The 122,787-nt window shown below is 41.0% G+C and overlaps 2 protein-coding genes across 2 annotated transcripts; one reads left to right on the top strand and one right to left on the bottom strand.

Moving 5' to 3' along the window:
- The first annotated feature begins 16,910 nt into the window (after positions 1-16,910).
- On the top strand, positions 16,911-56,140 carry C6 (complement C6). The gene is made up of 18 exons (XM_067545573.1): positions 16,911-17,069; positions 18,267-18,426; positions 19,750-19,906; positions 20,696-20,840; positions 21,587-21,728; positions 22,627-22,765; positions 24,110-24,310; positions 31,185-31,425; positions 32,480-32,602; positions 33,758-33,924; positions 35,736-35,961; positions 40,002-40,173; positions 41,685-41,796; positions 43,033-43,165; positions 44,253-44,444; positions 48,137-48,227; positions 50,090-50,331; positions 54,628-56,140. The coding sequence occupies exons 2-18, from the start codon at positions 18,284-18,286 to the stop codon at positions 54,801-54,803; spliced, it is 2,802 nt and encodes a 933-aa protein (XP_067401674.1). The 5' UTR covers positions 16,911-17,069; positions 18,267-18,283; the 3' UTR covers positions 54,804-56,140.
- Positions 56,141-85,304: 29,164 nt separating this feature from the next.
- On the bottom strand, positions 85,305-121,270 carry C7 (complement C7). The gene is made up of 18 exons (XM_067545572.1): positions 121,136-121,270; positions 120,755-120,810; positions 119,965-120,040; positions 118,898-119,039; positions 117,182-117,323; positions 115,197-115,335; positions 113,944-114,078; positions 112,235-112,478; positions 111,389-111,502; positions 108,278-108,444; positions 107,203-107,431; positions 105,466-105,637; positions 104,949-105,036; positions 103,752-103,884; positions 102,135-102,326; positions 96,471-96,567; positions 90,446-90,630; positions 85,305-88,761 (listed from the first exon to the last, which is right to left on the bottom strand). The coding sequence occupies exons 1-18, from the start codon at positions 121,139-121,141 to the stop codon at positions 88,574-88,576; spliced, it is 2,505 nt and encodes an 834-aa protein (XP_067401673.1). The 5' UTR covers positions 121,142-121,270; the 3' UTR covers positions 85,305-88,573.
- Between the last annotated feature and the right edge of the window lie 1,517 nt (positions 121,271-122,787).

Below are 122,787 nucleotides of genomic sequence, written 5' to 3'. Positions count from 1 at the left end.
CCGTGAGTCCCGACCCCAGCCAGGTGTGGTGCTGTGAGCCTTGCTGCTTCCTCCAGGCAGACAATATGGGGGGAGCTGACGGGAATACACAGATACTGCTCAACCCCCACATTCCTTTGAGCGCCCCCTAAGGGACTGTGGGGGAGGGGGGGAAAGTGAGAAGCAATGCCAGGGCTCCCTGCATCCAAGTCATTTTCCCCACCTCAGCAGTGCTGTGAGGTTAGCATCAGGAGCTGCTTCTGCTCTCGGCCCTCTCCTTACAAGTTCAGGTGGGGAAGTGACTGGATGCAGGGAGCCCTGATGTTACTCCTTGCTACTCTCCCCTACTCTCCCCTCCCCTCCCACAGCCCCTTAGGGGTGCATGAAGGAGCAGCTTTTCAGGTGGGAGCAAGCAGCAATACCAGCAATCCGTGCATGCGGGTCTGTTTCCCCAGGTGGGCACAGGAGGGGGTTGCAGGAGTTAGGGGTGAAGGGGGAGTGGGGAGCCCATGGGGGCCAGGGGCAGATGCCCATGGGGATGAGGGGGTCGCACTCAGAGGCTTACTATGTGAAAGAGGTCACCAATACAAAAAGTTTGAGAAGCACTGTACATTTTCTTATTCTCTCTCTCTCTCTCTATCTGCACACATACATGTACATGCATGTGCGCACACAGGCACACACACACACACACACACACACACACACAGAGTTAAGGGAGACCATCCAATACTCAAAGGACATCCGCTGTCCCTGGCAGGTGCCCTCTAGTGGCGCAGCTTCACCTCTTTGCATGGACAGAGGAGGTGATTTCCTTCTGCAGGAGTGTTTGTCAGGGAAAAACCAAGCCACTATTTCTGTGAGCTTGAGTCTTTCAGAGACTAAGGGATAAATAGGCATCTTGCTGGTTCATAGGCAACAGGGGTAGCTCACTGCCTGTGAAACGCTTCTAGACATGGTGGGGGGGGAAATGAAATCCTATCAGATTACATTTGATTCCGTGCTACAATCCACTGTGATGTAAATCCACAGCAGATGGTAGGGGACATGTTCCACCCCACCCCTTCAATGCATCTCTCCCCACAGTGACCAGCTTTGACTGGCAGCTGGTAATTACTTATTTCAAGTAACTTGTCTGCAGTTGCACACAATAGTATTTCTCTCTACAGAGATGCCTCTGCGTCCAGCGATAAAACTGTTGCAGGATTGTCCATTATGTAAAATGATTAGTTGTTTCACTTGTCCTTTGTTCAGAGTATCTACCCCCGCACAATGTGTCACAACCATGAGTGCATCACTGCTTTCTGGGACCCCTGAAGCACCAGCTCTCTTACACTGCTTGTCATCCTTGCTCAGAGCAAGGCATTTGGGGAATTTACCAAAACCCTGTTCCCCACCTAGTGAAGAGTATTGGTTCCATCTACTGATCCTTCATGGAAGTCTTGTGTACTACCCCCCAAATTCTCAGGCCCATTCTGTATCACTGCCCTTCCTAGCATGGATCTCTGCTGAAGGGATTAGTACTACCAGCTATTTACAATGGCTTCCAGTTTATATGAAAATGGATGCCAAGGGAGAGGTGCAGATGTGGAAAAAGTGATAGAGGAATTTAGGAGGAGATTATTAAATCAGGACATTATGATCTCATTGTCCTGGGCTGTTATTCTGTGCACCACGATGAGAATGCCTGACCTTAATCACCCACCTTTATGGCATCAACATTGCATTCCCTTTGAGCAGACTTTGGGCCAGCTCCAAGCCACTTAATGATTATGGTACTTCAGTATGTGCCTTCAAGGGCTGAGCTTTGAGTGAGGTGCTGCAGAAATTCATGATGTTGTTAAGCACAGTCAGTTGGAACTGGACACAGAATAAAGCTAATCACTTTCAAGTGTCATAAAGGCTAAGTGATCACTGAACACCATAGCAATCACATGATGTAATTCTGGGAAAGTGGGTTTGACAGTGAGTGCTTGAAGAACATCCAAATGAAGAATGCCACCATAGAATCACAGAAGTGTAGGACTGGAAAGTACTTCAGTAGATCATCTAGTCCAGTCCCCTGCACTCACGGCAGGGCTACATTATGACTAGACCATTCCTAATAGGAATTGTTATTTTTAGGCGCATATTACACACATTTGCTCCAACCCTAGACTGCTTTCTACAGATCCTGGTTCTCCATCCTCTCTGCAATTAGAGCTCATTATAGCTGCAGTAACATCCATAGAGCAACCATGATGGCAGAAAGGAGAGCCAGTATAGGGGTCCTTAATTGTTTCCTAAAAGTAAAGAAAAAGTTGCTTTTGTGAATGGTGATATGTCTTCCTTTCCTGCCTGCATAAAGAACATGTCTTCATCCAAACAGGCACCTCTCTTCCTTTGGCTGAAAGTCCCATTTCAGAGCTGTCATTCAGTACCATTATCTGGGGCATGAGGCACCCATTAATTTCTTCTTGTCTCAGCTTAAAGGACTCCATCCTGGTAACCAGCACCCTTGAAAGGCACAGATAATTAGCACAAGAGTATCTGTCTTCTAGAAATGGGTGCTGGCAATCAGGTGCATGCTGTAGCTGTCTGGAGAGGTACCTTCTGTTATCACAGGCAAGAATTGTCCTATGGGATGCTGAGTCAGGCTATAGAAAGCAATAGGGACACTGGTACATAGTGCTCACTGAGGGACAGAGAATAAAGCTAGAAGAACCAGTTGAGCTGGTGTGACTGCCATATGTAAAGCTTTCTAGCCATAGCGGGAAGAAAGCGCTATAGACTGCACTGGTTCAGGGAGAGCTGACATAAGCCTCTTCTCCTAGACATATGACTCACAAGTACAGCCAACTAGTTATGGGCTTGGTTAAACCTCACTGAATTTGGTGAGTATAATGGATCCCTTTCATTCAAGGTAAGTGTAAAAAGAAATTCTGCTCCTTCATGGAATCACACAGCAGAAACAATAGGAGCTGCCCCCCAAAACACAGGCACATGGCAAGGCTTGAATAGAAGCTGAACCATGTGGCCCAAGTGTTTTCCATGGGAACTGATATAGCAAATGCAGGGGCAATGGAGCTGTATGTATTTATGTATGTGAGAGAAGCAGCAAGAAACATCAGAGGAACTGAGATATAAGCAACAAAAAGCCCAAGACATAGCCACAAAGTGTCGGTGGTGTGAACCTGAGAAAAAGTTGTGAGAGAGCTTTTGGGCAAAGTGCTGGCTGGAAAGGGGCTTGGAACTGTTAGCAAAGAAATTGTCTACTGTTGTTTGATTCCTGCTATATTTAGGGAAACAGTATTTTGTACATTCTTTTTAAACAAATAGGATTAAATCAAAGAAATGCATAACTCATCATCAGTTTTTCTTCCTAACCAAAGCAACTCATAGAAGGAACTAAAAAATCAGCTCACTGCTTGAGAAACGGTATATAGACTGGCTGCTGTTCGTGCATGTAAGGAGTTTTACAAGTATAACAGTGATCTCTGACAATAAATGGTTGTTTCCAGCATCTTTTAGCCAAATATAGCCAGAACATGGATATCTCTATCCTGAAACAACTTTTGAGACAGTGTTTTGTTTTGTTTTCTTTTTTAGTTTCCTATCTCTTGGTTTAATTAATTTACTTCAGTCTGGATTCATGAAAAGCTGAATAATATCAGTACTGAATGGAGGAAATGTTTCTCTTCATCTGCTGTCAAGTTTAATCATCTAGGTGATTACGGTACTTGCAAGACAGTAGGAAGAGACAGAGTATTGATATGAGTCAGTTTCTTCTTTTATATATATGAAAACAGAGCTTCTTGGAAAATGGGTTTTTCTTCCCATGGAATATTTTGACAAAAATGGGGGAAAATTGCTTTCATTGAAATTTCAACAGAAATATTCAACTTGCTGCTTTTTAAAGAAGAAGAAAGAAAGCAAAACCTGAAAAATTCAGCCAATCTCCCCTAAAACTTTAAAACTCAAATTTTCAAGGAAAGCACATGCTTTCAGAGAAAATTTTTGTTCAGTTGAAAACCCCGTTTTCTATTAGGGAAAAAAAAAAGGGTTTTGACAGAAAAATTTCAACTAGACGTATATAAAATGACTGGTTTGACTATATTTTTCTGGTCATTGATAACTGTTGAGTCTTCTTAATACTTGTAAATCTATAATATAAAATTAATTTGGATAAAAGAAGTATTACAAAAATAATTTCATTAGTGATATTGGCAACATTTTGGACATTGATTCCCAGAAGTACAAGCAATTTAAATGACAGTGTTTCTTTCAGAGTTTTTAAGAACTGCAGTTGTCTCAGTTATGCAGGATCTTCCAAACTGCAGAAATTCACAAGCCTGTGGAATTTTCAAGGAATTAAAATGCTGTGTCTATCAATATTTCCTAATCTTGGTTTCCTGAATTCTAGATCTGCATTATAGCCTTGTATTATTTCACTTAAGCATCTAATATGTTGTCAGATCTTTCTGATAGGCAATAATTGCATGGAAGAAACATTGGTCCATCAACATCTGCTAGTAAAATGTCCTACAAATACAAACAAGTAAATGGAATTTGAGATAGGCCATAACTTTTTTTTTCTCACTTTGTTGTAGACAAATTAGATTTCTCAGAACTTCAGTCCATGGGAGATTAGATGTCTTTTACCTGTGTCAAGGAAGTCACTGTGCTTTGTTTACAGCTTGATCCATCCCCTGTTCGTCCCTGATTTGGTTTGTCAGTGCAGTCAATGAGTATTAATGGTGATGGAATCTAGTTAAATGACTAAAGGTAAGGATGATAGTTTGAACTCCATTTGATCTGTGAAATGAAGAAGGTATAAAATAAGAGACTGAAAGTATTAGAGATGAAGGAAGACTTGAAGCTGGAGTCTCATTCTCTTTGTATTTCTTTTCTCTGAGACTTGAATAATCAGAGCACTAAACCTGCAAAGTGAAGTGGATGTAGGTTTTGGCAGAGTACAAAAACAAAAAATGAAAAAGCAAAACCTCCTTTCTGTTTTGGTGTGAAAAAGAAAGGGGGGAAGGAGGAGAAAATACTTTTTTAGACCGTGTTGAAAATGTTCTCTTCTAAGATTCAATGGCTGGAAGCTGAAGCTAGACAAATTCATATGAGAAATAAGGCACGTTTTTAAACAGTGAATATAATTAATTATTGGGACAACTTAGCAAGGGATGTGGTGTATTCTCCATGACTGGATGTCTTTCCAATACAAAATGCTCTAGGTCAGCCACAAGATATGGGCTTGATACAGGAATTATTGGGTGAAAGAAATTCTGTGGTCTGTGTTATGCGAAAAGGTTACAATACATGCTCATAATGATTCCTCCTGACCTTAAAATCCTATGAATCTGCTTCTTAGTGCTACAAATTGCATTGTGTAAATTAAAATCAAGACCTGCCTCTCTGACTTTAATTTTCTTTCTTTTTAATTTTTCCTGATTGGAGGGAAGGGGGAAATCTTTTGTTTTGCTCAATTTAGCCACGTTGAATTTAAGTGCGTTTAATTTTAGTTTAAAATAGTGTGGCCCAGGGACACAGCAGGGCACAGGGCTGAGAGTCAAGAGATCTGAGTTCTTTTCCTAGCTCTGGCATTGACCTTCTTGGGCAAGCTACCTGAAGGCAATCTTTCCGAACAAATACATTCTGCTTTGAAAATTTCCCTTGTCTTCTGAATATCCAGAGCAGGCTGTTCCCTTGTATACCCTTTTCCTGATGAAACCCTGAAGATGACACCTATTTCTTTTTATTTTGCTCCATGGTACAGAATAAGCGCAATTGTTTCTCTGTTGCAGAGGTCAATATTGGTCCTTGAAAAATTAATTTGCCCTCTTCAGCTTCTTTATTTCTCCCCTGCCCTTGCTTCTACTCCTCTGGTCTTCAGGAAAGCACTTAAGCACATGTTTAATTTTAAGCACATACTTAAGATTTACCCTGTTCAGGAAAGCAGTGTTTTCCTGAAACACTGCCAGTATCCACAGCTATGGCTGCAGGACCAGTGAAAGCATTGCCAGAGTCAGCCTTAAGGGCTGAGGCTCAGATGCGGGAGGAGAGCAGATGATTCTTGGCTTAGATTCAGGAACAAGCACCTCTACTGCCCTAATAGAAACAAGCGGGGACTTAGGTGCGCTAACCACTAGGCCACTAGCCCTCTGAGCATCCTGTCACAGGCACGCAGAGGAAGCGTCAAGAGAAAGGATACAAGCCCTAGGGGGGCACAACCGCTCCAGAAGAACATGCAATGAGACTACAGCGAAGGACAGCAAGTGGCAGGATTCCATACCTATAGTGAAATGCATTTACTGTGGGCGACAGCATGAGCGGGTAAAGGAGAAGTGACTAAGGCTAGGACAGCATTGCAAGAAATGTGGCAAGTTGAACCATTTTAGCCACGTGTGCAAGAGCAGCAGCAGAAGAAGATCTGAAAGATTCAGTGAGTCTTGTGCCAGACGGGGATGGCCCATCAGACAGCAGCGATGACATCATGACTCCTTGAGTCCAATAGCATATCAGGTTCAGACTGTCAGGACAGGAAAGTAACAAGGGACAATACCAAACTCCATGTATGCAACACTGTCAATAGGTAAATGCCCTGTGCGATTTCACCTGGATAGTGGGCCTCCTACAGTGTGATTCCTTGGAGTGAACTGGACTTGAAGAGACCCATTACAAACAGCTGACACAATTTAACAATGTACAATGTGGGCATAATGCAGCCCGGAGGAAAATGTGACCTCGTAGTAACTAACCCAAAAATAACAGACTGTACCAGCTGAAGTTTGTGGTAGTGGATGGTAAGCACCAGAGTCCATACAAGCCAGGGGATATGTCATGGCAGAGCATCAGAACTGTACAGCTGCAGTGCAAGAAGCAAAAGGTGGAGTCCCCTGGGCAACAGAGACAATTTCAAAAGCACATGAGACTATTTTCAAAGGCAGTGAGTGCCTCAAAGGAAAGCTGTGGCTGGAAGTAGACTCCACGGGGGAACCTGTGTGCTTACAGTGAAGGAGAATTCCAATGGCACGACATAATCCAATATGAAGGAGCTTAAAAGTCTGCTGAAGAGGGGTATCATAGCACCTGCAGAATCCAGTACAGCCTAGGTAAGTAGAAGGGTGATGGTAAAGAAGCCATCAGACCAAGTCATATGCCAGCGCACAGGGCAGGATGTGAAGTGGAACGGGGAAGGTTCCCAACAGCAAGCAGTTGTCACGCTGAAACAAATGAAATGACAGATGTCCCTGTCCTGAAGCACTACCAGCCAGGAGAGAAACTGACTCTCCAACGTCCAGCATCAGAGAAAGGAATGGTTGTAGCACTTTTGCAGGAGCACTTGGTTGCTTACGTCAGCAAAGCCCTGTCAGAGACTGGGCAGGGGTATGCCCAAACTGAAAAAGAGCAAAGAACTGAAAAGTGGAGCAATTCCATCAGTACACCTATGGCCACCTACTAATAGTGCAATCAGTCCGTAAACTCCTAGAGACAACTATGGCAAAGCCCCTTCTTAGTGCTCTAAAGAGATTGCAGCGCATGTTGATGTGCCTCTAGTGCTGCCAGGTAGACATCAGGTATTGTCTAGGACAACTGCTGGTGTTAGCTGACATCCTGAGCAAGGCATAGATACGCAGCACCAGTGTGTTGGGGGAAGGGGATCAGGACCTAGGGCAGCATGTTAATGGATTCGATCTCCCAGTATCAATAGTATCAACATTTTTTCCTCATGGTAATGGGGGTTGCAGCCTGGACCAGGGGCTGTGGGTCCTGGTAAAGTGTACCCTTCCTCCTCCTCCCCCATGTGCAGGCCCTGTCCATACGAAGGGAGGAGACTTCATAGAGAGATCGTTTGGTCTCCTCAACGGGTGACCACACTAGAAATGAGCTGGTTACATAGTTTTTCAGATAGTTAGATGAGTGTTACTATAGACTATACTCCAGCTCTTCTATGTGCTAGCAATCTCTGGCCAAAGGGACATAGGGTGGGGGCCTGGGCATCTATTTGTTTATATTAAAATGTTTGTAAAATAAGGAAGACGTATCATGCTCAATGGAACTGGAGTCAGAGGGTCCATCTTCTCTTCAGGGACTACTATTGAGAGGGCACCAGAAAAACAGGGCGTGTGAAGAATTGGGTTGGAAGCTAAGTAGCCACATGGATAGAGCAGTGAACAGGGTTTAATAAAGTTCTGTTTGTTCAACTTAACCTGCATTCAGCTTCACTCCTTGCTAATGAAACAGGGATTGTCTTTTAATAGGTTATTTTACTGCTATTGATGACAGTTTCTCTGGTCAATAGAAATATTGCAGAAATGATCAATGAAAAGGTTATGGGGCTGATAATCCAGTAATCCCAAGTGGGTGCCTCTACTATGAATAGCTTGTTAATTAATGACAAGGAGAAGATTTCTTATGAAATGTGAGAGAGAATACGTAACTGTTTGACTTTCTACAGAGTAACCAAAGATGCCAATGTAATCCGTTTGGAGGGGGTGATCTTGAAATACCAAACTGAACCACTAGGGGACTTGTCCATGGACTACAGCAGCTAGGGCTACAGAGGCTCAGGACTTCATTTCCCAGATTGCCTAGAGTCCAGGGCAGTAATAGAACTGGCTCTGAACACTACTGGGATCAGTCATGTGCCAGAACTCTGAGGCAAAGTGTTTGCCTTTACCTTCAGTTTTGACTGTTTTTTTGGAGTGTAGCAGGGAAAGGATTCACATAGCCAGTGGGGATTCTTCTACCCTCAACACTCCTACCTGAGGGAAGACACTGAGTCCTTTTGGGATTTCTGGGACAATAAACAGTGTCATCTCAGCAAAGACCAGAAACCCAAGAGGCTGAGGAAAGAGTCAAGGGCAGGCTACCAAGAGCCAGCCCTATTTGAATCCAAACTAGAAAACCAGGAGGATGACCTTATCGTCCTTGTTATGGACACTTTGTAAGAGCACTCTGGTTTGTTTGGCTTTGTTTTTCAAACCAGCCGCTGACTTCAGCGCTGCACCATCCATCAAAGACTGAACCTAAACTGGCTCTTTGCATTGGCTGGTATTGGGAGGGAGCTGGGTCGTTTGTAGTGGCTTTAACTGTTGGGATGGGTAAAGTTTATGTCTTGTTAATTTTGTCTTTCTGTATCTTAATCCTAGTTTCCATTGTCCCCTATTCTGAGTTCTCACAACCTACAGAGCCCTGCTAACTGTTCTGTTACTCCAGGAATTGTGGTAGAGCACAAAAAACAAAATAGATAACGGGCATGCCCTCTGTATGAGATTGTGTTAAATATTTCCCCAAGGGGCAAGCCCTGTGTGTTTTCTGTGCTAGGAAGCGTTTCCTTGGTGGTGCCGTTAAGTGTACCCACGACTGAAGCCTGAGGAGAAAAGGGAGAAGACTGCAGCCAGACCTCAGGGCTGGGTTACACCAGTTATATTCTAAAGCTTTTCAATCCCATAATGCAATATCTGAACCCTGCAAAATAGTCCTTGAATAGAAATTATTTCCCTCTTCAAATGAATAACTTGAGGACATATGCTTCCCCCTCCCTCCCGTCTATTATTAGCTGTGAATTGTCTTTGTGATCAGTTGTAGGTACTGAGAATATCATGGAGAAAAAGCAGCATGTGTGTCCAAATTAATGAAAATATAACTGACTAGTGTATGAGTTGGCCTCCTCAGTGCCAGGGGCAGAATGTTGCCCTTGTCAGCAGAAGACCCTGTGATAGATCACGGTTCACCTTTCCTGTTCCACAGGATATGTCAAAACAGTTTAATATTGTAGGCTGTCAGAAAGCCTTTCATGCTTAAAGGTGCCTTCACATTTCTGTTTCAACACCCTTTATGATAGGAGGACATACAATCATAAGATTTAAAGATGAAAAAGACCCACTAAATAATCAAGTACAATGCACAGTATAGTTTCCCCCCAAATCCAGCACATAGTAAATTAAATTCCAACTGACCAAATGGGCATTAGAGTTTTCTTTTCCTTCATTTAAAAAAAAAATCTGTCTTGTCTAAAAAGTATTAGTGATTTAAGCTTTAAAAATTCTAGTTTACTATTACTGGATGTAAAAATGGAAAATTAAATTAGTCATTTATTAAAAGATTGCACAGGTGACTGACTTACATGGCTGTACAATAAATTGTATTGCCATTACTGTACATTATCTCACTGATCAGATGTGCTTAGTAGTCATCTACAAAATAAGAAAAGTGTTGGCAACTGTATAAAACAACTCCAGTCACAGTTCCTGTTGTGGAAGTTAAAGCATGTGGAAGTCAAAAGCGTTTGTCATTTTAGTTGAAAGACTACTTGAGTTGACAATATATCCCATCATTTGGGTTATATGGCCTGAAAAATCTGACTCCTAGAACAAAAAGACATATTGGTAAAAAGGGTTCCCATTACATCCCAGTTTTTCAAACACCAGCCTTCTCCATGAATGGCTGGGGAAAGTTCTCACTTTCATTATTTGACTGATCTTAATGCAAAAGGCTGAAAGAACAATGTTCCAGGAACACCCTATTAGTCCACACTACATTGTCCTATCTCTCAATCCCAGGTTTATGTAAAGGCCAGAGATAGTGGGAGTGGAAGAGCCTCTCTTTTACCTGCTTCTAGCCCACTCAAACTTCCAAAAAATGCTTGAAGGGTTTGGGGAGAAGGAGTAGATGGACCTTACAAATCTCCTCCCTCTGAACATGTAAGAAGAAGAGACCAGGCCAGATGGCAATCAGGATGAGGGTAAGAAGTAGCAAAACACATGGCTCCTCTCAGTAAGTGGAACTAGTTGAAAGGTAGGAGAGAAGCGGCAACAGCCTACTGAGAGGAGATCTCAGCCAGACTGCATTTAGGCCTACCCTGAAACTCTCCTAGGTTTGCTCAAAGAATCAGTCAACATAAGAAAATAAGAACATCCATATTGGGTCAGACCAATGGTCCATCTAGCCTAGTATCCTGTCTTCTGACAGAGGCCAATGCAAGATGCTTCAGAGGGAATGAACAGAACAGGTAATCATCAAGTGATCCATCCCATCGCCCATTCCCAGCTTCTGACAACCAGCAATCCCTGCCTGGCCTAGCTAATATCCATTGATGGACCATGAACTTATCTAGTTCTTTTTTTTTTAACCCTGTTATAGTCTTGGCCTTCACAACATCCTCTGGCAAGGAGTTCCAAAAGTTGACTGTGCGTTGTGTGGAAAAAGTACTTCCTCTTGTTCGTTTTAAACCTGCTCCCTATTAATTTCATTTGGTGACCCCCTAGTTTTTATGTCATGAGAAGAAGTAAATAACACTTCCTTATTTACTTTCTCCACACTAGTTATAATTTTATTAGACCTCTATCATATCCCCCATGTCATATCTTTTCCAAGCTGAAAAGTCCCAGTCTTATTTATCGCTCCCCATATGGAAGCTTTTCCATACCCCTAATCATTTTAGTTGCCTTTTTCTGTACCTTTTCCAATTTCAGTATATCTCTTTAGAGATGGGGCAACCAGATCTACACAGTATTCAAGATGTGGGCATACAATGGATTTATAAAGAGGCAATATGATATTTTCTGTGTTATTATATCCCTTTCCTAATGATTCCCTACATTCTGTTAGCTTTTTTGACTGCTGCTGCACATTGAGTGGATATTTTCAAAGAACTATCCACAATGACTCCAAGATCTCTTTCTTAAGTGGTAACAGCTAACTTAGACCGCATCATTTTATGTGTAGTTGGGATTATGTTTTCCAATGTGCACATACTTTGCATTTATCAACATTGATTTTCATCTGCTGTTTTGTTGCCTAGTCACCCAGTTTTGTGAGATCCCTTTGTAACTCTTCACAGTCTGCTTTGGACTTATCTATCTTGAGTAGTTTTGTATCATCTGCAAATTTTGCCACCTCACTATTTATCCCTTTTTCCAGATCATTTATGAATATGTTGAACAGTACTGGTCCCAGTACAAACATCTGGAGGATTTCACCATTTACCTCTCTTCATTCTGAAAAATTGACCATTTATTCCTACTCTTTGTTTCCTATTTTTTACCAGTTCCTCTCCTGGATCAATATCTTCCCTCTTATCCCATGATCACTTACTTTGCTTAAGAGCCTTTGGTGAAGAACCATGTTAAAGGCTTTCTGAAAATCTAAGTTACACTATATCCACTGGATCAACCTTGTCCACATGCTTGTTGACCCTACTCAAAGAATTCTAGGAGATTGGCGAGGCATGATTTCCCTTTACAAAAACCATGTTGACTCTTCCACAACAAATCATATTCCTCTATGTTCTGATAATTCTGTTCTTTATCATAGTTTCAAACAAATTGCCTGGTACTGAAGTTAGGCTTACTGGCCTGTAATTGCCGGGATTGCCTCTGAAGCCTTTTTTAAAAAAATGGCATTACATTAGCTATCCTCCAGTCATGTGGTACAGAAACTGATTTAAATGATAGGTTACGTACTGCCGTTAGAAGCTCTGTAATTTCATATTTGAGTTCTTTCAGAACTCTTGGGTGGATACCATCTTGTCCAGGTGACTTATTACAATTTAATGTATCAATTTGTTCCAAAACCTCATCTAATGAAACCTCTATTTTGGACAGTTCCTCAGATTTGTCACCTAAAAGATGGCTCAGGTTTGGGAATCTCCCTCACATCCTCAGCCATGAAGACCAATGCAAAGAATTCATTTAGTTTCTCCGCAATAGACTTATTTTCCCTGAGTGCTCCTTTAGCATCTTGATTGTCCAGTGGCTCCACTGGTTGTTTAGCAGGCTTCCTGCTTCTGATACACTTTAAAAAAAATTTGCTATTACTTTTTAGTCTTTGCGTCTTTTTGAGTCCATGCTAGTTGTTGTTCAAATTCTTTTGCCCTTCCTAATTATATTTTTACACTTCACTTGCCGGAGTTTATGCTCCTTTCTATTTTCCTCAAGAAGACTTAACTTCCACTTTTTGAAGGTTAATTTCTGAGTAAACTTTGAGCAGTTTTTTCCTAATAAAATCAGGAAAGCTTTTCCCTAACCTTGACACAAAAGTAGGGAAAAGTAGCATTACTGCAGGATTTAGGGAGCATTATAGATTTTTTTGTTCATTTCTGGATGAGAAACCAAATGTCTGGATAAGTTCAGTAAATAAATATTAAAATTGAGACAAAAAGACTCTAATCTTAGACAGAGTACTAGAAAATACATTGTAAGTAACGGTTCTTCAGTGACAGGAGGTGGACTAGATGGCTTGTTGGGTATTCCCACCTCTGATGACTGCAGCCAGATTTTTAAAGATATTTAGATAGTGCTGGGCTCAGTGTCACAACACCTAACTGATTAGGAGCCTGAATATCATTTTTAACAGGAATTTAGGCACTTAGGAGCCAAGATCCCAACCCTTTAAGTGCCTAAATCTTATTTGAAAATGAGATTTAGGCTTCTAAATCAGTTAGGTGTTGTGACGTTGAGCACCGCAATGCCTAAATGCTTTTAAAAAATTGAGCCTATGGCTATAGGCTTTTGCCATACAGGATCAGACTACTCATTCTTCAAGGCAGGATTTCCTGCCTGCGGTAGTAACCAATACCTAATGCTTCAGAGGACAGAAAAGTCTGTCAAAGCACCAAGGCCCAACTCCTCAAAGATATTTTGGTGCCCTAACCACCATTGAAATCAATGGGACATAAGCGCCTAAGTACCTTTGTGGATTTGGGCTCAAGCCAATTATGCATGGGTGCATATGGGAGGAGGAAATTCCCCCTAGACCAATGCAAGTATCCATTCATTCTGTGAAGTATGATATCTGATTACTTTGCAAAACTACAAGTTCTACTGGCCATAATATTATCCACGCTTGATTAAGATCAGCCACAGTACTTGTCTAGACTTTGGTGGCAGTGAATCCCATAGTTTGTTGGGTGGGTTGGTTGGTTTATAGACTGTCTGAGGTGGTAATTCCTTTTAGTTATTTTAAATTTACCAGCCATTGGATCTGGGCTGACTCCTTGTTCTCATATTATAAAAGAACACAAAAAGCAGTTTCTCAGTCAATCATGAAAAGTGTTGGTTTATCCGTCAACTATCATGCTGTTATAAACAAGACTCACAATTTGTGGGGTTTTACATATGCCTAACTTTTGAAGAGCTACATATATTGTACACCGAGATTATATTTACAATGCAATGAAGGCCACCTAAACATTTATCATCAATAAACTGGTATCAGTCAAAGATACACTATGTGAAATGCATAAGCAAGTTTTTTCTGGAGAACTTCTCAATTCCCACCCAGTCAGCATTGAGGCTGCCTGGCAATTATTCTGATTTCTTATGACAGTTTATGCAGTCTGGTAATGATATGGCAAAAGGAGGCAGAACATCAGTTTGCTAATTGTATCCTCAAATTCTGTACAAAACTATTCCAGACCAGATACAAATAAAAAAAGCTGTAAAAGTAACTGGAAAATAATTAAATGCAGCAAACTAAGTGGGTTTTTTCTTTTCAAATACATGTGACTTGGGGTTTAATTTTGCCAGTTTCTTGGGAAATGTGTGTCAGAGATCTGTAAACTTTAATGTGAGGGGAGATTCTTGCCACTCAGCTGGGAGTGAAGGAAGTTTGGAAGGCAACACTCTCTCATTGGTACAGCACTGGAGTGGGAGTAGAGAGATTTCATTTCTCTTCCTGGCTTTTCTAGGTGACCTTGGACGAGCTGTAACTTTTTCCTGCCCATCTTTTTACTCCCTCCTTTTTCCTTTTTTGTCTAGTCATACAGTCAGTTGTTCAAGATAGGAGTTTTCTGTGACTGTGTTCGTAGAGCACCTAACACAATGGGGCCGCAATCTCAATTAGAGCATCTTGGCATTACTGTAATATAAGAAGTAATAAAAGGGTTGTAGTAATAAAATTTTTCTCTGGCTAACAGCTCAATTCCAGAGATTAAATGGGGTTGGCAAAAAAAGGAGCCATGGAAAATGAGCAATTGGTGGTGATGGAACACACCCATCTCAACTATTCAACACCTCTTCTATATTATTATTTGTATTATTCAGGCACCTAGGAGCGCTAGTCATGGACTAGGACCCCGTAGTGCTGTACAACACAGAACAAAAGGACTGTCTCTGCCTCAAAGATTTTACCATCTAGCATAATCCTAGGATTTGGAAGGACCTAGCCTGTGATGACCAGATATACAATGATATTAAGGCACCCAAAGATGCAGGTAGGCACTCAATGGGATTTACAAAAGTGCCTAAGCAGGTTAGCCACCTAACTCCCATTGAAAGTCACGGGCATTAAGCACCGAAAGCCACTTTAGAAAATCCCACTAAGTGTGTGTGCATCTTTCAGTGCCTTTGTAAATCTGGCCTTGAGTGACTACTAGGTGCAAAGGTTCGGTAGGGAGGAAATAGCTATTGTTTGCTGGTGTCTGGATGGAAGGTTACAGCTGGTTCACTAGCAGCAATCGCTGTCTCTTCAGTGTATTCAGAGCAGCCATCACAGCCTCCCTCAGGAAATTGTCCTTTAAACAAACCAGAGAGAGAGCTCCATGGCAAAATTCATCAGTCTACCCTTCCCTCAGATGTAGTCATGAAGGAGAATTACCCAAGCCTAGTGCTTCCCTCCTTACTCTTTGTGCTCATGGAAGGAGCAGTGGAAGTAGTGCAGGACAAGAGGCAAAGAGGCAGTTTAAATAATCTCCACCACGGAGCAGTCTGCCTGTTTGATTTTTGGCTTCTTCGGGAGACCAACGTTTCCTCTAAGGCTTTCTGGAGAATATACAGGATTTGATATTCTGTGCTGGATTGGACCCTTATGTATTACAGTTTGTGTGTAATGATACCATTTATTATGGAACTTCTCACACCTGAGTGGAATTTCACTAGCTTTCTGCCTAAGCCAATTGTTCTCCAACTGGGGGCAGAATTGTAGTGAGATGTTATCAGGCATATCAAGGAGATCTGCAACACTTGATACTAATTTTGCTTAAGCTGGAATCAGAACTGATGTCCTCATGACAGAAGTGACAGTCCAGGAATATAGAAGAGTAGTAGCTATTCTGTCATGTATGGGTGGAAGCATTTGTTGCTACCCCATTCCTATACAGCGGGATATTTTTCTGAGATGCAAAGATTGATTAACGTTTCATTGCATAACTCTGTGTAAAGAGAAGAGCAGACTTTAAATTCCAATAATGCTATCACAGTGTTTGTTTACCAGATGACAGTCTCTTTATGGGAAGAGGGATGGGGAAGGATGGTTCTTGCTAACTTTAATATTCAGTGATTCTTTATCGAAATCCAAAGAGTTCACGCAGTAGGCTGTATTTTGCCACAGGTGAAACATAACAGCTTTGCCAAATCTGCCTAAAAAATCTCACTGTAAAAAACGATAGGACAGATTCTGGCATAATTGATATTAGGGTTTTGCCAGTTTACAACAGCTGAGAACCTAACCAGATAGGTTTTAAGTGACTCTTTAAAGGAAAATATATATACATTCACATGTGCCATATTTTCTTCCTTATTATATTTGACCAGCTACTTAAATCATCCTATGTCTGCTTTTCACTGAGTTTTCTAATAATATTAAAGATGGTGATGCCCCATCAGCCTTCCCATAGACATGATAATGTATCAATACAGCAAGATAAAATTCATTCCTTTCTATACACGCACAGTGTTATGCAAATAAGCATTACTCAGCTTCCTACATTGTAGAAAAATGTGTGTGTGTATCCTTGTACATGTGTGTGTTTCTGAATACCCACTTTAAAAGAATTGCATATTCCAGAAATGTACATAATAAAAAGAGGAATTCCTAACACAACTCCAAAGAATAAGGTACATTTTTAAAGGTAATCACAGAGGTGTTGGCTGTCATCTGGCTTCTCTGAAAACCATAAAACCACCAGTGGAGCTCTGTGTTTGATTAAAATGTAACTAAAACAAACAGAACCTCTGTGCTCTTGAGAAGGCTTTGAAAAACCTTTCAAACCAGACTGAAGTTACATAAAACTGAAACTGACTTACTTTGCAGCCAACCGTCTTGTGGTAAATTAGCCAAGTGGGCTTTTTTGCTTTTGACTTCAGTGTTTGTGGAGCACCAGGGTAAGTTTGCTTCTTTTAAACGTATTAATTCACCTGTCCAGCATACATAAACTGTATATAACTTTGGTAATTGTCAGTGTATTTATTATAGATACTCTAGCAGATCAGAACAAATGAGTCTTTATCTGCACACAGTTAAGGAATTAATAAAGTAAAATAAAAGAATTTCAGTAGAGTTTGGTCATTTTTAGTGGGAGGCACCATAACTGGATTTAGCCGGGGAGTGGGGAACAGGGACTCCAGGAAAGCCTGAAATTCTTATCCCTGCTTTGCTACTTACTTGCTGGCAAAGCACTCAATTTCTGTGGTCAGTTGTTCCTTCTATTAAATATGAATAATACTTTTGTAAAAAATCACCCTTCCTCCCTGAGATTCGTCGCTGATGTTACACTTTTTATATGTGTTCTAAATATTATTTTCCAGGGACCATTCTGTAAGCAGATCACTCATCGAGTACATATTAATTGATGTGTAGAAATTAGCAGAGCACCAGCATTCACCCCTGCCTGGCTTCTCCGCTGCTGGCAGCAGGGAGACTGGTTGACCCTGGGATAATGGGAGTTTGTGGCTTAGACAGGCAGCCTAGTGAAATAAAACAGGAATTCAAATGTATTCAATGATACCCAGGGATAGCAAGGAAAAGCTATAGAAACAGTGACCCTGTACAGCAAAGCACAGTGGCTCATTTTAAGTCTGCGACTAGTCCCATTGAAGGAGTAGGGTCAAAGTATATCAGATCTTGGTTGGTTTGGGATAATATTCTATTGTTATTTCAGGCTTAATTTGAAACAAATGTTCCTTATCCTGTTCCTATTCTAGCAAAATACCTATTGGGAATATCCCTGAGTAAGGACAGCAGGATCAAGTCATTATTGGTCACATACATGAATATTTAGACAATTTCTTAATCAGAAATAGTGTTGTAGATACTCAGTTAGGGCTCAACTCCCATTTAAGACAATGGCAAAATTCCTATTGACTTCTATGACTCAGGATTGGTTCTTAAAGTATTTTACAATACAGCAAAAACCCTTTCTAGAAATCTCAATCAGTGACATTGTATTTTGGATGAGAACTCTGCCTTACTGTATTTTCAAAATTAAGATAATTTTTTTTAATTATTCTTTAGAGATGGGCACAAAACTGCATGTGTTCCAATTTATGTTTCTCTTGCACTGTATATTCATTTTTGTGTAGCTGGCCACCTTCAAACTATGGACAAGAGTATTTTAGTGTACCTTCTCCTCCTGGGCACAGTGATTGAGAGCAGCCAGGGGTGCTACTGTGAACGTTACCCCTGGGGACCATGGTCCAGCTGTTCAAAAACTTGCAATTACGGAACCCAGAGCAGGCAAAGGTAGGTGTGAACTACCATATTGATTGTTACCTCTTCACTTTTCTGTTTCAGGTAGACTGATAGGAAAAATCTCACTTTGGGGTTGGCAAAACTAAAAATACCTAAGGCCTTGCAGTACACTGTCTAAAAGTCCTTATTTTTCTTTTAGAAGTTGTTGCATCCATAACCCGTAAGGAAAAAGGAACAGTCAGCCTGTCCTAGTATTAGGATGATGAATAGATATTAAAAGTTTAAAATCTCATCACAACGTGCATTTAAAAGTCTCAAAACAAAGAACTGAGATGTCTCCAAGTGAATCTTTCTTGTGTAGTGAGGGCATAACACACCCCAATATTAATTTATTCTGGCAATGATGGGCTCAATCCTGCGTTGCTCTGCCTAGCAGTGTATATGTGAATGACCCACCAAGCCATCCAAGCCAACTCAGGGTTGATATTGATGAGGTTCATAGCATGCTGTGCTCCTTGGCTGGAAAGTCTGGCCACTGCACTGCACTGACTTTGAACATGTCTGAAGAACTCAAATCGGGCAGTCTCAAAAAAGCTTGTCCCACAAATATTGAGTTCTGCCCTCAGTCCTTTAATTCTACAACAGAAGGTAAATTGTGCCTAACGTCAGAGGTACAGCTTTTCTCGTTACACTGGTATATAATTCAACAGGATTCTTCTCTTTCTTTTATGCACAGAAGAAACTGCTCCTCATAGAATCAAAGTAGATTAGGGATGAAAGGCCTCAGGAGGTCATCTAGTCCAACCCCCTGCTCAAAACAGGACCAACCCCAACTAAATCATCCTAGCCAGGGATTTTTCAAGCCACACCTCAAAAACCTCTAAGAATGGGGATTCCATCACCTCCCTAGATAACCTATTCCAGTGCTTCACTACCACCCCCATTGCAAAAAGTGAAAAAAGTGAAAAACTTTTTCCTATTATCCAAACTAGACCTCCCACACTGCAACTTGAGACCATTGCTCCTAGTTCTGTCATTTTCTACCACTGAGAACAGCCTAGTTCCAACTTGTCTCAAGTTATTAAAATCTGATCTTTTTCTGTTCACACCTGATGGCATCTTACCATAGAGATGGACCTGAATCAAGACCCCTGTTCCATTAAACCCCTGAATATTGAGGAAGATTGGACTGGCTGGATCCAAAATTCACAACTGTCCCTTATCATTATAGTGATATGAACCCAAAACCCTCAGATGTGAACATCTCCCACCCAAGGTTGAAGGAAGCTCTCACCTGGATCCAAGCTTTGCAGCCTGTTCCCAGTTTTTAACAGGGCTCTAACTAAATAATTATTTTAACTTTTTACGTTTTAGGCAAATAAAATTCGATGATTATTATACAAAAAACTTTTGTGACCGACTGTGCACAAAGCAAGAATCCCGAGCATGTAACGAGCAGGCATGTCCTATCAACTGTCAGCTTGGAGACTTTGGTCCTTGGTCACCATGTGATCCGTGTGTTAAAAAACAAGTAGGTGGAAAATAAATTGAGTGGGTGAGTGTGAGGAAATGGTGACTGTTTTATTTGTATTTCAGATACTAAACCACATAACAAATTGATTTGCACAGTTCAAGGGAACAGGGGAAATCAATAATAAATTGGCACCAGGGCAGGAGAATTGGAGGGAATCAAACAAAAGAAAGAGGTCAGAATAGAGCAAGGAAACATATTGGGATACCACAATTCTGTTCATGCAAAAAGGCAGCAAACCTGCCAAGTCTCCTTTCTTAAGGGACAGCGTCATTATTAGAAACGAGTCCCTCATAGCAAATTCTGCCATCAAGTTAGCAGGGCTCTCTGGGGTCCCCAAAGTGACACAGATTTATGAATATTACACAGTATTTTTCAATGCATTCTAAAGTGGGGAATAATTATATTGATGGGGTCAGGTCATCCACTCTGATAGAATTAAAAAAAAAAAAAAGATAAAAAGGGTGCAAATACTGGCCAAGGCTGACAATGGAAAATAAGATTGCTTCTTTGAACATTCATTCCAATGCTGCTTCTAAAGGCAAGATTTTCAAAGGTAATTAGACACTTAATGTTTTTTTAGAGCCAGATTTTCAAAGGTATTTCAGAACCCAATGAGACCAGTCCAGGTAGCTAATTCTTAAGAGATTCATGCTGCCAAAATGCAGCAGGAGTCCAGAAAGAAGCAGATAGTGGCTGTGTATAGCTCTGTTGGCTGCTCATTAATAGTATCTAGCTAGAGAATAGATAAACACAAAAATAACCCCTTTTTTTTCTGTTTCCTTTCAGTTTCGCGTCAGGTCCCTGCTGCGCCCCTCTCAGTTCAGGGGACAGGCCTGTACTGAGCAATTGGTGGATTACCGGAGGTGCTTCCCAACTAAACTTTGCAACATAGAAGAAGTTGACTGCAGGAATAAATTCCAGTGTGAAAATGGTAATGGTGCTATTCACTCCATAACCACTAAATCAGATGTTCAGTCAAAAGAATAGGCTACTTATTTGAGAAATGACATGTATGTACTCTTCAAATCCTGCATATGAATGTGTGGATTTTTGGAAAGAAGAAGTTAAAGAGAACAGATCGCCAAAGCTTTTGTGTGTAAAATAGGATCATTATATCTTTGTGCTTCTTCCTTTTGTCTTCATTGTGTCTGCAAGGAGCTTGAGCCAGGGCAATTTTTTATCCTGATTGTCGGTGTGAGCTCTGTTTGCTGAAGAACAGCAATGCTCTAACAAGAAGAGATTCTTTGCATGGGTTTCTCTTTATGCATACATGGTTCTTTAGAGTTTTAGGCCTTGTTTTTCACCTAATGCAAAGTAATGCATGGGCGCTCTTATGTGGGTTTAAAGGAGGCCTATTTAGGCTCAGCTTTAGCCTATTCCTCAATTAAAATAAGCCTGATTTAAATCAAAGAAAGAATGTTTACATAGGCTTTTGGTAAACCTTAAGTTAAATCAGGGCAATTCTGCATGTGGGCAAGCCACTAGAACAAGAGAAGCTGCTCCTACTAAAACAACAAAGGCATTTCTATGCACTGCTATTTCTTTAGAGTTCTCTTCCTGCAGACTCATAGCCCCTAATTACTGGAGCATTAGAAACTTCTCTTTGTTTTACCCTCATTCTACCTGAAAGAGCTATTGTATGAAAACATTTTTGCTGCTGCGGTTTCTCTGAAACAGGTCGTTGTATTACCAAAAGTTTGGAGTGCAATGGAGAGAATGACTGTGGGGACAACTCAGATGAGAGGAACTGTAGGCGAATAAAGACTGTGTGCAACAGAAGATATGAGAGCATCCCCAGTGTGGATTTAATGGGCTATGGGTATGTGGCTTTTGCTTGCCTTTTTCATAGGTTACGGTGTTTTTATCTTATTAACACATCAATGAGGTAGTTACTAACTGAAAGCTATACCAGTACATTAGTGAATCCAACTGCACAGAATATCTGGCATCTTTTTACTGAGTATCCAAAAATTATAAGAATATCATTAAGCACTAGCATTGGTGCTTGGCAATTACATCTGCTTTGTCACAGAGCCACAGCACTCCCTTGTTTCTTATACAGAATGCAATAGAGAGAGCTATCCAAGCACTAGTCTCAAGAGGGTTGGGGCCCCCCATATGCCCTCTTGGCAGTCTGGGCTCCACCCATCAGAAATGTGAATGGTTACATTGTCTCTGGGCCCTTCTATGGGTTGGAGAATGTTCCCCTAGAAGTGTCTTGTTCTACACTGCATGTGAATATCTTTGATTAGATTCTTACCCAACATCGTTTATGGTTGTGTTTTGTTTGCTACTGTCAGCTGAAAAGAGCAATTTTACCTGGTGACTGTATGTGACTCCACTCTTCCGCCATAGAGTGCTTCTAACCCAGAATCAAATCCAAAGACCCAGAGCATAGCACAGAGGGGACATAGGTGCAGCCTCTTCAAACATTACAGGCCTAGGTGCTCCAATATCACAGTGATGGGGTGATGTGGGATCCTGCATCAGTACAGAGAGATAAGTGTGAAAGTATAGGTGCATTTTTTAGATGCATTCTTCATGAGTTAGGAACTCTTGTGGGAAGAATTTCTTTCAAAGTAGTAACATAAAATCTATTGACTGGGTCCTTAGTTGGTGTAAACCTACGTTGTCTTCAGCTATGTTGATTTACACCAGGGTCTCGCTCTATTATCTTTCCATGTCTTTTTAACTCCTGAAAATTACTTTCTTTCTAGTTTTCATCTTCTGGCCGGAGAGAGACGAGGACAAATCCTTGATAACTCATTCAATGGAGGAAAATGCACAACAGTAAAAGGCAATGACACGAGGAAATCCTTTCGTGTTCCTGCAAATCTTGAGACTGTCAGCTTTCAGGTACTATCTGGGGATTAAAGCCACTAAACAGCAGCTCTAATTTGAGAAGGCTGGCAATGATTATAATCCATATGTAGTGCATGGAGGTGTTAAGCAGTGAGATATTCTAGATCATGACTCAGGAAAAGTACTTGAGTGCTATGGCCAGGGTACATCACTGAGGAGACCAATCACTACAGATCTTTATTGATGTCAATGGCAGTTCTGTCGCTGGAATAAGGGCAAAGCGTGAAACAAGGTCCACACTATGGATGAGATCCACATTGCAGATTTTGTCCTAAATGCAACCATGTTTTTATCAGTGATGCAAGAGGTGTAATTGCACAAAGACCACACTTCCAAAGGCACTATGTAAAGAGTTTAAATGGATTTGCATGTACAGTGCTTGTAGATTTAGTGGTCATCCAGGTTCAAGTATAGAAGAGTACAGACATATTTAATTATGGGAGAAGCAAATTGTTTTGCTTCATGTCTCTGCAAAACTGTCCTCATGACATAGTGAGTTTTCACCCACCAATAGACATTAGCAATCTGACAGTTTAGAGGTTTGTGCTGTATGTTCATCCAGATCTATATATGCACATTTACAACCTTCTTTGGGCTGGAAGGGTCATTGGACCAAAATCTCCCTCTTAGGTTCCAACGCTTTGTAGTTTGAAATAGACTGGACATTCGACAAGAATAGCCTTGCTCATAATATTTTAGTTCTTTCCCTCCTACTCCCAGCCTAAATCAGAGAGTGGAGCAGAGAGCAGACCTAGGAATGGACAAAAACCCAACCAAACTAAAGTGAACTGAACTCTTGCAAATTTCCCAGAATGTTTTATTTTGGATTTGCTTGAGTTTGGACTGAAAATGTGGATCATTTCCCATTTTATGCAAACCGGTTGTCTCATCCCTTGTATGTACAAAGGGACTTGCAATCACAGAAGGTCTGAGCACCTTTGAATATCAACAGTTTTGAAAAGCATGTTGAAAGTGGGAGATATTGTTAAGGCTTTTCAGACACATTTTCAAAGTCTGACACATCAAGTGTACTTGAAACGTTGTGCATTCAAATATGTATTTGATATATAAATGAATAATTGTGTTCACATGTGTTCATTTGACCTATTTTCATGTACAAATGCCTTTTTCTGCATATACCTTTCACACATTTTAGCCATCAACTTCTAAAAACTGCCCCTTGTATAATCAATGGACTTTTTCTGGTCATTTTGTCAATCATTAAACATTCAAGTGTGTTGCTTCCAGAAACTATTAGAACTTCAGAACTTTATTATTTAATAATAATATAATGAACAACCCTTTGGTTGAGCTTGTTTTGCATTTCTGCCTCTCTAGGTGGAAAATGAAGAGGATGATGTGGCATCGGATTTCTACGACGATATAACTTCTCTTCACTCTGACTCTGCTAGCTATAGTTCAAAGGCTGACTCTAGGGGAAGTTTTCTTGGGATCCCATTTCTCTTCTCAAGAAAGAAACGTGTAAAAGCCACATCATGTTCCTCCTTCAAGGAAGCCATTGAAGCCTCATATAAAAAGGTATAATAAACTAGATCTCATATTTTATTATTTTTTACTCTCCATCTGATCAATTCCAGGAATGGCAGATCTGAAAAAGGTTACATTTTATTACCAAGCTAGCACAAAAACATTTTCTATGCTAAACTACATGGGTTGTGAGAAAGAAAAATGGGTACTCAGGGCTGAAATGACTACCAAGCCCAGATTACCTCTCAGTTTAAAAATAGGCAATTCTGTTCACTTGAGGGAAATAAAAACATTGTGTTTCACACATGGGTTATCATATTGCCCTTTAAATGACTTCTAGGAGGTAGATCTACATTTTATACTCCAAAAATTTCCATTGGACTTACCTGTAAATAACAATTTTTTTCTTCCTTATGCCACAACAGATGCCTATAACATACCTTTAAATAAATACAACTGTAGGGAAAAATACCATCTCATAACACCATAGGATACCTCTCTTCTAAGCATATATGAGAGTTGAGACTAACAGGTCAGGTCCAACCCCTTTTTCCAAGCTAAGGCAGTCAGTTGAGAAAATGGAAGAGCCAACATCTGTAAAAAAGCCCCAGAGGAAATAAAGTTGAACCAGGATTTGTGATTTTATAAATATGGGAATAAAGCCATATTATTTTTCACCTCTGGAAACTCTCACCTTATAATACCAAAGTCTTAGAACTGTCAAGTTATTGTCAGTCTATCCAATAATTATTGAACTAGAACATACCTTGATTTAAAGATTTTTCCAGTGATACAGAATCCTTGGTACTTTTACCCATGTTTAATTACCCTCACTGTTTTAAAAAAATTGCACCTTATTTCTAATCTGAATTTGTCTAGCTTCATCTTCCAGCCATTGGATCTTGTTATACCTTTGTTGGCTAGACTGAAGAGTCCACTATTATCAAATTTCTGTTTTCATGATATGCACTTTTAGATAGCAATAAAGTCACCCCTTGAGCACCTTGTTGTTAAGTTAACTAGATTGAACTCCTGGAGTGTCTTTCTATAAAGCATTTTTCAAATCCTTTAATCAGACTGATAGCTCTTCTCTGCCTCTCTCCAATTACATAACATTTATTACTTGTCCTGTTCTGTATCCTAAATATAGGGTAAGCAGTGGCAAAATTATCTAGCTCTCAAAGGCAAAAGCAGAAAGTCTTTAAGACTATTCCCCTGTGAATTAATTGGTTAATAACTGCACAGCTCTTTGCATGTTCAAAATGCTATATAATGCTAAGTATTTACATTTATTTTTTTATCACTGAACTCCCATCCTGCCAATGAAAAGGAATATTGCTTTGGAATATTGTCAGGACGTCCCAGAAGCATTTGGCAGGTCAATAACCCCCTGCTCTAAAGTCCGTTGCAGTCAACAGAGACGTCTGCTGATTTTAATGGATTTTGGATTAAGCATGTTTGCCTTGACAGGTGCTCCTGGTACACTGGGCAGCAGTTAACTGGTCAAGATAGAGTTTAAATTACTTAATTCCAGAAACCATTCTCCACAAATACAGGGTATTTATCCATGTGCAGCACTTTTCTTTACTACTTATGTATGTATTTGAATCCAAAATTAATTAACAATAACTTAAATCACAAAAATGCTGATGTTAGCATATCAAATAAAATGTGGTTTATGATGTTTTTAATAGAAGGATAATTTCCCCCCATATGAAAAAAATCATAGTTATTTTAATGTCTGCAGTGTAGTGATAAGCTTCTTCCAAAAACTATTATTTTTTCATACCGTAACAGCTGCCAAGAATCATTTTGAGTGAAGAGGGAAGAGTTTAATAAGAATGTATCTGTATAGCTTTTCATTCATAAAGAGTGAACAGGAACTTTTTAAAGACAGAATGTTTATAATCTTAGATTAAGAACCACAGACCAAGAAAGAAAGAAGTAAAGTCTCCATCAGAGAGTACACAGTGTGTGTTTGCCACCTGTACTGAACTGTACTGAACTGAATGCAAAACGACTGCTGGCCTCTGCAGAACAGAGAGTCCTTAGAAATTTAATGGGGCAGTACACAACAGAGAAAACATAGTTAAATATGCTAAAGTAGCTGCTGCTTCTAATCACGATTAGGGTGGCACACAATGCTAGCAATGGATCCAGAAACCTTTCTGATTTCATCACAAGATTGTCAGAAAATTGTCTAAGAGTCATGAGTGTTAATATAAATTTTAACATTGAACCCAGTGTGAGCGAACCTAGCCAGTTTGTTTCACAATGGAATATTTTTTATTTTTTATTTAACATATGTATTATGGTAGCTCCTAAGGGTCAGTCAAGAGTGGGGCCTCATTGTACAGAGTAGTAGACAGTACCTGTCCTAAGGAGCTTACAGTCTCTAAAAGATAAGACAGACATTGGGGGGAAAGGGAGATGGGGTTGAACACACAAGCAGAGTGAACAACGTGATGGTGGCAAAAGTCATGTTAACACCATGATTTTTTTTTTGAAGAGGTTGGGTTTACTTAAGAGGGGATCAACTAAATGGAAAGAAAAGGAATGAGGGTGATAGGGCAGGCGAGAAGAGCATAAGAGGGGCAGGTGTGGAATGAAGCTCAGGTGAATAGACTGGGGGTGGGGGTTAGGGAAACAGAAGGAACAGGAGGGTTGGGGCAAACAGCCACTCAGGTATGGGACAGTCAAAACTGTAGAAAGTTCTCTGAATGCTTGAAGGTCCCTGCTTTGGCTGCTTCTCCTCCTGCCACTTGGAGTCTCTGGCCAGCTCCTCTCTGCAGTTTTCTCCTATGCTCATACTGGGAGGTGGGGGGAGGGAGAGGCACCCTTTGGGTCCTAGTGCACCCAAAGTGCCCAAGGTCTCCCCTGCACAGGTCTTGATCCAACGGAGGTCATGGAGGGTGTGGCCCCAACTGGGCCCCATTTTACCCCCTCCCCGCCAAGGCTGCAGTCCCTGCTTTGGTTGCTTCTGCCCTTACTAGCTGGAGACTCTGACTGAAATAATGTGAATCTCGTGAGTTTAATGTACAAAACAGTGAAATGCAGTGCTTTTGACTTCACTCTGAGTTTGTCTTTCTCTGAAATTCAGGGGAGTGAAACAGCATTGCTTGAAATCAAAGAAAATATCCGCATGAATTAATTGTATATCCCCATCTCAGTCAAAACTGCTGAGTTTCACACTCGCCAATCGTGCTTGCCTTGGATTACACCACAATGAATTAAGTAGACTATGTATACATTAATTGAATCATTAAAGTTATTTTCATGTAACTGAGCATAATTTTGCACAAGATCTTATAAAATAGTCTAAGCGCGATCTAGACAAATATTTGTAATAATACACATTACTGATATTTAGTTCTCTATGGCATAAGTTCACCACTGGTATAAGTAGGTTCCACTGATGTAATGAGGATCTCTACATGTGAAATTGCAAGTCCATTAGCAAGGATTTTTAATGAATCTGTAAATCAGGGGCTGGAGAATTGTTAACATAGTTTCTATTTTTAAGAAGGGAGGGGGGGAAGTGATCTGGGTAATTACAGACCTGTTAGTTTGACCTCAGCAGTATGCAAGGTGTCGGAAAAAATTTTGAAAGAGAAAGTAGATGGTGAGGTTAACAGTAATTGGGACAAATTACAACATGACATTACAAAAGGTAGATCATGCCAGACCAACCTGATCTCCATTTTTGAGAAGATAACAGACTTTTTAGACAAAATGGATCTAATTTACGTAGATTTCAGTAAGCATTTGATATGGTTCCACATGGGGAATTATTAGTTAGATTGCAAAAGATGGGGATTAATATGAAAATTGGAAGGTGAATAAGGAACTGGTTAAAGGGGAGACTACAATGGGTTATACTGAAAGGTGAACTGTCAGGCTGGAGGGAGGTTACCAGTGATGTTCCTCAGGGATTGGTGTTGGAACCAATCTTATTTAACCTTTTTATTACTGACCATGGCACAAAAAGTGGGAGTATGCTAATAAAGTTTGTGGATGATACAAAGTTGAGAGATATTGCTAATACAGAGAAAGACTGGGATATCATACAACAAGATCTGGATGACCTTGTGAACTGGAGTAATAGAAATAGGATGAAATTTAATAGTGGAAAGTGCACTTAGGGACTAATAACAAGAACTTTTGCTATAAGCTGGGGACGCATCAGTTGGAAGTGACAGAGAAAGAGAAGGACCTCAACGTATTGGTTGATCACAGGATGATTATAAGCTGCCAATGTGATGTGGCCATGAAAAAAGCCAGTGCGGTTCTAGGATGCATCAAGTGAGGTATTTCCAGTAGAGATAGGGAGGTGTTAGTACCGTTGTATAATGCATTGGTTAGACTTCATCTGGAATACCGTGTGCAGTTCTGGTCTCCTATGTTTAAGAAAGATTAATTCAAACTGAAACAGATGCAGGGAAGGGCTACTAGGATGATCTGAAGAATGGAAAACCTGCCTTATGAGAGGAGACTCAAAAAGCTTGGCGTGTTTAGCCTAACCAAAAGAAGGCTGACGGGAGATATGTTTTCTCTGTATAAATACATCAGACGGGTAAATACCATGGAGGGAGAGGAGTTATTTAAGTTCAGCACCAATGTGCACACAAGAACAAATGGATATAAACTGGCCATCAGGAAGTTTAGAATTGAAATTAGATGAAGGTTTCTAACCATCAGGGGAGTGAAGTTTTGAAACAGTCTTCCAAGGGGAGGAGTGCGGGCAAGAAATCTAGCTGGCTTCAAGACTAAGTTTAATAAGTTTATGGAAGGGATGGTATGACGGGCCAGCCTGATTCGGCAATTGACTGATTTTAGATTACTAGCAGTAAATATGCCAATGGCCTGTGAAGGTATGTTAGATGGGATGGGTTCTGAGTTACTACAGAAAATTCTTTCTGGGTGTCTGGCTAGTGAGTCTTGCCCACATGCTCAGGGTTTAACTGATCGTCATATTTGGGGTCAGGAAAGAATATTCCCTCAGGGCCGATTTGCATAGGCCCAGGGGGTTTTTCGACTTCCCCTGCAGTATGGGGTACAGGTCACTTGCTGGTGGATTCTCTGTACCTTGAAGTCTTTAAATCATTATTTGAGGACTTCAATAACTCCGTCTTAGGTTAGGGGTTTATTACAGGAGTGGGTGGGTGAAGTTCTGAGGCCTGCATTGTGCAGGAGGTCAGACTGGATGATCATAATGGTCCCTTCTGACCTTTATAGTCTGAGTCTATGTGTTTTAAAGGAGGACCCTCTGCCCAAAAATAATTGGAGATTTAGGATTTCCAAGGTGCTAGAATGTTGAAATAGCTTATTGTGCCAAAAATTCCAAGCATTTCTAAATTTGAATGTAGTAATCATTGGGCAAATTGATATTAAATTTCTGGGAAATTGTTCTGCAATGAATTGATAATCACAAAGGCATTTAGAAATGCATTTACCAGTAGAAAATGCAGATACATGATACACATGTACAATACAAAAGACAGCTGAATTGGACACAATTAGAAAAGATATGCTTTCTGAACCAAGTGAAGGTAAAACAAGGATTCAGCCATACAGTGGAAACATATGAAAAGTACCTATGCCATTCATAGATGGATAGGTACAGAGCCATAAAGTCCAACAAAAGCCTTATTGAACTAATATTGTAATAAAATCGTGACTGGACAACAGTGGGGAAGCGGGAGCTGAGATCCAGCTGGGGCGACCCTTCCTTTCCCAGCATCTCTTGGAATGTGCAGAAGAAACCCAATCTGGAGTCATCGGGCACATGCATCCCCATCCCCTGTAACCCCCTTCCCAAACCTTGTGAACTCAAGGACAAAAGACTATTGGGAGGAAAGTCAGTAGCAGAAGAAGCAGCAAACTACAGCTTCTGATGATATCATCAGTGCTGTCTTTCATGGTTGGGTTTTTTACTCTGGACATTTTTTCCCATTTACTGATTGATCGCTTGCTCCAACATTGTCCTGGCCATCCCTCAAAGTCTTTTCTGTTTAGACTCATCCACCTGCTTTCCGTTCTCCTCTGTTACTCCCTTCTATTCGGTATCTCCTCTCCCTCCCTTTTTGTCTCTGTTTAGCTAACAAAACTCCAAGCATTCAGAAATTGTGAGTTAGATGCCCCAAAATCATGAGACTGGCTTCAGAATCATGAAATTTTCAAAGCACAGTTTTGTTTTCTTTTTCTTTGCCTTCTAGTTTCTGATCCCTATGGGTGCACTTGCTTAGTGGTTTCGAGCTTTTCTCCACAACCCTTCAGGCTAGAAAGTTGCTTTTGTAATGAAAGCTGAAATTCTGATTCAATGTCTTGATTCCAGCTGTGACTGTAAGAAAAACACCAAATATTGTGAGACTCATGACAAAATCATGGGAGTTGACAACACTGTTCGAATCCCATGCCATCAAAAACCACCCTGAAAAAATTAAGATAACAAAATCATGGAATTAACATAATATTTGCAAACCATCAGACCTATCACTCTGCTTGCAAGTTATATTCCTTCCTCCCAAACCAGTTCACCTTGTCTATTTTGGCTGTACATTCTTCAGAGCAGGGTCTGTCATTTATTCTGTGTTTGTACAGAATGAATGAAAGGGTCTTGATCTCAGTTGTGGTCCCTACACATTAACACACGAGTAATAATAAGAATACTTTTGGTATATTTGTGTATCGTGCAATGAGACTTATCCTCTAGAATGTAACCAAATGCTTGTAGCCTCAAGAGGATTGATCTCTGGATTCATTTGTGCTAGTTTACCCAAAACCAAAGGAATATGAAATATAATGTATTTGCCCCTTTTTTCAATATTCAAATGGAAATGAACATATTCTCAGCCTTTTAGCCCTTTGTCATGAACAATAGAATAAGGGTGTTTCTTTCTTTCTTTCTTTCTTTCTTTCTTTCTAGAATTCCAACTTTATTAGGGTTCATAAAGTGATAGCTGTTTCAAACTTCACAATGAAACAGTCAGCTCTTCAGCTTTCAAATAACTTTCTAAAAGAACTTAACCACTTGCCACTGGAGTACAACTATGCTTTATATAGCAGGATTTTTGATGACTTTGGGACTCATTACTACACTTCTGGATCAATGGGTGGCACATATGACCTTCTTTATCAGTACAGTGCTGAAGAACTGAAGAATTCAGGTATGTAACCTTTGGTGAGATAAAACTAAATGATCTACTTAGTCACAAATATATTTTCCTATCATTCTGCTAGTAGTGCCTGTGAGAAAATCACTGCCCTGTGTTTTCATGTTTTAGTGTACACAATACAGTAATCCTATATTGCTCTCAAACAAAATAGTATATAACCCCTAAACTTATGTAGGTCTAGATTTTACCAAGGGAAGTGGTGGATTCTCCTTCTTTTGATGTCTTCTAGAATAGTTGCTTCAGTCAAACCCAATGTATTGTTCTCAATGCAGGGGTAAATGGATGAAATTCTATGGTTTGTGTGATCCAGGAGGTCAGACCAGATGAGCTAATAGTGCGTTCTAGTTCCAAAAGCTATAAATCTATGAAAATTATTAGCAATTATTATAGGCAGTAAATTCCTTAGAAAGATAATCAAATAATTAAAATGGACAGAACATTCTACAAAGCTGAAAATCTAACTTCTCAAGTTAAAGGCTGTGATCCTGAATTATGATATTGTTAACTTGTATGGGCATCGCTCATTAATAAAACAAAGTATAATCAAATGCATCAAGAAAATACCAGCAGCATCAGTACAGACTTAGAAAACTATGGTAAATATGACTTTTTCCAACACTGCTGCTACATGGGGGAATAGCGTGGTGTCTGATGAAATTACACTGGGCTGAAGAAAGTAATCCACAACACCAATGTCTCCTTCAGAATGCAGCTGGTGTGCATGAGAACATCAGACATGAACTGGAAGGTAGGAGAAAACTAGTGAGCGGTTCAGTGTGAGGAACACCATGAAATAGATGGCTATGATGTTCTGAGCAGAGAAAAGGGGAGTAGTGTGGAAAACGGGGGATGCTGTTTAATATTTTGTGTTTAATATTTAGTGCTTAGGGTGACCAGATAGCAAGTGTGAAAAATTAGGACAAGGGGTCGGGGGTAATAGGTGCCTAAGAAAAAGACCTGAATATTGGGACTGTCCTTATAAAATTGGGATATCTGGTCACCATATTAGTACTTCATGTCCTCAATGCTGTTTAATATTTTCCAGGTTTGACACAGCAAGAATCGAAAGATTGTGTCCGGATAGAAACAACATGGCGTGTGTTTTTCATAAAAAAAAAGAAAGTACATGAGAAGTGCATCACAAATAAACTGACTGAACGCCATGAAGGTCACTGTGATGAGAACTAAGCATGTGTACTGTTGTTTACCACGGGGGGGGGGATAATATCTGATAATCATTTGGTTGGAACTCTAATTTAATTGGCTTCAATGGCAAAACTCCCATCAACTTCAGTGGGGTCAGATTTTCACCTTTTGTCTCCCAAATCAAGCACTGTGAGCATTCTGTCTTTACAAAAATTCACTGTGGCCCATAGCCTGTCCCTCTGTTGCATCCTGGGACATTTTCCCAGCTGAGGAATCCAATGGCATAAAGCTAGTCTAGCCATATGTCACCTCTCTCCCCATTTTCAGAGTAAGGGCATGCAGGAGGCAAGAAGGCAACATGAGAGGAGTGCTCTGGGAAGCCCAGCTGGTGGATGATCATTTGAGGACTATTACCAGCTAGCAGAGTTTAGAGCAGCCCATAAGCTGCTCTAAACTTCTCCATAGCTGAAGCTGGCACAGAATCAGACACAGACTCAGGAATCCATAACTAACTCCTTGACATCCCCCACCTTCTCTGCTTCACCAAACAAAGCTCTGGTGCAGCAGAGACTCTGTCCTGTGCTTTTAGTGAACTTTAGGTGTAGTAAAAGAACAGTTTATTTTCTTTGAAGTATCAGGGGGTCTTGCATCTAGCATAAATGGAAAGAACTATTTGTCCAGTTAAGCCAAATATGCATCACCTCACTCACGTGACCAGTACTATACTAAAGACAACCAAACTACTCAGATGTGAAAGGAAAGCAAGAGTTGACACTCCTGTCTGAGGCCATTCTCTGGCCAGCACGGATTGTGCCACATGATATATTTTCTACTCCTATTGTACTGTGCCCTATCTTGTTTTAAATATCTCCAGGGATGATGCTTTCATCACCTTCTTTTACGAGACTATTCCATAATCTACTAAATTTCACGACTGGGATTTTTTCCTGGTATTCAGACTACATTTTTCTTTCTTAATTTCATAACATTACTCCTGTTATGAAAGCTGGGAGGAAGGGATGGATTACTAGCTTTCTATACTATAATTTGGTGCCCTTGTGTCACCAGCAAATTCTATTGGCTCTTCTTAAAAAAACTAATTCTTGGAGTTTGAATTGTATGCAGTAGAAAAGTTGTGGTTATGTTTGAAAAACCTTTAATTTTAATCTCATTTTAGGATCATTTTTGCAGTCATCTGAGCGGTCTATTTCATTGGTAAAAGGTGGAAGGGCAGAATATGCTGCAGCTTTGGCTTGGGAGAAAAAGGGGTCTTTCCCAGAGCATACAGTATTCACAGACTGGGTGGAATCAACAAAGGACAATCCTATTGTGATTGATTTTGAGGTAAGAAAAGAAAGAAAAATACTAGCAAGAAAATAAAGGCCATCATCCTTTAGGGGAGCAAAAGCCTAAATCCTTCATTCTTTTTCATCTTTTTCCCTGGAATGAGACTGGAGATTATTTGATATTCATTCACAAAATATTTTAGAGAGTTTTATAAACATTTATAGGAACTACTTTTTGTATCTCTCAGCCTGTAAAACTAAATCCCCTTAGTACTGTGCATCCAAATTGAAGGGCACTGGACAGCCACAAGGAGTGGAAAGACTCACTGGGCCTATTTTCAGACATCATTGGGAAGGAGGAGTCCTCTGGAGCTTGGTGGTGTAGAGACTGAATCGCATAGTGGCATCTGCAGCACCACATGCACTGCCCCCCCCACCCCATGTGGATAAAGAGGCAGCTTAGGGAGGGTTGACTCAGCAGCACGAGCCGCATGTACCTGTCTCCTAAGGAAATGAAGTGACCCCACCTGCTTGTGCATGGTCAGCAACTGCCCAGGATAATTGTAATCACCTGGTTGGCTGGTCCATACCTGCCCAGGAAATCAGGAGCACCTGGTTGGCTAAACTCTGAGCCATGACCTTAGAAGATCATGCAGCAAATAGCAACCAATGGGGCTTAGCCTCTGCTGACCATGGGAAACTATAAAAGTTCAAACCCAGGTAGCAGAGAGGAATTGAATCCACCCGGCATCCTGCATATCTCCTGGTCATGTCGGCTCGGCAGGTTGACAAATCTTTCCTAGCCCGCTTCACTGTGAACTGATCACTCACAGTGGCTCTCTCCCGTCTGCAGTATCTAAAGCAAACGGCAACTGAATTTGGCCAGCATAGTATACCTGTATATAATGTTTGTGAGTATGGATTAACTGTTTTCTGTTGTGTTTGTCTTGTAACTTCTTTGGGGAACTCCAAAACCGGGCACCATGGTGTCGCATGCTGGCGGCCATGCGTTGATCCAGGAGAGATCACAAGGTGCTGAAGTCTTGGGTGGCAAATTTTGTCCTTTTGTGCATGGAGTTCTCCTGCCCTTTGCTATCCCTGTTTGCTGTGCAATTGCTTGCTGTGAAACTGTTTGTTGTAGAGGTGGAGCTGTTTATTGTAAGGATAGAATTGTTTATTATGGAATAGAGGGTTTATTGGTTGGGCAAACCCCTGGAATCATCGCTGTCTCACTTAACCCCCGTATCCCAAACCGAACCTATCAGAGAGTTTTTCTCTCTGTTTCCACAGGTGATAGGAAGGGGCTTGTTGTTTTGGGGAAGAAGGAAAACAACACACTAGTTATGTGCAGGAAGTTAGCTGGCTTCCTCATTGTGCAAACTCCCTGAGCATTCCTAGTTTGGAAAACATAGAACATAACTAAACAGTAAATATAACATCAGTCCAAGAATATTGCTCACTCCTGTATATTTTTGCATCTCCCAGGATTGTACACGACCTCCATGTCTTTGTTTAGACCGTCATACCTGGTGTGATTTTAAAAAAGTATATTGCTAAATCTTTGCTATTGATCCGCTAGGCCCTCACCTTTGTTAAGAGGAAAATATAGATATGGGTGATCTAGATTATGAAGATTATGCCCTGTTAATTACCAAGAAATTGCACCATGCTCCACTCTCCCAACTTCTTATCCATATAGCCTAGTAAGGTCTGATGTTTTTTAAAAAGATGGGTTTTTTAGCTGTTTGGGATATGTTGATGCCCTGCAACTATCCATAGCAAGAAATCAACAGAGCTAACTCTGTACTGCAAGGAAACGTCCACTTCATCTTTCATTATATGATCCTCTGCTGTGTGTTTTTCTCTTAGGTGTCCCCCATCCTGGATTTGGTGAAGAACTTCCCATGTGCATTGACTAAACGGCGCAACCTCAGAAGAGCACTCATTGAATACATGGACAGATTTGATCCCTGTAAATGTGCGCCCTGTCCCAATAACGGCAGACCTGTGTTGTCTGGAACTGAGTGTCTGTGTGTGTGTCAGGCTGGAACCTATGGGGATAACTGTGAAAAACGTGCCCCAGATTATAAATCAGGTATTTATGATAATACTGTGATGATGCAAATATGCTTCTTTCTTCTATCCACACAACTTAATGTTAAAGGTTAAAGCTGGTTGGAATCTGGAATTACCATTCCATGGGAAATTCCAAACTTTCAAATTTCTATTCAATCAAAACAAAAAATTGAAATTTCAAAGTTTCCCACAGATCAAATTCCACTATTTCTTTTCAAACAAATCAAAATTATATTTAGTTTTGACCTTATAAAATATTTCATTTCAATAGGGTCAAAATAGTTTCATTTTGATAAGATTGAAACATTTTGTCTGGATTTTGTTGGCTTGACGTTTGTTAGTCTTTGGTATCCTTCAGTCTTGAGATACCAGGGTTATGCGCCCCTGAGAGGTAGAGAATTTACTCAGTTGGTTTTATGGCAGCTATGGATATGGCTGAAGAGACCCACTCGAGAGAGACAATCTCTGCTGAATTTGTTACATTTAAAAGTGGTGTTTTGACCCTTTGGGTTCTGCCTTCTGTGAGCTCTTTTCTCCTCTGCTAAGCTGGACTGCTTCCTCTCGTAGCATTGGAGACCTTTATTGAGCTCTTGTTTCCAAAGGCTGCAGTCCAGAGAGTGATCTTCCCAGTTATCCATAACCATGTCTATTTCTTTGAGGTCTCACTTGCACACATCCTTGAAACTTAGTTTTGGGTGCCCTTTAGATCTTTTCCCAGATGCCAATTCACCATAGGATGTCTTTTGGGATGTGCCCATCATTCATTTGGCACACATGCCCAAGCCAGCAGAAGCATCTCTGTTTAAGGAGTGTTTTCATGCTGGGTATACTGACCCACTTGAGTAGCTCAGTGTTGGTGACTCTGTCTCTCCAGGAGATTCCAAAAATTCAACAAAGACGATGCATATGAAAGTGTTCCCATCGACACAACTCTACACCACTTGAGGGGGTGGTTTTAACGTGTCGACCTCCAGATCGATTGAGCAGGTCTTCACTGACCATTCAGTTGATCCGGATGGATCGATATGACGGCGGCAAATTTGCCCCATCAGTGAAGACATACTCAGAGAGCGATGAAAATGGCATCTCTCATTTCTTGTGGTACTTTGCCTTCTTTCCATCACAGACAGAGCAACTCATAAAGGAGTTGCAGTAAGATAGGTTTTCCACATTTTATGACCCCTGGTGGTATGTTTCGAAATCCTGCTGGTGGTGATATTCAACTGGTCATAAAACTGGTCCTTGATGTCAGAAGACGGGGAGCGTGTTGGGGCATGCACATTCTCAAGACTGACTGGGCCCTCAGATGTGAACAAGCGTAGTGCCAAAATTCTCTCTGATTCATTTGTAGGTGGCTCAGTCATCCTGAGAAATGAGTTCTTGATGTCAAATCCCACTCCATGCTCTTGTGTTCTTTCAATGCTTTTCCCTGCAAGAAAAATGTGTAGTATTTTTCCCTAAGAAATCTGCTTGATGCTAGCCTTGTTTCTTGGAGGGATACAATGTCTACATTGAGTCATTTCAACTCGTCATTGAACACGGCAGTTTTACATGCATCATTTATTAGCTGAAGGTCCTCAGATAATCCAGGTGTCATTATGTGAACGTTCCAGCACCCTATCTTGAAAGATGTTTTCATTTTCTTACTTGTTTGCCTGGTGCATTGATTTCAGTCCACTTGTCAAGTTATAAAATCTAAGCACCAAACATCCTTTGAAGCAGGCAGACTGTGGCAGGACAACACCTTATTGTCAGGGGACTGCCAAGTTTTATGGCAGGTGGTAGTTGTCCAGTGAGATACAAAGATCTCTCCCACCATTGGAAACAGCCCCTGACCCTCAACTCTACACCAATCGAGTAAGAGCTTAAAGTGGGTGACTGCTGCTTCCCAAGTTGTGTCGATGCTCAAAGCAAAGCTGGAGTACTTCTCCAGAATGCAAGCCTTGGGAAATAATATGAAGGTCCACAGTTGCCTATATATCAGGGCCCCCTCTCAGCGTCATCAGTAAAGTCCAGAGGACAGGAAGAACCAGTATATCTGGTACCTGATCCGCTGCAGAAGTTGCCGGAGAGATATAAAATTTTAGTCCCTCACTATCTTAGGGACTCCACTCTGGATTTTCTGTCTGAGTTTACTTTAATAGCATTACATTCTCCCAGATTCACCCACAAGATTGGGGGCTTTTCTATCAGGGGTTGCTCCATTATCCTTTTGCCCTCCTAGGCTACCCAGAAGGCAGTGGGGCTTTTCTGTTGGGGGTTGCTCTGTTAGGTGAGGAAATACAGCTAAATTATAATATAAAAGTTGAGGCATTTCATAATTTCATCTTACACATTTCATGTCTTGTCAGAATAGTTGAACTTCAACTTTTATATTATTAAATGATTTTTTTTTATTTTGTAAATTGGCAATTGATTATAAACTGGCATTTTTTAATTAGCAAGTGGTATTCTAATTGATAAATGCTGGTTTTCTTAAGCGTTTTGGTATTTCCTAATGTAATATATATAATAAAAGAAATACAACATATAATATAAACTGTATTTTTGTTATACATATTACAATAGGAAGTTACCAGTTACCAGACCTATTAAAGTATCAATTAAAAATTACCAGTTACACCACCAATCACCAAACTAATTAGAATACCGATTACCTATTTCAAAATAAAAATAAATCAGGCAAGACAGGCAAGCCAGCCTAGGAGTCAGATGGGAAACCCAGGGAACCATGGGAGCTTGGGGAGCATTCAGGGCAGTTTGAGGAGCCAGCCACTTGGGAAGCCGGGCAGCCCAGGGAGGCTGCTTACCATAGAGTCTGCTGCCCAGGGAACCTAGCAGCCTGGAATTTGGCTAGTCAAGGATCCCACCAGGTGAGCATGTGGACAACCGGCCTGCCCATCCCAGGTGGGTGGGAGAACTGATAGCAAATCAAGCAGGCAGCCTGCTGGCCTGTCTGCCTGCCTGGGAGTGGTTTCCATCAAAAGTGAAATGTTTTGATTCTTTCAAATCAGCATTTTCTAACAGAAAACTATTCCCATGGGAAATTGTCAATCATCTCTAGAGGAAAGTGATTCTGTCAGTGTGCTGATGTCAGCATATCCATGTGAAAATGCATTTTGAAAGTGAAAATCTATACTGTGAATATATATGTACATATGTGTGCAAACACCTGTTGATAACAGCATCCAATTATCTTCTGTCCAGTGTGAATCTGTATCAATTTTAGGATATATATTGTTTTTTTAAATGTGCTCCTTGTACAAGTGAAAGCTTAAGATACCTGGCTAGATCGAAGAGCTACTGTGTATGAACCCCTCCTGCAAATCCAGTTTAGTGCTGATTGCAACTCTGCTGTTCCAGTAAAGATTGTCTTTGGGCAGGTGGGGGTTCATACACAGTGGTGTATGTGATGGTGGACAAGGACAAATGCATACAATGATTTAGCAAGGAACTGCTGTATTTAGGTATACAGAAGCCAAAAAGACATTATCTCCATGTACTGCCTGCAGAGATGATATCATCTGTAGATTTAATAATTCATATAAAACATGTTTCAAGGGAAAGCAAACTAAAAGAATTAAACAAGAGATGGGCTAAAGTGATGGCAATTGAATTCAGATTTGGATCTGGAGTAATTTTGGGATTAAAGATATCTTGGCTCTGAAATTCAGATCAGGAGTTGGATTTCAAGGCACCATCATCTCATGAGCTGTCTGAAAAGATTTCCTGTGTCATGGAATCTCAAAATAGCTGCATATATGGTGGAACTAGAAAATAGGCACCATCTGGTTTTGGATATGATCTGGAACCAAAACTGTGTAAAGAAAGGAATATTTAGACTCTCCTGATATTCAAAACTGTTCAGATTTGGGTCTGGCCCATCTCTGTTTAAAATGTAACCTCCTATAAATAACATTTTTCTGCTAGTAAACAATGTAAATACTTTTAAATTGTGACTGTTAATCAGTCGGACTTCCTGTTGTATACAGTGTAAGGGAAATAATGCAGGTAGAGTGGATTTGTCAAGTGGTTGGAGTTTTCTTTCATCTGTTCTAGTTGCAGTGGATGGTTACTGGAGTTGCTGGTCTGCGTGGAGCTCATGCGATGCTTCTTTCAAGAGAAAAAGGACCCGTGAGTGCAATAACCCCGCACCACTGAACGGAGGCAAGCCATGCCAGGGTGAACGTGAGCAGGAGGAAGACTGTTATATCTCAATGTTTGTGGACAAGTAAGAAGATGGTAGACTGGAATTTCCACTTTCTGATGGGATGGGGTTAAAGATGCTTCCAAAATGGTTTGGTAGCTATTAAGGATAGGGAAGGGTGGAGAGGAATCTCCTGTCTGCGTTTCAATGGATGGGTCTGTTAGAGGAAAATGTCTGAAAATTGATACAAATTTGGTTCTGATTTGTTGTTTCCTCCCAGAGAATTCCAGTAACATTACCAATATGTAGTTATTTTAAAATGTTTTGTATGACCCTATCTGAAGTGATACAGAATTCAACAGTTTCTTTTCATTAGTCTTTATCCAAACATTTTCCTCTCTTCTGAGCTACATGAATTTGGATGTTGCCTCCTCCTCTTCCCAAAAGTTTCTTTTTTTTATTTGTTTTGGGTTTGAATTCAAAATCTCAAAGAGAAATTACATCAAAACTACTGAGTTCCACCTGATTCTCATTTGAAACAATGCAAAACATTAATTTTGCAAGGTTTCAATGTAAAATCACATATCCGATCCCTGACTGGGTTTAGTTTTTCATTCAAAGGCTGGATCTTCAAGAGCAAACTTCATAACCATAATTCAACTTGGTTCATCTCCTCTGGTGGTAGCAACAGCGGTAGCAATAAGTGGAAGCTGCAGAGGCGGGGCTGGGAGTTGTACTATCACTGTTGTAATGATTATATAGGAGATCCTTTACTGAGGCTGTTGGACACATACAGACCCTTTAGTTCTCCTTGGCTATCTAACTCCATGACTAAGTAAGGTAACATAGCATGTGCATATCTAGGCTTGGAAGGACTAGTTTTGTATTGGTAAATGTCAGTAAAGGTTGATTTCACCATATACATGCAAACTGACTAAATTTCCATCAGTGATAATCAAAATTTACACTTAGGCAAAATAAAGTTTTACTTGAGAACTTATTAGAATTTGATTTAAGGATATTTACTTTGAAATGTGAAGTTGACAGTTTGTGTTTTAACTGTTATAAAGCTTTAAATTTTGAATCTCAATGGCTGCCATTGAATAGCTGTTGGACACCCCCTCTTACCCCCATAGTTTTCCCCAACTATGAAAATTTAGTCACGAAAAATAAAAAGTGCTTAAAAATAAACATCAAATTATATATATAAAAATTAATATCTAATTCTGCCAAGCCTACTCATTTCCACACATTGGGGGCCTCCTTAGCCCTTGCCTGACTTTGGTAGTCTGGAAATAGACTTTTGACTACCTTCCATATCACCCAACCAATCCATGATGAATCCTAAGCTTTGACCAAACCACTTGAGCTTGCAGTCACTTCTTAGAGGTTGAGCACCATCTGCTGTGCTCCTTGCTATGTTTCTCCTTATTCAAGAAAACTAAATGGGTAAAATTCTCTGCTGGGAGAGTTACCAGCTCCTTGCCAGCTCCTCCTCCCGCTTGCCTAATACCTGGAGAACTTTCCCCTACTTTTTCAATTTACTATAACCACTCGTTAGTTTGCATCCTTAATTACAAACTCTTATTTTTCAGAGGGGCTCCATGTATAAATGACGATGAAGCAAGAAAGGAAGTAGATGTTTTCATTGGTGAACCAGAGTCTGGATGTCTTAAGCCAGCCCCACCAGAAAATGGATTTCTCAGGGTGAGAGAATTGTAACGCACAGGATAAGGGAGTGCTGTACAGGGATGGAGAGCTGCAAGAAGCTCCAGGTTTGACAAGCCTCACCAACTCCTTGATGGGTTCACAAAACTTCCACAAAACTTTATTTCCTCTAATTGTATCCAAATATTGGCGCCTGACACTAAGCCGAAAAACATGATTCCACTTTATTTAATAAAGACATTTTTCTAACTGATTAGAAGTTGATATTACATACTACTGTTTGGGATACAAAAACATCTCAAAAGCTAGGCTGGCATTAGTGGGTGCACTTATACAATGGGGGTTTTAATTTAAATTTTCTTTTACCATCTTTACTCGTTTTTCCCCCGAAGTCTTCTATATTTGGGGATTTTTTTCCGACTGGTTTTCTTTTCCATACTTTTTTTCATTGGCTGTTTTCTTTCTGCACCTAAAAATCCCTTTTCCTCTCTCTCAATCAGTAAAATTATATTTCATCTTCACTTTGGATTTTTTTGGTTTTGACTACATGGAAGCAATAGGACAAAGAGCAGCATACAATCAGCTAGATGTCGGAGTGATTGGAGCGAAAACTTGCTGTTTCCTCCAGCATCTAAGCTTAATAGAAGAAACTGAATAAATAAATCTACTGCAAAGAGAAAATTTGTGAGATGTTTAAAAGGCTAGGGAAGCACTATTGCTGAGATAGTGATGCATGCCCATGTCCATGTATGATTCACAAGTGGATAGCAGAAAACCACACACATGCTGCACTCATTTTTTTTTTTTTAATTTCTGGGATCAATATTTTTATGTTGATTGTCAGTTTCTTTAGTAGATATTTTACCAGCACGTGAATTCAGAGATAGATCTACTATATTTTGCATATCTGCTGGGTTAGCAATCATATTGCTGTATAGAGGGCAAGCTAAAAGTTTCCCCTCTCTGCGGCGGCTTTCTCCCAATAACAGATCTGTAAAAGATCTCAGCAACAACTAAAGCAAAGGATGGGTGAAGGCTATAGGTCCCACTTCTCACAGCATTTTTGTGAACCCTGTAACCAGTGTGTTGATACTAGTGGGTGAATGCATTACAATATTAGTGACTGGATGGACAGACAGATGGGATACATGGCTCTTACTTTGGAGAAGGAAAAGAAAATTGTTATGACAATTGCAGTACCATTGAACTAGTTCTGAGAATCTGTTTCTTATGTCAGTGAGTATTACACTTACAAAGGATTTGATTTAATTGTAGAATGAAAAGAATCATTACACAGTTGGGGAAGAAGTTGAAATCGCCTGCATGACTGGATATGAGCCTATTGGGTATCAGTTTCTTAGATGTCTATCAGACCACACCTGGATACAGCAACCTATTGAGTGCCAACGTAAGAAAGAGGAGAAAAATTATGCATAAAATAAACACTTGAATGATTTCATTTTTAATAAAACAATCTATAATAGTGTCTTAAGAAAAAGTTAATAATTGAGTGATAGAAGTTAGAGATGGCAAAGACCTACCAAGTCATCTTATTCATTCCCCTCCCAGTACAGGATTGTTCCTACAGTATATTCTATAAGCAATAGATACTATCCTGATGGGTGCTATAGAAAATTTGAAGACAGATATTTTCTAGATAATTTTCTAGTCTGATTATAAATGTATTCGGTAATGGTACTTGCATTTCACTTCCAGACCTAACTAACTGAGCTGTAAATTTATGATGATCATTTTGAACGAACTAGCATTCTCAGCACTGGACAGACACAAGTTACATAGGTGAGAATTTCAAAGCAGTCTACGGGACTTTTCCATTAATTTCTATGGAAGATGTGTGTCTAAACCCTCAAGACTGCTGGCAAAATCTCAGCCATAAAGGCCATACCCTGATGTGTTTACAGTTCAATCAACAAGTAAAGCTAAAATTTATTCTTAATCTAGCAAAGAGAGAGATTCAAATAGTTGGCAAGAACCCAATGCATTTACACTGATTTGAATCTTCAGGTTGAAAATTTCATCATGAATTATGGAATATATTTACAACCTTTCTAGCACCATGCACTTCATTAATAATGTCCTTAATGGTTACATATGGCAAACAGTTTGATAAGATGCCCTAATTGCCTCTTTTAATATGTGTAACATGCTGAACCAGCATTCTAAAACTTTTATTATACTTTTAGGAATAATTTTAAATGACTAACACCAGTATACTTCATAAACACTTTATTTTTCCTTTTTAGTAACTTAAAGACAAACGTAATATATGAAGTGTTACCACGACAAGTCAAAAATTTTCAAAACTCAAAATTGTGTCAAAAAAGTGTCACAATTTAGAATTTCAACCAAAAGAGGTCAGCATTATTGTGAAAATGATCACACCTGTTTTTTAAATGGACCTATTTGAACCACTGTAATTACTGTGTTTATTATCACAACATGATATATTTATTTGAAGTGTCTCTTTACTACAGCATTGGTGTGCCCCAAACCATCAGTATCTGAGGGTGTCACTGTCGTCCCATTTAAAAAAGAATACAAGGTCGGTGAAACCATCCAGCTAAGCTGTCCACCTGGCTTCATTGTCACTGGAGAAAAGCAATACACGTGTGGGAGAGAGGTATCATGGACACCTCCTATACTGACATCACTTAGCTGTGAAAAAGGTTAGTACCCCTCCCTGTGACTAGAATATTTTCATTTTAGAACCTGGGGTGCGATCGATAACTCTTTTTAACAGCTCAGCTCAGATTTTAACTAACCGTGATGCATTGCATGATGTGTGGCAAATTTTAAGGCCAGAAAGGATAGTTATAATCATCCAGTCTGACTTCCTGCGTAACCCAGACCATAGAATTTTATACGGTTATTCCTACATCAAGTTCATACTTATGACTGAGTTATAACCTATCATTTGTTAGCAGTAAATTTGTAAGGCTGCAGATGGATTTTTTTTTTCTTAAATAAACTATACCCACTAGGCATAGTGAAAGGTAGGAGATGGTGATATTTTTGTTTGATGCAAAGGAAATGTAGAAGTGGATGTCACCTGAATACTGCTGAAATTTCAGCTTGTGTTAACTTACCAGCTCTCCCCAAAGTTTCATCTAGATTGATTCACTCTTATGAGACTCCACACATGCAGGCTTCAGAAATGAAGGAACAATTGTCCATAATGGCCCTCTGCTTTTGATCTGAGAGGAAGCACCTAAGCCATTTCTGGGTTCACACTTGCAGCTTTTTGGAGGCAGTACAGGCACAAATGGTCAGTGGTATCAAATGCCACAGATATGTGCTCCCACTATTTCTGTGGACAAGAGTTGATCGTCCACCACAGCAGCGCATTCTCTGAATACCATGCCTTGCCCTGAAGCTTGACTAAGAGGAGTACAGGTTAGTGGCAGCTGGCACTGTGATTGGCTACCTTTTCAGCTGGCACTGTGATTGGCTACCTTTTCGGTTAGCTTGCTTATAAAGGAAGATTAGAGACTGGGCTGTAGTTTGCAAGGTCTCTAGCACCAGGTGCTAGGTTCATTAGTATTGTCTGACCTATTTCATATAGTATGGTGTGTGATACTTCCCCTCATCCCTACTCCTCCCCAGAAGTGTTCTTATGGAGCTTGCCTACTCTGGAGAGCAAACATGCTATGAAGCTGAATGCTTACTTTCTGGTTCATCATTCATCTTTGCTGCACATAATGTTTTGTTTCTCTGGCTACACCAGACTGCTCATCATTTGCTTTACATGCTCAGCAACTTTTCTTCTCAGCCAGTCAAATTCCTTTGTCGGTGACTTATCATTCTCCAACAGGGTTGTGTCACTGAATTTTATTTCACGCCATTTTGCTCCTCCCATCTCATCGAGGGCACTCATCTGTTTTCTTAAACAGGGAATGTCAACACCACCAACCCTGTTGTAAAGATATGTTCTTTTTACATCCAACCCAGATCATTGCAGGCTGAGGAGTCTTGAACTTCTTAATATTTAAGATGGGTGGTATTTCATGTGATATCTAAGTAGAAGTGCATTGTTTTAAAGAAGGAAAAATAAGGCCGGCGATTATAGAATCATAGAAATGTGGGGCTGGAAGGGACCTTGAGAAGTCATCAAGTCTAGCCCCCTGCTCTGTGGCAGGATCAATTAAACCTAGACCATCCATGAAAAGTCCCACTGGTTCTTAAAAATCTCCAGTGATGGCGATTCCACAACTTCCCTTGGAAGCCTGTTCCAGAACTTGACTATCCTTATAATTAGAAAGTTTTTCCTAATAGCTAACCTAAATCTCCCTTGCTGCAGATTAAACCCATTACTGCTTGTCCTATCTCTAGAGGACATGGAAAACAATTGATCACAATCCTCTTTATAACAGACCCTAATATATTTGAAGACTATCAGGTCCCCCCTCAATCTTCTTTTCTCAACCCTAAACATGCCCAATTTTTTAACTTTTCCTCATAGTTCAGGTTTTCTAAACCTATTATCACTTTTGTTGCTCTCCTCTGGACTCTCTCCAGTTTGTTCACATTTTTCCTAAAGTGTGGCGCCCAGAATTGGACACACTACTCCAGCTGAGGCCTCACCAGTGCCAAGTAGAAGAGGACAATTACCTCACATATCTTACATATGACACTCCTGTTAATACACCCCAGAATTATATTAACCTTTTTAACAACTGTATCTCATTGTTGGTCCATATTCTCTGCGTGATCCAGTATAACACCCAGATCCTTGTTAGCAGTATTATCACCTAATCATTTATTCCCCATTTTGCAGTTGTGCATTTGGTTTCTCCAAACTTGATTCCAATCAAGTTAAAGCCTTGAAAGTTAAGCCTCGCCCTGGCCCACATCCTGTACTTGGAAAGCGATCTAAGCGTGAACTACCCCAGATGGCACTTATGGAAGATGCCAGAGGGCAAGTGATATGATTAACTGGAAACCTGCTATGTATAGTGGTTTCTTTCCATTCCGAAGAAACAGCAGCACTTACTACTGCTCTTGGATGCAGCTGCCAAGAAGCTGCAGCGAAGGTCTGACATTAGGTAGTTAAATTAACTGGATCTTTCCCTTTGCTTCGCAGATCATGCTTCCTCCTGGCATTTTTTGCTCTGTAGTGTTCAGAAAACAGGAGAGGACTATTGTACACACCTACCTGTAGTTCTGAAGCAGCAAAGCTGGCCCCAAAATTGCAGTCTTTCCTGTCTGTGAGCTTCACCACAGTTACCTATCACTTTGTCAAGACATGGCCTGAACATTTTGAGAAAAGGCGATGAAACAAGTTCTCAAGACCTTCCCCAAAGTTAACCAACTTCCACCTTCAAGCTCACACGCCACCAAGCCAGGCCATTGTAATGTGCTCTTTACCTTGGGAACTACTTAAGAACCCACTTAGATTCAGCTTGAAGGAGGCAGAAATCTACGGCCCACCTCTTGAGAAGTGCAGAGCAGTGTAGATGCATGACGCCTGCATTCTTTGAACTGAAATTGTTCCCAGACAACTTCTGGGTTACAACTCAAAGATTTTATCCTCCATAAAGACCTGAAGGCATAGCCATCTCAGAGACTGCGTATATCTTTTTGTGCCAGCTCGGTTCCACTGGAATGCCCTTTGCTGTCCCACTCCAGAGGGGTAATCCAGCACAGGGGCGGCAGAACATTCTCAGACAGCCTTTCATTTCAGAATTTGCTCTGTCCTACAGTGCATCAGAGTCTGAGTCTGAGGATTTTTGTGAGTTAGTGCAAGATGTACTTGTTCACTCCAGCTTTTTCTTTCTTTATCTGTTCAGCAGTGACAGTGGTCAAGGGAGTTTGGTTTGTGCCAGTTGTTGGCAACAGTTATTTATGTTAATTTCTGTAATTGTCCAAAAATACCACAGTGATGAGAACAATGTAACCATAACTTCATAAAATAATCCAATAGATAATAACAGCCAGTAAAAATGACACCACAATTTGGGTAACATTTCAACTCAGGGGAAGACTTTTTGTTGAACTGAATCTGTGTTTTACAATCAGGTGTGCAAGTGTTCCTTTATGTTTTCCATGTAGGTGCTGACTACAGAGACCTCCACCCCACCCCTTTCACCTTGATGTTCAGAACTTTTGGAAATTTTGACCTTTGTGTGGCATAGTTTCTATTCTTACTTGCATTATTTTTAAGATCATTGTTCTTAAATGTTGGAATTATACATGGATGTCCCCGCTAACTGAAGAACAAGATCCATCAGCTCTCGTTATGGGAGGTTAGGCTAAATTAAAATAAACCCACTCGAGGTTTGACAGCAGAATTCTAGTTTCTGTTCATTTTGTATCCGTTATTTCAGGGAGTAGCTCTGATAATGCCTACATTCTCTTTCAGATGAGCGAACTAAAGCTAGAGGTAACTGCAGCCCAGGACAAAAACAGGTTGGATCTCAATGTGTTTGCATGTCTCCAGCACAGGATTGCGGGTAAGGTATATACTTGGATATAAAGGCACAGCCACTCTATAGTGGAGTGATCCATTCTGAACATGAAAGAACAGGAAGAGATAAGAATGAGCACAACCACGGCGTTCTTGCAGTCTGTTCCAGACATGAGCAAAATAGCCACAGCTGTGTGTCCAAAACACAGCCATTTTTATAACCTATAAAATAAGTGAGCTAGCAGCTGTGTTTCTGAAGATCAGCAATGGCACCCAGTGGTCAGCATGTCACAAAGCCATCCCTCATTCCATTGCACACAGCTGGACCTGCACACTTCCGTTCTTCCCTCCCCTTACCTACCTTCTTTCCAGCCACTGACTTCTAAGAGGCCAGACACCTAACTTTCCAATCATCCTGCATTACCCATGTGGAGTCTCACCATGTCTGCTTTTGATAGTTGCCATTGGGTCAGCTCTTGGTTTTTATGCCTCTTGTGTTTGGGAATTCCATCAGGTGAGTGTGGGGCAGAATACACTGAAGGCCTCAGACTCCCGGGAAGTTATGGGTTGTGACGTGTGAAGTCAGCATCTCTCCTGGCAGAGTGCCAGACTTGCTGAATGCCTGTGAATTTTTGCAGGGTATAAGTGAAGGGTCTTCTGCTGATTGATTTTTTCCCCCAAAACTAGTTTGCTCCATCTTGCTAAGGCCAATTATATAAATACAACATGTGTATTCTTTCTGGATTTCCCCAAACACATTTGGCCAAAATCTCTGTTGTTGTGAATTGACATGGCTCCCTTGTTGTCAGTGGAGATGCACTGATTTGCACCAGCTGAGAAACTGGCCCAGTGTTGATGGCTCACTTCTGCCAGATGGATTAATTTGGGTGTAATTAATTATCCAGTTTGGCTTATCCTAACTGGCTTAAAACAAAAAAACAAAAAAACAAAAACAAAAAACCCTCAAACTTTGTTAAACAGATGTGTTTGATCACAGGAGTTTTGTTTTTTGTTTTTGTTTTTTTTACTTCCTGTCCCTTTTATAAACTACTCTGATGCTGCATTTGTTTGCATTTGGAGGAAGTGACTTGTGCTACCATCCCAGATATAAATAACTGTGGACTTGTCAAGCCATCTATAGGAAGAGAGGACAAATAGGAATAGGGAAGCTCCACCAGGTCCAAATAGAAATCACAAATCAGAGAATGATGGTGTGGAGAGCAAGCCACTTTAGAGAAGAAATGGGAAAATGGATTCCCCTGAACTTTAGACCTAAACTTTAATTTTTGGAACATCACCATACCCCAAAAAGCATAGAAATGAGCAGAAGGCTTAAAGTAAGCCAAGAATACTGCTGAGTTAGTTTTAGAAAGAAACTCTGTCTGTTTACGCAATATGAGCTGCTCAGGCCCCTGAGGCTCCAAGGGAACAAATTGTTCTGTTGAAGAATTTTTAGCATCTAATTATTTGCAAGATATAAAAAAGGATGTCTGTGTGGTGGACTGGCATGGAGGCACTTAGGAAAGGAAGGATGGTCCAGGGCCATAGGAGACCTGTGTTTATCCCTGCTCTGCTACAGAGACATTGTGTGATCTTGGACAACTCACCTAGTCTCTCTGTGCCCCAGTTCCCCATCTCTAAAATGGGGAGACTAGCACTTCCCTACCCCAAAGGAGAGTTGTGGGAGTAACTACATCAAAGAGCACGATGTGCTTGAATTCTGTGGTGTGGGGGCTGTATAAGTACCTAAGATAGTACGTAACATGCAGCTGTTTGTTATAATGATGGCCTTGATGGCACAGTAACAATGTCAATATATTCTAGGCTGCTGAAATGTCGAGGGTTTGAAGTATGCCTCCTTCATCTTCCCCAGTCTCCTGTAACATTTTTGTTTTTGTCTCTTGGCAGCCACTACTCTGAAAATGTCTGTGTACTAGAAGCAGTTTCTGAAAGTCCCGTTACAAAGCCCAGCTGTCAGTATTTAGCTGAAAAATGCCTCAATGAGCAGACACTCCATTTCTTGCATTTTGGCCCGTGCAATGATAATACTAACCTGAAGTGGGCCATTGAAAGGGCAAAGCTTTTGACAAATAGCTCAAAGAAAGAGCTCTGTGGATATGATACATGCTACGACTGGGAAAAGTGTTCAGGTATGACAGTGATTTATCGAGCTCTCTCTGACATCTGCTTCACTGCTCTAAGAGTGAGTCTGGTCCACATTCTAAGTTGCATCTGAGCAACTCTAGATGAGAAGAGCAGGGAGGCACAGGTAACTTTCTCCCCCTGGCATGAGTTAGAGCAGCCTCAAGTTTGTTCCTTGCCACTTCCCACACTTGAAGAAGGTGTAGAGCTTGCCACACCAGCTGTATGCCATTTGGAGACCCCCCACCCCCCATGCAAGGGGACTCCCAAGTCAGCTTTCCATCTCCTTTGTGCTGCCACACCAAAGGAGACAGATGGAGGAACAGGATCTATTCCTGTGTAATTAAAGTCTACAAGGCTTTGAATATGTATACAGATGGGCCAAACGATTTGGAAACTGTAAGTAGTTATTATTTACAAGCATCTTGTATTGAAGCATCACAAAGGATCAATAAAGTAAGTCCCATAACACCAACAAGAGGTGCAGCTGCTTACTCCAAAGCTAATTTTGGCCATCTTTATTTTCCTGCATCCCTAAACTAAGTATGAGCCTGAATCTCCATCAATAAAAGGTTAGCACATTAACTTCCTTCCAGTGGTGGTCAAATATATGGCACTCTTCACTGTGTAGGAACCTAGGGCATAATCCTCTGTTCATCTTCAACTTGTGGGGTCATTTACACGAGTGCAAAGTGGGAGTAAAACATTGCCATTCTGATCATTTTACACTCATTCTGCATTGGTGTGAATGACTACACAAGTTGCAGGGCAAAGTGAATCTGGCTTCTTGTTCTTGTCAATGAAAACATTTTTAGCAACTGTGTATTTGCATTTAAAAACAGAGACTAAAAGTAATGTCTGTGGATATATTTGAGCACAACATAAACACAGCGGGCCCCATTCTGGTGTAATCCAGAGTAACTGTCTTGGCTTTATTTGCCTTATTCCAAATTTTTGAGGTTTGGTAATCAGTAGCATTACTCTGGATTTACTTATGTGGAACTAAGATCAGAATCTGGCACACATGCGCATCTCAAACTGAGATCACCAAATTCAGTTCACATTGGCCACCAAACAGGAATACAAAATAAGTAAAGGAACTTGACCTTTTAAGCCAATTCGTACCTGTAACTTTAATAATGGAAATCAAGCCCCTGGTATGATCCCCTGTTTGTTCTTTAGCATAATCTGTAGTGTTGTGTTTTGTGCTTTAATCTGGACTATACAAGCAATATCATATAATCTTTCAGAATTACTAGATTAGATCACTGCACTGCTGAGTATCTTAGGTTTAGGCAGCAATGTGTCTCTTAGTCATGCTTGTATTGCTGTTTTTACATAATGAGTTCATAATGGTATAATTTTAAAATGATTTATGTGAAATCCCTGTTTATTAAGAGCTTTAACGAACAGAGACAGAGTGTTGTGAAATCCCTATGAGGATTAGTGTACAAACATTATTGTGCAACTCTATTATTTACTGAGTAACAGGGCACTAGCGATAGTGGGTTTTCCGGTAAATTTGTGAAATGTTTGTTGGCTGATGCATCACACAGAGCAGTCTTGCCAGGAAAGGGATGGGTGGCAGCCACACTTATTCCTCCACTCATTTTCAGAGACTGCGTGCCCCAGCCCCTTTATGCAGGGTCAAAGAGATGGAGTGGCACATAGGAGACCCTAAAGCCCCATAGGGGAGGAAGACCCTCTGAGGACCCTCTTGCAAACCCCAGCATAAGGAAAGTACTGTTGGCCATATTGTGTGTATCAGGAGTGGGGCTGTAGCACATAGCTCTGCAGAGGTTCTAGACTTCACTGCAGGCCGTAGGGCAGCTCCAGAGAGGCTGCTATAATTTAGACAGGCCCCCATGACTGTATAAATTACTACAAGCACCTCCCCACTGCTGAAAAAAGCCCAAGAACAGAAAAGCACAAAGGTGGTACCCCATAGAACCCCCTATCCTTGGACTGCACTTCTTAGAGGCCCAGTACAGAATCTCACCCTGAGAGAGCAAAGAAGGGGAGAAAGTTAGAAGAGAAACAAAGCTAATCAAAAAGTGTTTGTTTCCATGGTAAGGCCCAACAAATCCAAGGCAGTGCTTAGCTGGACTTCACTCACTGCTCCAGACTTTTGAAATTAAAAACCACATACATATTTATGTCTTCTCTGGAGAATCACACATCTCTGGATGCAGGAATGCAATGGTTCAGAAATCAGCTGTGAACTATGCTCCCCATATGGCAGGTCTGAGGCTGCCCTTTCCAATCTGAACACAAAACGACAGTGTGTAGGTGAGAGTCTGGGGTTGGGTGAGGGAAGAGAAGTATCAGGGAGAACAAGAATCGTTGAGCCAAAATCTGGTCTCAGTCCCACCAATGTAAATGAAGAGTAATTTCATTATTTTTGATACAGTTACTTTGGATTTACAGTATTGTAAAAGACATTGGAATCTGATCCATTTTACCTTCAGGATTATCTACATTGCAGTCGGAGGTCTGAGTCCAGATCAAGTAGCATACTTTAATCTAGCTCGTGTGTCTAAAAATAGCAGTAAAGACACAGCACCATGGGCTCTACTAGCCTGCCCAGAACCCTGGCCACTCCACTTGCATTCCTAGCCTACCCCACAATCTCTGCCAACACATCTTCACTGCTTCTTTTAGCCACACTAGCTGGATGAAAGCTTGGGTATGCCTATGGAAGCTGCAGTCACCCCTCCGACTGCAGTGTAGAGGTAACCATAGAGAAGCTGAACCTTAGAAATGCAGGGCCAGCCAGAGAAGTGATTTATGTAATGAAGAAGGAAGATACCCTCAACCTTGCTTGGCTATTGGGGAGGTGGCGGAAGGGGAAAAGATCTGATTTGCTTGGGACGGACGCAAAAATATATAATCTACTTCATTCTTATATCACACCCAGCATAATGTTATGTGAAGGTGGCTGGATGGGGAACATGAGAAGGGAGATGGATACTTACAGATACCTTTTAAAAAGGTTCAGTTTCACTTTTACTGATTGATATTTGGGGTTAGGTTTTTGTTTTTCTTTTTTACCAGCCATTTCATCCACCACTACTTTCCACCTGCTATCACATATTAACTATCCCATAGGCCACCACTAGGCAAGAAGCCAGCTCCCTACACTGAGATGTCATCAAGAGCAGAGGGAACAGCTTGTTTGTTTACAAAAGAAGACGATTCAGTAAAACCATAGATTCAAACTATGGAAAAGTCCTATTAGAACACAACAGCCCATCATTTCCTCCCAATATATTCATACAGAACAGGTTTGGCTGAACATCTCAAACTGACTTGGGGTAATAGATTGGTTGTGCATAGGCACAAAACCCCCATGCTCTCCAGAAATAGGTAGATATTCTGATATTCAAACCTTTGGTACCTAAACATTTCCAAAACAGTTTAGTCCTGCATGTTTCAAATCAGTTTGGCTTGTCTATGAAGTAGAGACGTTAAAACGGATTATTTTGGTTGAAATTCTTAAGAATGTATTATGCCTTCATGATACTGCAGCACTCTGGTTCCAGTAGTTTTTGAATAGTAGCTGTAACTTAACCTTAATGATGGTGAATGTTACCCACACATGTTCCAATGAGCATAAAATAGACATAGGTTAGAGGCCAGCTTTGATACTCTTGAGGGTGAGTGTTAGGAATCACTGCAGAGACAGAAGTTATGAAAATAAGATATGGAAACAAATAAAATGGGAATAAATATAATTTTAAGTAAGGAGAGGGTGAGATTTTCTTAGAAGGAAAATGTCTGGGTTAGCATGTCAGACATTTGAAGATGTTCCTGTTAAAACCAGAAATGAGTAATGAAATCACAGATGCCCACATGGCATTAGCAGAGAGCCTAGGATACACAAAAGGAGGTTTAATGAAATATGAGCAGACAACAGAAGTTTTAAGCATCCATTTCACAGCATTCCTCCATTTGAAAGTAATTGGGAGCAGACAGTCAGCATAATGTCTTTGTTCAAAACATCCATGGGCAGAGAAAAACTGGCCAAACAAAGCAATGGATCAGCTAGTTTGTCATTTTACTAATGGTCCCAATTGCTCTTGAACAGACCCATCGTGTGAAAATACATGTGTGAAACTTCTGTTTTGTCTATTCCCATTACACTAATATTCTTTTATGTGCGCAAGGCTGTCTGGAATTGTCCTATTGTCAACCTGCAATTTCATTATTCTTTTCTAGTTCTTTTAAATGTTGCCAGACTTTAAAATATGTATACTCACACACACTGGTATTTGCAACTAAAACTGAAAGTTGTCCATTCACAGAGTCACAGTGCTTCTGCCTGATTCCCTACCAATGCCCAAAAGTTGAGAGCCAGCTTTACTGCATCCAAATGGAATCTACCAGAAGAAAAAAGACATCCAGTCTCTGTGTGCTGGGAGCAATGAAATGTGCTGACATGAAAATAGAAGTCCTGCATCAGGGAAACTGTTTGGATTAACACATTCCGGCCTTATGCAGCCAAAAATACCCTTGGCCTTATGTTCCAGGCCATGCAACCCGGGACAACCTCTCCTGAAGAAAGGTTGGCTGACTACCAGTGGCCAAATAAATCAAAACAGCAAAAAGTCCCAGAGCTGGGATTTACAGAGCTGCTTCCAGAGTGGGGGAGGATCTCATATAAATGAGCCCTCTGCCTCCTACGCTCTACTGCACCCAATTTTACCTTTGTCTCTCTCTCCATCTTTCACCCCTGTTAGGCTGCCAACACCGTGAGAATTACTCCTATAAGTTGAAGTAAGTTTCTGGTGTGGCTCCTGGGGAGAGGGATGGCATTTATCTTAATATCTGTTTAAAATGAACTTGTACTTTGGGATTGAGGATCTTTCCTATGATCTATAGCTTTATATAAGTGGTGGGGAGGGGGATTCTGCCCTTCAACTCCTGTGATGCTGTTTGGGTCCTCTGACCTAGTTTTTGGGACTCTCCCCGCCCCGATCCTGAGAGGATTTGTTGATGGTAAAGAACTGTCTCCTCTGTCCTTGCCCACCATGTACCCCTGTCTTCTCACTGTCTGAGCTCCGTGCTGGAGTTCTCAGACAGCAAGGGGACTCTGGGTGGCCCAGCACCTTCACATTTTCTTCCCTGGTTAATGATGTTCAGTCAAGCAGAGAGAAGTTGCCCCCCCAGTGTTGGAGACCTTAGACAATGCAATGAGCAGTACACAGCCATGCTGATTTCAGCCATTCAAAAATCATGTATCAGGTCTCCCAAAATCATGAGATTGGCTGGAAAATCAGGAGAATTTTAAAAAGAAATAAATGTGGGGTTCTCGCTTTATTTGCCTTCTGGGTTTTTTTAGCCTCTAAGGTTCACAGCCTCTAGCTTTTCTTTCCACCCAGGAGAGCTAGAAACTTACTTTCAAAAAAGAAAGAGCTGACTTTCTAACATAATCACCTGACTCCGTGAGCTGGAGCTTTGAGAAAAACAATTAATATCATGAGACTTTCCAGTTCTCACAATTTTAGTGCAACTTTGATGTGTCCCGTGTATTACTCCCATATCTGACCATTGGGCTGGGCTGAGTTCCAGACTTCATCCAAGAACGGAGGCATGCTTTAGTGGCCGCTAAGGCTAAATTTGGCATGGCAGTTTTGCATCCAAGGACATACTAACACCTTAGAGGAGGGAAGCTTGGAGCCCAGAAATCACCAATAACCACTACCCTGGGATAGAACCCCAGGTGAAGGAAGGAAGGAATTCTATACCCAACAGACCAAAATATTTTGTTGTGATGTTAAAATTTATAATGAAGTCAATTAAAAATAAATACTTGCATATCTTGATCTTGTCAGTTTCCAGTTTGTTCCAAGTGTCTCCATATTCTCGAGACTTTCTGCAGATTTCCTATTATTGCTAAGACTGGTTGGTTGTCAGAGTGATCACAGATCCAGTGATTTTTTTTTTTTTTTAAACCTTGTGCTTTTTTTCAGACTCCATTGGGGCTGCTGCCCCTCCTTCCTAGACTATCTACAGAGGATGAGGATCTGCTGCTGATGTTCCTGGCTTTTTAAGCTTAATTCTGCCCTCAGTTCTGAGCCAGGACATTTTTAAGCAAAATTCTGACTTGCATTTTTATTGTGATGATTTTTCATGCTTTGTGTGATGACAACCCACCTGCCTCATTTATTTTCTTGCATTTCTAAAATATTTAGGAGCTCATACACTGCTACTCTTGTGCTTGTCTAGCACTTTCCATCTCAAAATCTCAAAGTGCTTTACAAACATTTGTTAGTTAAGCCTCACCCTCGCCTTCTGAGCTGTGTAACAGTTGTTGAGTCCATTTTACAGATGAAAACATTAAGGCACAGAGCTTTTAAGCAACTTGCCTAGAGATACAAAGGAAGTTAGAGGAAGAGCTAGGAATAGAATCCCAGGGTGAAATCTTGGCCTTATTGAAGTCTGTGGAAGTTCTGCCACTGACATCAATCAAGTCAGGATTTCACCCCAGACAAGCTGACTTCTGGTGCTGTGCTTTAATCACAAGACCTTCCTTCCTGTCTCAATTGCCACATGGTGCTCAGTTTTATTGTTTCCTGCAACAGGTATCTCTGTTCTAAAGAAACGCTTTCTTTGTAATAATTTTATATTAAGTAACTAGAGAGGTTTCCCAGTCAATGGCAGGAGAAGCTTCATTTACTTTGTCATTATAAGTTCCAGATAAATGTTGTCTGGTTTGATGGATCAGTGCCTGTGGGTCTAAATTATAATTGGCAGAAGGAAGAGCAACACATAGGAAAAAATCCATCAAGATGACAAGGGATTCTGAGACCTAGAAATTCTCAAAGGGAAGCTTTCCCTGTTCTGCAGCTTCACCATTGCACAGAGAAAACCTAAGTGAGCATCACTAATGTAGGAAAGAAAGGCAAAATATTTTCCAAACCAAGTGTAAGGAGCCTATAAGGAATGCAGTAGGTTCACCAGAATGTCTTTTTGTTTGTTTCTAAATTAATATTCTGACAGTGCAGATATAATACATGGAATACATTTATTATCACAACTTAATTGCTAAAACAAGAGGAAGCCACTGGGAAATTGACATGGTCAATCACATTTTTGAGTTCTACATAAATAATATATTCCAAAAATAATGTATTCCAAAAATAATATTTTCCCCTATACCTAGAATAGGAAACTCTGGTATCTCAGATTGTGTAGTAACTGTTTGTGAATGCTCACTTTTTAATGTCAACCGCTGTATACGGGACAGTGAAGGTAGGTGTATTCGATTTAAGAATTTCAGGGAGAACAGGAATTTTGACCAATGGTTGTATGACTACAGTATATGCGCAGACGTGCAAGGTTACATGGTGCAGTAGAGGTGTTTGGAAGCTGTAATGGAGGGTTACTTTTACTGGTGTATGATAAATCTGTTGCTGTATTTAGGCATTAGTCCCAGCTTGATTCCCTTTGAGCCTACTCAGTTTCTAATGCAAAGCTACAAGCTGCACACAAGAATCTCCATCATTATTTTTTAAAATACAAGGTTTATGACATTTACACTTGCTGCAGTTTCAGATAAGCTAAGATTTACATATTCAGTTTACTGAAGTGTTCCTTAAATCTTCCAAGAATGACATTTGTGTCCTTCCATAGATTCCTGTCCAGCACACTTCTGCTTTGGCCTCAAGAACATGGGCCATATAATGGGCCTCAGGGCTGACTGTTGACATTGCTTATGGAGTTAAATTGACGAAGGAAGTTACAAAATGTTAGGGTTTTTTTTTGTTCAGCTAAATATTAACTAAAACAAACAAGCCCTCTGATCAGAGGGGTCATTTGTATTTCTTGCTGTGAAGGGATGTTTTCAAACTGCTTTTAGAGCTGTGTATGCCTGTGAAATTGCATTCCAGTTATTTGGCAGGCAGCCATCCCCTTTGTAAATTGTCAAGCAGAGTTGATGTTCCATGACTTCCCACAATCTCTGTCTGAAACACCAGGGCAAGTCTGCGTCTTTTAAATGGGATCATTCCTAGGCATTGTGCATATACAGTCAAAAAATGTGGTGGACAATGGAGCCCATCCCTTAGTCTCTTTTGAAAATCTCAACCTCCATAACTAATCATGTGTTTTCACATTCTTTCATATACTTTGATTAAACCATTTAAGAGCAATTATTTTTTGTAGTGAATTTGGTGTTTATGCAAGGTGTTTTCCAGCCTTAGTAGCTGAAGCCACTGGATAAGTACTACAGAGAAAGCAGCAGTACACAATTTCCAATCAAGGTTCTTTACCTCTGACCTGCAGGACCCACATCAGAGGAAGAGATAATAGTTTAGTCTCTGGGCTCCTTCAGCCCGGGGCCTCTGCTAAATAACTAGGGTGCTGGTTGAGATGATGCTTCTTGCAGCACAGAAACCTGTGTACTGGGAAGTTGAGTCAACCAGGTCATTTTACAAAGGCCACTGTGATGGGCTGTTCACCTCACACAGGACTGGAAGGAGTTAAGATGGCCAGGCAGGCCAGTTAACTCCACAGGCTGCACTTGCAGGAGAAGCCAGGGAATTGATTGGAAGCAGACTCAGCTGCTCAATAAGCCAGGATGCTGGCTTCAGAAGGGGCTGGAGGCAAGGTGTCTCCTGAAGAGAAGGCAGAAGGGAGGTGTGTCTGGGACTGGAGGCACAAACCCTACAGTTACTCTCGAGAAAGAGGGAGTGTGGCTTGGCAAACCCAGAGAAGGGGGAGAGCCAGAGAAGTAGGCAAAATTCAGGGGGAAAAGCAGTGAGGTACAGGGTAGGTCAAATCTTGGCTGCTAAGTAGAGGGTCTCTGAGCAGGGACACGGAGTAAAGGGTGGTCCTGGGTTCTCCTTCCAGCCTTGACAGGGCAGTGAGTAGGAAGACTGTCTAAGCCTGTTTGTGAAGATAGACTTTCCTATGATGGCAGGGGGAACCATAGAGTGACCTGGCTACAGGGCCAAGTACAAAGAGAAAGCTGCAATTCCTAGCACGAGAGGGGTCCACAGAAGAAGAGGGTGACAAGAGAAACACTGTCAGGGGAGGGGGCAGTGCCTGGCCAGAGCTAATTCCCAGGACTGCCAGGAGGAGGCACCGTCAGCAGTGAGTGAATCCCTGTGACAGCCACTTTATAGCTTCTAGGTGTTTGACTTTTGGTGTTGATCAATGTAGACTGGATTGAAACTAGTGCTAGGGGCTGCATTTGCAGACCTTATTCATGAAAAATGCGTACCCACTGATTTCAATGGGAGTTTTGCATGAGTAACGTCTTCAGGACTGGGCTTCTAGAAATGGAAAAGTAAAGTAACTCTTTAAAAAATGAGAGAGAGACCTGGGATTTATGCTCCAAGTTTCCTCCCAGGGTGATTTTTGTAATTGGGTGATTAAAACCTGCATAGATTCATATGCATAGATTTTTAAGGCTAGCAAGGGATTGTTATGTTCATCTGGTCTAACCTCCTGCGTCGCACAGATGATAGAGTTTCACCTGATAATTCCTGCAGAAATTTTGATTAAGTTAGAGCAGCTCTTCTGGAAGACAGCCAATCTTGATTTAAAGCTCTCAAGTGACAGAGAATCTAACTACAGAGATCACTAGGTTAGTTGTTCTGATGGTTACGTACCCTCTCTGTTTAAAAAATTGTACCTCTGTCTAGTCTAAATTCTTCTAGCTTCACCTTCCAGCCACTGGATCTTGTTCAGCCTTTTGTTTGCTAGACTCAAAAGTAAAGCTGGGCATAACATTTCCAGCAAAACAGGATTTAATTGGAAAATGCTGATTTGTCAAGCCCCAAAGTGTTTTGCAGAAGCCTGTATCAGCTTTGACAAGCTACAAGCAGAGTTTTCTCAGAAACCTGCCTGATTTCCTGCTAGCTCACCTGGTGGGCTGCTGGGGAACCCCATATTCCCAGGTTCTGCAGCGCCAGCCATGTGAGCTGTCCAACATTTGAGGACCCAGGGCTTCAATGTTCCCTGCCACAGACTCTGGGAGCTTTTCAGAGTTTCTGTGGTCCTTGGCATAGAGCTGGCAGCCCCAACTCCCAAACTCAAAGGCTCTTGGCTTCCAGAGCGTCTATGCTCCTGTCAGCCCTAGTGAACTGATAGGGAGCAAGGAGCCGTGGCTGAGCCAGATGCTTCAGTGCTTGGGCTCCCAGGATCAATTTCATTTTGAAAAGAAATCTTTGGATTATTTGCAAATGAATTTATTCTGGATTTTCCCATCCACAGAAAATTATATTTTTCGTGCCAAAATTGAACTAATTTTTCCCCAGAATTTCAAATTTTCCTTCAGGATGGAAATTCTGACTTTCGATGAGCTGAAAGCCTCTCTTACCAGAAATCTTCTTCCAATGTAGATGTTTTTAGCTGAAGGGAGTAATACAGTTTAACACTGATCAGACTGTAACTTTCTCAACAAGCTGAAATACCCAGTGCTCTATTGACAACAACTCAGTAATTCTCTACTGCAGAAAACCTGGCAGACCCAGCACGACCCAAACACTTTTTGTGCCTGTGCACTTATGCACAAGTGAATATTTGTTCACTCGTGTGCATGAATGTGGCTCCTCTCCCACTCAGTGTGAGCACCTGAGGCAGGTGTTCAATGAGTGAGTCGATGGACTGTGAATGGAGGTCACTAGACCTCCCTATTTATGGTGAGAAAGAGATAAAAGGATTGCCACTGGGATGGCCACTCAGGATATGGGGAGGAGCAAGAAAGCTAGCAAGCTAGTTCTCCCCTCCATGGAGGATAAGTAGATAAGGAAGAAGTTGCTATCCTTAAAACAAGAAACTGGACCTGCTATGCTGCTTCCCAAGACTATTTCTTTAGTAGCAAGGAGTGGCAATCCCACCTCTCTCCAGCCCTAACAAAGGGAAAAGGCTTGTTGTCACTGCATCCCAAGGAGCATAAAAGAACCACAGAAAACACCTATCTGTTGTGCAAGCGACCCAGCCTTCTGCACCTTACAGACAAGATCTACAGTGAAAAGAGCAAGCCTTCTCCAAGTCTATTCCTGTTGGTGGTGGGGGTGGGGAAGCAGAATGGAGCAGGGGATGTGATGGAGAGCCTATTTTAAGTTATAGTTATCCTACTGTTAGGGAAGGGAGACACCAGAGGCTCTATCCGCAGAGGTAGCCTGGTTGGAGAACTGGTCTCAATTAAGTGCCTTGCATGGCTGCAGCCTTGTGGTGTGATTAGGTGAGACCAAATGGTTTTGCATGACACAAGGAGGGAGTTGGCTGAGGTGATTTCAGAGCCATTGGCTATTATCTTTGAAAGCTCGTGGCAACAGGGGGAGGTCCCTGAGGACTGGAAAAAAGCAAATATAGTGCCCATCTTCAAAAAGGGAGGAAAGAGGATCCGGGGAACTACAGACCGGTCAGCCTCACCTCAATCCCTGGAAAGATCATGGAGCAGGTCCTTAAGGAATCCATTTTAAGGCACTTGGAAGAGAGGAAGGTGATCAGGAACAGTCAACACGGATTCACCAAGGGAAAGTCATGCCTGACCAACCTGATTGCTTTCTATGATGAGGTGACTGGCTCTGTGGATGTGGGGAAGGCGGTGGATGTGATATACCTTGACTTTAGCAAAGCTTTTGATACGGTTTCTCACAGTATTCTTATCAGCAAGTTAAAGAAGTATGGGTTGGATGAATGGACTATAAAATGGATAGAGAACTGGCTAGAGCATAGGGCTCAACGAGTAGTGATCAATGGCTCCATGTCTAGCTGGCAACCGGTCACAAGCGGAGTTCCCCAGGGGTCGGTCCTGGGGCCGGTTTTGTTCAACATCTTTATTAATGATCTGGAGGATGGGGTAGATTGCACCCTCAGCAAGTTTGCGGACGACACTAAGCTGGGGGGAGTGGTAGATACCCTGCAAGGTAGGGATAGGATACAGAGTGACCTAAACAAACTGGAGGATTGGGCCAAAAGAAATCTAATGAGGTTCAACAAGGACAAGTGCAGAGTCCTCCACTTAGGAAGGAAGAATCCCATGCACAGCTATAGACTGGGGACCGACGAGCTGGGCAGCAGCTCTGCAGAAAAGGACCTGGGGGTAACGGTGGATAAAAAGCTGGATATGAGTCAGCAGTGTGCCCTGGTTGTCAAGAAGGCTAATGGAATATTGGGCTGCATTAGGAGGGGCATTGCCAGCAGGTCACGGGAAGTGATTATTCCCCTCTATTCGGCATTGGTGAGGCCGCATTTAGAATACTGTGTCCAGTTTTGGGCCCCCCACTACAAAAAAGATGTGGACAATTTGGAGAGAGTGCAGCGGAGGGCAACCAAAATGATTAGGGGGCTGGAGCACAGGACTTATGAGGAGAGGCTGAGGGAACTGGGCTTGTTTAGTCTGCAAAAGAGAAGAGTGAGGGGGGATTTGATAGCGGCTTTTAACTACCTGAAAGGGGGTTCTAGGGAGGATGGGGCTAGGCTGTTCTCGGTGGTGGCAGATGACAGAACAAGGAGCAACGGTCTCAAGTTGCAGGGGGAGGTCTAGGTTGGACATTAGGAAAAAGTTTTTTACTAGGAGGGTGGTGAAGCATTGGAATGGGTTACCTAGGGAGGTGGTGGAATCTCCATCCTTACAGGTTTTTAAGCTGAGGCTTGACAAAGCCCTGGTTGGGATGATATAGCTGAGGTTAGTCCTGCTTTGAGCAGGGGGTTGGACTAGATGACCTCCTGAGGTCCCTTCCAACTCTAATATTCTATGATTCTATGATTCTAAGACAGTAAGACCATGTGGTTTACTTGAGTTAGAAGAACAGTGGGATAGGACTAGGCAGTTTAAATAAGGGCTACATAGCATATTCAGTGCAAGCTATTTATGCTTTTACATTCTAAACTCTTTGGGGCAAAGAGTTTACTTTGTGGCATAGTTTACTTACTGTACATAGTTATGTACATGCACTTACAGAATAAAAATAAATAGTGATATGCCAGAATCTGCCACACTTAATCAAATGGTAGTACATATTCACGCCATTGGTTGTGATGGGACACCTCCCAAGAGTAAGCACCGCTTGTGATGCTGTATGATTGAAGATGAACATTATCTGTATCATTGTTGCTACCACTGTTCTGGAATTGCAGCAAATCTTATACAAAGTATGTCATGCAAGGTATCAATGGCACATCTGTAATCTGCTAAAACAATCTTGTTTATATGCATGTATCATCTTTGTATCTGAAGTTATGAATATTTGCTACGTAGTTATATCGCAAACATATGTTTTGTTCTTGGGTGACATCCACAAGATAGTTTTGCATCCAGTCTAGCCAGCCCATTGTTGATGGACTATTCAAGCTTGATGGACCATTAAGAGGAATCAGCTCTCCAGCTAGCTCTTCCTGCGGATGCCTCAGACATCAAGGAGCCAATGGCCACCCCTGTGATTCAGCAAACCATGTAAGGGCATATGATATGGACTCCATCTTTATCAGTAACTTTCCATATACAGGCATTTTGGGACAGTAAATTTCCATGCACATGGCAGAGGATATAAGACACCTGAGACATCTCCATTTTGCCTCATTCCTGCTCCAATTCTCTGGATTTACAAACCAAAAGCAGTATTTTGAACTATGGACTGAGGACCTTCCAATCTTCTGGAAGTTACCAGAGAGACTTTTGCAAGCTAGCAGCCTATTACATCACTGCTTTGATCCTGACCTATGAACACTGAAAATCACTTGTATGTATATGATTCTTTAACCATTCAATAACTCTTCTTTTCTTTTATCAGTAAAATCTTTAGGTAGTTTATTAAGAATTGGCTGACAGTGTGATATTTGGGTAAGATCTCCAGTACATATTGACCTGGGGGTAAGTTTCTGACCCTTTGGGATTAATGGTGAATTGGGTTTTCAGTAACCTCTCACTGTATTAGGCCTATTTGATTGAATGAGAGCCAGGGGCTGGAATGCCTAGAGGGGACTGTGTTTGGCTTCTGGTTAACCACTGTGGTGCTACAGAAGCTCTTTTGTTACTGATTTGGTGACTATAGAATAACCACCAGTTTTGTGGAATTGTCTTCCCTATTTCTTGAAGTATGCCCTGGGTGTGGCATTCTCAGTGTGGTCCATCCCAGGCACCCAGTCACACTTCTCACCATGGATAAGGGCCACAAAATCAGGCCAAGAGGCAATAGGAAATGTTGGACTTGTAGTAATTATTTTATTCACACTGTCATAATTCCCAAATCAAATCTATGTTCTCATGTCTCTGAATAGATAAAGGCTTTCAACTCTATCAGGCACCAAGCACTCTTCCCTTACACAGGGGCTAGGAAAGAGTACACATCACCTTCCAGAGGAGTTCAGGTCACAATGTTCACGTCAGAAGCAAATCTCTCATTTTACCCTATTTGTCCATATAATTTTTTTTTAAGTTGCAGCATTGTATAAAGAGAAAGGAGTGTGGCAACGTTTCATTTTTAGCTGTTAACAAGTAAAAATGAAGTTATAAAACCTGTTGTGTTTTTAACTTGACTGTGTCTCAAGTGAATTTGGGGGCATTTGACGTGTGTAACGGATTCTGAATATCAGAATACAGTGAAGAACCTATATATTCATATTCTGTAGCTGAATACCTTCAAACCTATGAAAAAGATTGTTAGTGTACATTATCCTGCTGAGAAGTGCTGCTGTGACCATTAACCATGGAGTTCATGGGTCAAGCTGTTCAAAACCCTGTAATTATGGAACAGAGAGAGGTTGGTGTGCATGGATCCATTGCTTTTATGTATTCAGATATAATGGGCCTCTAGAAAAATGAAGTTAACAATCAGGGAAGTAATCAGTCTGGCACAGGCAAGCCTAAAAGTACCATAGGTCTGTACTAAAAATCTCATTTTGCCTTTGGCAATTGTTGCTTTCATAACCTTCATTATAAAAAGAACCGTTCATTTATCAGAATATTTAGATGGCAAATAAATTTCTGATCCTCCCCAAAGCAGATAAGATATTTATAAATTCTCAGGAGAGAGCATTAGAGTGGGACATAATTAGTAAACGTGTGTTGGCAAATGCAGACTTATTAATGATTGATTAAATATTAATCTGTACATAGGCCTAAACGTGATCACCAAGAACTTGTTATATTTCTCTTTGTCTCTCCTTTTATTATTCTTTCCTGCTTAGAAGCTGATGAAAGTGAAGCTGGTTTACAAAACATGGCTCATTTTAATCTTGGCTCCCACTGTGATCATAGCACATATACTGTACGTGATCATAGTGCCACAACTAACTACCCTTTTACCTTTAGGACAAGAAATGATACCTACTATATACAAAATTCTTGTGGCCAGTTGTGCACCATGTGGGACACTCAGGCATGAAACTAACAGACTTGTCCTATCATCTGCAAGCTTGGAGACACTGGTCCTTGGTCAGAAGATGACCCGTGTGTTAAAAAACAAGTAGGTAGAAAGAAAAGAAAATGGGTGGGTGGTTGTAGAGAAACAGGGACTATGAATGGTCACCTGTATGTCAAGAAAGTAATTGGATTCCTATTTGCTTAGAAAGGCATAAATATAAATTAAGACTATAACACAATGAGCCTACAGGCCTCACGGCCTTTAAGACAATAGCTTAGCTAAACTAATCGAGGCAAAAGGCTCAGAAAGCCTTAGCAGAAGCAGCTAATCAGGAGTCACTTTGGATCATAAGATATCACAAGGTAGAATACTGTAATAAACTAGTGTGACTAAACTGATGACATGTAACCATAAGATGCCAGTTTATCCCAGCTCTGGATATTTTAAGTTAGAAACATCAGCAGACATCTAGCCACAAGAATGCCATAGTACCTAGTTGATGTATATGCTAATAAGCTCAAGGTAAAAGGTCTAGTAACCTATGGAAGAAGGACACCCCGACATTAGTCAGGATGAGGAGGATGACTAACACTTCAGATTTTTCTGCATGGGATCGTGGGAGTATATGAATGCTCAGACACTCGTTTTGTATTATCTCTATCTTCCTTGCTGGGTTGGAGAGTTTGTGACTTTGCTAATTGCGCTAATAAAAATACAAGGACAGAACACTTTTCCTAAATGTAATTGTCTCCTTTGTGTACATTGGGTTCCTTGTAATAATTTTAATATTTCTGGAAGCAGAACCATACCAAAGCACAGAATGTAAACTCTGAATTAACACACAATCTATAGATCAGACAGCACATATGACAAGTCGATTTTTAAGTTCAGAAATTGTGACAATAGGAAAACAGTGTAAAAACAGTTCGAAATTAGAATCAGGAAATGGTTGGTTGAAAAGGTCATATATGTTTCCTTTAATCAGAACTGACATTTCATAGCTTAATGCTGGATATATTGCCAACCTTCTATAACAAACAGTATGAGATCCCAGTGGAAGAGACTGTAAACCAGTGCCCTAGCAGCTTTAAGAATGGAAAGTGATGCTATTTTCATGCTATATCTGGCCTAATTGGCAGCAAGTAGTATCAGAAATCTCTTGTAACCCTCTGTTCTCATTTTTCACCCAGTTTTGCAGTCCTGTGAGCACAAGTTTGAGAATAGCATCTGAGTATTTGGTTCTCATCTGTGCTAGCCAGACTTTCCAACCTTCACACATCACTACGATCGACTAAAGAAAAGCATTATATAAGAGCTAGCTATTGTTAATGTTGGTTGGTTGGTTGTTAGTAATATACAGCCGCTGCTGAATAGATAGAAAACTGAGAAGAATAAACCTGTTTTTTTATCTTTTGCTTCCTTTCTTTTTCATGTCAGGTCCCTGCTGCACCCGTCTTGGTTCGGGGGACAGACCTGTACTGAGCCGCTGGTGAATTCCTGACAGTGTAAATATGAACTCTATACCAATAATGGCAGACTGGTGTAATCTGGAACAGAGCATGTGTCAGGCCAGAACCTGTGGCTATAACAACTGTGAGAAGTGTGCACCAGGTGACAAATCATGTATTTATGGTAATACTGTAATGATGCAAATATGCTCCCCCTGTCTATGTCCACAATTAGGCTGACATTTTCAAAGCTACATAAGGCCTTGGATGATCAAGTCCTGTTAATGACAGTGAAAATCATGTGTTAAAATTCTCTAGGCAGTTTTCAATATCCTGCCCTAATGTAAAAATCATTTCAGAAGAAAATCTGGAAAACAACTATATACATGAAAATCTTATACATTGTTAATTACACACGTTTTTTACACAAGTTAATTACACTTCTTTTTTACAAACAAGACATGAGTGGTTTCTCTAAACAAATTGCATGAATTTACTTAGCATTTAGGAATATGAGGAACTACTCTGTAAAGGGTCGTCTACTTAGCTTTGCTAACACACATCAGTTCTGACTTAAAACACATCTGCTTTTACAGTCCTGGGCCTCTTTGTATTGCAGTCTGCTAGTCCTACTGACCTGCATGGTGGATAAATACCCATGTGGACTAGGATGACATCACCCAATTAATTTTCACTGACTTCAGCAGGATATATTTTCCATTTTATTATTGGCTCTGAAATCTCCCCTCGAAGAAGTGACCAGACCCTGCTTCGCTTAGTGGCTGCATACCTATGGGTATGTCTACACTGCAGCTGGGAGCGAGCCTTCCAGCCCAGATAGTCAGACTCATGCTATCTCTGCTCAGGCTAGTGTACCAAAAATAGCAGTGTGGATATTGCAGCACAGGCCTGCTCAGTCCCCTGGCTCTGAGCTCAGGTGGCTAGCCCGAGCCATGCCCACTACAGCATCCATGCTGGTAATTTTAGTGTGCTGGCTGGAGCAGAGCTTGCATTAGTTTATCTGCCTGGGCTGGGAGGCACATTCCCAGCTGCAGTGTAGACCTACACAATGAATTCAGAACACAAGCAAGATAACATGGGATGGATGAATTGTGTGTCCTTTTGTCTGTTCTAGTTGCAGTAGATGGTTACTGGAGTTGCTGGTCTGCGTAGAGTTGATGCGATGCTGCTTTCAAGAGAAGAAGGACCCATGAGTGTTATAACCCCGCACCACTAAATGAGGGAAGCCGCGCCAGGGTGAACGTGAGCAGAAAGGAGACTGTTATGTCTCACTATTTGTGGATGGGTGAGTGACTGGCAAAGGAAATCTCCAGTTCTTGTTGGGATTAGGAGTGGAAATGTTTCTTGTGGAGCTGAGTGAACACCTAGAGAGAAAATATACCCAAATACTGTCTTGAATACGGGTATTGAATTATCTTCACCCTTACCCCTGTGTGCCTGCTCCAGGATGTCCATCCTATCACCTGTTTTTTGTGGAGGAGAGGGAGGCACAATACCCCCAAATCCCTGGAGAAGGCCTTCCAGAGAGTAGCAGAGAGAGACATGCTCCTTCCAGTCCCCTGTAAGCATGATAAGGCACAGATACCTTGAGTTTACCAGGCAAGGGGAAATGTTCTCAGGAATCTTTTCCTATGTTCAGGATCTCCATCCACATCTTGTGAAGGGGACCAGGGCAATGAACTGGTGGGGGGGGCTTAGGTGCAAAGTACTTGACTAGAAATACAATAATAAGAATTTTAAAAGTCTGTTTGCCAATACTTATCTGTTTCTCCCATGCTTAGATCATGTGCTACAAAGATATCTGTAACACACTGGGCAGTCAAGGGATAGTCACATCTGCTGTGCTCTGGGCTTGTTCACTCTCTCTAGGCTCAATCATGATCTGTCCTACACAACCATACTGGGGAGGACAAGTACTTAAGGCTCCCCCTTATTCCCCTTGCCTCACAATGTGGGGAGAAGGGCAGCCACCATGCAGCTGCTATTCCTCCTCACAAAGAGATGGAGGGAGAGTGGGTGGGCAGGAGTAGGAAATGGGTGGACACTTGGTTTCATGCCCCACGAGCACCAGCCGGCAGAAGTGAGCTGGAATAAGCTGCTCTAGGAAAAGGGTTGGGCCAGTTTTCTTCCTTCATGGACCAAGGGAAAAGCTGGGATTGAATTGTGACTCTCTGAGGGTCTGCACAGGATGAAAAACCCACAGCTGGCCTGGGTCAGCTGACTCAGGCTCATGGGGCTTGGACTCCGGGCTGGAAAATTGCAACCCAAGCCTGAACAGCCATTTTTCAGCCAGCCCAGATGCTGGCCTTCACTTCAGTTTCTGGATCACCTTCACTTCAAATCCCTTCCCTTTTAACAGGTTTCGTGATTTAATTTTCCTTTTTTCAGACTATGGCAATTCATGGTTACACAGAGCAGGGGGGTTTCCCAGACTGGGAGTTTCTTTTCAGTTTCAATTTGTTTCAGTGTTTTCCCATTAACTTTAATGGTCCACCATTGTCTCCTTCCAGCTGGACAACGAAGTGCTTGGAGCCGGTTTCCTGTAAACACCTGGCCTCCGAAGCGCCCTTCCTGCCTGTTTACCTCACCACACTGCTGTGTTGTGATGCTGCAGTTGCACAACATCAATGGTCACCAAACTTTTCCTCTAGCCACCCTCCATTACCAGTAATAGAATGGGTCTGTGCCCCCCCCCCACCCCTCCTGGCCAGGAGCAGAGTCACAGCCAGAAATGGGGACTGGCAGCTAGGACCTGGAGCTGCGGCTGGGAGCAAGGCCATGGCTGGGGCAGGAGGCCAGGAGCAGAGCCAAGGATGCAGCTGTGGCCCGGTGCTAGGGCTGGTGGCAAGGCCAAAATGGAGCTGGGGGCAGAGCGGGTGGCACTCCCTCGCTGCCCCTTCGGGGGGGCTGGCCCTGCCGTGCCCCCTGGATGTTCCTCCATGCCCCCCTACGGGGGCACACCTGACAGTTTGGGCACCACTGCTCTACAGTTACCATTACAATTTTCTACACATGCATGCATATATTCATAACCACAGCCTGTAACATACCTGCTAATGATCATCAAGTTCAGGGCATTACAAGCTTTCGGTACTTGCCCTGTTTTTATACACAGTAACATTGTCTAGAACTAGTTGCTTATTTTGAGGGGTTCAGGCCTGCCTGTTCTCCCAGTGGGGTGTCTGGACCTGGATTGTCATAGGAGGATCATAGATTATAAGGCTAGAAGGGAGCATAATGATTTCTAATCTGATTTCCTTCACAACACAATCAAAGAACTTCACCCACTAATTCTCCATTAAATCCATAACTTCCAACTCACCTCTTCCCAGCCTTTTCCCTAGTGTTCTACATGCGGCAACACTGTTGGCCTCTGTGGCTCTTTAGTTTATATTCCTAACTACCAGCTTTCGCTTTTCAGGGGGGCTCCTTGTATAAACCATGATGAAGAAAGAAAGGTGATAAAAATATATGATGCTGAACCTGAATCCAGATGCCTTGCGCCAGCCCCCACCGGAAAATGGATTCCTCAAGGTGAGAGGATAGAAAAAATTGGTGGTGTTATGAGTCTAAGTAACCAGGTCCTCAGTGTAAATCAATGTTGCCACACTGAAGTCAGTGGAGGTTTGCAAATGTACACAAATTGTGGGTCTGGCCCAGTGCTTGGAGAAATTGGTCATTCATTTTTGGAGCATTAGATAAGTTCCCCTCCCCCTCCTTTTTTTCTTCTTTTTATACTGAAAATCAGTCATTACTTTGAAAAAATGCTTGAAGATTCAAGCAAGTCAGAGGCCCAAATTATGGCTGACCCTGTGTAAGTGTATTAGACTGGGGAAGAGTCCATCCTTCCGCCTCAGTGCGCCTGCTGTAGAGCTTGCAGAGTGCTGGGCAGGAAAGCCACCTAACGACACTGGATGCATTAGCAACCAGAGATGGGGTTTCACCCAGATTTCAGATATCAAATCCTAGAAAATTGCAATTTGTTCACAGACAATTTGTGAATAGAAGAAAATATTAAATAAGGTGAATTAATTATTCACTGCAAATTATGCACCCAGATCTAGCTATTTCATGTATCAATGAATATTACATTTACTACTTATTTATTTTAATTTTAGAATGAAAAAGCCTGTATTTATTTGGGGAAGAAGCTGGAGTCACCTGCATGACTGGATATAATTTCATGGGGTGTTAGTTCTTTAGGTGTCCACCAGATAAAACTTGGACAAAACAAAGCAGCGAGTGCCAGCATAAGAAATAAGAGAAGTGTTAGGCTTAGCTACTAAATTCAGGAGTAAAAGAATTATAAGATAAAAATAGAATATAACTCAGCTTTTTGTAAATGAATACATCCAACTGTATTAAGAATAAATGAGTCATAGAAGAAAGACCAATTTGCTAAGCTAATCTATTTCCCTGACTGTGTAAAATTGTCCCCTCATCTATCTTTTAGTGTTTGCTCAATCTAGTTGTACATGTCTCAGGTAATGAAACTTCCATCACCTTCCATGTGAGACAGTCCCACAATCTTTCAGGAGGATATTCTTGCTACTCAACCTAAATTTTCCTTTTTTCCATCATCCTTCCAAAGTGTGGCTGTAATATAAATCCACCTCCTATCAAATACAGACAAGGAGTGTTTGTGTCTTCCTTGCCTTGCCTCTGATAATCATGGACTTGTAGAAGGTTACAAAATCCAGGTTGAATGTTTATCTGGTAACTCCAGTCCGGCCTAAGAACTTTTGGTTTCTGGAGATGCAGAATCTCTGGTCAATTACCCTCTCCAGGTTTCCCAAAGGTAGGATGTTCTGGCCCAGGATTCAGTTTGCCAGAAGAACCTTATTTTCCTACAATCTTAAGTGACTGCACATAAAGAAGAGGGGATCTTTGGTGGATGATTTCCATGCTACTACATGAGTGTAAGAAGCTTATATCTTCCACATATGATACTACGGAGTCAGGGGATGTTTCAGAGCATGTTGAAAGGATAAGAAAGTAAATCTCTTTAGACATCACAATCTTTACTATACTTACTGCGGCAGGGTGAGCTGGCTTATTCAGGCTAGTAAAAAAACCTGGAGGCAAGGAATCTAATCTCTGGTTTGGCTTCACTGGTGCACTGCTTTTAATTTGTGGGGGTTGGAAGGACTGTGCAGCAGACCCCTCTGGGGCGTGGCCTTGCCAACCCCAGATGGATGGGAAAGAAAAAGTCCTGACAGGAGAAATTTGTGACTCTTTTGAAGAGGACTGCATGGGTGTGGACTTTTTGTTTGCTGTTTCCTGCCACATCTTCCTTTTCTCAAGATGGGCTACAGAAAGACCTGAGCATCCAAGTGGTGGCTCCAAGATTCTTCAGAAGCCAGCAAATATGCACCTCCTCCTCTCCCCCTGACCGGGCAGGGGCAAACAGGTAGACCCAAGCATCTTGGATAATCTCTTTAAAACAGCCCACAGACTTTATGGCCAAGATTTTAGACCCTGTCTACAAAATATTTAGGCCAAGACTTTCAAAAGTTCCTGGTTTCTAAAGGTAGAATCCAAATGGCACAATCTAACCATGGGGCATGATTATGGTTTTTGTTGGGTTTTTTTGTTTTGAGTGAATTGTGCTACGGCCTTGATCCCGCAATTAGCTCTATGAGGGCAGTTGATTGGGCCCCTTCACCTGTTTAGAACCCCAGTGACTTCAATGGGGCCAACACATGCATAGAGCTATACAGAACTCAGTGCAAGATCGAGACCTAATAGGAAAAAGTCAATTTTAAGTCACCAATGGTAGCGCATGTTATAAAATAAAAAAGTTATCTTTTCACAAGTAATTGATAGGCAAATCCCCTAAAATGAAGCATCTCTGTAGATTTTAACACAGATTTTGAACTATGTCTCTTTACTACAGCGCCAACGTGCCCCAAACTATCATCATCAGACGGTGTCACAATCTCCCCATTTAAAAAGATTACAAAATCAGTGAAACCATCCAGCTAAGCTGCCCAGCTGTCTTCATTGTCAGTGGTAGAAAGCAGTGCGGCTGGGGGAAAGAGTTATTGTGGACACCTCCTATACTGAGATCACTTACCTGTGAAAAAGGTTAACAATGCTGCCTGTAACTATTATTCTTTCAGAACACATGGGATCAGTATCTCTGTAATGTTAGCATAATTAGGATCAGATTTCAGTTAAATGTCGTACTTTGGCATTTATCTGCCATGAGTGGCAGATATTTTAACAGCTTTGGTTAGCAGTGAAGTTGAAAGACTGTACACAGAACAAAATGTACCTAACTGGAGTGGCAAATGCCATCTTTAAGCTGGGAGCTCCATTGCTTTTTACCATTATCTGAGGCTTTTAATTTCTTATCTCTTGATGTGCTTGTAATTTCATGAGCTGCCAAAAGAGTCCTTTTGCCACTCATAATAAAGTTCTGTAACAACTTACAATTTGTCATTTACATATCAAATTGCTAAATCAATAAATCAGGTTGTTTGAAGGAATTATGGTATTTAAAAGGACGTTGTCAACTTAAAAATTATATACTGTACTCAAATGAATTTCTTTACCTGCATTACTAATATTACCTGAGATGGGGGGAAGGGGTTTAAAAAAGATCCACACACCTTTCTTGCCGCTATTTATTTATTAGGCTTGTTTTTACAAAATTTTAATTTTGGACAAAATTTAGCTTGCTTTTAAACATCTGCCTGGATTATATATTAGTCCCTAAAATGGAACCAAAAAAACTGCATCAATAGGAACAAAATTAAAAAAACATAATTTAAGAGTTTTTTTTACAGAATATTTTCTTCAGTATGTCACATCTACTCATCTATCTCTGTAAGTATTTACAATGTGCCCATAACTGAGATACTCAGATCCTGTAGTGATTAGGGGTGTATACGTACCTAGATAGAGATTGCACCACTATCATCTAGGAACCACTGACTGAATTCTGTATCAGTTAGTTCAGAGGATGGAGACCTTGTCATGTTGAACTCTGTGCAAGTGTCCGCCTCCCCCTGCAATGAGTTCCTTGGGGCATGTGTGTGTGAATTGCCATTCCAGTACATGCTTTCTCTTTCTCTTTCAGAGCAAACTGAGTTGAGAGGTAACTACAGCCTAAGACAAAGACAGGGTGGATCTCAATGTGTTTGCAAGGCTCCAGATGCGGATTTGGGGTAAGACATACACATAGAAATAAAGGCGTAGCCTCTCTATTGGTGCAATGGGTAATTCATTGTGAATTTAAAGCGACAGGGAGAGAGCCAGGCTTGGGAACATCCTTGGGATAACTGCGGTCTGTGCTAAAAATGAACAGAATCCCTTAAACTGCTGTTTCAAAATTCTGCCTTTAATGAGAACCTTATTTATATCTAGGAAAACACATTATCTTGCGACTGTATATCTGCAGAGCTAACGTGGCATCCCGTGGTCAGTAGTAATTCTGATCTGATCACCATCTAATAATTGCTGTGCTTATCTGAATCTTCTTCAAACCTTCTGAAGTCTTTCCCCTTCCTTTGTTCCCTTCTCTCAGCTCTATCCCACTCAGCCATATACTTTGACTTTTTCTGACTACTCCTTTTTTTCCATCTCTTCTTGACTGATGCTCTCATATGCACACAAATGGATCAGGTGACTTCACACACCCAATGCTGCTTCTGCTTCCCTGCCCCCTCCCTGCCTCACTAGAACCTAAGAAGTCCCTCTACCTTTGCTGATCCTGCCAAGCCCATTGTACAGACTCAGAAGTAGTGAAAGTGCCCACTGTTATCTTGCCTATTCAATCTCCTATGCTTCCCTCCGCTCCAGCAAGCCTCAGAATACATTGCATGCCATTACCTCTAGGGAAATCCTGGAGTGTCTTAGATTTGAAGAAAAAAGCTAATTCAAGGCCAAGGAGTGAAGTATAAATAGAAACAGAGAGTAACAAACACACCTGGCAGACTGCTAGACCTGCTGAGATCCTGCAAAAGGTTTTGTGAGATATTATCATAGGCAAGGAGGCCTGTGTATGGGAAAGCGGCCTTTCATCATTTTGGGGTGGAGATGAGGGTTTTATCTGTTCCTCTATTTTAATTTTTCTTTCGTCTGTCACTACTCTACAGATGTCTATGTACAAGATTCACTTATAGAATACAACTTTACAAAGCCCATCTGTCAGTGTTTAGCTGAAAAATGCCTGGATCAGTAGTTTTCAACCTACTTGCCATTGTGGACCGCATCTGTGGCTCATACTGTGTTATGTGGACCTCATCCAATACTACCTGAATGGCCCTGAGGATGTCACATGGGCCACAGCTGTGTGCTGATTGGGCCACAAGTGTCCTGCGGGGGCCGCAGGTTGAGAACTACTGGCCTGGATGATCAACAATTCCATTTCCACCATTCTGGTCCCTGCAGTGTTGGTGTTAACCTGAAGAGGGCCACTGAATAGGCAAACCTTTCTACCAGCAGCAAAAACAAAGAACCCTGTGAACATAACACATGCTATGACTGGGAAACTTGCTCAGGTATGACTTTGGAATGCTGTGATTTAGCTAGATCTTGAAGAGTTAATTTGATGTCTGCTGCTTAGCACCAGGATTGAGATTCACAAGCATGCTGTGAATATTGATTACAAAGTTTCATATAATGATTTGCCAAACTGACCACAGAGTGCTGGGGCTCGTGAGCAAGTAACTTTTTCCTGTGTAACTACTGTGGGAGCTGTTACTTTTAGGAGTAGCACTGTCAAAAGCAGTGATCTGAGAAATAGTATCATAGCCATGGATGATGGTCATGGGTTTATGCTCCAGCATCATCTGAGAAGCGTTACTTTCTAAGGAGTCTACATCTACAAAGACAGAATGGTGCTTAACAGTTTCCATATGCTTGTAAGTTGCTCACATGTTCAAGGGATATTTACTTACTGATGTATCTCTCACCTTGACCACTTTTATTGTAAGATAAAGTAATCTTCCCACATGTTTAGCATAGTAAATATTCTTATGCTGTTTGCCCCATGAATTATGCCCTTAGTGCTCGCTCCCAGGAATTCATTCTTTCAGCTTTCTTTATTTATATAACTCTATCGGTTTAAAAATTCCCCACCCTGCAGTAGTGATGAACAACAGACCAAAGATTCAGATTCAGTGAAGCATTCCAAGCCTGAAAGTATATATGAAACTGATCCATGTTGTCTAAATCACTTGGACCTATAAAACTGGACAGGAAACCTTGTGAGAATAGACTCTCTCATGAGATTTTGCCACTTTATTCTCTTTTAAATATCTCCTTAAATCTGGTGTCTGACATGATACCAACAAATCACAACTGTCTGGCATTGGTTAAGCAATAGATTTTTTTAAAATATTTTATATGTGGTTATGATTTGATGCTGGGGCCGGACAACAGGGGAGGGATCACTCAATAGTTGCCCTGTTCTGTTCATTCCCTCTGTAGCATCTGTCTTATGATTGGCTTAGGTACATTATAATGCTGTATTTTTATCATAAAAGTGAGGAGCTTCACATGGACAGATAACTTTAAAAAAAATAGCTTCCAAAGAAACAATACAGTAAACAATTACCTTTCAAAGGAGGAACACTCAGGATTCCTATTTTAAATAAATGGTAGACTTAATTCTTCTCACAATTAACTCATGCCGCCCATTGCAGTTAAATGAGGGTGTGACACACTGTACCCCAAAGCAGCACACTGTAAACCCCATATTCATCATTTCTTGTAATACTTCATATTAAGTATGCCATGTAAGATACCCAATGATAGGTCATAATCTGCTAAAACCCATTGTTCTGTCAAAATATGTGTATCATTAGAATATAACAAATTATGAGATTTTGCTGTTATTGGAAAATGTTATAAGCTTTCTAGTAATAGTCGAGGAAGCATCCACACCCAGGAGGGGCTCAGCAGCCATCAATTAGCAAAGGAGTTGTAAACAAAGGATTTACAATACAGAGACAGTTGCACAAAACTGTATGATAGAGATTGCTTAATTCCTCCGATGTTAGTGAGTCATGGAGCTGAGCAATCTGGTGACTCAGCAGAGCCCACCTGGACATGCATAGACGAAAGTCTAGTGGCCACATGGTCAAAAATATATAAAAGAAGAAACAGAGGCTGCATGCCTCCCTTGTCCTTTCTCCTCCATCCACATTGAAAGCAACATGAATGCTAGAACACTAAGAAACTGGCACAAGGCTTGGGAGAAGCCTGTATACTGAGAACTGGAACATCCGAGTGGGTTGAGAAAATTGCCTAATCTAGATACTGGCTAGTGTTAGAGGTTTAAGATTGAGATTGTGTGTTTATTTTCTTTGGTACCTCTCTCTGATTTCTTATGCCTGCCACTTATACTCATTTAAAGTCCACCTTCCTGTAGTTAATAAACCTGTTTTATATTCTTAACTAAAACAGTGTGTTTCTGCAAAGTGTTTGGAAAAATCCCCGCTCAGTTAACAAAAGTTGGTGTATGTCTCCTCCACACTGAGGGAGGGGCAAACCGGGTGATAAACTTTCTGGTCAGACATCTGACCAGGACAGGACAGGGAAGCTTTGCGGTACAAGGCAAGGAACTGGAGTGGACTGGCTTGAGGCCTTTCTCTCATAAGTGGCTTTGAGAGCATTCATGAAATCTAGCTGGGCCTATGGCTCCACCTACTGTTGGGCTGAGTGATAACAGCACTTGGAGGGGGTTGCTGCTTCTCACTAGCAAAGTAGTGTGCGAGACAACCCAGCCTAGGGAATTAAGTGGGCACAGCTGTTCCTCGGTTCCAGGTTGTACCCCAAGAGAGCACTTTACCTTGGTTGTACCCCAAGAGAGCACTTTACCTTGACTATTGATATGGGACTTTAGCATCTGCATAAGAAATCCACACCCTAAAAGAACTCCTTGTCCTTCGTTAGGCTATCTTCTCTTCAAGTGGCATAAATATATAAAATATTGAGAATTCTCTTTCAAATCTACTAAGTTAATTTATAGACCAATAACGAACAAGCAGTTAAGTCTACAACATCATTTAGTGATATCATTATTATTGGTTGAGTCTGCTAGAGATATTAAACTTATAATATAACTGTATGTTAAATCTAGCTATAGTGCATACACATTTTGGTTGTTTTGTCTGCGAAATCCTAAGAGAGTTAGTATGTCAACATTCATTGTGCAACTCTGTTATTTACTGTGTAACAGGGTGATAACAGCAATGAGTTTTCCTGTAAACTTGCAAAATTTTTCTTGGCTGACATCATGCACAAAGTAGTTCTGCCAGGAAAAGGGGATAGCAGCCACATTCTTCCATTCATGTGGGTGGGTGGGAAGATGTTTGCACTCACAGATGAGAGAGAGACACCCCATCAAAAGATGCCTCTCAGAGTGTGCAAAAATTCAGAGACATTGTTTAACTGACATTGCATCCTCATAATATATGCCCCGTATTTCCAAAAAATAAGGGGATATGTGAATACCAAGAATCCTGTTGCTGTATGCAACAATACAACTGTGCAGAGCAAGTTCCTGCATCCCCTTGTAAGATCCAGTTCAAAATCACCCTCCCTCTCTTTCGTACTTTACTTGTTTTTTTATCAGTGCTGGCACTTGCTCTTCCTTTCTTCTAAGTACATCTCTAAACATACCCAAGTCATTCTGCCTTTTTGAGTAGGTGCATCTGAAAAACATTAAAATGGCTGCTATGCACATCATTTACAGGGTTGAACTTAAATATTTGTCTTCTTAGAACCACTGACACAGCCACTTCTCTATGTGTTAGTGCTCACACACATATTTTCTCAATGTACACATGTAATGCCACTACCACTAGTGAAAGCAGAATATTTTTGTAACAAACATATCTTTTTGCTCATTCCTTAATGCCAACCCCATTGATGAATTGCTGTGTAACCTGGCAAAGAATGCTGAGACAAACCCTTTTGCAAAACTGGGTTTGCAAATAACCCCCAAACTCTTTCATTCACAGAGTCCGAGTACCTCTGCCTCATGCTGTACCAGTGTCCAAAGGACGAGAACCAGTCTTACTATATCAGAATGGGATCTGCACACAAGAAAGCAGAAACCCAATGTGTGTGCACTGAAAACAATGAAATGTGCTAAAATGAAGGCAGAAATATTGCATCCTGGGAAATGTTTGCTTTAACGTCACCAAAGATGATTAAAAAAATAATTCACTCTCGTTGAAGAAATTCCAGACTTAACTTACAAGGATGTTATTTTACTTAGAAGCATTATCTTCAGAAATATCAGTGAATGCTTGTAGAGAGCCCAATCTTGGAATCCTCTTTGAAATGACCAAGTAGATGTTAGTCCCACTGCACATGAAAAACTTGCCTGAGTAAAGACTATTCTGTTTCTCCATCTAGGTACTTATAAGGCCCTCATCAACTTAATACTTGTGCACATGGTCTGGTTGCAGTATAAAATCCTAAAAATGTAGGAATATTGCATGTTAGCCTATGTAGAGTTTGTGTTTACACAAATAAAGGCCAATCGTATAAGCATATTGAGACACAGAAGTAGTTAAAACTTGTGTGTAATTATTCAAGATCATAATACTAGAAACTTTTAAAAGAGTTCTCGTATAACCTCTATCTCCAGCATACTGTAGAAATATTACTTTGCCACACTAGAACCTCGCCACATGGCCATGGTAAATTATCGCCCTGATCACAGGCTGCTTGCCTCTTGCTAAAATTAATTCTGTACATTTAATTCGGTACATTTAATTCTGTGCATCATTGTAACTGATTTTTTTTAAACCAGTAAATAGAGCAAAAAATTATTTTACAGAAAACATTACCAGCGCTAAAATGAGTTAACTGTTCTGTCTGCTTATGTCAGGGCAGAATGCAGACTTTACAGAACCTAAACAATAAATGGGAAAAAAAATCCCTAATGGGGGGAGGGGGGGGGAGAGAAAGAGAGAGAGAGAGAGTTCCTGAAATGGAAATCTGAGCTCTAAATGAGCTAATACTTCTCAAGAATTCTGTCAGAAAAGAATCCAATCTGCCTTACTCCCCATGGGGCCAGACTCCATCCTTTCTATTATTAAACCAATCTATCCCATCTCTGGTAGTACAGAGAGAAAAAAATCAATAACATTTTATTTTACTTGGTCAATAGCTATGTGCAGTAATTACTCCATAATTAATTGTAATAGTGAGCCGTCAAATTGTATGGTGAAGTAAATGTGTGGTGTGAGAGAAGTGGAGATGATATGTAATGTTATGAATAGTGAGATGTAATCATTTTAGGAGCCCTGTATGTGACCAGGTCACTGAGGGGGAGTTATGGTATATTTGATTATAAGGACATCCTTCCTGGCTGCATTAATTTACTTTAGATTGGGGGCTGCAGGAAGAACAAACAGGGATGCAACACAATGGCTTCCCAGCTAAGAATACCCAGTGTCACACCTGAAAGACAATGGGCAAAAGTGTCAGCTTCTAGGACCTTGCATTCTGTCTCGAATGAAGACACCAGTTTGTTTTGCCAGGCTGGGAACTTGGAGATCGAAAGAATAAAAGCCCTCTGAGAACAGATGGGGAGTCACTTATCAGAAGTTGTCTAGGGAGACAACCTGACAGACAGAGAGAGGGAGACTTTGTGGATGGTATCCAAGCAGTAGGGTAGAGCGTGATATGCCTTAAGGATAAGCGAGATATGCATGCAGTTACCTTTATTGTTTTTTGTATGTTGTGCGTTTGTTCTAAATGTAACCCCCTCAGGGGTTGGCTGTTCCTGACATATTACACTTAGACTCGAGGGGACTTGCCCCTGGACTAAAGCAGCAGTAGCTACAGAGGCTCTGGATTCCAGTTCCCAGATTGCCTGGAGTCCAGGTTGCAGACAGAACAAGCTGGAAGCTACTACCAGAACCAATCATCATCCAGAATTCATGGATAAAGAATTTAGTTTTACTTTTATTTTTGGCTGTTGTTGGAGATCAGGAGAAAAGCATCACCGCCGGGGTGCAGGGGGTGTGTGCCCATTAAACTTCCCATTCCTACGCAAAGAATAACTTTGTGAAGATTGGGCTATGCCAAATTTCTGCATTATGGCAGCCATTCTGGCCATTCCAGTCAGCAGTCTGTTAAACCTAGTCTAGGATCTGTGTCCCAGGTTGCAAATAGGTGAGTGTAAATTAAGGCTCCTATCCCAGAGTTGTTGCTGCTCTGGAAGGACATAGCTGTTGGCCCTGTTATGCCATGGTTCATCTGAGATTGGCACTGGATCGGCAGCCCTGGACATGAATGCATAACAGTTGCTACAAAAGAATGTCGCAAAGTCAACATGACAAGTCAGCAGGAACTGCAGGTATAGCTGTTTTCTTCCGGAAGTGGGCAGATCTTGTGATAAGTGTGTGTTGCTTATTTGCACTTATTGGAACTCGTGTCATCCATGTGTGCAGCAGGTTGTTTTCATTTGTCATAGTCCTCCGTGCACTTTTAAGGGCGATGGCATCTTCTTAAAATTCTGGAGGAACTGTATGAGCCAACACATTATATATTAGGCATGAATGTGTGACTAAGGCAACCACTAATGATATGGGTGGGTGTATTCAGTTCTGAAACAATAAGATGCCGCCATCTGCCCCAAACTGCTGTACAATATTGCACTGGGGGCAAATAACAGCACCAGGACTGAGAACATTGCTTCCACTCCCCAGGAGGGAGTGATGTGTGGCCAGCAGAGATGCATTGTGTAGGGATAAATGAACTGATCAGATCAGTCCAATCCCCAGTAAATGAACCCAACCTTTTTTATTATGATGATGCTATTGAATAGGTTGAACTGATTTTGGATAAGCTTTCCACCTCCTTGCTCACCTCTTAACTTTGATGATTCTTTATTGTGATCTCAGCTGGTCTAACAATTTTTAAAAGGAAGTTGATGTCTTAAAATTTCATGGGTTCCTTCCAGGGTTTCCCCAGAGTTTCAGTCAGAAGGAACAGAATCTAGTAGAGCACTTTTGAGCAGGAGAAGTGCAGAACATGTGAGAGTTGAAAAGAATATGTGACCAGGGTCCGGCAGAGAAATTTCTGAACTGACATTGCACTAAACAGAATATCGTCAAAGAATGGGAACTCCTAGGGTCAAGTAGAGAGAACAGAAGTGGAAATATGAAACAAGAAGAAGCATCTAGTTGAGCTGAGAAGGAGGGGAAAGGATGAGAGGCAGAGAGGCCGGAGTATGGGTGGAGAGACAGGAGCAGTAACAAAGGACAAGAACGCCCTCAGAGGGCTTAGATGAGCCAGATAAGCATCCAGACTTAAAGGGAGTAGCCAGAGTGAGATGTTTGAAGTTCACCCAGCCTTAATATATTGTCTGTCTTATCTCAGTCAGGCAGTAGTTTATTTTGTCAACGTGGAAATCTCTGTATGCTGGAATAGACTTATAAAGCAACATGACTGGGTTTCTTTGAACTGTTTCTTAAGCAAGTATTTCCAGGCTTTCTCAAGTTACCATGCTATTTTCTATGTACATTTTCCTACTTTTAAGGCACAGCTCATTGGGTTTCTATTATCTGTGTGCTATTTATCAGGAATTTTCCACTAAATATGGTTTTCTTTTTGCCTCCAGCAGTGTAAGGAGGCTGATTCTATCCAGAACAGTAAAATCTTTGTCAATTCACGTTTCATGCCAGCTGCTCAGAGGAAAAGGCTAGAGAATGCAGATCTGTAATTTATGAATAATTTTCTGTGCACCAAGGGGAGAGCAGAGCAAATATTTCAGGGAAAATGATCTATTGGAATCATTGCACCTGGGTTTAGAGGTTTTTTTTCTCTTCTCTGGGTGCAGATAACTTGAATTTAAGAAAATAATGTTGATTAGTTTTCAAAGCATATGTCACATGTTCCTCACTAGAATTCTTTGAATCAAGCTTCCAGTGCAAATACACAAAATTCATCTCTATTAATATTATATTGCTCAAAATTCACAGTTTCCATGAACAAACCTGTAAATAAGGAGAAGGGGGGTCTTGTGTTCAAGGCATTCAACTGGGAGTCAGGAGTGTAATAAAGGCATAAGTTGTAGTATAGAGTTCAGCCACTAGATGGTACTGTGTGTAAAATACCTTCCTAAAGCTAACCTCCTCCCTACCAGAGCTTTACTAGATCTTATGATGAGCACACCTGATATAAGCAAGGTCTGTAGCCAGTCCATAACTGTTACAGAAACATGACTAGGAGACCTCGGTTCAATTCCCAATTCTGCTGCAGATTGCTGTGTGACATTGTGCATCAATCTCTCAGTGATTTGGTTTCCTATCTGCACAGTGGGAATAATAATGCTCCCTTTTTTTCCTACCATTGTCTTCTCTATTTAGACTATAAACTCTCTGGGGACTTTCTCTTACTGTGTGCCTATACAGTACCTAGCACAATGGGGCCTGATCTCAGTTGGAGCTTGTAGGTGCTCACATCACATAATAATAATTAATAATAATAAAAGTAAATTCTTTTGCTTTAATATTAATGGAAATTGAAAACAAAAAAGGGACATGAGCGTGGTTGAAGTAAATATATTCATTCAAAAATTTGTGGGTGCAGCTATGCATTTATACAAAAATACATTCGTACAGATGCAGAATGGGTGCATGCAGTGGCTTGATGTGAAGTTATCCACTCTGTCCAAGTCAATGTCTTTTGTGCTCAGAGATACACATTTCTGTGCATGCAAACAAATGTACAGGCATAGTAGCTGCAGCCATAACAGTTTGTATTGTGGTTCCCTAGTTATCATAATCTAAGCCGCAATAGACCACATTGAGGAGGCTGGGTCCATCAGTGGCTACTAGCCAAGACAATCAAGGCTGTTAACCGCATGCTCTGGGTGTGGCTAGTCTCTGTTTGTCAGAAGCTGGGAGGGGACAACAGGGAATGGATGGGTCATTCGATGATTGCCTGTTCTGTTCATTTCCTCTGAAGCATCTGGCATTGCCCACTGTCAGAAGACAGAACAATGGGCTAGCTGGATCATTGGTCTGACCCAGCATGGTCGTTCTTCTATACAACGGTACTTGGATTGGAGACCACCAGGAAATTATTACTCTTTATCAACTGGATTACAGTAGCATCTAGATGTCCCATCCACATTGCAATCCCATTGAGTCAAGTATTGTGCAAACACATAGTAACAGACAAAGGAGGCTGGGATAACAGTATTATAAACTGTGGTGTTGGTAATTCAGTAAATGTACTCTTCTTTCTGATTTGGTACTGAATCATTGCCACAGTCCGACGATAGGGGCACAATGCTGGTGGAGGTGCCCTGATTCTACATTCTGCAAACCGAAATCCCCCCAGCAATTTCTGTCGAATATGAAATTCACTTCCTGCCCTAAAATGCTGTGGAACATAGTGGTGAGTGGTTAAATAGCTTTCTTGTTCCATCACAGATTCTGCTCCAGTTCAGTGATGCCAGCAGGTAAAGTGACCCCTTGACATAAGGACATTGTGAATGGAGAGTAGCCCAAATAGCCAAATTTTGAACACTACCAAGTTTGTGGATTTTCCAACTGGAGGTTTAGGTTGGCTCATGTTAGACATAAGGGCCAGCTGCAAAACTTGGATCCAGATCTGAATTTTACTTCCAAACACACACATTCACACCCCAAGTTTGGGGGTGTTCTGACCTAGAATTTCCATTCAGGCAGCAAGATTTAATTGACTAGTGTTTGTACATTGTTTTGAGATCTTGGATAAAAAGGCGCTACAGAAGTGCAATATGTTAACTGTTGTTGTTATCTGCTGGCCTCATTTGCAATCAACAATAAAATTATGTCAGTGGAAAATTGTATTTTTATACAAATGATCATTACAGGGCAGTGGAATCTTTCTTGTAGCCATATTTCCCACGGTTGATTAAGACCAGAGCTTTTGTACCAGCCTTGTGCTCTTTGCTTGCCCTTATATGACAGACTGAACATCTAGTTATGCAGTAAAGCTTGGAGCTGTTATACCCCAAAGACTGTTCTGTCTGGAAAAATCTACTGACACTTTCCATCGCATTAGTTCTGCACTGATAGCGTTTTCTTCACCCACCAAGGGAAAGGCAAGTTTTGTGGATTTATCATTTTACCAATCCTCCTGTGTGGAAAGCTTCCCCTATGGCTAAACTTGGTAAACAGGATTTCTAACTTAAAGGAAAATTGGCAAATAAATCAATCAGACTGATTAAATACTTTTATTATGTAACACAGGAAAGCCAAAACCCAACAACTTAGATTCATATCTCACCTCATCCTGACAGAGCATCCCAAAGCCCTTTACTAAACAGAACAGCTGGGACATTCTGCAGCCAAATTAAACTCTCAGACAAAATAATAAAATCTGCTTTTAAGCTTAGATTGAATATATTAAAGAGGAGCAGTACTGGTTTGGGTTTTAGTTAGATAGAAGCCTTTCTTGCAAAGTCCAGAGAGCTGCCCCTGCATCACTCAAGTCAATAGGAGATTGTCCACTGATTGCAATGGCTTCAGGATGAAGCCTTACATCTGGATCCAAACTTTCCCAAGTTTGAGGCTGCAGGTTGATTTGGACCTAAACCAGCCTGGTTCGCAAAACCTAAGCCAGGCCTGGTTCAAATGCAGGGCCCATTTTACCTGACTGGGTGCAGCTGCTGGTCAGTGGGGACTCATAGGGTTTCAGAGCTGAAGACATGGTTCTGAGTTCCTGCTACCCACGTATCTGACCCCACCTAAGTTCAGGAATGTGGGTCAGCTAAATGGTGCTGGTGTTGGCCTGTAGCTATAAATTCACACAGAAAAACTAACTCAGTACTAGAAGTGAGGAAATAATTTGTAACAAATAATTTAGTTTTGCCTCTCTTTTTCTTGGTGATTAGGCTGTGAACAAATCATGATTTTCTCATGTTTTGTTATTGTTCAGTATAATTCAATGAATTTAATGTAATATATTTGTTTATCATCTGACTTACTATTTTGAATTTCCAAATCTGAAACTGACACTGTGCTGTTTCCTTGTGCTTGGGTACTGACTGGCTGAGTGTAACTTTTCTAATCCGATTTCTGGTGCTACTGATTGCAGCAAATGAATACATTTGTTTCCTGACCCCATTTGAGTGTATGAGCTCAAAATTCTCATTCAGGGAGCACTTGTTTTAGTAAAACTCTTATTTTAATGTTTGAAGAAAGTAAACACAGAAGTGACTCAAACATGGTCCAGCAAATTTGTTTAAAAGTCGAGATAATGATTTGCTAAGTTGTTTTATATTATTTTCCCAGTTCTCCCTAACACCCACTCAAGAGAAACCAAATGTTCTGGTTTGTTCTAATTATCTGAGAGCTAAAAAGGCATGGGGAGTATAGCTATGCAAACGAGCATGCACAGAATCCTGCTTTGTCTCTAGAACTTAGGACAGTCACAATCTGTAGACCTTTTAGACCTCATCTAGCCTGGTCTTTAAATTGTGTTTAAGTGCAGTTCCATCTGAATCAGTTCCTAATACAGTTTGACCAAACAATGCTAATGAAGCAAATCTGCATAATAACCATGCTATAAAATCATAGCTTCCTTCCTACGGTCTGACCACATGATTTGGGAGATATACAGCCTGTCTATGTGATAAACTATTAAAAAAAAAACAAAAAAAACCAGACATCATGGTTCAGTAACGTCTATAGCACGGATAATTCCTATGTGCAACTGGTCAGGGGCCTATGACCTTAATACACAATCCCTTGTCTTAGTAAAATGTTGTGTGTCAGCTCTGTGTTCTTGGGGAACCAGGGTGCAAAACCCCTACTGTCTAACTCACTTGAAAACCCCCCCATGCTCTCCCAGCCTCTACTTAAACCAGAACTGATCAGAGAGAGATTTACCAAAAGCAATGAAAAGGCAGTGGGAGACACACCTAAATCCCTCCAAACAAGGATGACAGAATTAAGGCAACTCCCCTAGCCTCATCTACGTTTAGAGATAGCAGGTAAATAAGTGTTTTCCTCTGACTTCAGAATTCTCGTTTCCAGTACTACCACAGAATGGAACTTTTCAAGCTGAGGTCAACCACACATACAAGTAAGTCAACAGTCAGCATATTGAGAAACCATGAGACCTGTTATGTCTGACTGATAGGCATTTAATGATAAGACATATAAATCCATTGTTTAAAAAATGTACAAGTTTCACAATTTTATCCCACTCAGTTTATCAGCCATGCTGCTACTCAGCCCCCAGCCCATGTCCTTGTTTTGATCTAAGAGTAAATATGAGGAAAAAAGAAGGGGGATGAATTTTCAAACACAGGCACGTATGTTGCACTTGCAACGTATGTGTGCATACCTGCAATGCCATTGCATGCATAAAACAGGTAGGTGCATGTTGCCTGTTTGCAGAGCTTAGGTTTACAAGCTACGGTGTATAAGACACCACTTTTATTAGACAACCTCCTTTCTTAAGAGATTGCCCCAAAGTATCTCCAAGGAGACTGAGTGCAGTTTTTCTCCATTTCTGTTAGAAGAGACATCTCCAAAGCAACCCATCTTGAGAAAATTTTCCTTTAAAAACAGATTTCCTAAACACCTTCCCATATGCAAATTCATATTTTGTAACTATACAAATGCATTTCACAAATGCAATGTGGCTCCAATGTTTGAAAGTTGAACTCTCAGTGAAAGTTAGGATAATGTGAAATACAGTTATATTTGTATGAAGCAGATTTGTGTATAAGAAGCTACAGTATATTAATTATTTCCATTATTTTAAACTGTCTTTATTATTAGTGCATATTGACCTATAAATGCTTCAGGCTCAGTGATGCGTACGGTGCTGAGCATGCAGTGTGTGTAATTAAATAAGGCAAAATGGGACTACAGTTACTTCATTACAAGGGAATAATCATATCCCTTATTGCATCAATGGGCTATTCTTTTCCCTGATTTCTACCCAGGGAAGCTATCCAGTCTAATCAGTGTATGTGTGCATTTGTATGATTTTTTTTTTCCAAATTAATTTACATGTTTTAGACACTTAAATCAATCACTCTTTATAAATAGCACCTTGGTATTTGCAGATTTAGACCATGAGTCTACAAATTGTTCCATGTGACTGCAGGAAATAAGATGCAGGACCAAGGCCAATTCTGTAACATTTTTAACCCTGAGGGAAATGTAAAGCAGACTTGCCAATCCAAAACCCTAGGCCTAGATCCAAAGTCCTTATGTTAGCTTCAATGGGACTGGTCAAGCTGCGTAAGGGCTAAAGGCCCTGATTCAAAGCCCACTGAGGCTCGCTAATGGAAAGCCCCTCATGGATTTCAGTGGGCTTCATGTCAGGCCCTACATTGAGTAGAATAAGCTTTCATGTACATAGAAAGGAATAAACAAACTCAAAGGCACTTTTAAGCATGACAGACCAGAGGACCACCCAGCTATTGACATTTTGACATATCCCATGGCAATAAGCAAAATGAACCATAAAATATCTTATTTACTCTGTACATCACAGGGTCTTATGCTGACAGGGGTGACATTCTCCCCTCTGCACTTGAGGAGACCAGCTTCGCATTCAGTCATAGTCATACTGGTGACTTTCCCATTCACTGCAATGCAAATGCTTATTCCACCCTCGTCGCATTGCCCATCTTCTCGGCACACACATGTGTTGGTTTCAGCTTAAAAAAAAGAATCACATGCACACACAAATATTAGTATCTAATTCACTGAAAAAAAACCCAGTCTTATAATTGTCTATCAGAAATTGTCCCAGTAACTGAGCAATTTATAGGAGCTCCTGCTCCTGGTCAGAGGTTAATCAATATTCAGGTTCAATGGAAAAATTATAAACACACTCAAATTGCAGCTTGATTGCAACAGAAATCCTAAGTGGGGCTGCTGCTAGACCGAAAGGTTTTTTAACTCTTGAAAAAAATACTAGTATGATTTAGTATTTGTCTAATAGAGTAGAGGTTTAAAAAATGTATAAGACAACAGAGAGTAATAAGCTTAAGGCCCTGATACTGCAAACTCTACATATGTGTATAATTTTACTAACATTAGTAATCTCATTGATGTCAGTGGACCTGCACACATAAGTAAATGTATGCATGTGCATGTGTTCACACGATCAGGGCCTTAATAGCAACATACAAACAATAAGGGGTATGTGATTTCTTTTCCATGCCTATTTCCATTTTGTTGTGTGTTTTTAGGTTTAACCTTAGCCTATATTTGTCCTTATTTAAGATTTTGATTGTCTATTTGTTTAATCTTTGCCTGATTTCTTCCCTTTCTATTTTAACTCTTTACCCATTTTCTATTATTGTTTGCTATTTTCAAAATAATGTCTGCTAAGGATCACTGCTTGCACTCACTAGACAAAAGATAAAAATTTGTTTTTAATAGAGTTTTATTGTAAATAAATATATAACAAAATATATATATAAAAATATATAACAACTAGTATGGATGTGAGGATCTCAAAGCACTTTGCAAACACTAATTCTGTCACCCTTGGTCAAAAGAGATGTTGCAGAAACAGAGGACATTCAAAGACCAGTGTCTAGAATAATTAGGAGCCTGGAAGAACTTCTATTTGAAGATAACTTGAAAAGATGGGGATTGTTTATTTTAGACAAGAGATATAGAGGGTATAATGTATGAGTATGTATGAGAGCATAGAATTAGATCATAGTTTAGGTGCTTTAGTTCACCTTTTCTCATAATGAAGGAAAGAGGGGACATTTAATGATACTGAAAGGCAGCAATTTTTGAAGCAATGAAAGGAAGTACTTTTTCCACACAATGTCTAATTAGTCACTGAATTCATTACCACAAGATAACACTGAGGGCAAGCGCTCAGCGAGATTCAGAAAAGGACTAGGCATTGCCATGGATAGTGACAACATCCAGAGTTAAGATGAGCAAGGATTTCAGAACAAACACCAGGGGTGAAATCATGGCCCCAGTGAAATCAATGGGAGTTTTGCCCCTGACTTTAATGAAGTTAGGATTTCACCCCAAGGGTTCTAGAAGGGATATCAAATATCATGCTCCAACCTCTATTTAATGGAAGTTAGCAAGAAACTTCCCCTATGGACAGGATATTCCATAATTATTTCCAACAGGCTTTTTTTCAGCACAGAAGCATCTGGTTGCTGTCAGAGATGGGGCACTGGACTAGATAGGTCTCAGCTTTGATTCAGGAGGACAATTCCTATGTTCCTAACACCTCTGGAAGATAGGTAGGAATTATATCTATTTTACAAATGGGTAAATGGAGGCACATTGAGACAGGAGCAGAGTAACGGCCAGTGTGCAAATGGATAAAGGTTTTCTTTTATGTGAGGATTCTCTTACCATCACATGTTTCCCACAAATGACATGCGCCACAAGATTTTGCAGCTGCAGCAGGCATTTTGCAGTTGTCCTCACTGGTCAAAGAGTATTTTCTGCCCATACACTCAAGAGCATACATCTTACAAACAGTTAAGACTGTGTTTCTCTTGGTTCTCTCATCTGTGGCACAGATAGCCAGGGAAGGTCTGAAAAGAAAAACAGAATTTTACCTAATTTACTTATGTTTTATCTTGGTATCCCTTAAAGGGAAAATAAAACCCATTGTATCATATTCTGATCTCCTCACATGCATTGGTGTATCCATAGTAACTTCAGTGAAGTTACTCATGACTTACACACACAAGTGAGATCAGAATTAGTCTCTCTCTCTCTCTCTTCATCTCAGGTACGCTGTGCCTAAGACCTTTACCTGCGCTGTTGAAGTCTCTGTGAACTTTGCCAGAGACTTCAATGGGAGCATGCTCTAGCCTTTAGGCCCAGATCCACCAAGGTATTTAGGCACGTAAACCCCAGATTTAGACTCCTAAATTTCAGTTTTAGGCATCACTGTGTCTGCAACCCACAAAATCCCTATGTGGTTGCTGCCTCACCCTCTTGGCAACTAAACTCTGTTGCTTCTACCATTTGCTATTTTAAAAACACATAGAAGACTTATTTCATTGCTTTATTTGTCTGAGAATAACAAAGCTCAACACCTGATTTCTAAAATACTTTCAAAAATGTGTACACAGGGCTGTTTAATTTAGGTGAAAAGAAAAGACTAAGAGGAAGATCCTAACTCACTGGTCTGCCTGCTTTGTACTGCTTCAGCAATACAAATCAAGTGAAAAGCTGATTGAACCAGCGGGTGAGAGATTCCCCCAAGGCAGGGATATACATGCTGCGCTCCAGCAATCCTCTTGCTGCAAAATAGCCCTTTGGGAACTGCTGCAGCCAGGCATAATGTAGGGCCTCTTTGAGGCCTTGAGACAAGATACTAAGGATGCATAAGAAATGGGATGAAAAATCATCTGGAGAATAATATATTGCAATTATATAAATCAATTGTACACCCTTCAGCCAGAACACAAAGCGCAGCGCTGATCACCCCATTTCAAAAAGGATGTTGCAGAGTTGGAGGGGGTTCAGAAAATGGTGATTAGTATGATTAGGGATAAGAAAAATGACTTTATAGGAAGAAGGATTGAAAAGGTTGGGGTTGTTCACTGTAGAAAGGAGATGAATAAGAGGCGGCATGATAAAAATGTATAAAATAATGAACAATCTAGGGAAAGTGGATCGGGAACTTCTGTTCTTCCTGTTTACTAACACAAGAACAAAGGGACATTCAATGAAACTGAAAGGTGTGAAAGTCAAAACTTGTAAAATGAAACAGAATCATAGAAATGTAGTACTAGAAAGGACTTTGATCGGTCATCTAGCCAAGTGTTGCTCAACAACCAGTCCATGACAGCCTCCTTGCCAGTCCCTGATTTCCCTAACACAGTTTAGGAAGGTAGCAAGCCAGTCCCTGGTAACAAAAAGATTGAGAAACACAGCCCAGTCCCTTCCAATGAGGCAGGAATAAGTATTATCTCAACCATCCCTGACAGGTGTTTGTCTAACCTGTTCTTAAAAACCTACAATGATGGCAATTCCACAGCCTACCTAGGTAATTTTTCCAGTGCATAACTACCCTTACAGTTAGGAAGTTTTTCCTGTCTAACATGAGTATCCATTGCTGCAATTTAAGCCCATTACTTCTAGTCCTGTCCTCAGTGGACAAAGAGAACAATTTATCTTCCTCCTCTTATAAAAACCTTTTATGTACTTAAAGACTTATCATGTTTCCCCGTCACTCTTCTCTTCTCCAAATTAAACAAATCCAATTTTTTCAGTCTTTCCTCGTAGGCCATGTTTTCTAGACCTTTAATCATTTTTGTTGCTCTGCATTGGACTTTCTCCAGTTGGTCCACATTGTTCCTGAAGTGTGGTGCCCAGAACTAGACACAATTTTCCAACTGAGACCTTATCAGTGCTGAGTAGAGTGGAAGAATTACTTCTTGTGTCTCACTTACAACACTCCTGCTAATCCCAGAATGGTGTTCACTCTTTTTGCAGCAGTATTACAATGTTGATTCATGTGTTTGTGATCCACTATAACCCCCAGATCCTTTTCTGCAGTAGTCTTTCCTAAGCAGTCATTTCCAATTTTGTATTGGTACAATTGATTATTTCTTCCTAAGCGTAGTACTTTGCATTTGTCCTTATTGAATTTCACCCTATTTATTTTAAAACATTTCTCCAGTTTGTCAAGGACATTTTGAATTCTAATCCTATCCTCCAAAGTATTTGCAACCCTCCCAGCTTGGTATCATTCACAAACTTTATAAGTGTCCCATTCTCCAAATCATTTATGAAGAAATTGAATAGAACCAGACCCAGGACAGATCCCTGCAGGACCCCATTTGATATGCCCTTCCAGCTTGACTGGTGAACCATTGATAACTACTCTCTGAGTATGGGTTTCAATTAGTTGTGCATCCACCTTATAGCAGGTTTATCTAGCTATATTTTCCTAGTTTGCTTATGAGAAGGTCATGTGAGATAGAATCAAAAGCCTTACTAAGGTCGAGATATTTCACATCTACTGTTTTCCCCCACCTACAAGGCTTGTTACCCTATCAAAGAAGGATATTAGGTTGGTTTGACATGATTTGTTCTTGACAAATCCGTGTTGATTTTTACCAATCACCTTATTATCTTCTAGATGCTTACAAATTGATTGTTTGCTATATTATCTTCCTAGGTATCGAAGTTAAGCTGACTGGTCCATAATTCTCTGGGTTGTCCTTATTCCCCTTTTTATAGATTGGTACAGTATTTTCTTATGGGAAGGTCAGTTTGGTCCTGCCTCTATTGAAGCTCACAAATGACTCACAGACCTGGTGCTGATAAAACACCCCTTGCAGTTTATTTACAAAATTAGTTTCCACCACCCTTATACACTATACAGCCTTACACCTACAGTCCTAGAGGGCCTTATCTCCTGAGGCAGGCAGGGGATAGATGGATGAATGGATCTCACTTCCTTCCTGTGCCTTTTATATCATCTGCCTAATGGACTAATTACCTTCTTAGTTCTCCTCAGCCCATCAGTAAGGCACAGTTTTTCTTAATGAGGTCTACTCTAGAGTAAGAAATTAAATTCACAATGACCAAAGTGGTGGCTCAGCTGTTGTTACCCAGCACTCTGCCATATTGCCTTTTTCCAGTCTTTGTGGAATCTCTCCCGTTCTCCACAATTTCTCAAATATAACCGTTAATGGCTCCGAGATCTTTTTTTACACTTTTAATTAGTCTGTGGAATTAATTGTCAAATGATGTCAAAGAGAGATTGGACATTTGTACGGACAACAAGATTATCTAGAGTTATAAAAGCTAATGCAAAAAAGTGTTTTGGAAGGATATTAAACCTTCTGGTGAAAGTAAATAAGAAAGTGTTATTTACTGCTTCCCATAACACAAGACAGAGGGGCTGCCAAATGAAATTAATAGGCAGCAGGTTTAAAATGAACTAAAGCAAGTATTTCTTCACACAATGCACAGTCAACCTATAAAACTCCTTGCCAGAGGATGTTGTGAAGGCCAAGCTTATAATAGGGTTCAAAAAATAACTTGATAAATTCATGGAGGATAAGTCCATCAATGGCTGTTAGCCTTTTTGCCAGAAGCTGGCAGTGGGCAACAGGATGGATCACTTGATGATTACCTGTTCTGTTCATTCCCTCTGAAGCACCGGGCATTGGTCATTGTTGGAAGACAGGATACTGGGCTAGATGGACCATTGGTCTGATCCAGTATAGCCATTCTTATGTTTTTATGTTCTTCTGTTTCAGGGTTGAAACCAATGTCTATCTGTTGGGGATTAGGATAAAATTCTCATGTGGAGCAGATTATCTCACATCTGCCTACTGTGGGGTTTTGCACTTTCTTGCATCTGCTGCTGACCACTGTCAGAGACAGGGCAGTGGAATAGATGGACCATGGTTCTGACCCACTGGGGCAATTCCTGTGTAATCTGACATTGCTCCCACACTTCCTCAGCTGGGCTGAGCAGAGGCTGAGTTGCCACCACAGCAAACTAAATTACTACCAGGCTCAGAGAAAGGGAACACACTCAAATTACATCCTTTAATCCATACATGACAGCAAACTTCATCCCAACTGACTATCCGGTTATTCCGTCTATTCTTTAATAATTGATTATTTATTCTCTCTGCTAAAATATTGGGGTTTGGCGATGGCGGGGGTTTGAGAAATAGTGAACTGATAGCAAAATAATTGTCTATCTACTTTTCTGCCATTTTGAACAAATTTTGTCAAAGGCTAAAAAGAGCAGAAAATAGAATTATAAATCATGGGCCAAATCCAAACCTTTGTGTAAGTGGCTACAACTCTACTGACTTCCAAGACTACATTGATTACACTGGGCATGATTTAACACAGCATTACACATTATCTATCTGTCTTAGGTACTGAGAAGGCCCCCCATCACCACAGAATCCGAGCACCTCATAATCCGTAATGTATTTATCCTCAAAACTCCCCGGTGAGGTAGGGCAGCACTATTATCCGCATTTTACAGATGGGAAACTGGGGCTCAGAGACTAAGGGTCAGAATTTTAAAGGTATTTAAGCATCTCAAAATACATAGATGCCTAATGGAATTCTCAGAAGCAAAGTGCCTATCTCTATCTTTAGGTGCCTAAATCCCTTTAAAATCCACCCCTAAGTGCCTTTCCCAGGGTCAGACTGGAAGTTTGGATTTAAAACCATGTATCAGGCTATGGCAGGACCATCCTTCCTCATTGCACCATGATGAATCAGATCTACTAAACCTGAATGAGGCCCATTAACTTTAATTAATTTTCAGACATTCAAAATGTGCTAGTTATCGCTTGCGTTAGCCAAGTGGTAGCATTTTAAAAAATGCCGGCATCATCTAGGAGCACAACTTCCATGGACAAGTCCCAATGACTTTAAGTCACTTAGGAGACTGAAAATCCCACCTGCCATCTTTGCTTACATTGAATAGAACCCTTTTTCCTAAGCCACTCCACCAATCATTGGGACTACTCATGTCATTAGTAATAGTTCATCAGTCAGGAGCACATAATCTAGCCCCTGGGGCCAGATTATCAAAAGAGTTCAGCTCCCATTTAGGCATCTAAAGAAGGGCCCAATTCTCAAAAGTGCTCAGCCACCAGTAGCTCCCACTGTGATGGACATGGCCAGATTTCAAGAGCTCAAACCTAAAGCGCTCAGCTATTATGAAAATCTCGCCCCGACTGTGGGTGCAGAGCTGTTTATTGCCTGGTGGTCCCAGCCCTTTTTCTGTTTTCTCAAATTAAAAAAAAAAAATAGTCAGTGGTTGAGCCATTTCATTTCAAGCACAATAAAGGCAAATCCAAACCGCAGCACTGTTTGTCCCCTTTGTGAAGTGACATGGAGACTCAAAGCACTAAATAAATGATCTATAATAAACTCAAGCCAGGCTGCACATTATGAGGTACAAAAAGGTGACCATGAGCACTCTGCTGTGTCACAGGTCGGCCTCTTCAAATTGCTGTGTAAACAGGATATCAGATTATTGCATCTCTCATAGCTCTCCAGTTTTTCAGAAAAACCATCTGCTTTATTGCACATGCTTCCTACTTTGATAAGGACTTGGCTCTAACTCTTCCTTGAGCTTCTAAATATCCAGAATATCATTTTATCTTTTTTTCCCCCATTTCACAGATCAAGTGGAGCTGAAATTATCCCTTTACCTTCAGCCATTTAACTAAATTCCATCTCTGCTAATGCCCACTGACAACACAGGTAAGTGATGAACAGGATTGATTGAGCAGTAATGTAAACAAAGTGCAATGACTTTTCCTGGTATAAGTAACGTTGTCTAATTTGTCATGGACTGAAATCTGGAGAAATTTAATTTGTTTTGAATAAAGTGAGAAAGTTATTGTCAACTTCAGGCAGAACTTACCCACACTCATAGGGCATTTTACATACACATTTCGATTGCTGCACTTTCTCCCATGGCTGACATTTAGGTTCTGTCAATTCTGGTTTCACACTGGGTACTAAAGTGAAAGAACACAAACAAAGTCATTGCATATCAGAAAAATAAAGGCTATTAAATGGTGACTGTGGAATTATCCCCCTGGTTGCGTTAAAAAGGCTCTGGATTATTATATTATGCCATAAAATTACAGCCTACTTGTTCATTAAAATTATCTACTATATAGATAGAATCAATAGAATTTAAAAATGTAATAAACTCTGTGGCAAGTGCAACTGCTGAATGTTGATCTAGTTCTGGGCCCAGAGTCAGATGGGGGAAATGAGTACTATATGTGCTTGTGGGGACTGAAGCCACAGCCTATCATGCTTATCAATATTGTCTTGTTGTTTCCTTGTCCTCTCCCGTCAGTCTGTCTGTATCAATCTTTTGTCTCTTGTCTTATACTTAGCACCTTCTCTTTTGGGAAGGGACTATCTTTTTGTCCTGTGTTTGTACAGCCCCTAGCACAATGGGCTCCTGGTTCACAACTGGAACTCAAAAGCGCTACGATAATGAAAATAACAAAGAATAATAATAATATTCAAGTGATGTCTACAATCTTAAATTCCACTCACCATTCTACAATAACTATTTCAGCTGTACTGACCAGCACTGAATAATAGTGGGCAATGTTGACATCTACTTTACTGGGTTTTATCTACATTGGGTTTCAAAGTAGTAGCTCCTCTGATGTGAAAGGTGGAAGTTGAGACTTCAAATCCCTAGGTAGAAATATTGCAATTTGGAGGTGCAGCCAATGGAAACTACAAATACCAGTATGCGACCTGATATTCATAAAGACTAAAAATAAAGGCAAGAGTGGATCTTGCAGAACTCTATGGATTGTGTTTGGACTGTGTTCTCTGCTTTGGCTTGCTATATTATATTCCAAGCTTAAAAGTGAAAAAGGTATTTGCTGAACTAACATCCCTCTTGAGATTTCTCTTGCTAGTTACAGTAGAACTTTGCTAAATCCCTACAAAACTGCTTTCAGTAAGAGAGAGGTTTAACCTGATTTGTGTTTTGGATCTTGTATCATGTAATATCACTGAGCAAAGTTGCATTATTAAAAATAAATCGTTTTTACAATTCTAGGCCTTATTTTAGCAAAATAGATAAGAACAGACAAACAGTCAAAGATGGGGGGGAGGAGAGGGGAATAAAAAGGAGGGAGAGAAAACTGTAGTAGAATTGTAATATAAGCACTAGGCTTAGTCCTGTCTGAAATGTAGATGTGCAAATTATAACAAAAATAATCACTGTATGGTTGGCCTATCTTGGGATCAGCAGGGCAACCAGTCCTGTCTTTTCTCTATAGTTTATGGCTAGGAAACTTAGTTATCTACTGATTATTCTCCTCCGACCCTGTCTCAGAAAAGCCAGTTATGTGTTATATCATGCAAAATAACAGTGATTCCCATTCTTCACTTTTTGATTTAAGTACATTGGCTTTTTCTAGTTCTTATTTTTATGTACCTTCTTTTATTAAAACTGTTATATTATTGGATTGATCCTCTATGCTCGTCTCACCAGTGCCACTGTAATTCCAGGCTTGTCACACCCTTCAGGATGCATAAAACTAGACTGTGATTTAAAGCTGTAGCTTATTAATGAGCTGGAGCATTTTCTATGAGCCCCTTATTAACATAGCTGGCCTTTGAAATAAAGGAGAATCATAGAAGATTAGGGTTGGAAGGCACCTCAGGAGATCATCTAGTCCAACCCCCTACTCAAAGCAGGACCAACCCCAATAAACTATCCCAGCCAGAGCTTTCTCAAGCCACACCTTAAAAATCTCTAAGGATGGAGATTCTACCACCTGCCTAGGTAACCCATTCCGGTGCTTCACCACCCTCCTACTGAAAATGTTTTTCCTAATATCCAACCTAGACATCCACCACTGCAACTTGAGACCATTACTCTTGGTTCTGTCATCTGCCACTACTGAGAACAGACTAGTTCCATCCTCCCTGGAAACCCCTTTCAGGTAGCTAAAGGCTGCTATCAAATCCCCCCTCATTCTTCTCTTCTGCAGACTAAACAAGCTTAGTTCTCTCAGTCTCTCCTCATAGTCATGTGCTCCAGCCCCCTAATCATTTTTGTTGCCCTCCGCTAGACTCTTTCCAATTTGTCCACATCCTTCCTGTAGCGGGGGACCCAAAACTGGACATAGTACTCCAAATGAGGCTCCACCAGTGCCGAATAGAGGGGAATAATCACTTCCCTTGATCTGCTGGCAATGCTCCTACTAATGCAGCCCAATATGCTGTTAGCCTTGTTGGCAATAAGGGCACACTGTTGAGTCATATCCAGCTTCTTGTCCACTGTAACCCACAGGTCCTTTTCTGCAGAACTGCTGCCTAACTCATCAGTCCCCAGTCTGTAACTGTGCATGGGATTCTTCCATCCTAAGTGCAGGACTCGTCACTTGTCCTTCTTGAACCTCATCAGATTTCTTTTGGCCCAATCCTCTAATTTCTCTAGGTCACTCTGTATCCTATCCCTACTCTCCAGCGTATCTACCACTCCCCCCAGTTTAGTGTCATCTGCGAAATGGCTGGGGGTGCAATCCACCCCATCCTCCAGATCATTAATGAAGATGTTGAACAAAACCGGCCCCAGCACCGACTGTTGGGATACTCCGCTTGTTACTGAGTGCCAACTAGACATTGAGCCATTGATCACTGCCCACTGAGCCCGACAATCTAGCCAGCTTTCTATCCATCTTATAGTCCATTTATCCAACCCATACTTCTTTAACTTGCTGATAAGAATACTGTGGGAGACTATATCAAAAGCTTTGCTAAGGTCAAGGTATATCACGTCCACCGCTTTCCTCACATCCACAGAGCCAGTCATCTTATCATAGAAGGTAATCAGGTTGGTCAGATATGACTTGCCCTTGGGTGAATTCATGCTGAGTGTTCCTGATCACCTCCCTCTCTTCCAAGTGCCTCAAAATGGATTATTTGAGGACCTGCTCCATAATTTTTCCGGGGGCTGAGGTGAGGCCCACTGGTCTGTAGATCCCCGGATCCTCCTCCTTCCCTTTCTTTAAGATGGGCACTATATTTGCCTTTTTCCAATCATCCGGGACCTCTGCCAATCGCCACAAGTTTTTAAAGATAATGGCCAATGGCTCTGCAATCACATCAACCAACTCCCTCAGCTACCCCGGATGCATTGCATCCAGCCCCATTGACTTGTGCATGTCCAGCCTTTCTAAATAATTCGGAACCTATTCTTTCAGCACTGAGGGTTGTTCACTTCCTCCCCATTCTGTCCTGCCCAGCAGAGTAGTCTGGCAGTTGACCGTGTCTGTGAAGACAGAGGCAAAAAAAGCATTGACTACTTCAGCTTTTTCCACCTCATCTGTCACTCGGTTGCCTCCCCCATTCTGTAAGGGGCCCACACTTTCACTGACCTTCTTCTTGTTACTAGGATACCTGTAGAAACCATTCTTGTTACTCTTCTCATCCCTTGCTAGCTGCAACTCCAATTGTGCTTTGGCCTGCCTGATTTCACTCCTACATGCTCAAGCAGCATTTTTATGCTCCTCCCTAGTCACAGCTTTCATTTTTTGTAACAGTTTCTAGTCATTGTCCTTGCAAAGAGTTTGAAAACATAAAGCAATATAAGCTGATGAAAACCAGTTGCTAAGGCTGAAAGAAAAACCAACTGGGATGCATTTCAGCAATAGAGGAGGCAGTTTTATTTGGGCTGAGCTCCAGGAAGTGATTTTGCTATCCCATTCCAAATCCTTAGGTTGGCCTTGTACATGGTGGTGTGATAGTGGAGGACAGGACCTGGTTATGTTTGGTGTAGTGGGTGTCACAGGGTGATTGAGCCTTTAAGAGGAGCCAAGTCCATCTCTCACCTGTGCCTGGCTTCCTCCCAGATCACATAACTGTAGACAACAGCAAAGCCTGCTAGGGAGGGGAAGCAGGATATAATAGGTCCTGGTCTTCTCTGTGAAGAGAGACCTGGAACTGCTTGGGAGTCTTTGCACCAGCCAAGCTGCAGGAGAACAGCAGTGGCTGTTAGCTCTCTCCAGGCAAATGTCTGGGAAGGGAATTCCTGTAACGTAGAGGAAGGACTTGTGAGCACCTGTTCTAAATGGGAAAACCTCCCTAGACCCTAGTGAGAGAGGCAGTGGAGAGCTAAAAGACAGCTTATAGAATTGGGAACAGAGAGACAGAATCAGTCCTCAGGTGGCATGGATAAGAGAGGTTTCCTGTATAGGTATTAGGATATATTTCATGTATTCATGAGACTATTAACCAGACCACAGGGGAAGAAGCTCTGTTCTGGAACATTCTGCTATCCCTCTTCCCAGAAGTGGTGCAATCCTACCCAGAAAGGGAAGCAACTACCTCACAACAGGGACTGCAAAAAATTGTTTAGCAACCCTGTGGCCCAAATTGCTAAAGCCAGTGTCGCTTCCTTTTCGACTTGGCTTGAGTGGCCTGCTAGTCACTTGGGCAGCTGCCACGTGACCGCGCTGCCTGCTACTGCTGTTGCCATGGAAGCTGCTCCAAGGGAACCACCCCTCTGCATCACCTACCAGCACTACCAAGAGTACCTGGGGAAAGCCCTGTGCAGTACCTGCCCTCAACTGGCTGCTCCCGTGTGAGGGGGAGATGAGCTGAGGCTAAGGGGCTGCTGTGCTGAGTGGCAGTCCTGCGGCTGCTGTATCGTGCCTCCTTCCTGCCAGTGCCTGAATGCCCAGCCTCCGCCTGGAGCTTGAGGAGCCAGTACTGAGAGGAACCCACTCCCATACCTCAACAACCAGAGGAACCCAGCTTCCCTCCAACAAGGGGGAGACTGCCAGCAGTCAGAGGAGACCTGCCTGCCTTCAGGACCAAAGAGGACTCCTTTCCCAATGGACCACCCAGCCCCATCACTGGAGGAGACGTGCTGCCCACCTGACCAGCCATCCCACAACCTCAGAGCATAGTGTGCCCTGCTGTGAGGAACATCTGCCCAGGGAAGGGGGGACACAGAAGAGCCTCTTTGTGGTGTAGTTATTATGATGGGCTGAGAGAGAGATCAGGGGAGGGAGAAGAAAGATGGATACACTGGGAAGGGAGAGTCACACACATAACCAGATGAGATGGGAAATATCGGAGGAAACTCCTTGCTAAAACGTTGGCAGCTGCCATGGCCTGCAGGGAAGTGATATGTGAAGGGGCTACATTGCAAAAGGAGCCCCCAAGAGAAGTAGTCCTAAAACACCTGAGGTGCACATCACTGCAGCAAAAACTCCATCAGCATGAGCAAGGGTGCAGGGTATTTTATGACATGAGTAAGTGTGGCACACTTAGGGAACAGTAAATATATAATATCTAACTTTTCTCATCAGCAGATCTTAAAGTGCCTGACAAAGGAGTATGTAAGCTAGCCCATTTTACAGGTGGGAAAACTGAGGCACAGAAACAGACGTGACTTGCCCAAAGTCACCCAGGAGGCCAGTGGCAGAGCCAGGAATTGAGCCCAGATCTCCTGCACCCTAACTCAGTGCTCTATGCACTGCCTCCCTAATTGCTGCTAGGATTACATCCAAACCAAATTACTGTAGTGGCTTACCTGTTCTCTTGCATTGGATATTCTTCATATCAGGAGACCACTTGAGGCTGGGTTCGCACAGAATGAGAGCTGCTCCTTCCAAGTGCATGCCACCTGGACAGGACAGAGTCACCTTCTCTCCAATCTCATATGAAGGCTTCTGTGGCTCTCCTCTCATACCCTCCGCCAGGACAGGTAAGATACAAGCTATTTCTAAGGAATGAAGAAAGCAAAGGAAATGGTGATTCTGTATTTTGTGCAAGAAGTGGTCACACATTTCTTGTCCTGTCTTAAATTATTTGAGTCTATTGCCCATGTTTAGAGCAAACAGTGTGAAAACTCAGCTCTTCTTCCTCTAGGAAGACACCAATCATGTTAGTAAAGCATATTAACCTATTTGTTAAACATTAACTGTGTGCTTGGGCTGTACCAGAGTGTTAAAATTCATTTATTTGGGTAGAGAAGGCAACTGATTGCCATGGGCTAATGTTTGCGGACAGTTCAGAAGAAGTAAGTCTATAGCAGTGATTGAAACGAGGAAAAGGTAGAGGCCTGACACTGGGAATGGAGGGTAACTCCATGCACATCATAGAAGGAGGCACAAAGACAGGAATGGGAGGCCGTGCAGTGGACATTAAGGCTGGCATGGGTGGTAAAGGGAAGATGGGATCTGGGTCTAGACCAAACTGCTTTCCATCTAGAAAGATACCGATCTATCTGATACACGATTTGAATAGGTGGCCCATAAATAAAAAATGAAAAGGATCTAAACAACTGGGCTGCAGGGCGGGAAGGGAGAAGAGAATGCTGAAGACATAAACTAACAAACATTTCTTTATCAGTCCCACAGAGTTCACTGGCTGAGTTGTAGGTTCACTTCACTAGGATGTCACAACAGCTACTGGAAAACTTTGTTGTAGCCCAGAGATGCCCATAGGACCCCCAAGTAAGTTGTTTCACTATTATTATACACAGAGACTCTTTTGCAGTACGTAGGCTAAAAATGGTCATTCTTGGTCATAGGTTCAGTGCTGAGTGCTGATCATCAAATGTGAGTCTCTCAGAAATGAATTCACCATCCACTCTAAATTGTATTAGCTAGGACCTTGGAGAGTTTTCACCTTTCTCTGGACAATTAAACAGGGGTTATCCAATATATTAGGAAGGTATATCTGCCAGTCAACTTTCTGCTGTTGCAGCAGAAGAGTATTGGGCACCTTAGTCCTAACTACATTGAATAGCAATACAGTTATTTTCCATAAGATTAAAATCAAAAGGGCTAGTAATCCTCATACTTCAGGCTAGAAACTAATCACCAGATGAGGTCAGGAAGAAATTTACCCCTCTAGTATATACCTTTGGCCTGGTGCATAGTGAACTTTTTGGTTCAATTTATGCCTTCCTTACAGCTAGACCAGATGGACCAGTTGTCCATTCTATTTTAGCAACTTCTATATTCAAAGAAAGAAAAAGCCATTTAAGTCTGATTCTAGTTTGAGAATTGGAAGAATACAGCTGTGTACATCCCCCTTCTGCTCTTTCCTCTATTTATGAAAAACAGATGTGGGGAAAAGTTTCACCAGAATTCAAAAATCAACTTTCAATTGTACTTAGCAGTGAAAAACAATTTAAACATACTTTTGCATTGCATATCCCCAATGAGCCACTTTAAACCTTGCCCACATTTAACAACAGGGTCGCCAACAAGAGTGTAACCATCTCTGCAGGAGTAAACAATACTTTTCCCGACAGGATATGAGGAATCGGCATTCTGAAAGGAAATGAACAGGGGAAGCTTTGAACATGAAACAATTCATGTGTAATAATCACCCAAAATATCTAACTCTTTGGTTTCTAAGAAATCTGACAGCATTAAGTGAGCAAATACAGTTTCATGGTTTGCAGGATTTCACCTTTATCTTCTGAGATAAACTAATACATGTGGGATGATGACCATTGATTGGAAAAACAAATGGCAAAACACGTGTTAGGGTCCAATAACTCAAGCCTTATTCATGTAAGTGGACCCAGTGGAGTAAAGGTTTTCAGGGTCAATCCATTATATTTTAGATTTTTTTTTTAACTGATTCCTAGTTAATTTGAGGGAAAGATGTTTCTTGCACATTTCTTCAAAACCTACAGTATTGCGATAAGTAGTAGCTATTTCTCATAGCAACCAAAAGGGTGCTAGGCACCTCACGGTATGGATAAGACATTATCTCTGGTCCAAGGAACTTACAAGCTCTCTTGTTACTCCCTTATTAAATCATGTCTGATATTAGGCCCAATCCTGCCATGGCAGGCAGTTGGACCCTTGTGCATGTGCAGAGATCTGATGGGGACAAAAAGAGTGTGTTCCAGTGGTTATGGCACGTGACCAGGAATAAGGAGGCCTGGATTCTAGCCAATTTGTTGTGTAACGTTGGGCAGCTCACTTCACCTCTCTGTGTCTCTTTCCCATCCCACCCTTTGTCTGTCTTGTCTATTTTAAATGTTAAGCTCTTTTGAGGCATGGATTCTCTTATTATGTGTATGTACAGGGTCTAGCACAATGGGGCCCTGATCTCTGTTGGAGACTCTGGGAATTACAGGAAATAAAGATAACAGTAAAAGTGATGGGGGAAGTTATAAATAAATAAAATAAGTATTGGCTAATTCCTTGTAAACAAAATCCAGGAGGAGAGTGCTAACGAGATTTTTATACAGCATCATATCATTAAATTGATCAAGATTAATATGGAGTTGTAGCTGGATTATTATGAGTATGTTAACTGCTACTGCAGCTAGAAATAGAGTATAGATTAAGCAATAAAGAGAACATTTTTTATAACCTACTTGAACAAATCCATTTTCCAAGAGAGGGGGAAGTGAGCAGAATTCTGTAGGGATTATGGACACATCAAAGCAGTGTGGTTCAATCAAACTGTAAAGCAAAAATTTTAAGATGGTGATTATTTTTACTAAATTTAAAAGGTTTTTTTAATCTTTCTTCCTTCTAAAATACTGCCATTCTCAGAGAAGCCATTTTCAGGGCCAGTCTGTGTTCCATTTAAGCCATGATCAAATTAAAATAATTTATCATGTGTTTTTGAGAAAGAATGCAAAGAGTAGAGTGGAGTTAATCTTACAGGATTCACCCTTTTTTCCAGGTCCACTTCACATCAGGGTCACAGCTCTGAATTTCACTTTGTTTCAGGCTTGAACAAATATAAAAACTTGATGCTTTGGTTTAGCCAAAATCATTGAATTTCTGAGACAGTCCAACAAATTACATGTCATTTTGAGTCAAAATCATAAATTGCCCCAGATCTCCCCTTTAGATTCGTGCTCAAGTTGTTTCTGATCCATTTACCGAAAATGTTGCAACTCCTCATCCTCACACTGTCTGCTTTCAAACTGTTCTCCAATGCAGGACATCCCACCACCACTAGGTGATGGATTATTGCAGGTTCGACTCCTTGACTTCCTTCCACCTGAGCAAGGACTCCAAGACGACCAGCAACTCCATCTTCCATTAATGACTCCTGTGTGATGTTAGAGTTAAACTTTACATGATAGGAATCTGTAGGAAATTCTATTGTCCTCTTAGTAGCTGCTGGGACTCTTAAAAGCAAGAAACAACAGTCAAAGCTAGTGATGATCCCAAACCATTAACTTGAAGCTGAATTCAAGATCTGACAATCATGCACCTGATTCCTCTCCTCTTCCTTATATTGCTTTTACACTGGTGTAATTCTGTGGAGTCTGCTGATTTATACCGGAATGAGTAAATAGAAATATAGCCCTACATGGCAACTGGTCAAAAAAAAATTTTTTTTTTAATATTTTGAATTTGTTCCTGTTTCACAGGATCTGAAATGGACCCATTTTTCATTTTTGTTAATTTTTTTCCAAAAACATTACTGAAATGGTTATTGAATTCTTTCATTTACCTGCAAAGTGAAAACAATAATTGTGAAACTCAGTTTCTCAGGGGAAAACCAGCATACTATTACTCACTGGTGCCCTTTGAATCCAAACTTTTATTCAGGTTAAGATTGGTTGAAATAAACCCATGCAATCCAATACTGATCTTTATGCTCCTACACCCTCCCTGCACACATTCTTTTCACAGATCTGATCCTTAATTACATCCCCACTAGAACCATTGTTCCCTTTTCTCTACTCATTGGTGGCATTTCACGCACCAAGTCATGTAGAGGCCTAGGTCCTTGGCAAATTTGAAAAAAAGCAGTTCAATCTGGACTGAGTACTATATGTGGAGTGACGACTCATGAGTTCTAATCCTGGTTTTGTATGTAACCTTGGGCAAATCAATGAGGCCAACACTTTCAAGCTAGATGCCTAAAGTCAGGCACTTAAATAAGTGAACTGACTTTCAGAGAGGCACATGCCTCAAACTCTCATTTTTTCAATCATACTCATGGGTGTTCGATATCTCCGAAAAGTGGGCAATAGTTTAGGTGCTTAAATATGTGTGTAAGAGTCTAAGTCTGATTACCTTCCCCAGATCTGAAGAAGAGCTCTGAGAAGCTCAAAACTTGTCTCTCTGACCAACAGAAGTTGGTCCAATAAAAGATATTACCTCAGCCATCTTGTCTCTCTCATACCCCAGGACCAACACTGCTACATCAACACAGTAAATAATAAGTTTAGGCACCCAAATTTGAAAATTCTGGCCTTGACCTTTTTGCACCACAGTTTTTCTATTTGTAAAATGGGAATAACAGAATCAAAGAAGCAAGAGATGGAACAGATCTATTAATTCATCTAGTCCGTTTGCTTGCCAATGCAGGACAGCTCTCACTGTTACTAGTATTGTCCATAGTACTTAAAGAAAATACTTTGAAAATGTTAAGTGCTGCTGTATACGAGTGTTAAGTAGAGACCCAGAGTCTAACAGAGAGGAATACTTCCCATATTCATTAGCTCCTGCCCCTGGAAGCCTGACGCTCTCAATAGCCACCTTGCATGTTACAGTGCCCAATATCAGCTACACATTCAACCTGTGCAATAGCACTGATAGTATCATTGCAAGCAGAAAAGGATGCTTTAAACTTTTGAAATCTCAAAACAAATGAGTACTTACCTGGTTGATCTTGTACAAGAGTTCCCATTTCACAGGCTGCTCCGAAAGTATAAGGTTTGCAGAAACAAAGGCACTGAGTTTCTACTATGGCTGGTTCGCCACCATTTTGACATGGCTGGCATTTGCAGGGATCTTTTTCAGTCAGATACTCTTCAATGGCTAGTTTCAGGTAATGCCTTTTGACTGAGGCACAGGTCACTTCCTTTACCAGCTCGTACAATGGTGTTAGCTATGTGCAATAAACAGATACTTCTTAAATTTAAACTACGTATTTGAAGGGTGTAATAGTTTAATAACACATTGGTCACATACAATATTTGGAGATGCTTATTGTTGTGGACGATTTTGCGAAGATGAAAAACTCTTCATCTGTCTTTAGTAGGAAAGACCAAGTCAGGGCTCAGCTACACTCAAAACCAACTTTGTGGAACTCAAGTCACTTGCAGCTCAACTGTGTTCAAACACAATTCAGTGATAGCCATGTGGATTGGGACTCAGGAATGCTATATCATGTTCAAAAACTATGCACTAGCCAAATTCTCTATGTGAACTTCCCCTTGTCCAAGAAGCTGTATATTTAAACAACTGCAAGGTCAGCTTCATTGTACAACAATTAACAAGATAAATAATAAGACCCTGTGCTTCTATAACCCTTCCACAAAATCCTACGCTTCCAGAGTTCACATTCAATCCCAAACTCATTGACAGAATTCATCCTTTTTAATTTTACACTGTGCTTCAATATTTGGGCCCTGAGAGCTATGCAGATGGACCCCTTTGCTCATGAAGAGCACCAGTGAAATTATTGGGGCTCTGCATAGGAGCAGGGGTCTACTTGTACACAGCTCAAAGCAGGATCAGAGCCTTGATTTTGTAAAACTGTCAGTCATTACTGTCCATTTTCTCAAACAGTCTGCCTGCCTCTGCATATTTTTCTTACTTTAATTTTATAAAACAATCTGGATACAAAATTATTGCCATTTACAACTGGTGCTGATTAACCCCTATAACCTTCCCCACTTCAGAGAAACCCACCTGCTCAGGGCTGTTTTACGAAAATAGTACAAAGTCTTACCTTTTGTTTAATTACTCTGGGATAGTATTTCACTGATTGAGCCCAGAAGGAATATCTTTCACTATTTCCAGCAGGATTATTCAAATCTAGGTAAGCAAGGCCAGCAACAGCCGCTGGATTTCCTCCCTCTACGAAGGGATCACCTCTTATCTGATTGTGACTGGTTCCTATACATTCAGGGATGATAAATACAGAAGAGCAGCACTGGTACGTTTTCATATAGCAACAGAAATTCCACAATATAATGCAAATAACTGTGCTAGCAATTAAAGGGCACATCAGTAGAAAATTAAGTAATATATCACGTGTATCCTAGATTGGTAACACTGGGCCAAATCCTGAAATGGAGTTTCCCAACCGGGGGGAGGACTGTAGGCCCCAGTACTGTGAGTACTGTGATGTAGGCCTGAATCAGAGCAGGCCCGGACCATGGATACGTATTTGAAACTTAAGGGTTAATCCTCACACTGAGAAAGAACAAAACTAGGCATTATAGATAGAGATGTTCCGGACACATTGATTGTTTGTTCATGCCACCCCAGGCTCCACTATGATAACTGACTGCTTAAATATATGAGTGGGGATATCCTGCCTAAACATTTCGTGATTTAATGTTCATTTATGTCACATTTATGACACTTTTCAGCACCTAGAAAATCACCAGCACAACACTGCGATTCACAGAGCCTGAGTTAGGCGCCCTGCCCTATACATGAGAAGCAAGAGACACCTAAGAATGCAAGCCACAAAGCCACATGCTAGGCAGGGAACTGTGCCGAAGCTAGCCAATGGGAGATGCCAACAAAAGGGATGTGTGCTAAGCCCCTCCCCTCTCACAAAGGTAGGCACCTAAGTCTAGGCTGCTGGGTGGTGCCTATCTCTGCTAGCCATTTGCGAATGGAAGCCCCTCTCCTGAGTCAGGTGGCTTAGACACCTAAGGCATTGCTTGTGAGAAACATGCCACACAAAAGGGAAGAGGTGGAAGTGATGCTTATGGTGCCCACTTTATAACGTTTAGCCCAGTGGCAAGTGCTTTAACCACTGAGCTAAATGTTATCATCATTCCTCTTAGACCCCCACCAGATTTTGAGTGAGACCGGATCTGGTGGACAACCTTGGAGCACACCTACCAGATTGGACCCCCCACAGTGAGATAGCACTTCTCTGCCTATCTTCCCCTACTTTGTGAATCACTCTGGGCAACAGATAGGTGTTCAAATGCCTAGAGTAAGGCAGCAGTGCATCCAGAGACACCTATGGAACTGTTACAGTGGAAATTTAGGTGCCAAATGAGTTAGGCACCTACAGAATTAGGTGACAGCCAAGCAGAATGTTTGTTGATCACAGTGGTGCCCGCAACTGGGCTTTGGGCTTCTAGGTACCTTTGTGGATCTGGGCCATGGCAACTGTGTGAACAAATATGCCCAATGGATGTGGAAGAGAGGCTATCTTCAACTCTACCACAAGGTGGGCTATAATCAAAAAAGGCTGGAACAGCTGTCATAAAATCCTAGATATGTAAGGCTTGAAGGACCTCAAGAGGACATCTAATCCAGCCCACTCTGCTGAAGCAGGAGCATGTAAACCTAGGCTACCCCTCACAGGTGTTTCTCCAAGCTCTTCTTAAACATTTTCAGTGACAGGTATTCCATAACCTCCCTTGGAAGCCTATTCCAGGCTTAACTGCCCTCATAGTTAGACATTTTTTCGTAATATTTAACCTAAATCTCGCTTGCTGAAGATAAAGCCAAAAATTTCTTGTCCTAGCATCAATGAACAAGGAGAACAATTGTTCATAGTTCTCTTTATAACAGCCCTTAACATATTTGAAGACTTATCAAGACCCCCCTCACTGTTTTCTCCAGACTAAACAAGCCCAGTTTTTTTAACCTGTCCTCATAGGCCAGATTTTCTCTTCTAAATTCTCTCTTATTTGTCAACATCTTTCCTAAACTGTGGCACCCAAAACTGGACACAGAACTCCAGATGAGGCCTCATCAGTGCTGAGTAGAATGGGTCATTTATCCCCCATGTCTTACATACAATATCCTTGAATGATATTAGCCTTTTTCACAACTGCATCACATTGTTGGCTCATACTCAGTTTGTGATCCACTATAAACCCCAGATCCTTTTCAGCTACTGCCTAGCCAGTTTTCTCCATTTTGTATTTGTGCTTTTGATTTTTCCTTCCAAGTGCAGTATTTTGCACTTGGCTTTATTGAATTTCATCTTGTTGATTTTAAACCAGTTCTCCAATTTGTTAAGGTCATTTTGAATTCTCATCCTGTCCTTCAAAGTGCTTGTGAACACTCTCTGCTTGGTGTCACCCACAAATTTTATAAGCATACTCTCCATTCTGTTAGCTAAGACATTAATGAAAATATTGACTAATACCGGACCCAGGACTAACCTCCGTGGGATTCCACTAGATATGTCCTCCCAGTTTGACAGTGAACCATTGATAACTACACTTTGAGTATGGTCTTTCAAACAGTTTTGCATCCACTTTCTAGTAATGTAATCTAGACCACATTTCTCTAGTTTGCATACAGGAATATCCTGTGGGACTCTGTCAAAAGCCTTACTACAATCAAGATTTATCACATCTACTGCTTTATCATGATCAAATAGATCAGTAACCCTATCAAAGAAGGAAATTAGATTGGTTTGATATGATTTGTCCATCCCTATTATCCTGTCCTGAGAGATGCTGAGCACCTGCCATTCCTACTGGAACTCAGCACTTGCCAGGATTGGACCAGTGACCAAAGGGATGAGAGAGACTGGTTTGCATTTGTTTTTTCTACTCATTCCACCAGCTTACACAATATTTTCACAACTGTGATACTTTTTCCAAGCGCCTCAAATGTGATCCCACTTATATCTGAAATCTCAATTATGTCAGCAGACATGCATCATTTACAGTGAAAATCAGTCCATCTTATCTGAAACTTCTTTATGCAAATATGTTCCCTGTAATTCCATTCAGATAGTCAGGGTTCTGTTATATCCAGACAGATATATCTGTCTGTTTTATTGATCTCCCATGTGTAACCAGTCCTGACATAACTCACAATGCAAGGAATCTCTGAGCCGTGGAATCATTACCTGAAGATACTCTTAACAGCTCATCCAGTTTTGAGCAGGTAGTCTTTTTCTTTTTTACGATGACAAGATTCCAACCTGATGATGTACATTGGTACATGTCTGTAATACTCAAACCTGGAAAGAAATATATACAATCACATTCACTGTAGGCTGAAGGTTAATTTCTGCTTTTGGATTCATATGTGAGGTTCCCATTGAGTTGAGGGCCCACTTTAGGAAAAGAACATGCAACATTTTCTTGAAGGAGGGGACAACTAAAAAACAGATCCCTTGCAGATTCCAAGGGCAATGCCTGAGGATACTGGCAGAGAGCTGGATGATGTATTTGCCTAATATTTTATTTCCTTTTTCCTCATTTATCCCTTTTTTCACCTCCACTCCTGCCCCTCCAGCAGTGGATGTATCTTTGAGTACCATCATATGTGCAATTTGGCCCTTTGCTTTATTTTTATTTTGTTCAGCCTTTTCTAGAGATGAACTTGAATCAAATCTTGTATCCAAATACCTCTGAACTTTGAGGCTGTTCAAAATCCAAACCAGGATTTGGATCCAAATTTTGCAAATGGCCCTTTAAATTTATAATGAGTGGAACCAAAATTATCATAGGCTGAACCCCAAATCCAAACCTCCCTTAACTTTGGGTGTTCAAAACCCAGATCAGGATCTAAATATAATGGCTTGAGACCACTTCTAGCTTATTATCAATACGGAGGGTCTATGGTGACTGACTGGTGAGAAAGCAGTCTCATTATTTTTGTTTTATTGGTTAGCTGGGAGGATCTAGAGAGGAATTTCTTCACTTGTTCATCCTCTTTGTTCATTGTAACAAATGCTCCAGTACACTACCTTCTGATTTGATTTTTTCAGTATCCATGTAAAAAAGAACTTTGTAATGTCCTCCCAGAGATCCAGAGTGCAGGAAGTGAGTACCAAAATGTTCAATTAATCTTCGGTATGCACTATATTCATAGACAGCAGGAAGTTTGGCAAGCTCTTTCCAGAATGGCTCCGTAAGAGTTAGAAATTCTGGGCGGCTATTAATGAATTGAGCAACTTCCACATCATTCTCAACAACCATGAAGTGCTTACTCTAAAAGGATGAAAATAAATCAGTCATACAGCTATTTAAAAATTGAATGGCATCTGCCAATCAGTGCACAGGGATCCTGTACTTGCTAATGGACAATAGCTTTCACAACTGTTCAGTATGTTACCCCTGCATTTTGATTCACTCCTGTTCTCAATACTTATAATTTATGTACGGCTCTTGTGATAAGGTGGTCTGTTACTTTAATAGACTGGATTTTTTTTTGTTCTGTTTTTCCCTTTTCTTCTTCCTGTAGTGGGTTTCTCTGTTTTGTGTGATAGGACCGTCTGAGTGAATGTGATATGAATAGTGTGGAAGGTAGAAAAAATCATTTTTTTTTCTTTTTGAATGACTGCTGCATTCTTTCTTCACTCTCTATCTCCCAAAAGAACTTCAAAAGGACAAGTAGGCAAATGTATATTCTTGCGTAAATGTTATTGGTGGTTGCCAGGCATTAGCTGCCTGGCAGAGCTTGATTAACAAACCCTGCTGGAGACAAAGTACTGCAGTTCAGCAAAAGTGAAAATGAGGCCCCAGAAATTTCTTTTTTTCTTTGCACCCTCCCTGGTCTGGAGCACCCTTTTCTTTTTAGTATCCCACCCACTCTTGTCTTTGTGACAGCTTCTCAGAACTAACCAGTAATGCCCACAATAAATATAGCCTTTTCAGCTTTTAAAATTAAAAAAATTAAAAATATATTTTTTAAAAGTATTAATTTGAACTTATTTACTGTAAGTCTCAACATATGTAATCCGTGTATATACTTCAGTGTAATTACAACAGAAGGGTGTTTTCTGGGAACTTGGTGGCAATTACATTATGAGCTAAAAAACATATTAGCCTTCAGCATCTAAGTTTATTTAACCCAAAACTATTACTACCTCATAAACAGGACGCACTCAAGTTATTGAATTAACACCTGTTTTTTAGTTTAACTCAAAATTATAGGCACTGTGGCTCTCTTTCTTTATAAAGGAGTAGATAAAGTTCTCAGCAGAGTTCAATTCTGAAATACGATTTTTCTTGTGGGAAAGCAAAACAAATTTTAATCCTTCATTGTAGATTTTTTTTTAAATAATTGTCTCTGAACACTGAAGGACGTAATAAAGGCAAAAAGAAAATGACATTTGAATGAACTGTTAAGGAGAAAATTATCAGCATGGAGAATATTATTCCATTATTAAAAGAAGGCAGTGTGTTTCTTTCCATATAGCAAAAGCAGCCAATAAATCAAATGAATAGATAATAAGCAGTTACAATGGCAAAAAATAGACTAACATAACCCGGATCAGTGACCTCTTTGTACAGATCTTCATGGAATTATGTTTATTTTGTCTAAGTTGCAGCAAAAGTACTAGGATAAAACAAAAAAATGTTTATGGAGGTGTTCAAATTATAAAACAGCATTGAAAGTAAGACTTTAATCATTCATGGAAAATTTTAAGCCAAATAGATAGTTTATACATACCTTTTTGCTGTTTTCCTCATGTGTATTTGGTGTATAGCGACTGCCACTGTTCGATTGTTCTCTGTACTCTGTATGTTTCTTATAAGACCAGCTACTGTTGTAAAACTCATAGCTAAAATCATTCTGAATTTTCACCTAGAAAAGGAAAATGCAGTCTTTTATGAATGGCTTTTAGAAACACATGCACTTCCTGGCAGAGAAACTTGAAAAATTTCTTTGAGTTGAATACATTTTAGATGGTGTATGAATACAGGATAAAGCCAATATCTTTATACAAACACAACCGTAGTATGACAGTATGACAGCCCGTTAATGATATGACAGTGAACAAAGCATCCCTCTGAAAGGTATGTAATATGTCTCTGCAAATGTCCCTAGAAGCATATGCATACTATGCTTCTAAAGAATAAGCAGGTGCATTACCTGCTCATGTTCAGAGGGAACCAAGTGAAGACAGACCCCTGCACTCAGGTCTGACCCTGAGAGATGAAGACTACATCTACCACCATTTGGTCCTGGCCTTGCAAACATTTATGCACATCCTTAACTTTAAGCTTGGGAGTACTCCCGTTATTGGATAATAATTCTCTTTTTTGAAGCTGAACACATTCCATGGGCATTCATAGCTTCTACTGAAATAAAAGGTGGATCAGGACATTGATCTAAGCAATAACATTCAAGGTTCGGTCCTTTTTTTTTAGTGATAAATCCTCCACTTACTTATCGTGTATTAAAACTATTAACCATACATACAATTTTCTAGGAAGAGATAAACTTAACTCTAAGTAGATGCATGGGCTAGATTCTCAACTAGTGTAACCTGATATAACTCCATTGACTTTGACCGAGGTATGCTGAATTTCACCAGCTGAGGTTCTGGCCCATGGTCTCCAACATTGTTTTTTGCAACCAGGCTTTTTTGCTTTTGGCAGTCCTGTTCCTTAAAGACATGGGCTCTTTAGGAGACAGTTACGCAGCTCAGTTCAGTTAAATGATGTTGACTGCTTCTCCCTCTGGATTTAATCTTGTGAGAGGTACTGAGCACTGACTTCCCCTTGGAGGCTGGCCAGGTGAAGGAACCACCAGCTAGCTGAACCAAGGAAGCAGACAGCTGAGGCTGGCTGAGTGCATGTTTGCCGAAAGGGAACTCTTCCCAGGAAGCTTGTCATCCCCATGAAACCTTTCATGTTTTGCATTATTCTCCCAGTTCTAAACATGACTCTAAAAACAAGGCTATGGTAAAGTAAACATACTTGGAATGTGTAGGCAAGCATGCTTTCACTCAGCCTGTAGTATTCTCTCTGATCACCACTGAACACCTTTCTGCACTGTCCACCAAAACTTCTAGTATGAATCACTTTTCCCCTAGTCTCACCTGTGATGGCATCAAAGCTGCAAGAGAGAAAATACAAACAGAGCTGCTGAGTAGATGCATGGTTGACAGGATGTTAAAACTACAAGAAGCTGTTGTAATTGAATAGTGTTACATCTGCATATAACAAGCAAAAATTTATGTAGGGCCTGTCTACTCAGCAAGTTAGTGCGCTGCAAGCCAGGGAAGGAATCTGCAGCACACTAGTCCCATGTGCAGATTCTGCTACTGTGCATTAAAAGTTCCATAGTGAGCATGGATGTACTGCTGTTTGACAGGGGAGTTTGCCAAAGTGCACTGAATTTTTAGTGCACTGTAGCAGGGTCCACAGGGCGAGTTAATGTGCTGCAAGCTAAAGCCCTGTTGATTTACACCTTGGCTTGCCATGTGCTAACTCGCCATGTAGACAAGCCCTTACATAAGAAAATAGACATAAGGTTATGGACTTGTAGGTGGGCAGAAGTGTGCCGCATGTACATACTACAGTATGGAAAATGAAAAGGTCATTTTTGATTGTGTCAACTATGAATACATATCGCAAACCTGCTAACTCAACTACATTTGCATCTATGGCAACTGCTTATGTTTAGCTATGCCCGCAAATAGAGCAATACAAGGAACAATGCCCAATCCACTACCAAAACTCCTCTTTATTACATCTGAGGTAAGATCACTCTCAAGACAATATGGCTACACTAAACAAGTTTAAGATAATCATTTTGTTATGCTAATGGTTCTGTATATGTAGCTGAGGTCCTTAAAGAGTATAGATCCACAAAGCTGTTGCATAGCAGTAATCCTTAAGAAAAAAACAACTGTTGTTGCTATGCCTTTAGAAATCTATCTATAACCAGGATAGGTTATAGACAACTGGTTTACAACATTTCATTTCAAATAGTGAAAATGATTCAAATCATTGGCCAGAACCAAAAAGCCAGATTCATAATTATACTCTGGCTGCTTTAAGATGCTTCTTAAAGTGCTGTGACGCAAAACAACTGTAAATCCAGTTTCTTTGTTGCTTTGCATTGGTGGAGTGCACAGCAGCCAGAAGATCATAGCCGTGAATTTTGTCCAAAAATCATACCTATATTGAGATGTTAGGCCTGATTCTCCACGACCGTGCACCTTGTATAAAGTCGTTGTAAAATGCTACCAGTTTGATTTGGTTACATTTTATATAAACAGTACACAAGTGTCAAGAACTACTCAAAGTTTAAGTCAATGAAGAACTAAACTCTTTAAGTAAAAGGTTTCAGCACACAGGGCCAAATTCTGCAATCATAGCTCTATTTGCAACTCCCTTTGAAGTCAATGGAAGTTATATGTGTGTATCTGAGGAGAAAATTTCACCCATAACGAAAACATATGGCAAAGCTATGAAGTCCTGCCATAATCTGTTTAATATAGCTAAATTGACAGATTACAGCAGGAAAGGGGTTGTAACGTGCTATATGCTGTTCATATGCATTGCTGCCTTCTGTCAGGTGGAATGCCTGATCATAAACAGTTGTTAAAGATTATGTTGCAATTTAATGCATGCCTTCTAGAGAGACTATAAACCCTAGTTCTATTCTAGCTAAAGGAGACTTTTCTTTAGTGTAGCTGTTTGTACAGCACCTAGCACAATGGGGTTCCTGGTCCATGACTGTGACTCCTAGGCACTATGGTTAACACAAATAATAAAATAGTAATAATAATACTCTTGAGCAGAAGGTCCCTCTATTGGATGAGAGCAGGTTAACTGGAGGCCAAGATCTTTGTCTCTATCTAGTCACAGATTTGTTATAAAATGCTACACCAACACAATCTAATTAGCACAGACATTGGTGTAACACTTAAGACAAGATCTGCAGATAAGCTTACCCAGCTCCTGTAAGTTCTGCATTAGGAGGCATTTTATCAATGTCACAAGCTTTTCTCCTCTCTTCACACTGATCCTCATCAGCACCATCTTCCTCACAATCCTGGTCTCCATTGCACACCAGAGATTTGCTAATGCATTGACCTAAAACCAAAACAAAAATCTAAGGGAGACGGGGAAATGTTTGTCCATCTGGATACACAGCAGCTAAAATTAAAGCGTATTAATTAGCTGATGGAATCACACATTCTCATTTTGCATGGTTCCAGTTAAAATAAGTTTTATTGAAAATTATGTAAACTCAAGAAAAAACTTGGACTCAAGAGCCTGCCTCTGTGACCTATATATCACTGGAGATCAGGGTTCAAATTCTGGTTTTGGTCTTCCTTGAGATAGTGAACAATATGTCTCTAAAACGTGATGTTTGAATTAAACAGAGGATATTGCAGTGCATGTTTTAAAAATATAAATAGGATTGCTGGCGTGTACACATTAGAATGCAGCCTTTAATGACATGGGCCTGATTCTTCTCTGGTTTAGACCCGTTTTCCTCCATTGCAACTCTCCTGATGGTAGTTGAGTTAATCCTGGTTTACACTGTTGTAAGTGAAGGGAGAACTGGACTCATCACTTCCACGACTCCTGACTCATTCAGTATGTTGATAGGATAGTGGGCAGTGGATGTGAACTATGTAATTATAACCTAGAAAATCAATCATTCAAATTTACTCTGGTGTAACTAAGAGTAAAACTAGACCCTCAGTGTTCAGGCTGACCAGTGTACAGTGGGCATACAGACTTGCTGGTGTCAAAATAGTATGTGATCATCTAAAATAATATAGGGGGGATAAGGCATATATGCACAGAGGGACCACAACAAAGCTGTATAGTGGGTTAATAAGGCTGTGTCTGATCTTTGGCCTGTGAATTTCTTTCCTGTAAACCAGTGGTTCCCAACCTGTGACCCGGGGGCCAAAAGAGGCCCACAAGGGCTTTCAAAGTGGCCCGCAGCTCCCCTCCTGCTGGCTGCAGAAGGGAGCTGCTGCCTAAGGACCCAGGTGGAGCGCGTTTTCGCATGGCTAAAAGACCAATGCAAGCTTCTTGCTGCAGCCAAGGGGATGGGAGATCAGTGCTCCTCTCCCCCTGGCTGTAGCAGGGAGCACAGCAAAGTGCTCCACCTGGATCCATAGGCAGTGAGGTCCCTTCTGGAGCCAGAGGGATGGAAGATCAACACTCCCCTCACCTGGCTCCAGCAGAGAGCAAAACACTCTGCCTGGGTCCCTACATGCTGGGGTCCCTGCTGGAGACAGAGGGAAGGGAGCACTGATTTCCCATCCTCCTGGCTGCAGAAAGGAGCCACTGCTTAGGGACCCAGTTGAGGTGCACAGGGCTACAGGATGCATGTGATTTGCCTGCTGCAGCCAGGAAGACAGGAGATTAGCGAGGAGGCAGAATTCTCGCTGAACAAATTCCATCTGGCTGCAGGTGAGGGGCCTGCTGGCGGAGAATGGTGGCCTTTTATGGTTGTAAAAATGATATCTGTGGCCCTCAAGCCAAAAAGGTTGGGAACCACTGCTGTAAACAATGGAGCTTTCATCCTTTGATTTTATTTAACCCATGATACTGTGATTGTGTGATAAACAGGAAGCACCTTCACATAATCATCTTTATAACTTTAAGTATCAGAAAATTAGGAAAAATAAAGTAAAATAAAATACCCGAAAAGCACCTAAACCTAACACCACAGCCCTCTTCTGTTGGGCATCCTCTCGTAGGAACACATTGTCGTGTCTCAAAGGCACTCCCAACACATGGGTGTCCTCCATACTGGCCATAAACTGCTATTGTCCGTCTGCGAATCTGAATGCAAATCAATAGAAACCTTTAGAAAGTGTAAACCTAAAGCAGAAATATTAGACTGTTTTCATGACAGCACAACACATCCTTTGCTGTAATTAATTGAAACGTTCATTTACATTTCCTGAAAACAAACACATTACTCGTCATGTTACCACAAAACAACAATATATCAATAAAAATGGTTTAACAGAAAGGGTTCCACTATTTTTTAGTCCCAGTGGATTAATAAAACCAATTGCTCTGTTCTAAAACCTAGGCACCAACTGGAATTAGTACGAGCCAGTTGAAAATACTTTTTTTCATTTTATGAACATTTTTAATGGTGTCAGTCTCTCTTGGAACTAAAATAAAACAGCCAGCAAGCCCAACAGGAAGCAAATAGTGCAAAGGAATGTGACAAAAACTAAAGTTAGGCAAACTGCTTTTTTTTGCACCTCAAAAGAAATTCAGGTTCATTTCAAGTCTTGGAAGAAGTTTCACACTGGCCCTTTTTTAATCTGAATCCCTCCATCCACCTATCCCTAGTTAATGACATTAAAGGAATCAATAAGGAATCTAAAAATCAAAAATACTTCCCATCTGAGTGAAAGTGCCAATATAGAAAACTTTCAGCTTTTTTCTACTGATTCCCATTGGGAATGGAATGAAGCAGTTGGGTCTATAAGGTCATCCACTAGGATGTTTTTTGTAACTATCACCAAAACAAAAACTACTGAGTCAATTATGCTTATTATTATTATCCTCCTTCCTAACTTCAATGTCCTTTCTTTCTTCACTGTCTTTCTTTTGTGGAATATCACATACTTGCAGACACAAATCATACGCTTTATGCTTTTGATCCTCTTACAGATATAATGCTACCATAATTACTGTAAAAATGCATGTGGAGAAAGGCAAAAGAAAAAAAGTATTTATAGCATTATACCTGAGTCTTAGTGCAGCCGTCACATTCAGTCCAAGGGCCGTAAGGATTCCATTGGCAATTGACTGGAGAGGAAGGACTACCTCAGTATTTTTTTTTGCATTATAAAAAAAGGAAAAAAAATTATGAGGAATTGCAACATCTCCATTCAGAAGCATTAGAGCCAAGCTTTCAGAAACACAGCTAAATGAATGTTGATTAATAATATGGGGCCTGATTAGACTCCCACTGAAACCAATGGGATCCACTCATCCAGAAGAATCAAACTGACTCCCAATCCTTTTGTCTAACCACCTGGCAGACAGGAGACACTATCCCTGAGGAGGCACAAGCTCAGTCCTGAATGCTCGTGTAGACCATATCAAAACCATACACTGAGCCAGGTTGTGACATAGCAGCACAGCCCTGTGTCACAGGGGACATGGAGATGCCAGATTGCAGTAGGAGCCCGCTGTGGAATTCTCAGGCTCAGCCAGCATTCCCAGGAAGTGCGCGTTGTAATGGCAGAGCATACGCCCACTCGAGCTTGCTAGCTCTTCCAGTGTGTTTAAAAGGGAGGGAGGCAGTGCCCCCCTTTCACCACACTGCCCCATGGCCACTGGAGTGGCTGGTGCCACTCACAGAGCTGATGTGGAAATAACTCCACTCTCCCAGGTGAACAAGCTGTGAGATTCCTTTAACTCTCTCTCCATGCTGTGGACTAGCCACATCTATGTAAGTGCTTATATATTATATGTATATTAAACCATTCTGAATAATTCTTTAGCATACAAGATTCCAATTAAATACTCACCTGGCAAAAACTGGGAAGAAACCTGTAACTTCTACCACAAGGAAAATCACAAACACCTAAACAAGAAGGAGGGAAAACAATCATACATTTTCGGTTTGTTTAGCTTTTTCCTTTGCATGCATTTTGCCAACTTTGAGACCTGTTCTGCAGCCCTTACTCCAGCTGAACTCCACTATAATAATAAAACTAATAATGACACTGCTAATAATGATCTGAAATCCAAACGTTCATCAGATCAGCCACCCGTGCCACATTTTCTTGTTTGTCTGCTTTATTGCTGTTTTATCCCATTAGGAATCTCAGCCAGCCATCTTCCTTTATAAATTAATATTTCATTTTTATTCATTTCACTGGTAGAAATTAGCTAAGTGATTGTCTTACCTTCATGTTAGGAGAAATGCTCAGATATCCAGTAACTACCAGGGAAGAAATGGGACTGGGGGCAATTCAGCAGCAGGAGTCTGTCTGTCTCTGTCTGTTCTGGAATCTGACTCTGCTTTGCTATTTTGCTTTTCTTTCACAGGACTGAGTAATACAGGGGAATTTTAATCTTACCCCATCGAATCACCTCCTGGGACACAAACAGCTTGTTCTTGTAGCTGCTTAATGTCTTAAAGATAGAATAATATACATATAAATCAAGACTTGGCTATGCTAGCTAGGGCTAGCACGAAACCATGGAAAGGACTCATTGAAAGACTTGAAAGAAAACTTAGTTTCTCTCCCTTTTTTCTGTGGTGCAATGTCTTTCAGTTGAACAGCACTTTTCAGAGACCACGAGCCTGTTATGTTGAAATTCCTTTTTATTGCTTGTATTCAGAGAGAGAAATCAGCGCAGGCTCACAGAGAGATGCAACACAGGGAGCGCCTTTATTGAACTAACACTAAAAAACAGGGAGCACCTTTATTGAACTAACACTAAAAACCAGCCAGGATTGGCTGAGCTATCCCCTAATAGTCTAACTCTATTGCTATGGCAACAAGCTAAGCTCTGTTGCTATGGCAACCTAGGCAATTAGGCAAGACACAAAATACACAACATATTCCTCCCCCCTTAAGGAAACACCCATTTAACAGAATAATCACTAAACTAGGGAATGAGGGTAGACTGTCTCATTTCCCGGCTAAACCCCGGGGATTATTCTGCCCCGTAACATGGGTTTGCCCTAGCTAAAGATCCAGCCGTTGAGGAGGCCTTCTCTCGCTAGGTGGATTACGGTGGGCTTGTGGTGTTCTTGCACCAAAAGGTGTTATTGGTGCAGGTCTAATGATGGGCTCAGGACTCATAGCTCGAATAGGTGAGGATATTGTATCTGCTCGAACAGGGGAGGGGTCTGTATCTGCTGCAGAGATGGTTGGAGAAGGGGAGTCAGAAACAGGTGACTCTTGACTTGATGATATCTCACCTGTAATGGTGAGGTCAGGCAGTTCAACTAGAGATATGTCCTTGGGACATGTATGATCTGGCAACAACCGATCTACTTGCTGCCGCCAGATGAGATCATCTGCAGTCTGGACAGTGTAGGAAACAGGTCCTGCTTGGGTGATTACTGTAGCAGGGACCCATTTAGCTCCAGAAGCATAGTTCTGAGCTAGGACAGGCTTTCCAGGACTAAAGGTTCTATCTTTTGCTCTATGTGCACGTCTGATGACTTGGTTTGCTGTTGACGTTGCACAACTTGTCATGCTTTGGTGGGTTTCAGCAGATCAAAGCAAGTGCGCAGCTGTCTTCCCATCATTAGAAATGCCGGGGACGCTTTGGCAGTAGCATGAGGTGTGTTTCTGTAGGATAGTAAAAAGGTGTCCAGACACTTTTGAATGGACGAATGTCCCCTTGCAGATCTTAAAGCTTATTTAATGGGCTGCACAAACCTTTCAGCTAATCCATTGGTGGATGTATGATACGGTGCTGAACTGATGTGATGTATCTCATTTGCTTTCATAAAATTTTCAAACTCCTGAGAGACGAACTGCTGTCCGTTGTTGCTCACTTGTTCTGGCAGACCGAAATGACTAAAGATTTCATGCAGTTT

The sequence above is a fragment of the Emydura macquarii genome, unplaced genomic scaffold, assembly GCF_026122565.2.
Source record: "Emydura macquarii macquarii isolate MOO-44397 ecotype Brisbane River unplaced genomic scaffold, CSIRO-AGI_Emac_v2 contig_1045, whole genome shotgun sequence".
NCBI classification, from domain to species: domain Eukaryota; kingdom Metazoa; phylum Chordata; order Testudines; family Chelidae; genus Emydura; species Emydura macquarii.
The sequence above is the reverse complement of the archived record's forward strand: the minus strand, read 5'-3'. Positions and strand labels throughout refer to the sequence as shown.

What these genes read in the sequence shown, in the direction of transcription:
- C6 (XM_067545573.1), top strand. Translation starts at nt 18,284, where the DNA reads ATGGACAAGAGTATTTTAGTGTACCTTCTCCTCCTGGGCACAGTGATT. An exon ending in ATCCGTGTGTTAAAAAACAA is followed by an intron (nt 19,907 to 20,695) that starts GTAGGTGGAAAA and finishes GTTTCCTTTCAG; the next exon opens with TTTCGCGTCAGGTCCCTGCT. An exon ending in TGAAGAACTGAAGAATTCAG is followed by an intron (nt 31,426 to 32,479) that starts GTATGTAACCTT and finishes AATATTTTCCAG; the next exon opens with GTTTGACACAGCAAGAATCG.
- C7 (XM_067545572.1), bottom strand. An exon ending in TAGGTTTAGGTGCTTTTCGG is followed by an intron (nt 117,324 to 118,897) that starts GTATTTTATTTT and finishes TTTTGGTTTTAG; the next exon opens with GTCAATGCATTAGCAAATCT. An exon ending in AAAATGCCCTATGAGTGTGG is followed by an intron (nt 90,631 to 96,470) that starts GTAAGTTCTGCC and finishes TTTTCTTTTCAG; the next exon opens with ACCTTCCCTGGCTATCTGTG.